Source organism: Natator depressus, chromosome 7, assembly GCF_965152275.1.
Source record: "Natator depressus isolate rNatDep1 chromosome 7, rNatDep2.hap1, whole genome shotgun sequence".
Lineage (NCBI taxonomy): Eukaryota > Metazoa > Chordata > Testudines > Cheloniidae > Natator > Natator depressus.
Window position 1 is genome coordinate 8,694,229 of NC_134240.1, and position 133,145 is coordinate 8,827,373.

The window sequence follows — 133,145 nt, forward strand, 5'->3', positions numbered from 1 at the left end:
CTGCAGACTCAAGTCAGAAGGGCTGCATAGTGCAGAGTGGACATGCATGGCTGTGAGACCTGGGTCCAGCAATTGTAAACCGAGGTTTATAATGCAGTGTGGATGCTCAAGCATGAGCTTGGAATGATCAAGTCCACAAGCCCAGGGTTTACAGTGCAGTGTAGACATACCTGAAGTGCTGGAGTCAGGTGCTACAGGAATTAGATGAGCACTCCTTTCTCTGAGTCTACCCAGATCAAAGCCATGGCCTGGTGCTTGAGGATGCTGCTGCAGGTACTGTCTTTCAGATGAGCTGTTTGCTTAGTGGACATTAATTATACCATTACAGATTGTGCAAGAGTACATATGCTAATACCAGTGTCTCTCTGAATTCCAATTTAAGCAACTGCATTGTGCCTACCCAAAAGCTCCATATAGTTTCTGCTGGCTACAATATTCCTCACTTCAAGTCCAAAATGGTTCATAGGGTTGATGTGCGCTACCAAACAGTTTAAATGTTTTGTGCAGAAGTTGCTGTATTTCAGTAGTGACTGAAGTGATTCCTATTGTTATAGTGAGAGTCACCAGATGGTACTATTAAACAGTCTTACAGATTTACACATATTTTTCTTAGTGTGTGAGCAAGGTTTTAGTCTGTGAAGAAATGCTGTATTATTGTATGTTTTTAATATGCTGTGGTCCTTTTGAGAGATGCTGCAGCAGACAGAGTTTTCTCTCTCCATTATTGTCTATATTTGGAGACAATTCTCAGAAGAGAGTAGCTTCCTAGGAGCAAAGCAGTCTGGGCTGAGATTTCTGGAAGAGAGGATTGCCTGCATGCTGTTTGTGACCATCTCTGTTCCAGGATAGGTGTATATAGGTAAATAAACCAAGTTACATTTAGAACATACCCAGACTCTGCACTATAGTTTTCTCCCCCAGTAGGAAGCTGACTTGTAAGGCCCTATAATTCTACCACCCAGCAGAGGGGTGATGCTGATGTCGGAAACGGGACACTGGTGTTAGAAGAAGGGGCAGCACCATACCTAAAGCTAGATAGATTACAGTATGTGCAATTGTCATAAATATAAAGGGAAGGGTAAACCCCTTTAAAATCCCTCCTGGCCAGAGGAAAAATCATCTCACCTGTAAAGGGTTAAGAAGCTAAAGGTAACCTCGCTGGCACCTGACCAAAATGACCAATGAGGAGACAAGATACTTTCAAAAGCTGGGAGGATGGAGAGAAACAAAGGGTCTGTGTCTGTTGGTATGCTGCTTTTGCCAGGGATAGAACAGGAATGGAGTCTTAGAACTTTTATTAAGTAATTTAGCTAGGTATGCGTTAGATTATGATTTCTTTAAATGGCTGAGAAAAGAATTGTGCTGAATAGAATGACTATTTCTGTCTGTGTGTCTTTTTTGTAACTTAAGGTTTTGCCTAGAGGGATTCTCTATGTTTTGAATCTAATTACCCTGTAAGGTATCTACCATCCTGATTTTACAGGGGTGATTCCTTTACCTCTATTTACTTCTACTTCTATTAAAAGTGTTCTTGTAAGAAAACTGAATGCTTTTTCATTGTTCTCAGATCCAAGGGTTTGGGTCTGTGGTCACCTATGCAAATTGGTGAGGATTTTTACCAAACCTTTCCCAGGAAGTGGGGTGCAAGGGTTGGGAGGATTTTGGGGGGAAAGACATGTCCAAACTACATTTCCCAGCAAACCCAGTTAGAGTTTGGTGGTGGCAGTGGATATTCCAAGGACAAAAGATAAAATTAATTTGTACCTTGGGGAAGTTTTAACCTAAGCTGGTAAAAGTAAGCTTAGGAGGTTTTCATGCAGGTCCCCACATCTATACCCTAGAGTTCAGAGTGGGGGAGGAACCTTGACAGCAATGAATCCAGAAAAGGTGTATATCAACCTGAGATCCTTTGAGAAGAAAGCTGCTTTATAAATATAAAATCATTATCATAGGATGATGTTCTAGGAAGGCAAGCTGTACATTGCATAACCTGTGTTATTGAACTTACGTCATTGTTTTCTTCCTCTTTAGTGGCTCTGAAATCGTATCTTCAGTATGCCTGCGTCTAGGTACGTAAGGTACTGTACTGCCTTTATTCCATCCATGGAGAAGGCGAATGGCCTTGTGGTTACTGGGACACAGAATGCCTGGGTTCCATTCTCAGCTCTGCTACCGACTGACCATGTGTGATCTTGGGCAAGTCACTTAGGCCTAGATCCATAACAGACCTTAGGCATCAGCATTGCAATGCCTGACTCTTTGGCTATGTCTACACTGCACACCATGGGCAGCGGCGTGTACATGTAGCTACAAGCCACAGGGAAAAGCAGGCTTGTCCACACAGCAGTATGCAGCTACACCCATCCGTGAAAGGCCCTGGGAAGGATGAGGCAGCAGGGAAAGGCTCCTGGAGCCCGAAAGTAGCAGGACACTACACTGCTAAAAATAGTGGTGTAGATGGGGGAAGGATTGCTTAGGCATGTAGAGTGCCATATGAGGTATATACCCACAGGCTTCAGGCATGTCTTCACTCACCTATGCAGTGCCTCAGCATCTACACCGCTATTTAGACCCATGCTATGTGAGCGTGCAGTGCACATACTTGACGTGCCGCCACCAGGAGTGCACGGTGTAGACATACTTTAGCTGCCTTGCTGCCCAGTGAATCCACAGCTGCCCATTCTCCCTGTACAATGCATGGGGAAAGCTAGGTGCCTAAGAAAGGGATTCACAGAAGCCAGCAAGCTGAGACCCATCCTTGACTAGCCAGTAGCGTGAGAGCTAGGGCAAGTTCCTGGGAGGTGGGAAACCTGTGTTTGAGCCTCTGCTCCAAATCAGGCATAGTGGAGAGTAGCCTAAGTCCCATTGTAGAATGGGGATAACAACCGCTTCTTTCTACCAGCCTTTGTCCGCCTTGTCTATTTAGATTATAAACTCTCTCAAATAGGGACAGTGTTTTATTCTGCGTATGTTCAGTGCCTAGCACAACAGATAAATAATAATCAAGCCTAGGCTACCATGACAAAGCAACAACAATCTTCACTTAAAACTATATCACTGGGCATGTGTGCATACAAATAGTTTAAATCCTTCAGGTGATTCTTTAAAATTTACTCTTAAATTACAATGAAAAAAAAAATCAAAATGTTGAGTCCATTCGAGGAGCAAAGGCTGTTAGGTGCAATAACTATGCAGCTTTCAAAACATGTAGCAGAAAAATTCTCATTTACTTATTAACAAATACAATAGCCACCATGATCTCAGCAGTGATCAAAGGACATAATTAAAAGTGAGAGACCAAAATCAAAATATAGGGCCTGCTCTTCCTCCCACAGGAATCAAAAGGGAGTTTTGCCATTGATTTCAATGGGAGTAAGACTGGGTCAATATTTATACTCACTCCAACAAAACAAACTAAACAGCTTCACATTGTTGATGGTATTTTTCCCATAAGCTAGAAAGCTTGTGCACAATGAACTAAATTAGTGCAACAGTCTCAATTTTTTGGCATTTCTGAATATATAAAAAACCAGTTGCATGTTATTACTGTAATATTTACATAAAGCATAACAATGTATTCAATAGCTGGGTTAGTAGCAGTTCATCTGCATGATATCTGTCTGCATCATTGCATTTAATTCTGTTCCAGTGCATCTTAAGCCATAAAATGATGTAACCATGAAATGACGGGCTGCAACTGCACCTCCTTTTACAGTTCTATTGATGAAGTCTGATGACAAAAAAAAGTGTAACAGTCAGGCAAGTAAGAAAAGCAGAATGAGATACATCTAAAATAATATGAAACAATGATGTGTCACAAAGTATATCAGCTTGAAAATTTAGTCTGTCAAGGAACTGGACACTTAATTATTATCATTATAAACTAGAACTAATTGAAAGTGAAAATCCCTTTTTTATCTAGGACTTATGAATTTTAAGTAAGTTTCCTATTAGAATACAACCAACGCTATGAAAATCTAAACAAATTACCCTTCTTCCAGTAAGCTTTCCTTATGCAGTTCTAATTTCTGCTCTTGTTTTGAAGCATCTGAATGAATATTTCTAGCTAATGGCTAAATTCTCTTCCATAACTTGAATCAAAGAGGCAAGGAATATTTATACTTTGTTATTCCCTTAGAGAACGGATTTATTTAAGACAATAAAATCTGTATCTACTTTCAGATTTAGTCTCTTCCCTGCATTCCCTCACTGCCACTTATGAATGTAAAATTTAAAATAGCTGGAACTATCTAAGGAAATAAATATAATTGCACAGATTGTAAAAAAAGTATGGCATACGCTAAATGCTACTGATTTACGAGAGTCATTTTTTCACCTTCATACATTACCAATATTTACTAAATCACAGCTGAAAATGCATTGAGACATGGTTTACCACCATTATCCCTTAGGTTCATTTAGCTTTTAGACCAGCTTTACATTGGTCCATTGTACTGCATGATAGATGGTACCTTCTAATGAATTTATGCCGGTTCTTTCTAATGTAACCATCTTCCCCCAAGCTACTTGAAAGATCTAAAATCGTTTAAATGATTTCACAGCCTTCAGTGCCGTAAATAAAGTCTTATAGTTGATGTGCTTCAGAAGAACAGGTCTGTGTTTCTATGAATTGCTTGCAGGTGTAGGATCCTGGAGAATCCAAAGTGTATTTTCAGTAGAGTCATAATTCTCCCTTTTTTTTTTTTTTAATTAAAAGTGTATAGTTCTGCATGGGGAAATCCTGCATCAAGAAGTGCCACCATAGTCAAAAGAAGTATTGCCCTTCTAAGCTCACTAATTTTGTAAGTTTGAAATGTAAAGTCTACCATATTCTCAGGAAAAAATGGGACTATGTAAAATAGAAAAGGAACACAGCTGCAAGTCCCATTGTTCCAGCAATGACACACAGGTTTATCCTTTGCTACCGTGTTACCTACAAAAGGAGAGAGAGAGAGAGAGAGAGAGTTACACACATAGAAACTATCAGAGCAATGGTGATAAAACTGTTTTGTTCCTGCAAAGGAATTATTTAGATGAACACATGTTAAATTATTACATTACATTCAGCATATCTATGTATTGCATATTACTTGCATGTACCAGAAGTCATATAAACTAGTATAAAGTACAATGCTATTTGGCAATAGAAGGAAAGATTTTCAAAAGCACATATTTACAGTTAGACTCCTAATTCCCTTTTCCTGGGAATAAGATGCCTGCGTGCCATTTGTGCCTTTGAAAACCTCTCCCTATGACATTATCTTGTATAGCACCTTTCTTTAAAATGATATCCCAGAATGCTTTACAGAGCCAGACAACATGAGGCACAGTTAAACACTGAAAGCACAACGAGAGCCAACCTAGCGGTTTAGGGAGGGAGAAAAGACGTGTTTTCAGATAAATGTGGAAACCAGATGGAGTGTCAATGACGCAGAGAGATTCAGGGCTCTGGAAGGCATGAGCTGCAAAGCTGAAGGCACTTGCACCACCAGAGTGATCATGTGTAAGGCCTCGGAGAGGAGACTGATGCTAGGTGAGTAAAGAATGTGAGGCAGAAAAGAGACAGAACATACAGAGAGTCAGTAAGGCCAGCGGAGCAAGTCTGTGCAGTTTCATAAATAAGGAGGGTCATTTTGAACTGGATTCTGGACATGGGCAATGGAAACTAGTCGAGTTTAAAGATTCAATATCTTCAATATCTTCATAAATAATTTGGATAATGGCACAGAGCAATACACTTATAATGTTTGCAGATGATATCAGCTGGACGGGGTTGCAAGCACTTTGGAGGATGGGATTAGATTTTAAAATGATCTTGACAAACTGAAGAAATGGTCAGAAATAAATAGGATGAAATTCAGTCAGGGCAAATGCAAAGTCTGAACTTAGGAAGGAATAATCAGTTGCACAAATACAAAATGGGAAATTATTGCTTAGCAAGGAGTACTGCAGAAAAGGATCTGGGGGTCATAACGGATCACAAACTAAATAGGAGTCAACAATGTAATACTGTTGCAAAAAAAGCAAACATCATTCTGGGCTGTATTAGCAGGAGTGTTGCGAGCAAGACATGAGAAGTCACTCCTCTGCTTTGCTCAGCACTAATAAGGCCTCAACTGGAGTATTGTGTCCAGTTCTGGGCAGCACTCTTTGGGAAAGATGTGGACAAATTGGAGAAAATCCAGAGGAGGCATCAAAAATTATTTTAAAATGAGGAAAGATTGAAAAAAAATGACTTTGTTTAGTCTGGAGAAGAAAAGACTGAGGGGAGATGTGATAACAGTCTTTAAGTGTATAAGAGGAGGGTGATAAACTGTTCCTCTTAACCACAGAGGAGAGGACAAGAAGTAATGAGCTTAAACTGCAGCAAGGGCGGTTTAGGTTGGACATTAGGAACAGTTTCCTAACTGTAAGGATAGTTAATCACTGGAACAAATTACCTAGGGAGGCTGTGGAATCGCCATCATTGGAGGTTTTTAAGAATAGGCTGGGCAAACATCTGTCAGGGATGGTCTAGACAATACTTAGTCCTGCCTCAGTGCAGGGGACTGGACTAGATGACCTGTCAAGGTCCCTTCCAGTCCTACATTTCTCTGATTCTGTGAGTCAATGTGGACATGGTCCTATATCTGTGTGAGAAGGTGGGCAGCAGCTTTCTCCAGGGCAACTTGAGAAAGCCTTGGAGAAAGGAGTTGAAATAGTCCAAACTAGAAGGTGGAAGCATTGAGGAGGTCGGAGGAGTTGGAGCTGAGGCAGTGGCAAACACAGACAGTGTTTCCAGAGAGGGAGATGGGCAGATTTGCAGACACGGGAGTTAAAGGAATCCTCAGACTCATGAATGACAATGAGATGATGGACAGTGGGGGCAAATGAGATGCCTGAGTTCAGAGGAGATGAAGTCCTGCTTGAGAATGCTGCTTTTGCCCAGGCAAGTGCTTGTATCTTTACAAACAGTGCTTGAAGTTTAACACATGTATATACTCCCTGTTAAGTTTCCCAGAAATTTTTCAATTGCTAGCTGGTCAGCAATTAAGCACATCAAAAATCTAGTTTCTAATCACAACTAAAATGTATTTTAAAACAGCTCTGTTGGTCTGCTTTCCTTGATGAATATAAACATGGGCAGAAAGTATTCCATTCATTTTTATTTGACTTCACGAGACATTTACTTGTTTCACTCTCCTTGATTAGTCATTGTAACTACATCTATAAATACACAGTAAATATATGAGTGTCTCAGACTGCATGTCTGGCTACTATTTTGATGAAATTGAAAGTCAACGTAAAAAGTGATCAAAGGAACTTACTTTCTGCAATGCATATTTAGTCTGTGGAACTCCCTGCTACCAACTATCATCGAGGCCAAGACCTTATAGGCTTCAAAAAGGAATCAAACATGTAAATCGATTAAATAAACCTTGTTTTTAAATTTGGAATGGATTTAAATCTTCACAACTTGAGACATAAGCCAACCACTAAATTGTGGGCATTAAGAAGAATCTTCCCCTTTGGGCAGGTCATTCTAGAGCTGTCTATCTAGAGGTTTCTTATAACTTTTCCCTCGGAAGCATTCAGCCAGCTACTGTGACTGGGTCACCCGGACCACTCATCTAATCAGATCCAGCTATTCCTATGTTCTCCTATTTTATATCAACTAGTGTCCAGTTTCAGTACCACTCGCCTAATGGGGAATCAAGATTTTTGTCCATTGAAATGCTATTTTTGTCAATTCTACTTAACTCGTTTTTTAAAAAATCCTGATCGCTGATTACAACATACATAATTCTTCTCCCACAGGACAGTAATGATTGTAAAATCAACCTGTTTATTTTACAGTAAAATCTTCTACTGTACACAGTTATTTAGAAACTGCAGTGCCAGACTTCATAATTTTTTGTAACAGCCCTACACGATAGCTGGAAGCAGTTATACAAATGAATTTACTGTATATGCATAAATTAATCAAGGACATAAAATGTTTTATACCTTTCCAGTCAGTCTTGGCTGGATTAATAAAGTTTTATTATTTGAGAATTATTCTCAAGTGGCAGAATCCTAAAAACCAGTGATAGCGTCATGACAACTTGGGGAACAGTATTATGAGATTTTGTCTTTTTGCAGTGCTAAATGAAATGTCACTACTACTGGGGATTTAGCACTGTTACATTCATAGTCCCACCTCACAAAGTACACCTCACAGGTTTACCTCCTGAGAAAGGAATGCAGCACCACAGATAGATAAAGAAAGGCCTGGATGGGTAAGCAAATCATATGTTTGGCTGGTGAATCTTGCCCACATGCTCAGGGTTCAGCTGATCACCATATTTGGGATCGGGAAGGAATTTTCCTCCAGAGCGGATTGGAAGAGTCCCCGAGAGGTTTTCACCTTCCTCTGTAGCGTGGGGCACAGGTCACTTGCTAGAGGATTCTCTGCACCTTGAAGTCTTTAAACCACGATTTGAGGACTTCAATAGCTCAGACATAGGTGAGAGGTTTACTGCAGGAGCGGGTGGGTGAGATTCTGTGGCCTGTGTTGTGCAGGTCAGACTAGATGATCATAATGGTCCCTTCTGACCTTAATATCGATGTGTCTATGTATATGAATACAGAGCATAAGCAGTAACGTGTCTGCATTGTCCGCACGCAAAATACATTAAACAAAATAACCACAAAGAAGCAATGATCCATCACAGAGTTCATACTAAGAAATGTGCGTTGCTGGGGAGCTCATTGGGTGGCCTTTCTTTTGAAGAAGCTATTGCCTTGTGCCCAGAAGGAAATGCAGCCTGTCACTGGTTCAAGAGGATCCCAAGCTTAGGTGACATTGAAACATAACGCTACTTATTCTTCATCTTTGTATTTATATTAAAGCAGTGCCCAAAGTCCTGAGTCAGAATTAGGGACCTCATTGTGGCGGATGGTAGACATACACTTATAGAAAAGCAGTCCCTGTCCTCAAGAGTTTACCATCCAAAAGGAGGGAGAAAAAAATTCCAAAGGGAGTGGAAAAGGGAAAAAGCATGCACACAGCATAGTCAGAGCATTAATTCCAGTATACCTATCTCTCTGTATTTCTATCGATAGGTATTTGCCAATATATGAATTCACACATTTGCCCATTTAAGAAAACAATTTTTCCCCTCACTGCATTTTACAATGAACATTTCTCATATTTAAAATATGCTAGAACAAGTGACGTGCACCTGTTCTTTGCATACCCTTTCCATTAAATGTCCCTCCAGAGTGGTCTGCTACAGTGCAGAACTTACTCCACGCCCCAGCCAAAGAAAGGAGGGCCTTCATGAAACAACACTAGCTTTCTCAGGGATAAACTCTGCCCTCAGTTGGACCCCCATGGGTTTGGGTAGGTCTAGGAATTCACACAGGTCTAACTGAAGGCAGAATGATTTGCCCCACTCTGCCTTTCTGAAGACATCCCCATGGCCATCACAATGCATTAGCCTATTCTTTCGTTTGCTGGTTGCAGGGTGTTTTATTTTGGGGATAATAATATAAATGGCACCTGCTGAATTTGCCCCACGCCAAGCTCCTGCTGCCTCTTTTCACTGTTTATGAGCCAGGCCCTTCAAACACTCACAAACGTCAGCAGTTACACTCAGATGCCTGGTCAGTCCCACTGAAATCAGTGGGAGCAAAGGAAACCAAATGCATTAAAGTGCTTGCAGCACCAGCCCTTATGTTATTAATCCTGGCAATGTTCCTAGTTTGGCCTTTTAACCCTTTCCTTTTTCATTTTTAAAGCCATTGAGTATACCTAACCCGTGCCTAATTTTTAAAAATTATTTTAACTTGCCTTTTACTAGATATATAGAGCTAGATCCCTCGCTCATGTCAATGGGGGTAGCTCCGTTACTTCCTATATATAATTTCTACTTTCTTCAGCTCACTCCTTTGTTTGAAGTCATCTCTCCTCATTCTATGTCTGACTTAGTGCCTGATCCCATGAGAGCACGCCACTTCTATGGACTTTAACACAGATGGAAGATAATCAGCAGTTTGCAGTAGGAGCTTAGCAACTCACAGGAATGGACCCATCCCCCCGCAATCCTGCAATTTACAATGCACTGTACATATGGACTGTCAATTGCAAGGTCCGGGCCAGAGACGGTAAGCTGCGGGAGGCAGGGGTATGGCATGATTTATATGTTTTTACCAGGACTATAGTATTACGCAAATATTAATTTTTAACAATTACTCTAACCTTGAAAACAGCAGCAGTGTTTTTCAGACTATGAATTGTACCTCTCTACTTGGGTATTTAGTTAGCCCATCATCATGGGATCTGGGTTGTTAACCCCCAGCTAATGACTACTCACAGTATCACATAACAGTTGCCTGATACATTTAATTTTTTCTGATCTAATATAGAATTTATTATATCCTTTCACTACTGTGTGAAACAGTCATTGTCAAATGGAATCTGGCAGCAACATTTGCTTATTAACTCATAACCAACAGCCGAATCCATTCTCAATTTAAAGCGATGTGGAGAGGGGTCAAAGGCTAACCATTTAACTTTACAGGTTGTTGCCTGATATTTTCACAATGTATTTAGACACACAGTCCACTGTGTGTTGCCAAATCTTAGCTCCTTGAATTAATTTTAGCTTGTTAAATAGTCAGAGGGATATTTGCCTCATAGTCAGTGGTCATTAGTTAGGAATCTGGGCTTCCTAACTAAGACCTTGGCCAAGACATTAAAAAATGGGCAGCTGAAGGTAAGCCCACAATTATGCCCCTAAGTTGGTGGGCAGACCTTCCATGGTGCAGAGAGCTTTACGGCTCCTCTCAGAAATCAGTGCAGATCCTCCACACCTTCGAAAGTCAGGTCACTCGTTTTGGTCTCTAACCACAGAGTCGGGAACCAAACTTTAGTCAGCCACTTGTGAAAATCTTGGCCCTGCAGTCTCATTTTGCAAGTCAAGGTCATTATCCTGCTATCAATACAAGTGAGCTGTCCTTCCTCATGCAAACAGACTGACCTCCAGGGGACTGTTCACAGCAGGATGGTTTATTCACCAATCAAAGGCTGAAGAGTTGGGCCCAAAATGAATTTGGTGGGCTTGCCTGACTGAATATTTGCCCATGACAATGACCCTCTCTGCTGACAGGCGCAATAAGGCATGCTCAGCAATCTGTCCTCAGGACAGACCAAGACCGGCCAGAAGGGGCAAATCCTGCTCCTGCCATAGGGCACTGGTGACGTCCTGCTGAAAAGGGATGAGAGGTCAGGATTTTGGGGAGACAGTGCAGGAGATGCTAACCCCCATGCGGTGCAAAACTCAGCTCTCTGGGAAGACTTTTGAGAGTTTGAGGCAGAGCTAGCCACGTGATAACCCACTATGAGGATCCTAGCCCTTCCTCCGTTGAGAACGAGAGAGGTGCTAGGGACGTGCAGGCCCTAACTCTGCCCTCTGCCGGATCAGTATAGCACCCAGCTAATTTAATCAAGCTAGGTACCGGAGAGGGGAGTATTTGCTCCTCAGCTAAGATCCAGCTGGGAGCAATCACACACATCACTGTTTTAAAAAAACCCAACATTGAAGATGGCGAGATTGATGCTAACTGCGGAGCAGGGGCAATGGAAACGAGCGCATGTTGTCACTAGACTGTCACCTTTAAATATAGAGAGACAAGGTGGGTGAGGTAATATCTTTTATTGAACCCACTTCTGTTGGTGAGAGACACAAGGTTACACAGATAAGAGCTCTGAGTAAGCTCGGAAGCTTGTCTCTCTCACCCAGTTAAATAGAAGATATCACCTCACCTACCTTGTCTCTCTAATATTCTGGGACCAACATGGCTACAACAACACTGCATATCTTTTAAATATACACTCTCTCTGTACTTGCCTTTGTGGTTTTGACTTTATTTCCACTGCTGCAAGACCAACCTGAATAGTCCGGTAGCACTTTACAGTCCTCTCCATCCAGACAAGGGTTCATGTGACACCACCACTTCTGGATGACAATGGAGGCTAGAAACAGAAACAGAATACAATCTTTTCTATTAAGTTGATTGTTTCAGCTACAGGAAAATTACCTGTGAGCCATTTATTTGTTTAAAAATTGTAGTGTCCTATTCTTTTTATATTTAATCTCACATTTATCCATTCGGCGGAAAATGTATTCACCATGATTAACCAGTCTGCAAAGACCTGATTCTAAAACCCTTACTCACATGAGTACTGCAGTCCCATTGAATTCACTGAGTTGAGTTATTTATGCTATCCAGCGAATGTTTAAGTTGCCCTGGCTTCTTGCCTATGTATGTTAGCACTTACAAGTTTGTCTACACAGTGCAGTAATGCACACTAAAACTAGTATTATGTTAGCAGGCACGAGGGGATTTTTGTACACACCATCAGGGTGGACACAGGCCAGTTAGTGCGCAGCACATTGGTGTGCATTAGAAGTCACACCCCACTGCTGAGCCTTACTGCAGTGTGTAGCCAAGTACTACTTGTCCACAACTGCTGCATCCATGTCTCAGGATAGACAGGACATCGGTTCCATGATGCTGGTATGGAGATGGACGCTTAGATATCATGGTGATAAACTACCTTAGCTAGACAAACAGGTGTCAGAATGGCAGTGAGGATCATAGCTAGGCTTCAGTCCTCATACCCTGCAGCTAACATGGTCAAGAGGAGGTTGGGGCCTGAAGTGGTACCATCTCTTTCCCATTGTGATGGACTGGGCATGGCTCATGGTCTTGTCCCTAACCAAAGAACTATCATCCCAAGAAGGACATGCAGGGACTTGGACGAATTCTGGCAATTACTTCCTTATGACCACTCCAATCTGGTCTGAACTGTTAATGAAATGGATTTCCAAGGGAGCCCTGAACCCAGCCACAGCTGATAGGCCCAAAAACCTAGTGACAAGATGGAGAGTAAATGGCACAAGCAGATGATGCTCACATCAGTGTAATACAATTAATAAATAAGAACAGCAGCAGCTAATGAGAACATCACACATGCTTGCTATGAAAAGTTATACCCAAATGGAGTTGATCTGTTGAGTGCAGGATAGTAAATGTTTAACCTGGATCTATGTGCTAGGCTGGAAGCGGCTCTGTCAGAGGGTAAGAAAATATAATGGCTCAGACCTTTGGAAAGACCCAGGAGTGGGGACTCTATTTTAATACCATTGAAAAAAAAAGCATAGGAATAGTTAACTAAGAATCTACTTTCAATTGCATCCTGTAACTCTTACAGTAGACTATTATACTTTATGCAGATTTAATAATTTTCTACTCAACACAATTTGTCTCCGACTGTGCTTTTTAGTTTTACAAAAGTAGCCGTGACTTCTTACTAATGCAAACAAACAACAGATATATTTTGCCACAAAATGTTACAAACTTTTGCAATGCGTTCCTGACTTAACATTAGTACTGTAGGTGGGATTAATCAAATCACAGAAAACAATTTGGAAGACATGGGTCTGCAATTTTACATAATCTAACGTGGATTGCAAAATAAAATATAGCGACAAATGTTGATTTCGTTCCTTTGCACTATTTTACTATGTGCACAAAATACTGAACTTCATACTTAACAAAGTACCTTGTTCTAAAGAGATGTACAAAAATAACACAGTTTACTTCATGTAAAGGATAAACAATTTTTCATTAGTCCAAAGGTACTTTCCTACTGCTGCAACCGTCAAATTAGGTTAACGAACAGCAAGCTGACACTGGAAGATTCAGTTGCTGAAATGCTGATTCAATTACTTATTTTCCAAGGTATTCTTTCAGTCTAGGTGGCATTTAGAGGCATCTGTGGACTGAAAAATACCTTTTTGGAATAACAGTTTGACTTCTGATACTTTCCATTCAACCTATCGGAGATATAAATGAACAAATACATGGTTCTTGTCACCAGTTATTTGCTTCTACTCCAGCTGATTGATTATTGATTGACTAATTTGAATGAAACTTAACTGTGCATCGTGGCACTTTAGAGATCCTTTCCATTCTGAGTTTATTACCAGCTGATCAGTTTGTTTTATATCTTTGCTATTTGCCAAAATTCTGATTTGTTTTGCATGCTACATGTATTTAGGTAAGCATGTATTTCTAAGTACAAAGTTGTTTCACTAACCGAGCACAGATTCTCTCTATTAACCTCCCAGTTTCCATGTACACATGCAATTATTTCTTTTCTTTCATTGTTCTATCCAGCTTCTTTTTTGTACTGAGAGCAACCATTATAATTAATTGGTCATGATATGTTTTGAGACTAACCCACACTGGGCATCACTAAATGTGAGGCTATTTTCGTTTGTGTTCTCAACCTACATTCTCCTCTCAACCCCTTCCTAACACCTGATTGAATATCCCTTTCAAAGCAATACTTCAGGAATGAATCTCCAATGCCAGCTGAATAACACTGCAATATAGAACCTGATTCACCCCTGCACTATTAGAGTTTTACGTCCGAGTACCTCTGCGGATTTCAAATGGTGTAGAAACGGAATAAATATGACAGTGAATCAGGCCCATAATTTCCAGAAGTACCCTATTCCATAAAAAGCCAGCACAGCCACTAACTGAAAGCACCAAAGAGTAAATCAGGCATTGGACCTGCAAGCTTTTAAATGGCCCAAATATTTCAACTTCAGCTCATTTCTAGTTGTGATTCTTTTTCAATGATATTCCAATTTCTTTTCTTTCATTGGCTGGTTTCTGCTCTGTGTTGATACCTTTCTTCAGAATAAGTGAAACCCTTTCTTGATATACTTAATATATTTTATTCTATCTGATGTAGCAAACCACCAATTCTTTGCTATAGTATCGCACCAGTTCTTATGTCAATTTATGCCAGGATTCTCTTGGGTGCATAATGTCTATATTGTAGCGCCGTATTTCTTAGGTCTCTGGGCACATTTACTCATTTGAAAAATGCATTCTGTATTACTATAAAAGGAAAGTTCTCAGGCTGGATTTTAGACTAAACTCTTCTTCATAGAAATAGTTACTTAACTTTTGCTGTCCCTATCACTGTTTGAATCATGGAGTGATTTAAAATATCTCCTCCCCTTATCAAATTGAAGAGTTCTTGGAGAGGTTTCAGTAACTATTTTTTCAAATAGAATCATAGAAATGTAGGGCTGGAAGGGACCTTGAGAGGTCATCTAGTCCAGCCCCCGGTGCTGAGGCAAGACCAAATATACCTAGACCATCCCTGACAGGGGTTTGTCTAACCTGTTCTTAAAAACTTCCAACGATGGGGATTCCAAACGAGCCTACTCCGGAGCTTAACTATCCTTATAGATAGAAAGTTTTTCCTCATATCTAACCTAAATCTCCCTTGCTTCAGATTATGCTACTTACCTTAAGCCTTGTCCTACCGTTAGCAGACATAGAGAACAATTGATCACCGTCCTTTCTGAGTATACCAATCTCATATACTACCAACATCTTGAGGGAACAGAAGACTAGTTTGGCGTGACATCTACCAACCGACTGTGGACTGCCCTACCTGGAATAAATCTGCTGACACAGCTCCGCAGGGAAGTGATAGTAGATTTCATTACTAGTAAATAGTATATTGCCCTGGGTGAGGGATAGTTCAACTTGTGATGATTTACTTAGAGATACATTTAACACATATAGGAAAGGTAGCTTCACCACAGAGAAGAATTATTAATGCTTTATCCTCTTGGTAGTGTCTGTCATCCTAGCTTTAGGTACTTACTCAAGGAAGTTTATTTCTACAAAGGAAACGGGAGAAAACTAAATGTCATAATGATCACTTTGAATTTAAGTGTTTACCGCTTGTTCACAGCACAAGGAGTTGACCTTTACTAAACCAAATTTTCTATGGCTCTGATCACATCTTACAGCTGCAACACTAGGCAGTTATGCAGGTTCTCTTATTTTTTTTTACTCACTGTTTACTAAAAATTCTTCCTTTCATATTCTGCGCTCTGTTCTGAGCTTGGCAGCTTAATTTATTGACAGTAGTATTTCTCAAAGCATGTGGCTGGCCTGTCTTCGGAGGCTCAAAGAACCCCAGGGAAATGAGGCTTGCAGGGCAGGGGGGAAGAAATAGTCTTCCTTTTTTTTGCTCAAGAGACTTTCAAAAACCAAAAATCTAGCCAATAGCGTTCAATACTAAAATATCTCTCTCTGTATATACGATACGCATACACACAAATAGATGGTTCCTTGTTTGCTGTACTCAAAGTGCAATGACCTTAGTGAGAAAAAGTGTAATAAGTTGGCTATCATGAACATGGAATAAAAATATACGGCTCCCATGCCTTATTTTAAAGGAAAATACTCTTTCCCCCCTGCACCCTATTTTAAGAGTACTTCTGCCAGGGAATACCAGAGTGGTTTTCCTGTGTTTGGTGGGAAAATACACCTTTCCACTCTTCATTTTAGAGAGCTACTTTGACTTCTGCTACTACCAACATTTTAAGTTCCCTGGGTGAAAGACTCTAGAAGTGCAAAGCACGTTACAAATACTAATTAAGCCTCACAACACAGAAAATATTACTAGACCCATTTTACAAATGAGATTGGGTAAAATGAATGAGGATTCAATTTAAGGCTCGATTTCTTACATTCAAGGCACTTAAGGCTTTCCCAGGATTTAATTAATGTTGCATTCCTTTCTGTAGCACATGGTTAGTTGCCAACAATCTTCTGACCAACCTTCGCCTCTCCAGGCACATTCCAGAAGAAGGTGTTTTCCAATTAGCCCTACGTTGGTAGAATTCCTCACCTCGCCAGATTTGTTTGGCAAATTTTAATTTCTACATAACAGTTAGGGGCAGATCCCCAGCAGGTGTAAGTTGGCATAACTCCATTATGGCATGCTGTATCCCCTGATTCCCAAGGTGGGGGTGTGGATAGATTGACCATGTATGGACCTCTGCATGCCCTGTGCTCTGTAAAAAGGGGTTCTGTGCTTGTCAAAACCAGTCCAATGCACATTGGTAGCTAGAGCTGAGCAGAGTAAAGACCCAAAGCATCCATGACTACGTATATCCAGAGGTCCTAATACACTACAACGGGTATGCTGAGCAGCAGTAGACACTATTCCAGCCTGTGGGTTTGGATAGTTGCTGTGGACAGGCTGCATTGTGGCATTGCATCTCTCTCACTCCCAGTTTGTGTCCCACCCAAAGCCTCATTTCTATATTTATGCAGCTAAGGTGACTGCCACACTCATTGACCAGTGAAGTACCAAGTTTCCATGCCTAACTCTGTAGTGACATTATTTTCTAAAGCGAACATGCAGTATCCAGGTCTAAACAAAATGCACATGGGCACTCACCTGACCGCATAACCCCGAATTTACGTGCACACCTGGCCATTATGAATTAGCACAAAACTGAGGCCTCATTGAAAATTTGGCCCTAAATGTCACCATGTTTGTTTGAATGTATTTTTAAGTCTGACCCACTAGTTCACTACATTGTACTCTATTTTAACATACAGTATTCCTGTAGTAAGATTGCTGTTTTAATTCGACCTTCTGTGATATTCTTTAACATCTGTCCAAGCTATTTTAAAAATTCAAATTACCCAGCTGAGCTATGATTCTACTCCAAATGCCATAAGGATTATTTCTTTAAAAACCTATTTCATGGCCTACTTACACCAAAAGCCATAACACACAGAACTTAGTAACAAAGGTCACTTAGGGCCCAATCCATATCTCATTGAAGTCAATGAAAAGGCTCCCATTTACTTCAATGGGATCTGGTCAAGAAACAAGTTAATGAAACAAGAGAAAGACCAAACAAAAAAAAAAAAAAACAACTCCACCCAGGAACCAGTATAATTTCCCAATTTGCTGAAAAGCCAAGTGTCATTACTGCTAGCAGCTATGCAACTGACAAGAATGTTAATTTCAGACCCCAGGGCTTCCAGACTCTCAGGTCAGCTCAGGAATTGGTAGCAACTGGCCCAGTAGTCTGGAAGCCCTCCGGTCCCCATCCTAGGGCAGTCCACATGGCAAGACTGGCCTGCAACTACAGACCCTGGAAACCTACTCCAGGACCTCCAGGTCCTGGTTCCACGGCAGGGAACCTGGAAACCCCACAAGCCCTGTCCAAGAGCCATGTGTAGGCCGTACTTAGTATGAGTGGCCCCAGTAGCCAAGGGCAGGAACAAGATAAGCTATAAAAACAGGGGCAAGAAATAATTGTGTCAGAAGCAATGGCTACAAATGTGTAGAAGGAAGATAAGCACAAGGGGAGGAAACTAACAAAATACAAGGAGGAAACTAACAAAACAGGCTGTGTGCATGTGGCAGGTAAACAACGGATGATATGTACAGGAATTGATCCTGAAAATAACCTGGCCAATCATAAAGTTCACGATATGATGTAGAATGGAAGACGCATGTGTCAATATAGGTTTCATTTTTATATAAAGTAACGAATATTTGTACTCCTTGGATTTGTGGTATGCCCTGTACCAACCCCTACCCATAAGTCTGATCAGCTCTGTGTAGTTTGATTGTATGCCAACAATGAAACCTGATGAGGAGTCCGGAGTCGAGTTGGGTCCTTGGGAACCTGAGAGAAATCCCAACACCACAGAAATAGAAATCCTGGGATCCCTGGCCCCAGGATAGTCCACATGGCAGACCTTCCCCAGAGCTACAGACCCTGGAAGCCTGGGGTTCCTGGCCCTAGGGCAGTCTGCATGAAATTATGTCCATTACAAAGACTACTAAGTATAGACTGGGACTCAGGAGAACTGGGTTCTATTCTTGGCTCTGACACTGTTTTGCTGGGTGACCCTGGACAAGTCACTTCACCTCCCTGGGCCTCAGCATCCCCATCTGTAAAATGGGGATAATGATGCTGACCTCCTTTGTAAAGTGCTTTGAGATCTATAGACAAAATCACTAGGTAAGAGAGAGGGAATTATTATTATTATTTAAGGTATTTTTACTAAGGGCTTCCTATTCTTCCTTAATGATTTTTTCCATTCTGGCATCATAATTCTTCCTGAACTAATACCATTTGTATCACCCTTGTTTACGTAATGGTACATGAACTGATGTGAGTAGCGCCACTGAAATCAATAGGACTAATCATGTGAGTAAGTATTCATCAGGTTGAACAAGGGTTTCATGTTCTGGCGTAATATGGAGACCTAGTCCTGGACCAGGACCCCACTGTGAAATTGTGTATAAAGTCTTTTGTATTTCACTTTTCTCCTACTATGGCTGTATAGATTGTCAAGAATTTGGGGGCAGGGACGGTCTTTTTAGTATTATTATTACGTGATGTATGCGGAGTGCTTGACACAAAGGGAAGTGTGCTACCCGAATATAAATAATATTAGCTAAGTTTAAAAGTAGATACCTTAAAAAGCCACTCAAAATAAGCACTCTAAATTACACTTTGTTTCAGTTAGAATGTAACCAGTAACACTGCGCTTTCAACAAGACCTTTAACTCGGGCCATGTTGAACATTATCTCTTTCTGGCTTTTGCACTGTTGAGGCTTACAGAAGTCTGTGTATATAGTCAAAAATCCAATTTTGAGCCTGTGAGCAGCTAGTTATGGGTTCCGCGCAACAGGAGAGGAATAAAATGTCATCCACTTGCAAAAATACATAAAAGTATATTAAAACATCACCTTAAGGGGGAAACAAATCAAGAGCTTCTGCTTTTATAACTAAAAATCTTGCATTCTAAATGTTTGGTCTTATTTAATCTCAAGCACACTTGAAGGAAAAGAAGTCATTAAATTGTTTCAGCAAGTGTTTGCTCTGACAAAATAAATTAGACTTCCACTGCACCATGCACTTCATTCTGTCATGAAAGCATAGAGTGTTACCTTTGTAACGCTAAAGTATATTTTCATAAATGTCTAAACTTTATTATCCACCATAAAGAACAGTAAAACTGTTGCATGGAATGTTACATAAAAGGTACCGGTACTGCATATGATTCTACAGGAAAAATTATTCAGTAAACTGAAAAATTAAGGTTGAATTGTGCCCCTGCATTACAAGATATTTCAGACATCAAGCCAAATCTAATTCCTAAATAAAATAACAGGGTCTCAGAAATAGAAAACATATAAATAGGTAAAAGTAAGTACTAAAATCAGACAGTTACATTTATTTGTAGGATTGTTCCTAAAGTGAAACATTATAGAAAGTCAGAGAAACCGAGGGTATTTTATATTTACCTTTTAAAGGTCATGATTTTGTGAGAAAAGCAATGAAAACAGAAGATAAGTATCTTACTTGTGGATTAACAAAAATGTAGGACAGTGATTTCTGTGTCAATATTAATTAGCAGTAAACTACTAAAAAATTTCTGCTTTATTTCAATTTAAATGTAAAGTTCACAGACTTTTATACATAAAGATCCTTTTAATTCTTACTGACAAAGAAGCCAATGAAGACTTATATTAGCCATTTCCTAACATAAAAACATCCCATGGCCAGAAGCAGAATATGTGTTCGGAGACAAACAATGAAATATTTAGATAGATTTGAGTCTTTGGGGGTAGATATTTCAGCTACACAAATTCACTCTAGCTGGCTGCATTATAAAATCTCAACACAAGAGAAAATTTCTTCTTTCATAACTTTTTAATTTATAATCAGTCTAGTCCAGTGTTATTAAAAAGTAGAGATATTTAGCAGTGCCAACAAACTGAAGACTGTAAATCTATCTTTAAACTGTGCCATTGTGCCTATGGATTGTAAAGTTCTCCAAACTAACCCGAAGGCAAGGGTGATGGACTAGATCAGTTTGTACTAGGCTTTTGCATTTATCAGTTCATAGGGGTGCCACCTACTGTTTGTGGTATCCAATTCAATGGTACATAATCAACTCCCTTGGGATTCTTCACCCGCCATCTCATTTGGGTCAGAATGCACAAAAAGTTGAATGGATGTAGGCCAGAGGAGACACATGGGGGTCCAGTGCAGACGCTCATCATCAATATAGGGTGCTGGATTACGCCAGCCTAGAGGAGAGTTCACACAAACCAGATGTCCCAGTACTAATCTGCTTGCCCATGGCTACGAAGTACTGGATCGATGACCAGCCAGTGGTTTCTTTACATCCCAATGATTCCATGGCCATGCTGCTATGTCTAGAGGCAACTGGATGGGTTAATGATTAAACTCAAAATGTCTTGGCTTGTGTAGTTTTGAGGCTAGTTTAAAGTACAATTTTTTATGTGGAAAAACTAAGAAGTTTTATCGGCACAGACATGAAATGAACAAGAACATATATTAAGGAGATTAATTACACCAAGATTTATGCGCACTCATTATCATCTACAAACAGAGATGTTTCCAAAATTAACAAAAGGAAGGATTATGCTTTCTAGACAGCAAGAAGTCAAATAATCAAGGAGACTAAACATCTCAGAGAGCCAAAGAGCAGTAGGAGTGAGTGGGAGATTGCTTACCTTCCACGCAAGAGGGCTGGGCCCTTGTTGTTCCAGCCACCTGCCCCGGGAAGCAAGAGCACTTGACTGTTTGCGACCGTTCTTCAATTCGGTTCTTATTGCAGCAACGATGCACTGCGACGACCTCACACGTTCCTTGCTTGACTTGGTGGTGGCCTAATAATCAGAGAGGTAGAAGTGTTGGGGGGGAGGGGTATTACTGTCATGGTGCCAAAAGAGAATCAATGCAGGGAAAATGTAGCAGTTTACTGTGGTGAGAGTACGCACAGTCCTGCAAAACGCTGAGCAACTTTTTTTTCGCTGGAGCCCCTGGAAAGGAAGGCACAAAGCGCCCCCTGCAGGATCAGGCACATGACTTGCACGTCACATGTTATATTTACTTCAGATTAGTTCATCATAACAGGGCTTGTTTTTTCTATCTGCCTCCCTCCATCAATTAGCCAGCCCTTATAAACGCATAGAGAGAATGACAAGTTTACTAGATAGACTAGACAGGCGGATGATATAGACAGAGAGATCTCCAAATACATCTAAACATCACTCTCCTGCTTAAATACTTCCACTGGCTTCCTGTTTCTTATCAGATCAGATTCAAGCTCCTTGCCTTCATTTATGATAATGTTACCTTGCTCTCCTTTCCCCCTACTCATCCTCCAATTCCTCTCTTACTCTCCCCTTCATCTCTTTCCCCCAACTCATCTTCATGCCTCCTATCAAGTCCCCCACTATGCAGGGGAGGATTTCCTTCTCCCTATCTGCCAAGCACCCGCTCTCCACTACTTCCAACCCCTCCCCAGTACCACCACTTCAAACAATCCCTCTCCCCTTCTCATCATTAATTATCTCCACACTCTCAATCTCCTGAACTGCTGACAAGTGCCTCGCCTTGTGTTTGTCTTGTCTTATTTAGATTACAGGGTCTTAAAGGCATTGGATGGGTCTTATCTATGTTTGTAAAGCACCCTGTCCATTACCAATGCCATATAAAAGATTTTTTTAATGAGTTAGCTAGACACAAAGATGAGGCAGAGAGTCGGAAAGTATTTGCCATCAAAGCAGCTCTGGGACTTTGTCTGAAAAGAATGTAAGGTGCACACATAAGTGTAAGCAGGTACATAATATCAAAGGCCTGGTTAAATAAAAAGAAGGTGAAACCTAGACGAAGACCATACAAAATAGTACATCAGCTACATCAAAAAAGCGAAGAACTTTCTGGCGACAAGCCCTGGAGAATTGTTCTGTTCTCCCAGCCACAGAAAAGCTCGGGGGGGGGAGCAAGCACACAAGTCAGTAGCAGTAATGAACTGTAGCATGGACAGTTCCTAAAAGCTAATGACCATCTGGGCCAAGATAAATTAGCTCCCCAATTAACTGCCAAGAAATTCCCTCCCCATTGTCCACTAGTACTCAGTGACAATATGTTTGATTATTATGTGATCATGACGTGCCAGCAAAAAAAAAAAAAAACACAACATTGTCCACAATGGGAAAAATATGCTCTGGTGCATTTTAACTACACCACAAGGCCGCTCCAAGGAACCTGTCATGTTAAGACGTTGCCATTCAGTCACTGCTCTACCCTACAGCATGGCTCTGGCCAGAGCCATCCTACTACCCCTCAATCGCCCCTTATTGGGGACTGTGTAGGAGAGACACATAGGCACTGACTTTAACTACCCCTACGGTAATATTCAACGTTAGTGCCTATCCCTTATTTCTAATATCAATTGAATCAAAATCATTGATCTGAACACCCCTAAATTTAGGGAAAGTGAACCTAGAGCAGAACTTTGCAGTTTTGACCCATCTCTAGTTAACGCATGAAGACAGCAGTGCACAAAGCAGACATGCATTCTCTATTAACATGCATCAGCAAATATCAGTGGGCTAAATCCTGCTCTGCTCACTCACGCAAAAACATCCCTTTGAAATGAATGGAGTTTTTCCACTTGCATGCGCAAAATACACAGGATCCAGCCCAGAGTTTGCAAAACAGAAAGCCACAGAAAAAAAAAATCAGCAAAGCTGGGAATATTATATTTAAGCTTCTAAGGAGGTTTTTCACACATGGAGAGTATAAAAAAATTAAACTGTTTTTTTTAATTAGATTGGCTTACTTCGATTCCTGGTGTGTGTGTGTTTTGCTTTCACAAGTATTTCAAATCCAGTGGGAGATATGTCTGATTTCTGCTCTCAAATTGGTATGTAGAACAATATTAATGGACAGAAAACTAGATATATATAATACTGAAAAAGGAAATTTACTCCTCCATTTGAAGACTCAAAATGTAAAATATATGTATTATTTTTTCCAGAGAGGGGGAAAACACACACACACACACACACACACCTGTTTTAAGCAAAATATGCGACCACAGTAAAATACATAAGGCATTTTATAGAATGAAAAATGTTGAACACAGCATAAAAGTATCTCTCTTATAGTTACCGTATTAAATTTATTGGCAGGCTGTGTATTTTCATGCAAGTCCCTAATAGTCATATAATAAATAATAATAAATAAAAACCCTGCTTCTAGGATAGTAGATGTTCCATAAGTCAATATATAAAATAAAGAATGAAACTGGCCACACCACTTTATTCCAAACGATTGTTCTACACAATTTCTCTGTGTAGTAATTTTTAGCCTCAATAAACAGAAGCCTGAAGATCTGCAAGATTTTATAGAAGCTTGTTTTTAGTTTAAAAGAGCTATTTATTTATTGTTAAATAGAATCAAACAAAGGGCCTGAGCCAATGCCCAATGAAATCAATGTAAAAACTCCCATTGTCTGCAGTAGCAGCAGAATGGATTCAATGACTGAGATGGTCCCTTCCAGTCTTATGTTCTATAGGTAATAAGAACTTGATCCAGTGCTCATTGAAGTCAATGACAAGACTCCCATTGTCTTTAATTGAGCAAGATCAGGGCCTAGATTGGGCCCAAAAAGATGATACCTTAAAACAGAGTGAGGAAAAAAAAATCAAGAATTGGTACACATACGTTACATAAATGTACATATTTGAATCTGTGATGCACTATATACGAAACATCAACGCTTAGCATCTGGTGTCCAGCAATTAATGACTACGAAAAGATGCTAACCTGTTATGCTGAGAGATGCAAATCCTCACAGATTTGTATATCATATGGATGGAATATATCCAACAATAAATATGTAGCTGAAGGAACATACATTTTAAAAGTCAAATCCTGCCTATTTTACATGAGTAGTCCTGTTAAGCCAATGGGGCTATTCATCTAATTAAGACTAGCAGGATTCAGCCTTAGGCATGCAGCCTAAAAAATAAGACCTGTTTTGAAATGATTACGTGTGTGGAGTTTACAGCCATGACACCATGTTAGCAAAGTGCAGGGTTTAGGCCATGCTGGTGCTCAGTGACAATAAGACACTTGCAGAAAGCAAAACTGAATTTTGTACCTTGGCTTGGTAGCTACTGTCACTCTGTCTGGAGTAGCTCACAATAGTGAGTGCCTACCTCAGGGCAGACTGTCAGAAAACAGGGCAGACACCCCAAACTGGTGGTGTGTTCTACAATTAGATTTCACCCAACCAGTACCAAATGTGAACTCCCGGATCATTATACCAGTCTTACCATGGAGTCACAGAGAGTCCCCCTTAGACACTCTTGCCACCCAGATAAACTGGACTTTATGATAAGAGCTCACTTAAACCAAAAATCACATCACATCAGGGTGCTCCCAGTCCCAAGAGACCAGTCACTTACCCCAGATCAATCGGTACTCCATATCTTATACAAAAGACAACACTGGTAGCCAATTCTATAGTAAACTAACTAAAGATTTATTAGCTAAGAAAAGGAAATGAGAGTTATTGAGAGGTTAAAGCAGGTAAAATATATATACAGATAAGTCACAGTCTATAATTCCAAAGGGTAGCAGAGATGTTGTAATCTGCCAGTTTCCCAAAAGTCTCTCAGGGCTACCCAGAATAATTCTGGGGATCTCCATCTTCTCATTCAGTTATTCTGCCCTGTTAGAATCCAAACAGTCCAGAGATAAAGGATCTTTCTTTTAATCCATTCTTATAGCTTCTTCTCATGGAAAACAAGCTGACAGTGTCACTACCTACATGGTCTTTTCCTTTGATGACACTGAGTGAGGAATGTATTTAGAGCCTTTGACCTCCGATCATCACACACAATGACCACTTGCTTTCAAATTAGCACTCTTCTGTTAAAATTCTTAATTTGCATTCCACAAGGCTTCTTCCGCATTTGGTGCGTTATTTACTTACAGGGGTATGCACAATGTAAATACTTGCTCCTACATTATAACAGGATACAAATAAGTGAAAACAATGCAAGTAACAACCTATTAGTTTTCATGAAATATAAATACCAAATACAATTACTTTAATCTGTACTAATACACAAGCGAATTGACCTGGGGCTTCAGCATGAGCTGGCATCTGGTCTGCCAGCATCACAGCTACATTACTATACAATTTTTCATATTTCCAGACTGCTCAAGAAGGCTAGGAAAGACATCCTCTAATTGTCTCTTGGTAAAGGTAGGGTGCTCAGCTTTGAGAGTGGAATAAAAGACCTTCTTGATTGCCCCTTCTCTTCTTAGTGCAGCTCTTTAGTTCGTTGGGGGTAAAGCCATTCCTCCCACTTAGCAGTGGAAGTCACTGAAAAGCCAGATGATGCTATGTGCATCATCTGCATTCACTGCATTGCCCTTTCTCCATCCTCATGGTCATGCCTACTTTTTGCTCATCCATGCACATCTTTAAAGGTATTTACGCTGATTGCTGAGCAGCAGGCACTTTCTCCTACCTATAAAGGAAATGTCTGTGAACAGGTGCTGAGCGAATGCTCAGTACTCAGTGTCCGGTGGCACCTTAAAGGCTAACAGCTTTATTTGAGCATAAGCTTTCGTGGGTGCATCCCCACAGAAACTGGGCACCTATGCAGGCCACCAAATCCCTATTCCCTTGTATCTTGGCTCCCTTAGAATAGACATTTCACTCTTCACATAGGCCTTAACTCACCCTCCAAATGGGAGAAGCACTGTAGGAGAGGACTCGATGCTGCTTGGTGCACTACTAACTTGCAGATTTCTGCTCTTGGTGAAATTCACCAAGTCCCAAAAGGAAGTATGTTGCAGCTAGCAGATGCTCCCATGTACCTACCCCCAGAATCCCTCCTCCCACTCTGCATAGGCCCAACTATGTGGAGTTGCTGCAGAAGGTCCCCACAACTCCCAGGGAAGAAAACATGCAACACAGCACCAGATTCCCCTCCCAGAGAATGGGAGGAAAGCATTGCACCCAGAGTATTTTCTGAATTAGCCTTCAGGGATGCTCTGAGGGACAGGCAACCTGGGCAACCACCCAGGGTGCTGTGGTCAGGAAGGCACATGGGGGTCAGGCCAGGAGGGGGGCCCTGGCCTGGGGTGTGGCCGGAACATGAGCATAGCAGCACAGGGTGGTTGGAAGGGCAGCATGTGGCCAGCATACACAATAAGAGCGGGGAGTCGCAGTTGTGGACACTCAATGCCCCCCTGGAGCAGGGTGAGGGGTGGGGAGTCCGGCCCGAGTGACTGTGCAAGAAGCCACTGGGAGCTCCCGCAGATTGGGTTGTGACCAAGCTGTAAAGGGACTAAAGCAGAGGGTCTATATTAACGATCACCACTGCATCCTAACTGTGTCCAGTTTCACTCGTCAGAGCTATGAAGTTGATGAGAGCCAGTGTGAAAGTCTCAGGATGCTAGTCTCAAAGGAGGGCTCTGGACTGCGGAGCACCTCACCACAAGAGATTAGAATGAGCTCAAGCCCAGCTGCTTTCAGGGTAAATATTTAAGATGGGCCTTTTAACAATGACCTGGACACAATGAACAAAAGACAACGTGGTGCAAAAAACATCTACTAGGCAATAATGGCCATTCCAAACAGCAAGGAGCTAAGTCTGTTATTCCTTGTTCTTGTGCTCCTTAAATACATAGCTGCTGCCCAGCTATTCTACCACGATTGTTGGTGCCCTAAAATCATCTACACAAAGCAAGCAAGCAACGATGTGGTGCACTCCTTATTTTAAAAACTGATTTCAATGCTTAAGGACTTATGAGTCCCAAAGCATTTATGTTGTTAACCCCTTTGCCTTGAGCTGCTAGTCAAAAGTTTGGGGCTATGCAGGTTGTTTCCACTATGAGGAGAAACTGATGATAGAACCAGGTATTTTCTTTGATGCAGTCTTGTTTATTTACAATAATTATGTATAAAGTCTAGTTTCCCTGAACGCAGTAGAAATCAAATAGCAGGAGACACTTCCTTTGGTCACTGTTTCATACCTGCCTTTCCAGCCAGCTCCCCATGTCCCAAACCTACCTCTCTTAGCCTTCTCTCGGGGCCACATTACCCAGTGCTGTCTGCTTAGCCTTCTGGCCACTCGGTCTCTATTCTCTATCTGGGGCACATATTCAGTCTCCTGTAAGCTGTAATATTTTGGGTTGCTGGGTTTAGGGTTAGGGTGCTCAGTGGTGTTTGGTGGCCAGATAGATGATCTGGTGGTCCCTTCTGGCCTTAAATTCTACGACTTTCACTTCCTCTTCTCTCATACGCTCTCAGACAGAAACAGCTCCACCAAACCAAACCCCTTCATCTGAAACCCCTCGGGCCCCCTAGTACAGCTTCTTCTCAAGCCTTCCATGTGCCTGGGTTTTAGATGCTACTGCTATTCTTTCAGCCAGTTCATTACATTTATCCTGAATGAAAGGCGGCAGCCCATAAACACCAAGATTTAACCCAAACCACAACGTGAATAAGACACAAAGCGTTAAAGCCTTCATTCCCTCGAATATATTTGCACTCCCTGGGTCATGCAGGGTAAATGATACAAGCACATGCAAAGAACAACAAGCCAGCATTGCAAAATTCCAGATGGAGAATGAACGCTGATCACATTCCTCATTTTGGGCTGGAAGTGATGAGCTGAGGTGACAACTCCCTTCAAACAAGCAACCTATTTGTGTGGAATCCTAAGGGCACAATAAATCTAGAAATGTATTGGCAAGCCAGGAGAGACCCAAGAAGTTAATCAAATCAAAAGCATGACCTCTCAGATGTGCAGGCGCATGGACGTGCTGACAAAGCTGGAGTGAATCATGTAGTACAGTCAATTCTTTGGCCGGTGTCAGAGAGCACATCCATATGGAGATTAAAATCCCCTAAAATAAGTAGTGTAGGTGACTTTAGATTAGACACGAGCTCCAAGACTTCACCAAGGAACAAAGTATTAAATCTGAGTGGTCGATAAATCAAAATAGCTGTGACAGAAGCAGGTGTTGCAAATGCGGGGGGGCTGGGGGGCGGGGAAAGTTGCTGCACAAAAAAGGACAGTGATTGGAGAGTGATCTGGACGCAAATGAAGAATTAGAAGATGAACCACCCTGCATGCTTTGGTACCGAGCTAAAGTTAATGAATACGGATTTTCCTCGTCCAGGTATCAGTAATCAGTGTGGCCCAAAATGTGTGTCATTTGTATAAACGAAATCTAAGATCATAAAGTGTCTTGCACCTCAGAGTACACGGGTGCTAATTGTTTCTTGTCTGGAGCTTGACATCTTAGTCCAGTTCTTTTCAGTTCTGTGAACATGTGGTTCTGAAGGAATGCAGGGAAAGGATTGCATTTTCCAGTCCATCTTGTAGCAAACAAGCAGTATTCTTCTCTACACTGCATCAATATTTCCCCCATGGCCCATTACCATTCACTCACTAGCATATATATAGGCAGCCCTCTTCCTGTTATTTGCCCCTTCTTTCACACTTTTATCGTGAGTGAAAGGGAGAGGGAATGTGACTAGCTCCCTGGAGGACTCTTCAGCTCCCGGGGTAAGGCACCCACCTTGATGGAAGTGGCTATGTACTATACACAGAACACAGTATGGAGGTCCTGATTTTGTAAGTTACTTAAACAGAGGCTAACTTTAAGTACACAAGTAGTCTCATTGGATTCAATGTTTAAGTACCATGATGGACTGGGTCTATAGCCCCTTAATTCACCTGTTAGTGAAAACAAATGCTAGGATGATAATATTAATATAATTAAGTGGACGATGCTGCTAATGTACAGACACAAGCAATATCTGACTAGAGCAGGAAAGCAGTCCCTTCATATAAAAGCACAGATCCTATTCCTTGGGTCTGGTTCACTACCAAATTACTCCACTTTTATGCCAGTGTAACATCATTGAAATCAAACGGAGAACTGCAGTGAGGCAGATGAAAAGGCTTAGAAATACATTTGCTCTTTTCCATCATCAAATAGATTTCCTGTATTTTTCTATCGCAGTCTCACCCATCCCACCCGTCAGCCTCAGAGACATCCTTGACTTTTGTTTTATTCGTGTGATGGTCTCAGGTTGTTCTGGGAATTTTGTATCATTCAAAGATACAGCAGAGAATTCTTTTAAAATATGCTTATATATATTATGTGAGCTTCCCCCCTTTTTGATGTAGTATTCATAATTTATTTCTACATATAACCACTCATCCACTTCCCGGTCAGATCATATACAGTGGATGAGCATTAGGTTATTCATAATCATGTGTCTCTTGCATACCTGTTATTTCCTTTGTGAAACATATGGCTCTCTGCAACACAAAAAGGAAATTAAGTTCTTTTAACCAAACAAATTTTGAGGATCAAGCCTTTTGGATACCCCATCACCTGGGATATCAAGTGGCCAGTTTTGGCCTTATTGCATTGAACAATTAATCTAGTTAATTCAAAATGTATCATCCTCCAGGCGACAGAAATGATGTGAGCTTGGAGACTGTGAAACAGCAATTTTTAGCTCCGAAGTTATTGCTTTAGCTACCTGTAGATTAAGTAAGTAAATGTCACGTGCTAGAAAACAGAACACATTTGGAAAGAAACATTTCCTCAATTTTAAATGAAAATCAGCCCCGTAGCCTCCAAGTATGAGGGGTGAAACTCAGACAGCCCGCACAAGGCATATGAGCTAATTAAATCTCCCTGAAAGCACTCAGAATAGTATTTAAATGGAACTTAAGCCGTGCAAAGAACCTGTGCTGGTCCTTTATACGAGGGTGTATTTCATCTATTAAATAAAATCAGTTTGCCAAATTCAGACACAGTCCTATTAACTGGGAGATCCTCTACAGAAAAGTAGATAAATAATTACTCACTATTTAGCCATCATGTGAGATTCTGCGCATGAAAGATCTAAGAGTGATGTTTGTCTTTAAAAGGTGGGGTTGTATAAAGGTTTTTCTTTTCCTATTTCTCCTTTTATTATTCTTATTTGGAAAGAACAGCTTCAACAGTAATTCCTTCTCACTGTTAATTGGTTTGTGTTCATTACAAATCATGTGATGCCACTAACAGAACTGGTTCCTGGAAAAGCAAGAGCTGGTGGAGGTTACTGTGAATGAGTAGGACACATTTGGCTGGGAAATGTGAAATGACATTTTAAAACGACAGGCACATATTAAAATATAAGGTACTGGAATGTAAAGAGATGTTACAAGAAATCAGATTGGCTAACATACTGGGCAGAGGGCCACCAACGAATTCTCAGTTGGTCATTAATCTCTGGGAAAGACCCTGTACCTTGATCATTGTTGCTTAATGATGTTCAGAGTTTGCCTCGTTTTAAAACGAGCTTTATATAGCTGTCATGGTTGTCTTGGGTGTATTCTGATGAAATAGACAAGCATGGTATTGGAATAGTCTAAGTTTAAGATCCAATTGCCAGCTAAGCAATAATAGGTCATGAAACTAAACAGCGCAAACACGTTTTTAATTCTGAGTGGCATGAGAACATTTTAAAAGGTTTTATTATCTACCAGAGCTTCCATTTTGGTTATACAACTATTTGGACTTGGGATATTTTAGCAAGTACATTTTTTTAAGTGCAAAGCACGAGTGAAATTTCAAGCACGCTGAAGAAAGAAACAGCCATTTTTTATTGCTGCTTTTTATTTTTAACCCACCTCCCCCCCGCTGCATTTGCATCGTATTTTATGCCACTCTGCGATTGTGAAAGAGAGAGAGCCATGTAAAAATATTCTCCCAAGAAGCTGCAGAGCACTTGATCCTCTCAACCATCCCTTTTTATCTGCCTGGTCTTTGAATAATAATTCTTGAAAATTTCAGTGCTTCAGTTCAGTTAAAGTCTGAGAAAGAATGATGATGTAGTCCAGGCACTGGACTCAGGAGATCTAGGTTTAATACCTGGCTGTGTCTGTATGTACATACAGGGCCAAGCGCAATGAGCCCTGCCCTCAGCTGGAGCCTGTGAGAGAGGTACACACTCAGGTTTAAGTCAAACCTTTATTTTAAGCAAGAGCATTCCTTGAGATTATAATTACTATTAAAGTAGGAAATGACAGACGTACAGAAAAAGGAAATTTACCATTCTCTTGGAGAGCAGACAGGTCGTGTTAGATTTATTCTAGGATGTTCCGACAGCCCTTACAATCTCTCTCTCATATTTATACACATCCAAATTACATAGTTATTAGTTCCTCTTCCAATCACCACTGAATATCATGAATATTAAGTATCTTATGTACCTCATACAATATGCATGAGTCAACTTTCTGTTTGTGCTGTCCAAGCTATTTTCGTGCTGTTATTCTCTTTTCTGGTTGGTTTACCACGATCGATTACACATATTTGTGCAAGTTTGGCCAGGTCATTTTGACCAGTTTCTCTGCAGAGGGACTTTTTGAAAATTTCCAGTCCTTTCCCACTGGTCTTCCCACCCACCCCGCAGTTACTTCAGGCAGAACATTTTATAGATACGTTACGCACACCCTGGTTTAAAAAACATCACATTTATTCCACATAGCAACTTATAAACACAACAACATCCAGGCCAAAAAAAGTCTAAGCCAATAGTCAGCCTCTCCGCACATGTCCAAACTTACGCATTAGAAAGGACCCTTAAAACAATTCAATATGTAGGTACTATTGTAATACAGGTAATTAATGGCTCTCTATTCCCCTTATTCGTTGGTAATCCCTCGAGGTCGAGGCTGATCTCTTTCACATGTTTTATTTTTCATGGGTCCTTTGGTGACTGAGGAGTCCAATCCTTGAGCCACAGGTTCACTAGCAGACATTGCAGGTGGTTTTGGAAGACAGGGATGGGCCGCGATTGCTGCCTGACAGTTATCTTTCCTTTCTTTTCTGGCGTTTTCTTTTCCTGGTCGCAGAAAAATGCCAGATTCCCCTTATTAGTCCCTTAGTGTTAACCAGAGTTGTGCGTGGATTAGACCAATAACTGCATTTTTATTTTCTGGTGCAAAAACCTGCCGTCTCTAACGATGCGGTACATTGTATCCTAATTTGGTTGTTTTCTCATTTGGCAAGTTGCAGTAATGAATATTTCTTGAAGCTATATTTATGTATCAGATATTTTCCCAGGCTGATAATATGATGGGTTAGTACAACTTTCTATGAAGAAGGCACCATTTAAAGTTACATATATGCGTGTGTGCGTGTGTGTGTGTGCACGCGCATGTGTGTCATTCCTGTAGTCAGATGGCAGTAGTTACTTATAGATCCCACTTGGAACACAAGAGACTTTGCCAGAACATTGATAGGTCAAAATTCTAAGGCATCTTAGTTCTCTAACTCTCAGGTCCTGCACCAAGAACACTTCAGCATCAGGGCCTTCAAGTTCAACCTCTTAATTGAAACAGACCCTGTCCGACAATGAGTCATTCGCATTCTCAGGTGCACTTGCTCTCCACAGACTATTCCACTGTGGATAAATACTACTACAGTCATTGGACCAGAGAAAGAGAGAGGGAGAACTGGATTGACCAGTGCTTAGGAAGCCCACCTCGGAGATGGGAGACCCCAGCTCTAGTCCCCCTGTTCTAACCACCCTTTCATTATTTATCCAGAGTGCAACAGCTTCAACAGGAGAGGCTAAGGGGGCCCCACCTCAGAATATCCCATAGTTAAGACGTTAGAGCACTCTCCTGAGAGTAGTAGATCCCTCTTCAAATCCTTTCTCCCTCACCAGCAGAGAAGGAGGATTTGAACTGGGGTCTCCCACATTGCAGATGAATGCTCTACCTACCGGGCTAGAAGTAAGATCTGCTCCTTGCCCTCCTCTTTTGCATGGAGTAAGGCAGGGGCCTAGTTCCCTCTCTCAAAAGCCAGCTCAGGCACCGAAGCATCCTGTCTTGGGGCAGCAGGTTCTCGTTTGTGGATCACTAAGCTGACAAAGGTGCCTACTTCTGAGAGAGAGAGGTAGGGCTTAGCACACACCCCTCTGAGCAGCATCTCCCATAGGCTAATGTGCTAGGTGACTGCCCACCTAAGCTAGCTTTTCTGGATTGTATCCTTAGCTGCCTGTTTCCCCCATTCTTCCCCCCATTCACGGCACAGGGCGCCTGGGCACCTAACTCAGCCTTGGGGATCGCAGGAGTGTTCCTGTGATTTTCTAGGAGCCTGAACAATGGACACTCAGCACTGCAATGCTTACATCCCTTTGTGGATCCCACCCTAACTACACAGTCACCAGGGCACCTCCATAATCCATGCAACAAGAACAGACTGTGGAAAGCTTCACTAGCCTGTGCCTTACGCCTGGGCTAGAGAGATCACTTCTGGGGAAAGCCAGTATGGCATTTCAATCCTTATTCTCTTCATTAAAAGCACTGCCAAGATGGACAACTATTGCAGATTGCGATATTTAGGAGGGTTTTTTGCCCCCATAATGTGGAAATCCACTGGCTGTGAACTGAGCTGAAGCAGCCAAACTCATCTCAGAAGCCAAGCAGCTACGATTACTTCTACCTACGTTTGTAACAGGAAACAATGACAGTATAACAGTAGCCAGCAGGTCAGTTGTTACCACAGCGATAGCAGCTACAGGCACAGCGGTTAAGACAAAATTTTTGAATGTCTGGATTTTGGTCTCCACTGAAATGCAATGGAGTAGGAGAGTTTTCTAGAAGGAGAGTGTGAAAAACAGGAAATGGCCTGCTGAAGAAAACAGGGCCGGCTCCTTCTAAGCAGAAAACACTCAGCATACGGGGGAGGAGGCAGAAAAATTGCACGGAAATGGCATTTTCAAAGCACGCTGGTGAGTGTCTCCGCTTTGAAGAATGTTTATTTTTCAAGAAAACAATGGGCTTCCTCACCAGGTGAATGTTCCCCAAACCCTAATGAGACTATTCTAATTCATTTCTGCACTTGCTGATAGCCATTAAGGAGGCAAAGCATAAAAAATGAGCCACAGGAAAGGTCAGAGCAATGAGGGCGAACGAAGAGGAGCACATGCTTTGTCACAGTCGCTGCAGATGTGAGGGAAACAGCTAGGGGAGAGAAGCAGATGTCATTTCTAAAACTGTTAGACATTTGACGGCTGCTTTCAAGGAGAACGTAGCAGCCACAGGTGGCGTGACAGGGCACACCATTAACTTCTGCAGTGCTGCTCACGCTCCCCGAAGAGCCATTGACTTTAACAGCCATGCCCTGCCATCTCCCCTTTTTGAATAAGATTAAAGGTGACCTCGTTCAGTGGTCATTAGTTCCACTATCTTTCGACAAAGATGTTCCTCTAATTAGAACGGTCAATTTGTGCACGTTATAAAAAAAAAAAAACGCTCTCAAAATGTTCCCTTTGGTCATACTCTCAAAAGACGAGCTCAACTGCTCCAGTTTTGTTTTTCTTTTGTTTTAATCCCTGTTGCTTGTGTCTCATTAAGAAATATCAAGTTCTTGTTAACATGGTTGGGACACTTCTTCCTGATCTTAAACTGGGTATCACCTTATTTGCAAGCCAAGTCATATTAATTATAACCAAGTTCTTAGACCTATAGGCATCTTAAAAATGTACTAGGCCCCTCTGGTACCTTATCCAGTTCAATGCACCAAAGGATAGAGTTTGGATTAAGTGACTAGATGAGGGGGTAATGGTCATGGGATATGGAATCCTTCATTTTCATTGCTGAAGCAGGGTTGATGTGGGAAGCGAGCAAAAGGCCCTGCTCCTGACAGATGTGCCGCCATGTAATAGAGGCAGAATGCAACGGGTCTCTGCAAGACATCTGGTTTGCAGGTGCTTGAGACTTGCATGAAATGCAGTTCAATTACTGCTGAATCATGACAGCAAGTGCAATCAAAATCAACTTTGTTAATGATTTTATCGCTGATCAAAATCTGCAAGAAAGATGGAGGTTCATATTATGAAGACCTACACACACACTGCTCTGAACTAGGCTTGTTTTGGCATCTCAATTGGGCAAGGTGGTGTTTATAGGTGAGGCTTCCCCAAGAGTACCATTCCTCCTCCTGCTCGCTCACGCACACACTTAACCCCTTCCTTCTCCAGAGCCTCCACGCTGGGGCACTTCTGCCACTCTAGGTCTCTAACAGCCTCTACTTAATGGGCCTTCCCCCATGAATAACTTCACTTCCTTCCCCTTCCGCCACTCATCACCTTTCCAAGCAGCGGTAGTAGCCGCAGCCACAGAAAAGTAACACTGATTCTGGACCGTTCCCCCGGCTGCCCTCAAGGTTCTGAACAGCAGCAGTGAATCTGTCCAGAATCTTGTTAATTTCACACTGCTGCTTCCCAAAATTATGAGCAGTAGAAGCACTGTGTCCTGTACTGGCCAGAGGGTAGTTTTCAGTCTATCTGCACTCATCCCAGAACCTCCCAGAAGAGACTGCCAAAAAGAAAGCCCCTGTGATGGTGACTTTTCCGATGGGGCTATCTATTCACTAACAGTGCTGAGACCTTCAGCTCATTTCACACCAAACACCTGTCAGAAGGCACTCGCAGTCCCTCCAATCAGATCTGGATTAGAAACAGTGACCTTGAGGTGAAAGGCTCTGTATCTCATTACTAATGCCCTAAGCCATCCAGTCCCCTTGCAACTGCATTTGTGATTATATAAACATTCCTCTGAGCACAGGAAATTAGAAGACTTGCTGTTGGGGGAAATTAAACATGCAGTTTAATTTTTGGAGTACACACTACCAGTCACTGGAGATTAAATAATGGAACTATAATGCCAAACTGTATTTTTAAAAAATCCGAGCACTTTAATATCACTGTGTAAAAAATACCTAATAGCTTATTAAATAAGAACCTCAGTTGTTATTAGGCAACTGGCAAAACATTCAGCATAAAACTGCTGACAAAGTAAAGGCTTTGCAAAAGCTTTTTATCTGATTTGTCATCTTATATATGATATATGGCCTCAAAACTTCCTGCTGACATATTGTTAGCCACTCACTGATCGTAGATATAAGGTGGAAGAAAATTTTGACGTAGGTTTCCATGTTCTTGCTTCTAAAAGCATAAATATTACAACACAGAAGTCAAAGTAAAATTTCCCTCTTCATGGTTTTCCTGCCCTTGCTGGGGGTGGGGGGGATTGAGAAGAAGAAGAAGAACAGGCTGAAAGATTCTGACATAGATACAAACCAGTCATTGGATTTAAAACAATAAAATACAGTGCAGGATATACAATGTTATGAGTCCTTTGCTGTGATGAGGCTCTGTTTATGATTTTTCTTCATTCTGAGATCAGTGGCAGATCAGGAGATGGCTTGGGGTGATCATAAATATGCAAGCCCTGGCAGTGGCCTTAGTTGAAAAGCTTTCACAAGGCAGCTGTGTTCCACAACAGTAGCACAGAAATGGTTGCTTTCAAAGCAGTTTTTTCACCCCATAGAAAGTGCCCCAAACATACTGTATTTTGAGAATCTAGAAAATAATGATACACGTTTAATCTCAACCACCTGAAACTACATAACCAGCTCAGTTTATAAAGGCTACATCTTGATGGATTTAGGGCTCAAGTGGTGAAATGCTGAACACACAGAGCTCCCGTTGGCTGAAAGTGTAGGTTTAAGAGCCTCAGCACCTTAGAATTGGGCCTTTGGGCATGGCCTATAAAAATGAACTTTGCCTATGTACTTCACTTCAATTATTTTGTTTACACTAAGAAGAATTTAAATTACTACCTCACTGAGAATGGGTCAGAATCCAAACCTGTCCCCAGCAGTTACAAATTCTTGTCCTGGGATACCTGAGCTATGATCAGCTATATATAATCATTTTAGCTTCATCCATTGCATCCCTGCTTGTCAGTTTTAATGCTAATACATTCGAGGAGTGAGAACATAAAACTGGTATTGTCGCTAAACGCAAGGGCAATGATAATCCACCAAGTAATCCACTCACTGGGGAACCTACATCCACTGGGCTGGATCCTGGGCCCCAAACCACCTCCCTTTGCATTGATGGATGGTGCAAGGGAGAAGAAAACAGACAAGTCCCCAACTAAGCCAGTGTAACTGACTACTGTGGTGTACTTCGTGCACCATGCAGTACAGGAGGCATGGCCATGGCCAGCCAACATAATTTAGAGCAGCCCATAGGCCTGGCTTCTGAACTGGCCCTGAAATCAAGGACCTGAGGATCTGGCACACTATTTAGTGCACACACAACCTCCTCCCTGCCGTTTACATATTTGGTAGCTCAAATACCAATAATGAAAATCTTTCTTCCTAAGCTTGGCTTTCCTAGGGTTTCCCTGCAGAGACTTCTCTAGTTCCCTTTAACCAGGCAGCCACTCCATCTCCTTTATTTCCAGGGCAGAGTTCAGAAGCCCCATCTGATGCAATGATTCAGGGAGATTCAAATCGCATTTCCTTGCTGGATTCCAGCATTTCCCACAGAGAATGTTGGTGGGCTGTGGGGAGTTATTTGAACCAGCTCGGTGCCCCACTATTTTGGCGGGAGGGGAGGTTAGATCGTGGGCTGCTTGTAGATGCCCAGCTAGTTTCTGTAGCAAAAAGCACTTTTCCCATTTGTGGCAAGATGAGCGTGGGCCGCTCTCTCCAACGCGGACCTTGCCACAAGTATCCGCTCCTTTGTCACCTCAAGATCAGATTGCCCGAATGAGCTCTACTTGGGGCTATGCTTGGGGATGGAATGCTACAGCCGGCTCACTCAGGGGTTATACAATGGGAGCTCATTAAACCCTCGGTAATCTGCACTGGCTTCCCACATGCTTCCAGGTAGAACTCAAGATGCTGGGTTCAACCAATACATCCTTACACGGTTTGGAACCTGGTTACTAGAGAGGCATTTCTCTCCCTGTGATATACTGCCCAGCCCGAGATCAGCAGAGGCACTTGTGCGGGAGCCTCCTTTGTACAAACAAGCAGCAGCTCTGGGCAGAGTATTCTCCGAAAGGGGTCCTTGGTTCCTAGAATTTCAGGCCAGAAGGGGCCCATTAGAATCAGCTAGTCTGACCTCCTGCATAATAGAACCACACCAAGTAATTTTTGCATCAAGCCCATAACATCTATTTCAGCTATGACAGCTGTTTTAGAAAGACAGCCAGTCTTGATTTAAAGACTTCAAGAGATAGAGAATCCACCACCGCCCCTTGGTAACTTATTGCAGTCATCAGATACCCTCTCTTTTGAGCAACGGAGCCTTCTTTCTAGTCTAAGTTTGTCCAGCCTCAGCTTCCAACCCCTGGCTCTCATTAGGCCTTTTTCTGCTAGATTAGTGAGGCTTCTAGTAACAGAAATCTCTTACCCATGTAAGTACTTGTAGACCATGATCAAGTCACCTCTTACCTTTCGCTTGGATAAACTAAATAGAGCTTCTTTAGTCTCTCACGACAAGGCAGGTTTTCCAGACCTTGAATCATCCTTGTATTTCTTTTCCGAACCAGGTTTTGGAATTCCCTCCCTGCCTTAGTCCAGATTTCTTAACCTTCTGGTCAGCCACAAAGTCTACCCCCCACCCCCCAGCCCCCCTTCTCTAAGGTAGCTGAGGAGGGTCTAGGTTGAGGTGGATTTATTTATGGGTAGCCTTTTGTCTATGTTCATGGTGTGATTTATTTTTTTTTAATTTATGGAAGGGACACCAATAGGGGTATTTCACAAAACTGAATGAATATAAAAAACAAACAACGAAGTGGGTCAAAAAGAAAAAACCCAGCAATCCTCCTACTGGGAGCCACTGCAGTCTGCAATAAATATGCATTAAATTTTGCTAACTACTAGACACTGAATCAGAGATGCTATTCAGCAGCAAATTTGACAGCTACTTTCAATGTACTAGAAAAAAATAGTGCTGTTTATCCCCCGCAGGAAGACAATTTGTATTCAGCAATTAAAAGGTACACAGCATCTGTAAAGCATGAGTTGGGGTTTTTTTTCATTATTTAAAATCATTGAAATTTCTCATCAGGAATGCTTTGTCATATAGAGCTAGGAAAGACACGGAAATTAGGTAAAGGAGACTGAAATGAATAATTTTTTAAACACTCTTGACAGTTTCAACTACAGGTAGGTCTTTTCTTTAGATAAACTTTTAAAGTGTCTGTCAATTCAAAGCAGCAATTCAGCCCAAAAGCAAAAGTAACAAAGATATAAGTGCTAATCTAAACCATGTAAAGCACGAGGGCACTTTGGTGAAACACCAGAACATATCCTCCCTTGAATTATCTTGTCAAAAGTGGGACTGTCTTCTTTTACAGGATTTCCTCACTCTTCCTTGTTAACAGTCGCAATCATCATGTTGTGACTGATCACGATGCACAGCTGTAAGAACAGGTAAGGTCCGGAATAAGGATACCTGGCAATATACTAGAATGAATATAACCTATGTTTAGATTCAACATGCTAGCAGTCCAGTACCTTACTTAAGAGCATATAAAGGGTAATTTAAAGCATTTGAGGAGGGGTGGACTATTGGCTTGTTTATGTTTCAAGGGATGCAGACAATCAATTAGCTGAACATTAGAAACAGAAAATATCTTTGCTCATAAGGTTCTCTGTACAGCTCCATAAAATACATTCACCTTGCCCTACCTGACTTTTCAACTGAGAATCCAAACAAAGGAAATGCATCTCAACCTCAGTTTGGGGCTATGGAACAGCAAGAAGAGTTTGATGAGGCACCAGTACCAGGAAAAAAAGAGTATTTTACAGTAACTGGCAGAAGAGACATGGTCTTAACTTCACCCGGTAAGAAGCCAGGAGACCAGATACAATTTGGTTTATGTCCTGCCTTGCCCCTTCACCAGCACCGAGCAGAGATAAGCAACTGTCAGATGCCATTGGGCTCGGTATGATAAATTATTTTGTTGTTTACTATCCAGTATGCTGTAGCAGGGGCTCAACTATAAAATCCTTTCCTAGAGGTCTTTGCCTTGCCCCTAATTCACTGCAATCAAGACACAAGATCACTGCTGCCATTTTAATCCATTAAGCTACCTTGTGCCCAGTTATACAGCAAAACCGCTTAGTATAAAGAAAAAATCTTCCCCTCTTCCCTCGCAAGAACTTCACCTCTAAGGGCCCGAGTCTAAGCTCTTTGAAGTCAGTGGTAAAACTTCCAGTGATGTCACTAGTGCAGGGTAATGCCTTAACTTTTAAAAATGTAACATTCTGAATTATTTGATGCACATATTTAGCTCACAAGCACTAAGCGCTTGTCACCGATAACTACCATTCAACAGTGAATACATATAATTACTGTTCAATTAGCTAATCTCATTCTGACTGCTTTGGAAACGAGCAGAAAGATATCGACAGCTTCAAACCATGGTCAGCAACTGACACATATTTTGCTTCTATCTGAAGGAATTGCTGTCACATCAATCACTTGAAAAGGTATTGGATAGGTTTTTACAGTAAGTCAGGGATAAAGACTGGCTAACAAAGATTTCTGAGAGTATTTGTTCTTGCTGTACTATCAAGATCTAGGTTAACAAAATGAAAAATACTGACTTCCTTCCTTTATGGCATATGGTATTGACAAATTTGGAAAGCTACTTATTTATATGTGGCCAGTATTTTAAGGGATAAAAAAGCCATTTGAAAGTATCAATTGCCAAAAACAGAGAGGCAAATCTTGACTTTTTCAGCAATATTCACTAAATATTTAATAAGGCATCCTGGAGCTCAGGAAGGTTGAAGACAATATGTTAGGGTATTGAACTAACAAGCTCTTCCAGGAACCCTCTAAATACATATAGTTAAACACTACCTCGTTTATTTTAATTATTTAGCACAGAGACTGAAGGAGGTTAATATGACCCAGTGGACTTGTTCATGTTGAAAACTAGTGCCTCCTCTTACTCAGCTATCTGCATACTGCATCATACCACAGGGTTACAAGGGAGAGATACTGAATTAAAATGTACAGCAGTTTGAAAACATCCTCATGCAGAGGTGGGCAAACTACGGCCCGCAGGCCACATCCGACCCGTGGGACTGTCCTGCCTGGCCCTTAAGCTCCCGGCTGGGGAGGCTACCCCCGGCCCCTCCCCTGCTGTTCCCCCTTCCCCGCAGCCACGCCGCCTCGTGGGCAGCGCTCTGCGCGCTCCTGCCGAGCAGAGCGGCAGCGTGTCTAGCTCCGGCCAGGCGGCGCGGTGGCCGGACATGCTGCTCTGATTGGCATGGTAAGGGGGCCGGGGGGGTTGGATAAAGGTCAGGGGGTCCCGGAGGGCAGTCAGGGGATGGGGAACAGGGGGAGTTGGATAAGTGTGGGAGCCCCGGGGGGCCTTTCGGGGATGGGGGTGTGGATAGGGGTCTGGGCAGTCAGGGGACTGGAAGCAGGGGGGTTGGATGGGCGGTTAGGGGCCAGGGGTCCCAGGAGGGGGCAGTTAGGGGACAAGGAGCAGGGAGGGTTCTGAGGGGGACAGTCAGGGGACGGGAAGTGGGAGGGGGCCAGGCTGTTTGGGGAGGCACAGCCTTCCTACCCAGCCCTCCATACAGTTTTGCAACCCCAATGAGGCCCTCAGGCCAAAAAGTTTGCCCACCCCTGTCCTAATGGTAGTGTTTACACCCACTCTGCATTAATGTAAATGAATACACAAGGTGCCCTCTTGACCCAGGAAAGCACTTAAGCACATGCTTAACTTTAAGCAGGTAACTGTCACGCTCAGTGATCACTCAGTCCCAGATCCTCCAACATATGAGTTAAGTGTGTGCTTAACTGCTTTCCTGGATCTGGATCGGGACCCTCATCTTCAAAACGTAGTTTTCCCCTTTTTGTCCACCTATGAGCTGACAAATCATTAGTGCAGGCCCTTGGCCATTCTCTGCTACTAAGCCAGTCTATCCTTCCTTTTTGTCTTCAGCCTCTTCCTCTGGTTAGGATGGCGGGACAGGTGACTTCCGTTAATGAAGCCTGTAGCTGCCACCCCCAAAACTAGTGCAAAAATAAACCCAGTTAATAAAACACATAGGACTCAAAGCAAAGCACAAAATTAAAAGGGAAAACATTCCTAAGTCCATCTACGGTATGGCTGACAAAGGATGACATCCAAAATATTAAACAAGAAAAGAGAAAAGAAAAAAGAGGGAAAGATCATCATTGTAAAAGAATCACCACAGAACTAGACCCACAATGGGAGGAAAGAAATCTAGCAGCATAACCTAAAATCCCTCCTGAAGTATCAATTATATTAATCATAGTTTTAAATAATGCCAGCTGAGCCCAGTGTGTCCACTGGAACATCCTTTCTTCCTTAACAATATTATACCAACTGCTGAGTCTTCAGCTGAGAAGGAAGGGTTTGATATTCATTTTAACTGATAGTTAATGAAATTTTGTTCAGTGATACAGCAACCACCTTGCATTCTTTTTCATTTGTCATACCTTACAGCATGCAGGCATGGTGAAGAAGCTCTCTGCAAAACTGATGCTTATGTTGAGTTCCTTCTGGCCTGCTGCTCAGTGATCTCTTGTAGATGCACAGCAAAACTCAAGCCACACAAATGTTGGCATATGCCAAGGAAAAGTACAGCTTATCTCTGGCCCAACTGAATATTTGGGGGAAAACAGCCAGGGTTTTCATTTTAAAGTTCTGCAATCTTGTACTTATTCCACAAACAGCTGTTGATTTAAAAACTAAGGGCAAACATATTAGAGTAGCAATCCCACTGTTTCCTAAGCAGTCCTGTGACAAACGATAGGTCTACACTTGGAGCTGGGGGCGTGATCCCCAGCTCGAGGAGACATACTTGCACTACTTCTCATTGAGCTAGCATGCTAAAAATAGTCACGTCACACAGGCAAGGCTTGGGCTAGTCGCCCACATAAGTACGCCCGGGGTCCGGACGGGTTTGTACTCAGGGCGGCTAACCCTGCCCACCACTAGTTGCTGCAGCTACACTAGTGCTTTCAGCACGTTGGCTCAATGAGAGCTAGCATGAGCTAGCTTGGGCTGGGACTCAACCCCCCTGGTCCAAATGTTGACATACCCTTAGGGGTTCAGTTTGCAGACCTTATAGTCTGGTGCTTTCATGTTGTGGAGCATTTGGTGCAATAACTTTATTTGTTCACAACGTAACAAATAATGGAGATTTCACACGACTTTCACAGGAAACAAGAATTTCTCATGACAGATGAAAGATCAATAAAGATGAAAGATCAATCTGGATCGATGCACCTTTGTGCGTTCCTTTGAAATATTATGAGCCATATTCTCAGCCAAAGGAGCTCAGCTGATTTACACCAGCTGAGGATCTGGCCCTAAAACTTTCAATTCTGTTTATTTCAGCTTCTCTAAAATGTAATGTGTTAGGTGTGTGTTGTGGAAAGAATCATTTTACAACCTGAAAACCAGGCAGCAAGAGACTGGATGGCTCCAGGAACTGGCAATGGGACCTAGAACCTTTCACCGGATTCAAATGTGGCTCAGGTCAGTAGCAACCAAAAAATTAGTATCTAATGGATCTTATGGCCCTTTGGGAAATCAGTCTCAATCCAGTTTCCAGGTGTAATGGACACAAAGAGAGAGCAAAGGCAGAATCACACTGCCATCTCATTGCTAGAGGCAGCTTCGAGTTAAGGTACATCGGCAAGGCATTGTGGGAAAGCCTTCACTCTGACTAAACAGAGCTGTCATTCTCCAGGGCTGTCACTCAGGGGCTTTGTTTTATGTGTTTCATATGAAAACAAAATGTAAAACCCAACCCCCACAAAAATAACTAATCTCATTTGAAAAAACAGAGCTATTTACATGTAAAGCTGAAATAAGCTGGCTAAGGTGTGAAATAAAACCAGGGATATAAGCACTGATAGGATTGTCTTCAAATGCTTAAGACTTCAGAGATCGTGAGATTAGTGGGAGAGAAACAAAGGGAGAAAGCTGCCAATATTAGCGCTCGGTGAGAAATGTTCTTCTTGTCCCACACGGAGACTAAACCAAAGAATTTATTGAAATGTTTCCACAGTAAATAGGAGGGACACCCCCACCCCAGAATAGCCACCAGTGTAGTGGTTAGGACACGGGGACTTGAACCTAGATCTTCCATATCAGGGCCCTAACCACTGGGCTACAGAATCAGTCTTTCTTGCTCTGACATGGCGTTTTCGAAATAATTAGCATTCAATTGTTTTTATCTGCAAATGAGTTCGAGTGGTGCCAGAGAATTTCTTCTTTCCAGCCCTAAATAAAAATAGCACATGTAAGCCTTGATTTTGTTGGATATTTTTCCCCTCCCTCCCTAACTTCCACGACTGCTTTTCCCCTAAAGCTCTATCAAGGTTCACTTACATGTTCGGAGAGCTTTTTAAAGGAAAATAGCTTCCTCACAGGACATCTTTTTCCAGCCTCTCTGAGCTCTAATTACACGGTAACGATTAAAAAGACTTACGGGTTTTATCATCACATCCTTGGCCTTTTGGAAGGAACAAACAAAACAAAACGAAAAGAGTTGAGCTTCCAACCTTTGGTAAACTGTTGAAGTCAGCAGCTCATAGTGAAGCAAAGAGACGAAATCCAATTTATGGGGAATTTCACTACAAAGCTCACATGCCTTGTGGCAGTCTTGCTTCAAGTACAAAGTTGTGCAGCATGCAGGTGACATAATTAGGTCACTAGGGGCAAGAATGCTTAGAACCGTTACACAAAGAAAGCTATAAGACGTCTCAAATTAGCCTCCTTCAGATTTCAAGGGTAGACTTTTCCTTTCTGCCTGCTGGGATTCAAACATGAGACTGAGATATGAAAGTGCATCTCCTCTCTAGCAGTGCATTGCACTGCAGTCATCTGATTTGGCTAACTAAATACTTGTTTTCCAATGTTACAGTATTACCATCTTGAAATTATTTGTGGTGTACTGTTAAAATGCACTTTACAGCTTTGGCACTGAACAGGACAAAAAAGATGCGATAGGCAAGTTGCCATCACTGTTTCCCTGTCATTTTGGAATGAAAAGTGGCATCACTAGTATAATCAAAGCAACTAACAGGGGGCAGATTTAGACAAGTGGGATTCCAGAAGCATCTAAGTCAGTGGTTCTCAACCAGGGCTCTGGGGCCCCCTGGGGAACCGCGAGCATGTTTCGGGGGGGCCACCAAGCAGGGCTGGCAATTAGACTTGCTGGGGCCCAGGGCTGAAAGAAGCCCCACCGCACAAGGCTGATCCCTGGGGCCCTGAGTCCCACCACCCCAGGCTGAAGCCAAAGCCTGAGCAACGTAGCCTGTGTTGCATGGGGCCTGGGCAAATGCTCTGCTTGCTATCCCCTAACATTGGGCCTGGCTTTTATATGAGAAAAACAGTGGTGGCACAGGTGGGCCGTGGAGTTTTTATAGCACTAGAATAAGTTACCTGAGCAGAAATCAAGAGATCTGATAAGTCGGCCACTCAGGTATTCGCTTGAGAGGTATGCTACAAAGGCTTAAATTACGGAGCAGTCATAGCTGCTTCAGCTAGCTTTCCATTGCCAGTCTGAGTCCTAAACCTGTGCCAGCGTCCCCAAAAGGAAGCCAACCTTCCTGATGTTAAATAACCCCCCATCTCATCTAGCTTGGGTAACACTCAGAAAAGAAGTTTATAATTTATGGGATTTTGAAACTTAACTGATTCTTCACTTTTTTTGAAAATTGCCTTAAGCTTTTGCTTGCCCGAATACTGATCTCTCCACCCTCCCCCAAATGGCAGGCCACTGCTCTCAGTTTTGCTCTGCAACAGACCCATTTGGTCTGATGTGCAAACACTCAAGGTCCCTCCTGAATTCGTCAGATTGTTCTAGCCATTAGGTCACCTGAGAAGAGTTATCATCCTACATCAGAATGAACTGTAATGAAACACGTCAGCCGGACACGAGGAGGAAACAGCTATTTTATGACAGCAACCAAAAGAGTATCCTTCTCAAGCTCCAACCATTCCTGCTGCATAGCAGATGACACCAACATAGGGATCTTACTTAATAGCAACCCGTTCACATTACTATTTCCAACTACATTAATCATCTCTTTAGATGTGCAATTGCATCCTCTTCTAGCAAATGTACAAGGGGAATCCCAGTAGACAATTATGGTGTGCCCTTAAAACTCCCAAGTTATGTGTGTGCGCACGCATGTGTGCCTGTCAGCAAAATAGACTCCAACTGTCCTCTCCCTGGACCTTAAAACATGTGCATTCATTCATCATCAGCTACCTGGGGCATTCAGCAGCACCATTCCCACAGGGTCAATCTCAGGGCTAGATTAATATGGATAACCAGTTACCTTAGCTGGATGACACAATTAACCCTAATTAAGAGATCTCTTTATTCCTAGAAATCCTCCTTCAAAGAGATTTTTACCTTTGGGTTTTTAAACTAACCAGAGGACCCAAACAGCTCTGACAATTTTATAAGTCTGACAGGCGCGATTTCCATAGCACAGTACAAGATAATTTATGTAGCCAGTGTATGTGGCTACTACACACCAATAAGTTTCACAAAAGGTTTTTATCTCCATCTGTCCAAGCAGGTTTGGAGATAGGTTGCAAAGAATGTGTTTTGTCATGAAATTAAAGGCCAAATTAATTATACAGGCCTAAAGGAGAAAATTCATATAACATCCCCTCACTTCACTATCTATACCAGAGGTGGGCAAACTGCGGCCTGCAGGTCACATCTGGCCCATGGGAGCCTCCTGCCTAGCCCTTGAGCTCCCGGCCAGGGAGGCTAGCCCCCGGCCCCTCCCCTGCTGTCCTCCCTCCACCACAGCCTCAGCTCACCATGCCGCCAGCACTCCGGCCGGGCGGCGCGGCTGGCTCCGGCTGGGCGCTCCGAGTGGCATAGTAAGGGGGCAGTCAGGGGACAGGAGGCAGTTGGATATGCATGGGAGTCCTGAGGGGCCTGTCAGGGGGCGGGAGTGTGAACAGGGGTCAGGGTGGGTTGGATAGGCATGAGAGTCCCAGGGGGGCGGTTAGGGGCGGGGAGTCCCAGGAGTTCTGAGGGGGACAGTCAGGGGTGGGAAGTGGGAGGGGGTGGATAGGGGAGGAGGCCAGGCTGTTTGGGGAGGCACAGCCTTCCCTACCCAGCCCTCCATACAGTTTCTGAACCCCAAAGTGGGGGCCAAAAAGTTTGCCTACCCCTGATCTATACACACTCGCCTGGTGTCATAACAGATACCCTCTGGCTGTGATTCCTAACGGTCCTGCTACAGCTACTGTAGAATCACAGTTCACTCCCCATTCCCGTCTGCACAGCATGGAGGCCCTGCTGCCTGTGTGGGGAAAAAAACCATGTGTGATTCAAACTTGTATTCCCTGCTTGGAAATATATAGCACTGCCTATACACTCTATCCACTGGACTCTAATACCATTTTCAGATGCCCTGGAAAAATAAGATCACTTCTTCTTAAACTAGGAACCAACTCCAAAGATAGAGAGTATGATATTCATATGAACATGAATTGAAATTGACCACAGCTATTACAAAGTAATCAAGAATACAGGAGAACACATTGTCACCAGACCCACAGATGTCAGGAGACTAGAAATCCAAGGATAATAAAAAAAAACTCATGCTGTTGATTTAGGGTCACCCCCAAATGTTGCATTTCTCAGAAATCTCACCTTCGTGAACCTGGAGACTTCAAATCTATCACACTGCAGAGAGCGCCTTTACTACGTGAATCTCTCCCCTCCTGCTGGATGGACTGTGCAAACAAATAGACTGAAAATACAGCACCAACACTGATGTCAATTTCCCATATTTTCATTCTAATAGATTGTTAACTTCAGAGACTAGCTGGCCACCATTTAAATGCAAACACTCTGAAATGAAGGAGCGTGTGCACAAAACTACACCATAAAACCTTGATGTTTAGCTATGAAACATTTTATGTTGCAAATGTGCAATGCAATACAAAATTTTGTTACAAAATTTTAGTGAAGTAGATTGCTTTTTTTAAATCACCACATACATGCTGAAGCTGCTCTAAACAACAATGGGACTTTTGAAGGGCAAATATATTTACAAAACCAGCTAAGATGGGGATAATTTTTAAGCAGTGATTAATTAAATTATTTGTCTGAGCTATCTGGAAGTAAATTCCTGCATATTTTAATTGCTTTTGATATAGCCTAATAAAAACCAGAGGGGAAACGTTCATATTCAGTGCCAGTTATCTTTCCAGGTAAAATTCTGACCTGAATGTTCAATGGTCTGGACTGTTCATTGCTGCAGTATGACCCATGAAATTCACCCTGGTACATCTCTAATGTACTATGTAGTTACTCAGCCACCTGGGTCTTTTAACAACCAGTACAGTGATTTTTTTTTTCAAATGCAACAGAGGAAATTAGATAGTTGTTGTGTCTCATGGATGCAGAGTGACAAAGTATAGAAGATTAAATAGGAACAAAACCCCTTAACGTTGGGGGAATATGTTCTAAATTGGACAGCTTTGTATGTTATTCAGCCAAGAAGCTGAACATAACATGTTGCTATATTCCTGTACTGCCTCCTAGTGGTGAAGATGAATTTTTTTTTTAAATCAGTGAGTAAAGATGGCTGACCACTATAAGGTATGGGATGTGGGTTCTTGTCATATGCTTAGCTGAAAATTATTGTGCATCTTGCCATCAAAACTCAGCAAAACTGTCACTTTCAGAGGAATAAAGAACAAAGTCAGCTCCTAAAGAATCCCAATGAGATACAATTGCGCTTGTCTACTGTTATTGTACTATGATGGAAGAAGTACTTTGCCTGTGAGAGTTGCTCTGCTGATTCTTTCCATTTTGATCCCATGTGTTTTTCAGCAGTGATAAGATTTTGGGGCTCAAAGCAGGAATTGCTGGGCAAAGTCCTATGACCTGTATTATACAGGAGATCAGCCTGTAACATAGTAATGATCCTTTCTGGCCTGAACAGATGGATAGAATTTAAAAGATGAAGTGGAAGAAAAGGCTGTTTTCTACATTAATCTGTGTACCAGGGGCAAAGCCTCCCAGAGAACCCATAAGAAATACTGGGAATATATCTTTTTTCCCCTGAATTAGGAGAATGAAAAGCCTCCGTCCTAAGTACCGTATCTTTGTAAAGCACCTAAATTCATGAAGTGAAAATATCAGATTCTGAGCTCTAAGGGCCAGTTTTACAACACTATTTAGGCACATTTAGGTACTTAGGCTTTTGTAAATATCTAAATACCACTAGGTGCTTATCCGCGTCTTCAGGTGCCTAAATACCTTTACAAATCTGGTCCTAAATTCTTGTCTCTGCCTTGTCGTAATACTTGGAAGCTCCATGGCTCTGAAATACAACAAAGCTGAATAAAATACTAAACTTGATTCTCTCTGTTCTCTACTTAACACCCCATGGTAGGTAACTGAAGGCCTCCGAATTGATAAATGACAGCTTTACATTTTCATCATCCACATCATTACTGGTGAATAATGAAACAGAGGCCATGATAATTTAAAGCCAAGACAAGTTGCCAGAGAACAATCTATGACAAAGGTAAATTCCTGATGTTAATGGGCTTTTACAACAAGGCATCAACATGTGGAAATTCCTGCAGCAAATCATGTGAAAGTGTGTGTTGGGGGGGCCTCATGTTGAGGCTAGAACATGAGGATGAATCTGTCAGGCCATATCTTCAGCATGGTTTTGCCAGTAAAACACTGCTGCACCTGTGTGTTATTCTCCCACCCCTATCCTTTGTATACTTTCATAAGATGTGTTATGGAAATACAACAGATTTAAAATTATCATTGCATCCAGTCTTGGAACATTCCCACCTCCATTTGTTCTTGTCATGGGTCAGAACTTTCCCAAACAATAGCCAGCAATCAAGATTCTCTTGGTGGTGGATCCCAAATGCCTGCTGACCCCTTAGCTTGCCAACTCCTGACCCTCGCATGCTCATTGGACTTTCAGCCCAGGAACAACCTTCCACTCACCATGGTGCAAAGGGGCTATAAAGCCAGCTTACCTGGTCACACAGGATTTCCTTCTGCTTAAGGACAAGTCCCAAGTAACGTAAAGCCAGCACAGTGATTCTATGCTTCCCTCCCCTTGAAGCTCTTGGTATAGGGGGCATTCCTGGAGACGTGGAAACACAGCCAGAGTGACTCTACTCTCCAGCAACTCCTAGCTTCTAGAATATTCCCTTGGGCTTATGGGCAGCTAAGCATAATTTAGAGCAGCCCTGAGGCTGCTGGAAACCAAACTAGACCTTGGTCAGCCACAGGGCAGGGATCTGCAAGTGTAGCCTATACCTACCTTTGCCTCACCACTCCTGTGTTCAGTGTCACTTGGACCGAGAAGAGAATTGTGCCCAAGGTCCCCAACAGCGTGCTTAATTCTTACAGCACTACGGTCCAGTTAGTTTATATTTCTGAAGAGCTTTTCAATTTATGGTCAGTAAACAAATGTCTTGGATTTTACTACCGAAGCTGTGGTTTATAAAAAACCTCTCAAAAATAAACATTAACAAGATGGCTCTATAATAGCAAAGAGCCAGTAATTAATAAATGCATATAAACATTATACAGACAAGATTGCTACAGTGTGTAACATGAAAAATCATCTTTGCCTTGGCACATTTTCAGTGGGTTACTGCTTAAAATTGTTTTGGATTCCAACCCTTGTTTGAAAACAGGAAAATGGAATTAACTGAAGAAGTGCAATATATTATTTAATCTCTGATTCTAGTCAAGAGGGGATGTAATCACTAGAACAGACCTATTTATCTCCATCTCATTTCATCACCCAGTAATTTAAATCTGATTTCTGATCCTCAAGCCGCTTATCAAGCGCTAAACATTATCATGAGACCCTGTCTCCACTGAAAATGATTTTTTGCCTTTCGTCCTCCTTGCAGACCGTCATGTCCTGCTCACTTTGTCAATCAGCTTGACATTCTCTCTGTCACAGCGTGGATAGTTTATGTCATCAGATTTATGCAGAAAAAACAACAAGTAGCTCTCATAGCACAAGAGCTCTTTGGAACTGGATGACATTCTTTATACACCAATACTCCTCTCAAGGTTCAGTGTTTATCCCGGTGTGTGTCATATCCCCTTGTCTTTCATTTTCATCCATTTTTTTCCTTTACACTTTATTTACAGCATGTTACAGCACCGTTGACAACTTTTTTTTAGTTTATTACTTATCAATTTTTAATCAGATACAGAGGAGAAAAAAACCCCAAAGGGTGGAGAGAAGTGACAGTCTGATATTTAAGAAACACATTACAAAAGAATGCTCTGAAATAAGATTTGCAATGAATATATACTTGCGAGTTGCAGTCTAGAACTCCTCTAGTGACACACAAAACTCTACAATAAATGCACCAGCAGCAGGAGGATTAGATCTGTGCACTTCCTTGCTTCTACACCATTTGCCTTCCAGCATGGACAGAAAATACCTTCTCCTGTAAACTTGCCTCTCATTCCCCAGCCAAACAGCACCTCCAGAGCCAAAAGCAAAGAAGGGTGTCAGACTTAAAAACAGATTATTGGATTTATCAGAGCATCTGAACCAGAATCTTATTGAACCCAACTCTGCTTTAGGACCCAATTTTAAGGCACTGACCCCTGCATTAGGAGCAATGGGGAACTGTACTGCCCCTGAAGTACTCTGGGACCATTGTGCAAAGGACCACTGTGATCTTCTAGTCTGACCCCCTATATGACACAGGTCATAGATTGCCCTCACAATAATTCCCAGGGCAGATCTTTTGGAAAAATATCCAATCTTGATTTTAAAATTGCCAGTAACGGAGAATCCACCACGCCCCTTGGTAAATTGGTCCAATCATTAATCACCCTCTGTTAAAAATTTACACCTTATCTCCATTCTGATTTTGTCTGGGCTTCAACTTCCAACCATTGGATCATGCTTTCTCTGCTCGACTGAAAAGCCCATTATCAAATATTTGCTCCCCATGCAGGTACTTCTAGACTGTGACCAAGGCACCTCTTAACCTTCTCTTTGTTAAGCTAAATAGATCCTTGAGTCTATCACTCTAAGACATGTTTTCCAATCATTCTCATGGCTCTTCTCTGAACCCTCACCAATTGACCAACATCCATCTTGAGTTGAGGACACCAGAACTGAACACAGCATTCCAGCAGCGGTCACACCACAGATACAAAAGACAGAGGTAAAATTACTGTTCCTACTTGAGATTCTGCTGGTTATTCATCCAAGGATCGCATTTGCCCTTTTGGCCAGGGTGTCGCACCTGAGGGGGTTCAGTGGGCACTAACCAACATTTCTGCTGGTTGGTACGGTGGGCAGTCTGGATCACGGCCCTGCCTCTGCCCTGCTCTTCTGGAGCTGGCTAGCGACGCTATGGGCAATAACGAGGAGTAGTGCTGACAGGCATGAAGGTGAAATCACCCCTGTTCAGGGGGCCAGGGCAAGCACCCTTTCAGTACTACCGTGAATGGGGCTTAAGTGACGGATGGCCTTGTAGAGGCCCCCTGCAGGAGATGAATTGTTACCCACTGGAGTAGACTCTCAGCAGCTGTGCCAATCCCTGCAATGGAAGTGCAAGAGAAGCTGAGGTACTTTGCTTTCTTCTCTCCGACACACTCCCATCCTGGGCAAACCACAGTCTGGCAATTGGCGATGTCCACTTTCTTATTACAACCATCTGCTAAAGCAGCACCAAAAACATGTTGTTGTTCTCCTCCTCCCCCCACCGCATTGTCTGTTCCCTGCTTGGTTTCATCATTTCACAAATCAGTTTTTCCTTGATCGGGCATAAAATAACCTTGCCAATACTATTTACTATGTCACAACACTCTGTCTGAGAGTCCCCCCATCACATTCCATAATAAAATACAGTGAGCAAAACGTAATAGACTGTAAACGTAAAGTAGTTAGCATTCACTGCAAAATGCTAATAATATTTCAAGAATACCATTTCTGTTCATGGCCTTTTGGCCAACTTAGCTAATGGACTGAGGCCTAGGAAATACTGAAAATAATTTCAGTCGGCGCTTACCAATCATTTGTCAGCCTGGAATTTTGCATCGCTTTGGAGCAGCTAGCCAGCAAATGCAGCTATCAAAAACTAGTTTGGTGATGTTATTTAAGCAATTGGTCTATACTTTGCATAAACAGGAACTAAGCTGCAAAGTCCAAGACAAGGCAAACTAAAAAAATCTTAAAAAGAAAAGGAGTACTTGTGGCACCTTAGAGACTAACCAATTTATTTGAGCATAAGCTTTCGTGAGCTACAGCTCACTTCATCGGATGCATACTGTGGAAAGTGTAGAAGATCTTTTTATACACACAAAGCATGAAAATATACCTCCCCCCACCCCACTCTCCTGCTGGTAATAGCTTATCGAAAGTGATCACTCTCCTTACAATGTGTATAATAATCAAGTTGGGCCATTTCCAGCACAAATCCAGGTTTCCCCCCCCCCCCCCCAACACACACACACACACAAACCCACTCTCCTAGGAATAGGTCGGAATATGAACAAGAGGCTGCTCGGCAGCTCTCCAACACCACTTTCTACAAGCCATTACCCTCTGATCCCACTGAGAGTTACCAAAAGAAACTACAGCATTTGCTCAAGAGACTCCCTGAAAAAGCACAAGATCAAATCCGCACAGACATACCCCTGGAACCCCGACCTGGGATATTCTATCTACTACCCAAAGATCCATAAACCTGGAAATCCTGGGCGCCCCATCATCTCAGGCATTGGCACCCTGACAGCAGGATTGTCTGGCTATGTAGACTCCCTCCTCAGGCACTATGCTACCAGCACTCCCAGCTACCTTCGAGACACCACTGACTTCCTGAGGAAACTACAATCCATCGGTGATCTTCCTGATAACACCATCCTGGCCACTATGGATGTAGAAGCCCACTACACCAACATTCCACAGAAAGATGGACTACAAGCCGTCAAGAACACTATCCCCGATAACGTTATGGCTAGCCTGGTGGCTGAACTTTGTGACTTTGTCCTTACCCATAACTATTTTACATTTGGGGACAATGTATACCTTCAGATCAGCGGCACTGCTATGGGTACCCGCATGGCCCCACAGTATGCCAACATTTTTATGGCTGACTTAGAACAACGCTTCCTCAGCTCTCGTCCCCTAACGCCCCTACTCTACTTGCGCTATATTGATGACATCTTCATCATCTGGACCCATGGAAAAGAAGCCCTTGAGGAATTCCACCATGATTTCAACAATTTCCATCCCACCATCAACCTCAGCCTGGTCCAGTCCACACAAGAGATCCACTTCCTGGACACTACAGTGCTAATAAATGATGGTCACATAACCACCACCCTATACCGGAAACCTACTAACCGCTATTCCTACTTACATGCCTCCAGCTTTCACCCTGACCACACCACACGATCCATCGTCTACAGCCAAGCTCTGCGATACAACTGCATTTGCTCCAACCCCTCAGACAGAGACAAACACCTACAAGATCTCTATCAAGCATTCTTACAACTACAATACCCATCTGCGGAAGTGAAGAAACAGATTGATAGAGCCAGAGGAGTTCCCAGAAGTCACCTACTACAGGACAGGCCTAACAAAGAAAATAACAGAACGCCACTAGCCGTCACCTTCAGCCCCCAACTAAAACCCCTCCAACGCATTATTAAGGATCTACAACCTATCCTGAAGGATGACCCAACACTCACACAAATCTTGGGAGACAGGCCAGTCCTTGCCTACAGACAGACCCCCAACCTGAAGCGAATACTCACCAGCAACCACATACCACACAACAGAACCACTAACCCAGGAACCTATCCTTGCAACAAAGCCCGTTGCCAACTGTGCCCACATATCTATTCAGGGGACACCATCACAGGGCCTAATAACATCAGCCACGCTATCAGAGGCTCGTTCACCTGCACATCCGCCAATGTGATATATGTCATCATGTGCCAGCAATGCCCCTCTGCCATGTACATTGGTCAAATTGGACAGTCTCTACGTAAAAGAATAAATGGACACAAATCAGATGTCAAGAATTATAACATTCATAAACCAGTCGGAGAACACTTCAATCTCTCTGGTCACGCGATTACAGACATGAAAGTTGCGATATTACGACAAAAAAAACTTCAAATCCAGACTCCAGCGAGAAACTGTTGAATTGGAATTCATTTGCAAATTGGATACAATTAACTTAGACTTGAAGAGAGACTGGGAGTGGCTAAGTCATTATGCAAGGTAACCTATTTCCCCTTGTTTTTCCTCCCCCCCCCCCCGCAGACGTTCTTGTTAAACCCTGGATTTGTGCTGGAAGTGGCCCACCTTGATTATCATACACATTGTAAGGAGAGTGATCACTTTAGATAAGCTATTACCAGCAGGAGAGTAGGGTGGGGGGGAGGTATTTTTTCATGCTTTGTGTGTATAAAAAGATCTTCTACACTTTCCACAGTATGCATCCGATGAAGTGAGCTGTAGCTCACGAAAGCTTATGCTCAAATAAATTGGTTAGTCTAAGGTGCCACAAGTACTCCTTTTCTTTTTGCGAATACAGACGAACACAGCTGTTACTCTGAAACCTAAAAAAAATCTTGGGCACAGTTCTGCACCTAATCCAATTTGCTCATCTCTTAGGCCTTGAACTTGCAAATACTTAACATGCACATGGATAATTTTACTCACCTGAGTGTGTCTCAGTTTTCTCATCTGAGCAATAAGGATAACTACCTCCTTTGTAAAGCACTTAAAGAGCTACAGATGAAAAGAGCTATATAAGTAGGTAGGCATTATTATTATGAGTAGTCTCTGAGTTCAGTGGATCTGTTCCTGTGAGTAAAGTTGCCCCATGGACAAGTGTTTACTCAGGTCATGTTTAAAACAGGAGCATTTTACCAGTATAGCATTATCAGAAAAGTGCTCCTACCACTTCTACCAGTATAGCTTATTCCACCACTCCCAAAGTGAAAAACTATACTGGCAAAAATAAGTTGGTAAAACTGCACTGGGGGCTTTTGCCAACCCAGCTGTGTTAGTCAGGGATCATACCTCTTCACATCCTGCACCCACATAGCTATGTGGGCAGATGTCTGCACTGCCCACATCCCCTTAGACTGTAAACTCTTTGGTGTAAGGAAAACTTTTTGGTTCTGTGTTTGAATGGCACCTAACTAAATGGGATCCTGGTCCATGACTGGGGCTCCGAGGAGCTATCACAATGTAAACAAGAAATACTGAGCATTTTGCATGATTGGGGCCAAGCTGAATATGCCACCCCAAATGTTTCTCTCTAGAACTGAGCATTTAAGCAGCATCTTCCTTAGGCCCTGAAACAAGTGGCCAGATTCTCAAAGGTACCGAGCACCTACATCTAGTCCACTGGGTACTCAGCACCTCTGAATGTCAACCCATTTATTAGGAGCCTAAATCTGGTGCCAGAGTAACAGCCGTGTTAGTCTGTATTCGCAAAAAGAAAAGGAGTACTTGTGGCACCTTAGAGAGTAACCAATTGATCTGGTGCTTTACTTTAGGCATTCATGGCTAAATGTTGGCCTTGGAGCTCATCCTCCAATGATGGGTGCATGTGTGTGTGTTGCATTTTATTTTCTTCAATTCAGAACTCTGTTTTGAAAACTTAGAAAAATGTGTCAAGAAGCCCATGTTTCAGTCTACGAAGTACTGTAGCCCGGGTACTGCCTAATATGGTCACTGCTAGAAATCAGACAAAAATTGGAGTGGTTTTGCAAAACCAAAACCAGGTTTGGTTCTGATCCAGGTCCCAGCTAATCCAAATCTCCACATTTTGTGGGAGCTGGATAAATGCTTCTAGTTTTTGTCCCACCGATAGTCACTGTTCCACTATTTAGGTGGTTTCTTCCCATTGGAGGGGGATATGCTTTCACAGTAAACTGTATATATCTCTGTTTAGTTTGGCACAAACTACCATGCGATTCAGTCAGATAAAAGGGATGTTTCTTGACATCAGCACAGCAGAGTTATTCGTACGTTGCAGACTAGTCATCTTGGCTCCTCGTTTGGGACTGGGGCATCACTCAGAGTAAACTGCATTTTGCTGATGCCAGCATTTTCACACTGTTTCAACAGAGTGTCTGCCTTCGGTGGCATTTTTTGCATTTCCGGTGGAAATAACGAACAACAATAACAAAAACATCACACCCCTGTCACAGTATTACCAACAGAAATACCACACAAATGCTTTCTTCTGTAGTTCAGACACAGAAACATAGCATGGAGGCAGGCTGGAAAAAATTACTGTAATCTCTCCCTCTCCTTTGCCCAGTTCCATGAAATGATAAAAATCAAAGAGGTGAGCACAATGCAAGGAAGTTATTAAAATCTCCAAGAGAGAGGGCACTCCCAAACTCAGACAGCTCATCCTGACAGACAGCCAAGCTGGGGAAATCTCTAAAAGTCAACTTCCAGCACAATCATAATATTGTTTTTTAAGCAAGAGAGTCTTAGAAATGTAAAAAAATCTGAAAGGAAAAAATCACTGCAGGTAACGTGAATTTTCAGAATTCTAGCAACACCAACTCCAAACAGAACACAGTCAGAAGCCAGCAGGCCCCCCTCTGTACAGCGACAACAGTTGGGATGAGAAAAACAATAATTTGAACACTTTTGTTACAGCTAGATGACTTAGCAACAGAAAGATACATCTATATTTATGTACACAGACTTTGGGCCAGATCCTCAGCTGGTGTAAATCACTGGAGCAATGTGATGTCAGTTGCACTATGCCAAATTACTCTACCTTTTTATTTCTTTCATTCTCAAATGAACTGATTTATTTTATTTTTTTTGGAGGGGGGGGGGAGGAGGGAGAAAGGTATCTGAAAAGGACAACAAATGCCAGTGAGACTATATTCATCTGAAGAGGGCCCCACCACTTCAAAAATGTCAAGTCTTTGAAGGAAACTCATCACTTCCATTGGTGACATTTACTCTGTCATTTAAAAAAGCACAAATCAGAATGTTCCCAAAGTTACTGTTCACGTGAACTGTAATCACATGGGTCCAAACGCTCCTGCATTTTCTGACCGTGCCTAGTGTACCAACTGGACCTTGCCGAGGACTTCTTTAAAGGGAACAAAGAAAGCTATGACACCTTCTAATGACACTGTGTGCGTGACACTGTAAAACAGTGGGGAATGGGTGCACAAAGCGGGGGCTGATTTACAAGAGGCACGGTCTTTGCTCCTTCAAAGGTGTCCCGCAGCAATTGAACCTGCTGCATCAGCCATTGTCTGACATCCAAAGATCTCGTAGGACTTGATTTTGGCTCTTCAGCAACAGCTGGTGTGAAGGGGGGCAGGGACATAGCTTGGCTCTTTCTGGGGAGGCTAACATTGGAGCCTGCGTCCTTGTGTTTAACTCCTTATGCTGCCTCCAGCCGCTGCCCAAGGGAGGGAGGCGTGAGGAAGGCTCATTGTGCTCTCTACAGCCTGTGCAAAGCTAGGCACAGCTGAGCCAATATTCTTCTGAAAAACGGGACTTGAGTCATGGGCGGGGGGGGGGGGAGGAGAGAATTGGAAAAAGTAGGCTGAAAAACGGGATTTGAGTCATGAGGGGGTGGAAAAATGTAGGCTGAAAAAGAACAGAATCTAAGAGATGCACTAGGCATGTCACTTCAGTGCACAACTGAAAATGGGGTTACCAGTCTCAGCACTGTCCAACCTTTGAGCTCATCAGAAACTCCCCAGAGCTTCTCTTGAGACACACGAGGTTACACTAGCCAGGGTGTAGGTGGAGTAGATGGTGTATGGCAGTTTGCACAATTCAGGGTTTGAGTCTGTGCTGTTAGCTGATCGTCCTCATTACGTTAAATCTTTTAAGTACGTTTATTTTTGCCAAGCAGGACTTCAAGCAAACATAACAGGAAACAAAATCAAAGACAAAAATATAACGAAAATACCTTATGACGAGGATTGTGCCATTCCATACCAGAAGCCTTACCTGTGACCTACTGAATATACTAGCAACTCGCGTCATCACTCAAAGCAGAAAATAAAAGCAGAGTATATATTTCCATAGCACTTATGGGGGTCTCATGGTGCCCTTTGAGAAGATCGCCTTTTGGAGGATTATAGGGAGAGATGCTGATGAAATATTGCAAGAGGTACATAAAAGCTTAATGACAGGTTTCAGAGTAGCAGCCGTGTTAGTCTGTATCCACAAAAAGAAAAAAAAAAAAAAAAAAAAGAGTACTTGTGGCACCTTAGAGACTAACAAATAGAAACTCTTCCTCCTACTTATCAAACAATATGGCTTAAAATTCTAATAAAACCATGACAGCAATGGACATCATTGGATCCACTGATATGTGGATGATGCCCCCGCAGGAAAATGAAAGTGGAAATCCCCAAAGGAAGGTGGGTCAGATACCAGGTAATAGAAACGTTGATCCTGGAGTTGCCTGCTCATAATTTTTTTTTATTCTAGCGAGTACTGTTAAAGATTGCTATCCAGGAAGATAATGAATGTTGAGCGTGGCATCCATTCTTGTGCTGATGGATATCATTTCCAGTCTGATGAGAAGAGATTACCCTGCTGAACCCAACAAGACATGCTTAATCTCCCCATTTAGACTCCACTGTCCTCCAGGGGTTGTCACTTTTCTGAAAGAATGCAAGATTACCGCAGTAAACTAGAAAACAGACAGCTGCATTTCACTTTGAAAAGCAGCACTTGGGAGAGGCTCTTTGACCAAAGCAAAATGCCAAGGAATCTGCTGACAGCTTCACCAGCTATAAATTAGCTATTCTTTGGTTTACAGAAACAGGAGGTCAGGACTAGAAATATTCAGACAGTCGCAAAGAGCCTGATCCAAACCCACTGAAGTAAATGAAAAGACTCATTGATTTCCATGGATTTGTTATCAGACTGTAGGCTGGTATTTGTTCAGGGTGAAATTCATCCTTGTGCCACACAAGGCCTATGTAACACTTAAGTGCCACTTCAAAGTCCTATTCTGAAGTTCATTCTAAGGCCCTTATTCGATAACCTGGGGCTACTCAGGTAAGCGCTACTCAGCATGAGTATGGGTACCCGAATCAGGCCCTAGAGCAATTTCCATCCTTCCACACAGCAGTGATTTGCAGCGCACTGCACTATGAGTCATGGGCACCAACTCTGGGGGTGCTCCGGGGGTGGAGCACCCATGGGGGAAAAAAATGGTGGGTGCTGAGCACTCTCCGGCAGCCTCCCCCTCCCCCCCCCCCATCAGCTTCTCCTCCTCCCTCCAGCGCCTCCCACCCACCACAATCAGCTGTTCCGCAGCATGCACAAGGTGCTGGGGGGAGGGAGAAGAGCAAGGGTGGGGGCACACTCAGGGGAGGGGGTGGAATGGGACAGCAGCGCAGCGGGGGCAGGAAGAGGCAGGGCGGGGTGGGGCCTGGGGCAGAGCCAGGGTTCGAGCACCCACCGACATATTAGAAAGTCGGTACCTCTGCTACGAGTTCCATAACAATGACTGGTCTCCTCATCAATAAAAGGTCATATTGTAAAATCTAACCTTTTCTGCTGAGAGTTGTTGTCCCAAATATTCTGGGTTGTACAAACTTCAGTGAGAGGTGTCAGACAGACAGCTCTGGAGTGTGAAGTCCTATCCACAGACGAGCCGCAACACGTGCATTGGCAATACAGAGCTTCTCTACTTACCCCATAACGTGCTCAGACCTGAAGAGATCACCTCTACAGGTTCACCCTCCTTTCCACTCAGTCCTTGGCATCTCGGTGGAGACTAGCTACAAAGCTGCCAAAGTGGGCCCTTCGTACCGGTGAAGTGAGAGAGGTGAATGCTTGTCCACTGGGAACTGGACCAAAAGTACGGATTTCAATAGACACGGCTACCAAACACTGTTAAGAACATAAGAATGGCCATACTGGGTCAAACCAAAGGTCCATCAAGCCCAGTATCCTGTCCTCTGACAGTGGCCGATGCCCCACAGGGAATGAACAGAATAGGTAATCATCAAGTGATCCATGCCCTGTCACCCAATCCCAGCTTCTGGCAAACAGAGGCTAGGGACACCATCCCTGCCCATCCTGGCTAATAGCCATTGATGGACCTATCCTCCATGAGTCTATCTAGCTCCCTTTTGAACCCCGTGATAGTGTTCTGATGGCCAACACTGAGCACCACTAGGCTGAATTCAAACTGGTTAAACAGAAGTGAAAGGGTCTTCAGCCCCGTTTCCCTGGCCGTTCTAGGCTCCAGACAAACCACCCTCCCACCCCCAGATTAATTAATGAAAAGTTTTTGAAAAGTTTTGACCTGTTAATCATTAATCTATATGATTTCCTTCATCCTACTTTTTACAAGTACAATAATTTCCAAACACTCGGCAGAAAGGCAAAATCAGCTGAATCTCCAGTTGTGTTTCTTGTAGTTCCAGTTAAGTTTTGAATATTATACCCTTTACTATTATCATCATCATTTGCATTCCAGATGCACCTATAGACTCCAACCAACCTCACAAATCCACTTTGCCAGGCACAGTACAGGCACATAGCCAGAGACAGTCCCTGCTGCCATGACCAACTTACAATCTAAACAGACACTACACAGTGGGATGAAAGGGACCTGACATTCAAGGAAAGGATTGAGAACTGAGGCATGGAGGAATTGCAAAACTCCCATTGACTTCAACAGTGCCAGGATTTCACCCAGAGAGGTTAAACGACTTGTTATAATTGAGCCTACAAATTTACCCTCATTGTGAGCGCCACTGTAAAAAGTGAATGAAAGTTCATAACATGTCACAATAACCAGTAACAATAAATGTTGAAAAGGGAGTCTGAAAACCTGAATTAGTCCAAACAAAGAGACTCCTGATATAACTGAAGTACTGGGTTAAGATCCAGTCTGGTAAACAAAGCGTGGAACCAAAAATCAATTAACCAAAATTGTTGTGTTGGAAATTAGGTCTCATTGGTAGACGAAATAATAAGGGGATGCGCTATTCCACCGTTGCTGACTAAAAGAAGGGAAGAAGTGAGTTTCCCTAACATGAGTACCACCCACATCATCTCTTGAGATGCTGGGATCAGAATGACAAAGGCTCAATGATGTTACAGTTACTCCTGGGGGAATTCTGCATCACCTCATATGCACAGAATTCATGTCCCCCACAAATTTCTTTACTTCCCCGCAGAAAAATGACTTCTGATGGGGAAGCAAAAGGAAGCAGCAAGAGTAGTCACATATCCCTTCCTGGCAGCACAGGCAGGTTGGTTTGGGCACCCGGAGCAGCTGGTAGAAAGGTAAATCACTGCTGGGGTGGGGGTGGGGGAGAAAGATGGGCAGTCATGCATGTGAGAGTGACACACTGTCCCGCTCGCTTGCTCCTGTGGCATGCTCAGCGTGGAAGGGCAGGGCTTCAGGTGTTTCTGAGGAGGTAGGAGTGGGGCAGGCTCTCTCCCCTCAGGCAGAGCAGAGTGTATACTCCTGCGGGAATTCTGCACCACTGCACAGTTTTGCAGAAACTAACGTGCGCACAGAATTCCCTTTCCCCCACAGAAATGGGCTGCAGTGCTGCTAGCTGCCACTAAACCCAGCAGAGCCCAGCACACACATAGAAGGCACTGCTGGGGGAAGGGAGGGTTCCTGGCAGCTGCAGTTCCCAGCATGCCCTGAGGGATGGAGGGTGATAAGCAGGCAACTGCATGCAAGCCTGGTAGCGAGCATCAGGCTGTTTCTCCCTCTGGGTCCCTGGAGAGGGAGGGGAGAGGGTGTGGGTATCTGGGGAAGGAGGGCCTTGTGGCTGGGCTCTGGGGGGAGGGGGTAGAGAAACGGGAACTAGGTTGGCATAGGGTTTTCTTTAACTCTTTACACCTGGGGGAACTTTTGTGAGTGTCGGTCTTGTTATAGACATACATGCTGACAGGTATTATGAAATAAAATTACCCAAATAACTGAAACCTGCATGAATATGTAGTGCTATTTTGATCAATAAAATTTGAAGAATTTTGCAGAATTTAAAAATAGTGTGTGGGATTTTTAATGTTTTGGCACAGAATGTCCCTAGGAGTATACAGTGAGTCTCAAGAAATGTCCTGACCAGACCAGGCCAAGAGAGGGACAGTTCCACCGGATCAAGATGAATCCCAACCACGACCTGGGATGTGAGACTGTGTGTGAGTGTGACACACACACACACACACACACAGTCCTTTTCCTTCTCCATCTTATTTCTTCTCTTTCCTATCCTTCTCCTTTGGCCTTCAGTCTAATCAGAGACTGGCTTAGCCACCCAAGACTGTATATTTTGCAATGCTTCTCTGAGCTGGTGACCAGAGAGGCTGCTAAAAGCAATGCCCTAAACAGCCCAATGCTGGTACAAGTTTGCCAGGTCTTGGAGTGGCTGATGAGACATTGTGCAGTGCCTGTGGTTTTCCAGCAGCGAGGTTGCATGTGAGACTCAACACCAAAGATAGAAAATGTAACTATCTTCACTGTTCTTTTCTTTCCCCTTCCACGTGCATCTCGTTTTATCTTCCAGGAAACAGAATCAGACTTTAACGATACAAGCTCCAGCCCATCCCAACTCACTTCTCCTCCTTTCCCCAGAAAGGACAGGTATTACCATCTCAAAGACTGTCAAACAAGCCACTTTTCCTTACAAAACCTCTCCAGTTAAAGGGAAAGGAAACAGAAACCTAGGATATGGTTTAAACAAAAGCCTAAAGGCATACTTTACATTTGAAATGTGTCAATGCTTTTTCCATCTTTTCTGTATCTTTAATAAAAGATTTAAATGATTTTTAATGGTATTTTTGCTATGGTACTAAGCAGCCCTGAGGTCTCTGTATATCAAACCCTGAACCTTGTTTAAAATGGTTTAATGCTGGACAGTGACAGGGCCATGTTAAAACTTTTGATCTTTTGGGCCTATGTAGAACATCTAAATTAAAGCAACAGGTCACCTGGGAAGCCTGTAACAGAGCCAGGAATCAAATTGGAATTGTTTGATTTCCAGTTCAAGGCCCCAGAACCTTCCTTCCTCCCCAGTTCCGTCTTCACTAGAAATACTGGGCACATTAATGACTGGTTGACTTCCCCGGCACACATCACAAGGGTGTCATGGGTGCCAGCCACCATCCAAGAAGTAAAACCTGCTCCCCCTCATGCTCCATTGCTACCATGCTCAATTCATTCATATAAATGCTGAAGAGAAAATTCCTTTCCATTCTGGCTGAGGATTTTGATTTATCAAGCAGGTCCAGGCTCCAGCCACACCAGCCTTCTAGTGCAACAGAAGAAACTGCTTCCATTCCCTTCATATTTGCATGATCCTGCTCTTTTACAGCTTTTTCTTTTTTAAAAAAAAGCGCAAACGGTTATAAAAAATAGATCAGGCAAAGAGAAAAAAAACCCCGCTTGGTGAGGACTTTGGTCAATGAGATGTGAGGCTGTATCATTTATTGCAGATAGCTCGCTTATAAAAAATTACGCTGTCAATGTAAAATGAATAAAATAAGTCGGTATTTTCACAAGCTTTTCCCAATGGCTTTAGAATAAGGTCACCTTGATATTGTGGGAAAGAGCCTCGTGCTACACAGATTGCTACACTGTAGTTGGCCATGTGTATGTTAAATGAGACTCAATCATTCAGAAAGCCCCCCTTCCTTTGAGAAAGGACAGTATTTTTTTCAGGATCCTGAAACACGTTATGCAAAAGCTTCGCATTAATCAGTTAATCTGTAATTTTTTCTGGCTCCCTACAATACACAAGTCTATTCACATACGATCACATTCTACAAGGCGAAAGTGCACTTTTGTGGAAAACTACACCAGAGGCTATATTTCACATTATAAAAAGACCAAATTAACGTTGAATTACTTCCTAGTGGTAGCAGACCCATGCATCCAAAATGAAGTCTTTGTCAAAATCTATCCTCCGCATACTAAGCCCCTATTGTTATTTAAAATGAATAACCACTACAGAAAATAGGAACAAGGTTTTTTTCCTCCTATTTCTGCTCATAAAAAAATTTCCCGCAGAGAACTCTGACTTTGTAAAGGGATCCTATTGTTAAAACGGAGTTGCCTTTCGCACCTTAGTACTTGAAGAGCCAGGACTTCATATTGTGGCTACCTTTATATTTGGTAGCAGTGTAATAAAACACAAACACTGAATAACAGGTTTCAGAGTAACAGCCGTGTTAGTCTGTATTCGCAAAAAGAAAAGGAGTACTTGTGGCACCTTAGAGACTAACCAATTTATTTGAGCATAAGCTTTCGTGAGCTACAGCTCACTTCATCAGATGCATACTGTGGAAAATAGAGAAGATGTTTTTATACACACAGACCATGAAAAAAATGGGTGTTTATCACTACAAAAGGTTCTCTCTCCCCCCACCCCACTCTCCTGCTGGTAATAGCTTATCTAAAGTGATCACTCTCCTTACAATGTGTATGATAATCAAGGTGGGCCATTTCCAGCACAAATCCAGGTTTTCTCCGGGGGAGGGGACGACGACCTGGATTTGTGCTGGAAATGGCCCACCTTGATTATCATACACATTGTAAGGAGAGTGGTCACTTTAGATAAGCTATTACCAGCAGGAGAGTGGGGTGGGGGGAGAGAAAACCTTTTGTAGTGATAAACACCCATTTTTTCCATGGTCTGTGTGTATAAAAACATCTTCTCTATTTTCCACAGTATGCATCTGATGAGGTGAGCTGTAGCTCACGAAAGCTTATGCTCAAATAAATTGGTTAGTCTCTAAGGTGCCACAAGTACACCTTTTCTTTTTGCGAACACTGAATAAAACATTAAGACATAAGAGGAGCTAAATGGAACAAAGGGCTAAAGCATATTGTGCACTAACCATGTCTGACCCATGGAAATACAAAGGGCTCACAATTCTAATTAGTAAAATGCACAGTTATGACTTAGATCATGAGACAGAGCTTCCTGCCTGTCTGCTAGTCTGTATTATCAGAGCTGGTTTTTAGCATCACAGGGCCCTCTAGTGGAACTGAAAGGCTGCTGGAAGTACACTTTGACTAAAGCACCTCCAGCTGGGAACGACGACCGTCCCCATACATGAAAATGTCATGGGGAGAACCACAGCAGGAGGGTTCTTCCCAGAAAGCTGCATTGTTGGTGGCATGCATTGCATGACTGCATTTTTTGAAATCTAAGGTGTTCAATCAAACACATAGGGTGAAGTCTAGACACCAGTGAAGTCAAATGAGAGTTTTGCCACTGACTTCAACGGGAGCAGGATTTCACCCATGAAGTTGACAGTCCTCATGGCTGAGCTGAACTGTTGTCTTGAGTCTGCAGCAAGAAAGCCTGACACAAAAACATGATCAAGAGAGGAGAATGTCCCTCACTGATCTTACTAGAAAGACACATTTGAATTTCAGTTTCAGTGACAATGACATTTCAAGTTCATAGGAATGAGAAGGAATCTCAGCAGAGCAAACATTGTTAGACATATACACTGAAACACAAATTGCAGTTTTGTGCTTAAGGAATGACCCTCTGTTTTTTGCCCTTCTGGTTACAAAGATTTCATTTGTTCTGCTGGCTGCCACTTGGCTCCCTAATCCACCCCAACAACATCCAGTCCTACACACACACACACACACACACACACACTTTCAGACTTTTACTGTGTTGCTACACTACTCTTTCCCCTGTTTCTGATCAGATTCCCAAAACCATACCCTACTTTACTTATGTAATATTTCCCCAACACCCCCCACACACATGCATGCACACACACACACACCCATTAACTCCTGATAGCAGTTAGGCTGTCAGCTATAGTAGGCCGTTATCTTGTACTCAACTAACCACTAGAGAGGGGGACAGTACACACTTTGCCCATGCATTACACTAGCTTTTGCCAGGCTGAAGATTGTTTCTTCAGCTTTGGTTTGCTGAACAGAAAAGGAGTTGGTTAAAAGATATGATTTTCCAAACATTCTCTTCTGGTGCTGCAGACAGTCTGCCAGTCCATCAACGGTAGCTCTTTGCTCCCTGCCTATACACATACAACACTTGCACACACTAAATGACAGGAGGTTCTCTCGTATGGCGGACGAAGGACTTAATTTGATGGTCCCACTGCTAGGCAGAGCTAACACCTCCCAGGAAAGCACTGCGAGAAGGGGGAAAAGCACATTTGAAAAAGCCACTTCTTTCCCTAAGCCCAGCAAGCAAGAAGGGAGAGTTTGTTTTCGATGTCAAATGCACTCCTGTATTATTCATTAAGATGGTTTGTATAAAAACCAAGCCGTTACATCTCTTTGTGTTCCCTATTCATGCATCACTTAAAGAATGCAAAGTAGAACACTGGTGGAATCCCAGAAAATGGTCATCAATATGGGTACAATCCTGCCCCAACAGAGTTTGCAAATGAAAGCTGGCCCTTGCATTCACTATAAATCGCTGTTCCTATGTAAACCATACAGAGCAGGGCTCTGCTTTAAGGAGTCGCTAGAGAAGGTTGCGGGCTTCAGAGCACGGATTTTCCATTGCTGGGTAAGAACAAGCCAAGTATTATTTGGTCACACTACCTAACCACTTGCAAGCAGACCCATTTCAGGAGCATTTCAGGTAGCTAGTAAAGGAACAAGGCACAGCATGAAGAAAGCCAAAGCTACTCAGTTGGCTTGTGATAGAGGCAGTGAACAAAAAATAACTGACCTGCAAATCTTGCCTATAAATTAGCGGTTACCTGAGAAAGCATTTATTCCACACATTCTAACTTGCCATCTAGGACTGCTAAACAAAGACAGAAACGATACCTTGTTGAAGTAAAAGTGGCCCCACCCCATTCCAGCACAGTATAGGGATGATATTTCTTCCTGCTCGTTGCTTATTTACCTCTGTTTTAAAGCATGTTTTCGAAATGTACGTCAAACAGATTACACTATTTTAATTACAGACAAGCCCAAGCCTCTATGTTGGGGTCAAGATCAGGATCTCGGAGCTCTAGTTTTAATGCATTGTATCTGGACAGTCTGTTCTGTGTTGCTGCCTTCCAGCAGTGAAGGATGTTTTGCAAAACAAAGGGAGACAGAGCAGTGGGGCAGTACAGAGGGAGGGTGCAAAGATTAACCCTTGGCTTTTCTAGTCTTCATATTACTGTAATGCCTAGATCCTATTTCTCAGACAAGATGTTCCAGGATACCTTCTCCACTTTGACAGCATTCTTATGATTGCTGGCTTCTTGGACAGAGTCACTCGTGCAAGCGGAGTATTGGTGAGACCGCTATAGAACTTTGTATTCTTTATGGCCCAGACCAACACCAGTGAGGTCAATGGGAGTCTCTCCTTGAATCAGGGACTTAAAAAGGGGAGGGGGGGGGAACCTAACAGGGTTTTCCAGCTTGAATCCTACCAGCCCCTGTCATTAGGGGTTAACCACCTTCCTCAGTAATAATACTGGTATTTAGATCTACATTTTTGCAAGTGACCAGTGCTTTGGGAACTTGAGACACCTTAAGGGGCCTGATTTTCAGGGGTGGATGCTCAGCACTTTCTGCAAGTCAGGCCCTTTTAAGGTGTTTCAAACTGGGCACCCAAAACCACTAGTTTCTTTTGAAAAGCTAGGCCCCTGGGGGATACTATGAACATGCTGTAATGTTACCTGTTCAGTGTGGATAAGCATTTCTCAGAAGGTGTGCAGCCTCTCCTTCTGGAGTCTATCCAGACCAAGCTCTGTGGACTCCTGTTAAAGCGAAACTATTCTTAAAAAGGGAGACTGAACATTACTACCTACTGGCAAAAGGTTCCTCTTACACGATCACTTTTGAAAAACAGCGGTGCTGTTTTGGGGCTGGAGGGAGAAGGTACAAACTCCTCAGAAACTGCTGCTGGAACTAAAGAACAGCTCTTTGGGAGCAGAATGTCGGGAAGGAAGGTCTAATCTGTGAGTCTCTTACCCTCGATCATTCCTGGTGTACAGTGAACTCGAACACAGAACACAGATGGTGCAGTTTTAACTTTGGCTCAGATTTCCATTGTAATGTCACTGTAGTGAGACATATTTCTTATCTCCCCATGTGAATGACACACTGCAGCTGTTTGACGAAGGGGCGAAGGAAGATTTCTGCACTGAGATGAAAGGTTGAATTTGTTCTTATGCCCTCTCAGTGCCTCCATGGTTAACACTTTCTCCCAGCCACTTTGAAAGCGGCCTATCAATGTTTTCCTAGACCTCCACCCAAGAATTGGGTCATTGCTTCTGTACTAATAGATAAGTTTAATCACTTAAATATACAGTCTTATATAAAACAAAAAGGTCAAATTCCAGTTGAATGGGAGCTCTGCCTGAGTTCGCACCACAGATTTTGGCCTAATTTATCATAAGAAGCAAAAGTTTAAAGAGTCTATTAGTTGTATGTGTCTTGGACCGACCCAAGAGTGATCCACTTAAGCAGATTGATGTAATTTTCAAGTAGGTTGCTTATACTCTACAATAGCTGCTTGATATGGAGAGAGAATTTTTTTGTCAACTCAAAATATGCAATTAAGTATTCTGACATGCAAAGTGACATCATTTGCACTGTTTCATAAACACCCATCATGCATACACATAATAGATGTTCTCTTCCTGTCACAGGTATTTCCCTTGGGATTGTCTGTAAAGTGCAGTTTAAAAGGCATGAAAAAGCTAATTTTTACAAGGCTGTGATTGAATTCTTGGTTGAATGACAACATCTATAGAAGCGTGTTTTCCGACTGCTAATTTTCTTGCATTCTAGAAAGAAAATTCAACTGTTGTGTCGGATCAGGAACCTGCTGCTCAGAAATGACTTTTCAGGAGAGGCCACACTCAATTGTCTGCATCCAATCCTTCCTCGGTCAACGTGCAATTGTCTGTAACCAATCTTTCCCCTGTAATGTGAGCCATTTCCACAGAGGAGGAAAAGGACTACCTGAGAGACAAGGGTAGCACTAGATCATCCTATGATGTTCAATTAACTGAAGTAGTGCTGAAACTTTTTAGCCAAGTACAGAACGTTTTACAGTGTGTCTTACCTAATTAGAAGGTCATCTATCAGTTGGTGCAAGCAGCAGCAACCAAGTACTTCCAGCACACGTACTACCAAGCTATCATGTCTGTTTCAGATCAGATTTACATCCAACCATACATACTAGGCCATATCCACAGCTAGTGTAAATCAGTTCATTCCTACTGACGTGACTGGAGCTATGTCAGTTTTCCCCAGCAAATATCCGTCCTAAAATAACTAATGTTTACCGTTTCTTTTCTGTTTAACTTCCCATAAATCCTACTACTCAAGGCATCAAAGTGAGCTTGAGACCTTTTCTGTACAACAGAAAGGTTAAATTGCAATAGCTCATGAATCAATCAGTGCACTCAATGTTTTCAAGTTGCAAAAACAGTGCCAGGTAACACATAGCAGCCTGATAAAGAGGCTTCACAATGTTGGAGAACCCCAGGTGATACCTGGGTGGCAGCTGACTGTTATTTATAGTACAAATCCAAGTTAGTTATTTGTACAACTCTTCAAGACGCAACAATGCTGATTAGCATGAGCATGTAGACAAATACAGCAGCTGTACGGAGTTCAAATCCAGGTTGCTGGAACTTGTTTTAATTAGAGAAGGGGTTTTGGCAAGAACACAGGGATCCTTTAGCTTCCACCTGGACAAATCACTGGAAGAGGCTTAGGAAGAACATCAATGTATTGTTTCACCTGAAAGATGGAACCTCTAACAAATGAAGCTCCACTTTCTAGTACTGAACAGCAGAGTTAGCACTGGGAATGAGCCCAAGTCTGGGAATCAGACTTGAGGTTCTCATTTAGAGATAAGAGTGCTACCATCTAACATAGCAGGAAAGCAACTTCCTCTTCTGATTCAAATCATATCTTCTCACTGTTTGCCTCAATACCCATGCTAGGGAAATGGATAATATACAGTAAGGATTAATTTAACAAGAAGGGTATGGGTAATTTAATGGAAGGATTGACTCGGGTAGCACTAAGGGCCTGATCCAATAGGAATCTTTCCACTGATAAGGGCCTATATTAACAGGTGGAAGTTAAAGCTATATTTTAGAACAGAAACTATCCGTATAACTGTTTAGGATTTTAAAAAAAAAAAAAAGGAAAATGATAAAAATAAAGTCCCAAATCTTAACAACTGTGAAGTTGCTCCAAAACTGCCTTGTGAACAGCACTACATAAAATTACAACAACTCTTTTTTGCTGTTATTTTAACCTTTCACACTGATTATAACACATTGTCAACAACTTCATCAATTATCCATGGCTAAAAAGTGGACTCTAACGTTCTGCAAGTGTTATTAATTGGTCTCAGTGGCATGTAATGAGTTTAAAAGCTCCTACCTGTGTGCCCTCGGGGATGGTGGCTAGAGGCGGACAACAATTTACAGCACACCATTAACACATAGACCAGAAAGAGCCAGTGAGATAGCAGCATTGATTTGGCACAGAATCTCATCCTGTAGGCAGAAAAGAAAGCAGCTGCGTGAAAGAACAATATAACTAGGGAACAGTGTAAAAATGCTTCTGGGAAGAGGAAAGCTGAAAAAGATGCCGACGAGTGTTTGAAATGGTTTATTACCAGGTAATACTGACAAAAATCAAATTCACAATTGGGTTGGGATCAATTCCTTGCTAAGCGTGTTTCATCATTAGAAGCACCGCAGTGGTTATTGACACACCCATGTACGTTCTTAGTGACTTCACTAGGTTCTGTGAATCTGAGGTTTAAAAGTAAGAACCTTGCACACTCAAAGCAACATTAAATTTAAAATATCTACAGACTGAATGTTACTTTGAGCAGGTGAGGTCTTAAACTGGACCCAGCTCAGATTCAGAAACAGAACAGGAAAATCCCTCTATGATCTAATAAATTTTCAGAATACATTTTCAAAATAGAAGCTCAGCTCCCATTTAGGCACTTAAGTGAAGTAGCTGGGTTTTTTACAAAAGACTCAGTATGCAACAGCTCCAATTGAGAATAATGGGGGCTGAGCCCGGGTAGAAACCTGGCCGCAATCTGCTTTGCAAGCATTGCCTACCACATCAAGGTGTTGGGGAACTGCTCCTCACAGCACTGCTGCAATATAAAAGGTCAGATTCCTGTATTCTCATTCATGCTGAGTAGCAACTTATTCCACAGCTCATTCCAAGGAAATCAATGGGACTATTTGAGGAGTAAGATACATTGCCATGTAAGGGTGGCAGAATCAGGCCCAGTGGAGGGCAGCGTTAGTGCTCAGGTCTTCCCGGCTTTCATTCCTCTGCCATGGCTTCCACAGTAGCATTCATCATGTGGAAAGGTAATGAGATCATTTTCTTAAATTGAATTATGATGATGTATTATTTATACAAAGTACCCAAGAGTGCGCTGTGCACTTGTACCCTTAGATTCCATCTTTTCAGCAAATGCTGTAAGCGAGAATGTCTCAAACAAATTCAAAATTAGTTTATGGATGTGCATAAATTGAACTAAATACGGTTTTCAGAGCAGCAACTCCTGATCTGCAGTTAACCAGCATGCTGGGATTTGGGAAAAAGTCTACCTTGAGCATTCTTATTGATACCAAACCACCACTCAAAAAATGAACAACACAAAACTTTTTTTTTTTGGCGCAGATTTCAGTTCAGCTTTCCCGACGCAATTGCAAGGCAGTTTGTTTATTCGATTATAAAGTCAAACTGGTAGGCTAATCAGATCACGCAAGTGGGCGAACATTCTGAATGTTTACAAAAAATATAAAGAGGAGACCTCATGAACTGGACACCGCGACCGTAACGGCTTGAGGAAGCATTTCCATTTGATTTTAAAACATTTAAAATACATACCCCATCAAAACCCAGACCTCATGTTTTCTCATTTAGAACGACTTGCCTCTTTTTCCTTTCCTGCATTACAAAGTGCTTTCCTTCTCCGCTTGTTCATTAGTGGCAATATTGGTACTGCCCAAACAGCTCACAGGAGTACTTTGCAATATCACAAACCATCAGCTAAGAGCCTGTTGTAAATATATTTTAGCAACACCCATTATCTTACGATTGAAAAAAAAAATACACTGGAAGAATTCAGAGTAACAGCCGTGTTAGTCTGTATTCGCAAAAAGAAAAGGAGTACTTGTGGCACCTTAGAGACTAACCAATTTATTTGAGCATAAGCTTTCGTGAGCTACAGCTCACTTCATCAGATGCATACTGTGGAAAATACAGAAGATGTTTTTATACACACAAACCATGAAAAAATGGGTGTTTATGATCTTGTTATAATACCCATTGTAAGGAGAGTGATCACTTTAGATAAGTTATTACCAGCAGGAGAGTGGGGTGGGGGGAGAGAAAACCTTTTGTAGTGATAAACACCCATTTTTTCATGGTTTGTGTGTATAAAAACATCTTCTGTATTTTCCACAGTATGCATCCGATGAAGTGAGCTGTAGCTCACGAAAGCTTATGCTCAAATAAATTGGTTAGTCTCTAAGGTGCCACAAGTACTCCTTTTCTTTTTACTGGTGAAAAGACAGCCACATCAGTGCCTGCTCAGCTGTCCTTGCAGCATCTGCCGCTCCCCGCAAATTTCTTTTATAAACCATCTTTGTTGTACGGTGACTATTTAAAAAGTAAACAGTGTCTATTGATTTAAGAAAATGGAGTTATACTTAGAGCAGCCAGACAAGATTTTAAGATCTTCTTTAAAGGGAAGGAGATGTCTGCCTATCGTAAGCAGCTACCTGCCTCTTGAAGCCAGTGTGTGGTTACGCTGTGCAAACAAAGCTGTAAAGGGGGAAACACGCAGGGCCTGATTCCCATTTACACAGCTACAATGGTGTAAAAGGAGTCTTGGTGTAAATGAGGATCAGACCCACAAAATGGAGACTCACACTGGGCCATGCATTGGAAGTACTCCCCATGTGGAACTCATTCAGGACTGGGCCAGCTGTTAAACTTTGAGGAGCTCCATTTCCACCGATCAGTCTGGGGTTTGAGTCACCTCTCACTTAAACCAGTCTGAATCCAGCAACTCCATTAAAGTGAATCTGTGAATCTGGTGTAAGTGGGATAACCAGTGTTTTCAGCAAGGGCCTGATCCTGGTTGAAGTCTATGGCAATCAGAAAAAAAAAATAACCTACTCAGCTAGGCTTTAGAATCCGCTTACCTTTGCCAAGATAACTATAGGCCAGATCCTTCTTTTATTTATCCCCACAGTCTTTGAAGGGGAGTCACTGCCTAACCGAGAGCAGAATTTCACCTTCACACTTCCCTTGCTTCAAATGCCCCTGAATGCATGATCTGGAGCCCATGATTAGCACGGTGTTTAGTAGTGCACACAAAATGTGTAGCTTGGATATATGCGGTTATTCTTGTCATCAAGATCATTCAATTGTTCTGAGCATAAACGTTGGAAACAGACCAAACTATCTGCCGCTAACCCAATTCAGACCTCAGTTTCCCTGGTGTAAACCTGAAGGAGCACGACTGAAGCCAGCGGTGTTCCTGCAGATGCACAACAGTGTAACTGAAAGCAGACTTAGACCCTTAGAATTTAAACATTTGGAGCCTGATTTTCAGAACTGCTGGGTACCCACAACTCCAGGCGAAGTTAAGGGGAGTCTCCAACATCTGACAATCAGGCACAAGGAGGCAGATTTTTGAAAATTCTTCCTACCTCATTTGGACATCTAAATAAAGTGCTCCGGCTCCAGCAGCTCCCATTGTTCTCACTGAGGGAGGAGGCTGATTCTCCACTGTTCTCGATAAAAGCAGCCGGGTGCTGAGCACTTTTGAAAACCTAGCCCTCATGTAGGTGCTTAAATGGAAGTTGAGCTCTTTTAAAAATCTGGCTCCAATTAGGAGTGCTGGACTTGGCAGGTTGTGGAGGCCAGATTTTCAGCCAAGTTTTAGGCAGTGCAGGGAGGAGCAGTTTGCTGCTCATGGTGTCATGCAATTACTCTCTAAAAAAGGCAAAAAGTTCTTAAATGTACTGATCTAGAGAGAGGAGCCTGGGCTGTAGATGTGAATATGGAACCCCTGCAAAGGTCAGAGGAGGCGTGAATCCAGGATTTCAGTTCAAGGCCCTCTTGACCAATATGAGACAAATTCTTTCACTGAGGCCTGGCCTACACATAATAAAAAAATCAACTCCCTAAATGAAATCGTTATACTGGTACAAAATCTAATGTAGTTGTACTGGTACAACTTGTACTATGGATGCAATTATACTGGTATAAAAGATGCCTTATACCAGCATAGCTTATTCCCATTATCATATAGAAACAGCTGTACCAATATAAAGCACCTTTAGACGGATATAAATGCATTGCCACTAGGGGGTATTGTACCAATTTAACTATACCTGTATAGTTAAGCACTACAACCTTTGCATGAATAAGAAAATGACTAAGGTGTTGTCTACAACTCACTAGTATAAAGATCTCTTTTAAAAGAAAAAAAAAGTTAAGGAAAACTGAAGTTAGATGACACTAAATAATAGGAGGTGGGCCTTTCACCACATTTAGCAGCAGGTGATGTCAGCAGGAGAACTCTCTCAAAAATTAAGTGAAAGCTGTTAAGAAAGTTAAACAGTCCTATAACAAAGTGGCTGTGCTTGGCCAGCTTGTAGGGGAGACAAGGTTGTTGAGAAAGGAATGTCTCCATGCTAGTTCTGTAAGTGAACAGTATGTGGCCCAGGTCAAGATGGGGGCTCTTAACCAAGAGAGCCCGAATTGCAGCCCTCCAGACTGGAGCGCTGGGAGAAGACCCGATCCCAGTTTGAACTCCGGGGGTTTTGGGGTGGCAAAAGGGCACGGGCCGCATAAACCTTCCCACATGCGGCATGCGAGTCCTATCGACCACCCCCGACCTAAGGGAGGGCGTGAAACTGGAAGGGCCTGGTGCAACTCCCACCAAGGAACGGGAGAGATGCCGGGGCATCCATGGGAACGTTGGTGACTTCGAACTTCGGCTAAAGTGACCCCGCTCAGTTCGGTCTCGAAGGGGGGAGAGATGTGACGAAGCGGGACTGTTCTTAATGTTTCCTCTGAATAGTGTGGGGGTGCCTCAGTTTCCCCTATGCAGTTTTTAAGTATCTAGGTGGTGGGATAAGGGTGTATGATCGTTGCAGAGGGCAGGTATGTGCAGGGGTCTGGACACAGAGAATGGCCAACACCCTGTTTCCTGGCGACTGAGGGCCTGGGCCCTTCCCCCCTGCAAGGTGAGAGCTAAAGGGTTGTCTGTTCCCTTTGACAGATTCAAATGGGCATTACTGCTAGCCAGAATGGCAAATCTTCATTGCCAATTCCAAAGATAAAAAGTTGTCTTACCTTGGGGACTTTGCAAGAATTTTGTTCCAGTCAAACACAATTATTTCAGTGCGATTTTCACAGTTATTCCAAATTCCCATTTGCAGCTACAAACAAGCATTTCTGCATTTCAGAAATTTTCCTTCACTCTGGGGACCTGCAGAGGAAACCAGATTAGACAGCAATTAGAATTTGGAGTGGTGATGTTTAATAGATTTCTGTCAACAAAATCATTGCTTTACAGTGCCATCTACAATGCAATGAGAGTCAAAAGGCAGCAAAGTATTGGAGAGCTAGTTAAACTGTTTTCAAGTATACAGAGAAAACATCACAAGGCAGTTTTGAAAGATCACTGGATTAACTATGCAGAAATCATCCCATTCAAAAATAATAAATACAATGAATACAGTATTTGATCATACATGTAATTCCTTATAGCCACAAGGCTGCCCAGCCACCAAGCAAGTTCTAGGGATTGGGAAGGGCTCCACACTCCTCTGGGACCTAGGAATGATATTATGGTCCCATGATCACCTGAAACATTTTCTGCTTCCTGTCCTGCTCAGGGTCTAACCAAAGGCCATCGGTGTCCATGGAAAAAATCCCATTGACATCAATAAGGTTTGGATCAGGCCCTTTGACTTCAGTCTCTTATTCCATCAGGTAAATACCATGGGGCACATTCTGCATCCCACCTAAGCGTTGCAGAGAGCCATTTGTTCTCTCCCTGTTCCTCAGCAACCTGGCCCCAGTGCAAGATAGAGCTGCTCCATGTAGCTGTAACTTCTATGCAGGCATAACAGAGCTCCATTCTGCTGGGCCACCTCCCCACCCACCCATTGTCATGCCCGCTCCTCCCTCTTACGATGTGGGTGGGACCAATGCAGGATGCAGAGAAGAGTTCCCCAGCACAGGGGGAAACTCTCCACAGGCTATTGGAGTCCCACATGTTCAGATGCATTTCAGGAATTACCCAAACCTCTGGTGCTGGCAGAATTGGGCTGGAAATCTCACTAAAAAGGCTTTCTTGGGAAATTCCTGGTGCATTTGGTGTCCAGTTGAAACGAATACTGAAAGAACTCCAGTATTTCCACATCTGGCCAAATCCCAGCTGTTCAGAGACAGCATCACACATCCACACCCCCATCCCAGTTCAGTTTCAGGGTGGGGAGGGGTAGGAGATGGGTGGGGAGTAAGCACTCCATTTACTGAAACCAAGTTGCAATTATGACACCTTGCACCATTCCCATTTTGAATTAACTGCAACATTAGTAGCGTCACCCTGGATCTAAAGAACAGAGGTTCCGAAGGATCGCATATGGCTGCATTTTGACAATGGATCACATTATTCTCCGGGTCTGCTATCGGGACTAGTCGCTGACAGTCACCAGATCTCGTGCTGATAAGTGTGTTTTTCCAGAAGCTGCATTTTCAAGAAATTGTTCTGCAGAGAAACTCTAATAGCTTTATTGACATGTGTTCCATAAAATAATGAGCTGAAAATTTCATCGCATAAAAATTCGAGTCCCTTTGCTTTTATTGTTTATATTTGTTCTCTCTCCTACCCCGGGCTCAACTTGACCTTCCACTATCAGAAATATGACACCGTGTAATTCGTCAGCGCTCACAATAATGTGCTCTTTGCCTACTGAGTGATCAAAATGACCTTTTCTTATTTTCTACCACCACTATTCTTATTTTGCTACGCAATGGGAACAATTAGGAATTTGCTTTTAAGAAATACAAAATTACACCCTTCCTTTGGAGGGCATAGCATCTCTGGGGTCATTAAAGCATGTTAGCAGGTGCCTTTCAGTGGCTGATGCTCAGAGCAGGAAAGCCCATGCTTTGCAATGCTGATCTTTTGCTGTTCAGTTTGCAGTGAGAAAAACAGAAATTGTTGGAATTAAAGTAATATCAGGATAACAAGCTACAAATTAAATCACTTTCTTCCTCTTCCTTGTTTGACCAACATGGAGAGTATTGGCATGTGCCTGCATCCATACAATGCAGCAACTCTATTCAAGAAAGATTTTAGTAGGGTGGCATCTGAAGACAAAGATCTATTGTCTTTATTAATAATTTCTTCTATAAATATGAGTAAAGAAAAAAACTTCAGTTTTATTTTTAAAAAATTCTAGGATTTTTTTAAATACAAGAGAGAATGACTGACGTGTTTTGTGTCTGATACATGTTTGTCCATTTCAAATTAGACAGATATATTTTTACATTGCCCTTTCAGAAATCAATACCATACTATACTACTAAGTTTTTAGGTCATAACTGTTTCCTACTCAAATTTACTAATTTATATATCCTGAAGGTTTGTCTAGAAGCAAAGAGAATGTTATTGTAACCTGTTCTGTGTGTTTACTGATTAAAGAAAAACAAAGTATGGGTTATTCCAATTTGCAGTCACTAGACAGAGAGAGAAAGACTGATGACACTGCCACTAGCATAATTCAAGGCTTCCCCATGCTAATGCAAAACTTCTTGAAAGAATGGGGTTGTTTGTGGGGACGGGATTGCCACAATCCAGTCATGGGGCTGAGACTAGCTGCTTCATGTCAATAAGAGAAAGAAAATAGAAAAAAAAAAATCCTCACCTGATTATGTTAAAAGAAATCCCAAGATTTTAGTCCTGAAACTGGGTTTTGTGCCTGTTTTCCATGTAAGTAACGTTCCCCTTGGCAGATTTTAATGCTGGTTCTTGCATCACCCAGCGGGTGTGGCAATGCTTTCAGCAGCAGAACAATTACTTGTTCACAGATTGCACAAACAATACCATTACTCCTGACCTTCCGAGTCAAGATCTCTCCTGGGGAAATCTGGATTTCTAATGCAGCCAGTCCCCAGTGCCAGGGGCAGGTCACGATACTCTCATTGGCCAGTTACAGGCTCAGAGCCGGATCCTGGAAGGTAGCGAGCTGCTTAATGGCAACTGGCCTCAATGGGCCAGCTCCTTTACTTCGCTGGAGATGTGCTTCGCGATAACCGGCCCATGGGCATTGTGGGTGCTCAGTACCAGTAGGTGGCACTCTGAAATTTGCAGGATTGGCCCCATAATAACAGGGACCCTGATATACTTGCATAAGTAAGGGTTTGCAGTAACTCTGAAGGGCTCTCTAGGGACCCCAGTTCTGCCATCCCTGAGCACCCTTTCAATGGGGTTTTCAGATGCGTAAGTAATGTAAGATCATGCCCTTATTCATTAACCCGATTTCAAAACCTAACTTAATGGGGAGACTGTAAAGCTCTCTCATGTTACATGGAAAATGCAAAGTCCATTTAAGCTCCGTCTCCTCATGCTCTATAACAGTACTACAGAACCCAGTGACAACTCCCTGTCCTGAACAACATGGTACAAGACAACAGGTGTCTAACAATTCATTCTTTTTTAGCCTACCAGTGAAATGAAGGTGGTTTGTTGTACAGAGTAAGTGTTCCATCCATCCATTAACTGAATCTGAATCAAGCAACCTGTTTTCTTAGATGCACATTGACAGCAATTTAACTGTTCTTTCATAGAACGTAAGGTTTTTACTTCCACATATGTCATTGTCATGTTAATAAATACTTAAGAACACAAGAAAGGCCATACTGGGTCAGACCAAAGGTCCACCTAGCTCAGTATCCCGTCCTCGGACAGTGGCCAATGCCAGATGCTTCAGAGGGAATGAACAGAACAGGGCAATCATCAACTGATTCATCCCGTTGCCCATTCCCAGCATTTGGCAGTCAGAGGCTTAGGGACACCAGAGCATGGGTTTGTATCCTTTACCATCTTGGCTAATAGCCATTGATGGACCTATCTTTCATGAACTTATCTAATTCCTATATTAAGCTTCCATGTATGATATTGAAACAGATTATGCAACCATTATTCATGCAGGTGAGCACTTACTTACATGAGTAGTTCCACTGAAGCCAATGGGACTGTTCTCACGAGTAAAAGCTTACCAGCATGAGCAAAGGCTGAATAAGATGGGTCAAGTCCCGGCTCCCCTACAGACTCTGGCAAGTCACTTAGCCCCTCTGTGCCTCAATTCCCTAACTGCAAAACACTGCCCTGCTTCACAGTGGGAGGTTGTAAGGATAAATACATTAGAAGATTGTGAGGTGCTGAGACACTAATGGTGATGGGGGCAGATAACTAAACAGAAGTACAAAAAAAAAGTGGGCTTTTTTCCTGCCAATAGTTGCATGTTATAAAGTATCTTTTTATAGCTAGTTTTAACATCTGTGAAGAGGTTATTACCAGTGCATTTTATAACATCCTTTATAATGAGCTATTAAAAGAAGATAATGGTGTCCAAGAATTTGTAAATAGGACCTTAATTTGAAATGTACCCAATATGTCCTCAATTTAAAAAATAAAAAGGGGGGGGGAGGGGAGGGACAGAGACAGAGACAGATGGCCCATCTCTTAAGAGGCTCTTCTTCTGTAAAATAATTTGCATAAATGAAATAAATTCACATGCCATATATTGTACAAGGAGATTTGTCAGCATGAGAGTTGAGAAATTCCTTAAACTACTGAAGGTCTTTATTTAACCATTTTGAACCATTACATTTTAGTAAATGAAGCATAATGGGGGGTAGCTATCAACATATGCAATTTGTTAGTGGAGGGGGCGGGGAAAGAGATTAAGGTCCAAGTTTTACAGGCCATACATTTCAAAACCATCCATGCTCAGAGCTAAGGTTTGATTGGAAAACATCTGGCATGACATTAAAAAGTGCTAAAACAAAACGTCCAAATTGTCCTAAAGAGAGACCGCCCATTTCTAGAACTAAACAAATGTGACCAGTAGTGGATATTTAGCTATTAATCTCCAAAGGCCTAATTATCTTTACTGGAGAAAATTGTGTGTGTTTGTTTTAATTAGTCCAGGTTATTTAATTGGACTTTGTCCCTCATCTCTAATTCTTCATGTAATCTAAACGGAGTGTCAAAGATGCAATTCTCAAAATGATCCCAAACCTAATTTATTCTTCAGGAAATGTTTCCACCAGTTAAAACCACCTGATTCAGTGAACTGATTTTAAATGCAGCAAGCATTCCTTATGACTCTAATGACAGGCTATTTTGTCTAGTGGCTACCACACTTTGCACTAGCAGTCCCAAACCCTGGGTTCTATTCCCAGCTCTGCTATTAACCTGCTGGCTATCTCGGACATTACATCTCACCCCTTTGTGTCTTCACTTCTCCATCTAAAATGGAGGATAAGGAGGTAAAATGTGGATAAGAACACTGACCTCCTTTGTAAATCCCTTTGCCATCTACTGATGAAAAGCATCTATATAAGAGCCAGGTATTTCATAGTTGATCATGAATGGTGCAGAGCACCTCCTTGTGGAGTTAATGGGAACTGAGGGAATGCAGCACCTTGCATGGGGGGAAGGTCCTCATACATAAGAGCTATGCCTGTGTGACTGACATTTTGCTGTGAAGAGAAATAAACTAACATGTAGCATTTATTTCTGAAATAAATCAAAACTCATACAATGGGGGGGGGTGCAATCTATTCTTCTCTCACTGTATTTAAGATCATTTGGTCAGACAGGTCTGCAATTGTTTAATGCCATCCACATAGGCGTTATTTCCTTTTAATGTGTAGCAAACCAAGTTTTTTTTAAGGCAACAGATAATACGATCACTTCTCTTTCAAACCATCCTGAGGCGAAGTTCAGATTAAAAGGGTAAGAGCAGGTTAAAAAAAAAACAGTCTGAAAATACTTTGCAGAGACTTCACAATGCTCAGCCATCCTTTAGTGGGACATGGGTGCCCCCTAGTGGGCTAGAAACATATTTCCAAAGAATGCCGTGCCAGCAAAGCCACTTGACTCTTCCATTCGCTGTAATTACAGTTGTGTTTTAAGATACCGGAAACGGCCTAAATGGAATTCATTGCAATTTTATAGTAAAAAAAAGTTGTCCCAGGCTGATGTGAAATAAGGCAGTGCCCTGGACTGTGTACACATAATTTAGCAAAGCGATATTAAACCGTTCCAACTTTCGACATTACTGGAAAAAAAATCTCATTAACTCTCATCTATAGAATACACAGCAACTGCTCCTTCTGAAACCTCACTCCTTATTGTTTTAACTCAGAACCAGCCTCTCCCTTGGAGAAATCCCCTCAATGTCGCCTGCTTGCTGCAAAGCCTCTCATTTGAGAGTTCTCCTTTGTGTTCGAATGAGCCATCCGTGCAAATTAAGTTTTGTCATTAATCATATTAATGTGCTGGTGTCAGACTCCTCCAGTCATCCTCCACCGTCCTTTCCCCTTCCCCCCCCCCGCACCAAAGAAATGTTGTTAGCACCGTTTCTCTGCCACAGGTAAGATCCACTCTGTCAATTCAGTCCTGAACTACAGGGAGGCCACTCACATATTCCCAGGAATGGTATGCCCCACCACCACCAGTGTGTCCTCGCATGCATGGTGATGTAAGGTCACCCCAGCGGGGGCGGAACGTCACGTTCCATTGTGTTTCAGTACTGGACAGGAGACAAGCCGTCCAAAAGGAGGACTGCCCAGTTTAAAACTGGACAAGTGACCCGCCTACCTGCAGGCCTTCTTGCATAGCTGGCTGTCTCTGAAGACCCTGCCCAAGACCTTGGCCTGCATACTTGTGCAGTGGCAAAAAAGGGATCAAGACCCTTGTCCCTTATCCTCTTGGACTTGGCTATGTAGGAGGTGAACAGCTCCTACTCCTTGCCCCCCATAGCAGGAGCCTGGGAAACAGGTGAAGAGAGGGTAGGCAGAGCTGAGGCAGCGCATGGCAAAGGGGTCATGATTTGCAGCTAATATAGGCGACTAGAGAAGTACTTACCACCCTGAGCTGGCCCTAGACCAAATGGTGCCGCAGGCAAGGAGCGTCTTTGGTGCCCCTCCCCTCCATTTGTTAAACTTTTGAATACCTTATTTTTTATTGCATTTGTAGCCCATTTCATGACGTTGAGAAACAATTTGTATGCATGATTGATCCCAGTCATTTAAGATGATACAGATTTACAGATCCTACCGTGCAAATGTATTTATGCATGACATATACAAGCAAATAAAAAAAAACTGTTTCCTATATAGAAGCTTTTTAATTTTAAGAAAGTCTGGAAGGTTCCATGAGATTCTAGAAAGGTCCAGGACATTCTAGGAGGTTAGTGAAAAATGAACCCACATACGGAATACCTGAAACATTTTACTTCAAAAAGTTCTCTTTTCCCTTTTGTTGCTAATAACTAAAAGAGCACCCCAAGCCCGGTGCCCCCAAGCAGTCACCTGGGTTGCCTAGCCCTAAATCCAGCCCTGTTACTACCTTCCACCCGGGAGCAAGGGTGAAACAGGCAGGGGGACTGTGGCTCCATGAGCCACAATTCTTTCCTTGTTATGCTCCTGGAGTGGAAAAGCAACATGTTGCCCTTTCCTAGGGGCCATGTTCTTGTGACACAATCTAGCCCCCTGTAGCCACCCCAACCACATTTCATAGATTTTTTTTTTTTTTTAAGGCCAGAAGGTGCCGTCTAGTCTAGTCTGACTTCCTGCAGAACACCCAGCCTCACCTGGTGATTCCTGCATCAGGCCCGTAACTTCTGTTAGAGCTAGAGCACAGCATTTAGAAAGACAGCCATACGACGCTAGATGAGAGCTAGGTAGTCTATTATAATTATTGATTTAAAGACTTGAAGTGAAGGAGAATTCACCACATCCTTCGATAAGTCGTTCCTGTGGTTAATTAACCTCATTATGAAAAATTTGCACCTTTTCTATGCTCAATTTGTCCAGCCTCAACTTCCACCCAGTGGATCTCATTATGCCCTGTTCTGAAAGATTAAAGAGCCCTCCCCTACCTGAAATCTTTCCCTCCGTGTCAGTACTTACAGATGGGAATCAAGTCACTGCTTAAACTTCTCTTTCACAAACTTTAGTCTCTCCTGGTCAGGCAGGTTTTCCACACTTGTACCTCTTTTCTGAAACCTTTCCAACATCCTTTTTGAAGGGTGGCCTCCAGAACTGGACACAGCATTCCAGTAAGTGGGTCACTAATGCCATATACGGCAGTAATACCACCTTCCTATTCCTACGTGATATTCCCCATCTCATCCGTCCAATGACTGCGCTAGTCCTCTTAGCTACAGCATCGCTCTAGGAGAGCGTGTTGAATTGGTTTGCTACCATGACCCCTAAGTCCCTTGCAGATGGTGCTAGAATACTCTTTAAAGGAAAACGGAAATGACTCTGCTTCGGGTAACGTCTCCTTAGTTGAACTCCAAGACATTCCCCCAATACCCCATCACTGTAAAAGGCAAGCCCTTTAAGGGCCAGATTCTGCCAATCGGACTCTCACTGAGTAGCATCTTACTACATGAGAGGTCCTGTGTAATAAGACACGACCCCGCATGAGTGAGGCTGGCAGGGTTGTGCCTTTAATAAATACTGAGATGATTTGGAGATTGTGTGCGTGCAAGAGGACAAAAAGAGCACCGTACCCTTCATACAATGGGCCTGATCCTCTTCTCATTTTACACCAGGTAACTATTGACTTCAGTACAGCTGCCCCTTATTTACACCAGAGTACAGAAGAGGAAAGTCAGGCCTTATCTCTTCCAACTGCCTACCTTACATCTATCTGAAGTAAGAAAGCTCTTCAGACAGTGAGGTAACAGAAGCTACAAATGTTCTGTTAACATTAACACATACAAAAACTAGGCACACGGCCTAAAATTCAGTTACAAAGAGATTGCAGACAGTTCCCAGCACCTTTCAGACTTCTGCAGGAACACAACAGGCTTTACTAGCAATTTTTAAAACCTCTAAGCAAAACAAACCCTCTCAAAGTGCTTTTTAATGACGTCACATTCCACTCTCTGCTGGCAGCCTTTCAACCTGTCACAGCTAGTCAGCCCTTTCCACTGGAATATTTCAAAGCCCCATTTAACGACGACTGGGGGAACAAACAAGACAATACTGACAAGACCTAAATAAAATAAAGCCATCCAGCCCATCAGTGCACGCTACACATAGAATATAGGATTATCTATACAGAGCCCTGAGGTGTCCATCCCTGTGCCATCTCAGGGCGTCTCAAACTTCATTTCACCACAACCCCCTTTGACAACAAAAATTACTACATGACCCCCGGAGGGCGGACTGAAGCCTGAGCCTGTCTGCCCTGCCACCCCAGTCGTGGGGGCCTAAGCCAAAAGGCTTCAGCCCCAGGTGCGGGGAGCCGTATTCTGACCCTCCGCCACCCAGGGCTGAAGCCCTTGGGCTTCGGCTGCAGGTGGTGGGACTTCAGGCTTCCGCTTTGGGCCCCAGCAAGTCTAACGCCAGTCCTGGTGACCCCATTAAAACAGGGTCACGACCCACAGTTTGAGAACTGCTGCGTTATCTCATACCATATACTTGTGTGGAAACACCTGCTCTTGTCTTCATTGACATGTGATGTTCTCTCTCAGGAAGACTCTCTTCATTCTCAAGATTAAGGGAGGAGGAGTGGGTGATAGACACCTGAGCAGCCGTAATCCCCTCCTAGTCACTACCAGCTGCCTCCGGTATGTGTCTGTAGTTAGTTCTGCAACAGAGCAAGTTATTTGTTAGGTGGGAAATGGTCTCTGTGAATTCATGTTGGGGAGCCAAAATCGAGCACAGGGATGCTTGGCTCTAATCAATCCTCTTTTTGCCCCATTGTCTCCAGGGCGCAATCCTGGTAGGTGTAGAGAGCAGAGCAGGAGCATCAACACTGTGTGCCCAGAATACAGAGTAAATACCCTGCATCCGGGGTGCCTCCGTCTCCTTTTTGCCGAGCACCCAGCCCCAACATAGACCAATACAGCATCAGCCTCTGAAGACAAAAAGATGCCCCCAAGGGCAGGCAAGGAAACAGCTAATACAGTTAAACAACTCCTGGTACCATTAGCACGGCTACAGAGAAAGGTCTGCTAGTGTTTACCCTATAGACCCACTCATTCAAGAGTTTTATAACGAAGACCTGTACTCAAGGCAGATGCATGGCCAGCTCCTGGTGTCACCCTTACTCACGCTGAGTAGGACTTTACTCCTCAGGCAGTCCTGTGCAAATGAACGGGACCAGTGTTGCAAAAAAAGGTACCATGCCCAGCGAAACAACAGTGGCAGCAGCAGTCTGTGGAGTATTCTAGTTGCTTTTGTGGAGACAGAACAAATTAGCAGGGGGCTGGGCGTGCTGCAGCCCTGGGAGATAGGAGGCTGCTTTGTGTTATTCAGCGTGGACTCCTTCTGGAAGATGATGAAGGAGCAATTCTAACACATGTGAAAGGGGTTCTGTGCACATCTCAGCTGGAATGGCGCTACACAGGCCCACAGAGGGGTTAAGAGAAGGAGCAAAGGGCACAGGGATGACTTCTCTCTTCCCCACACCAAGGCAAAGAAGTTGCTGAGTGCCTGGAAATGCATTCAGAGAAAAATTTCCTGAAGATTCAGATTACTGCACAAGTCTAACAGGAAAAACAAGACATCTGGATTACAACATGGCAGACCAAAATGGCTCCTATCAAGCCAGGGTAGTGTATTTAATCCAAGTTAACCGAGTGACTGAATCAGCTCATTTTACGAGTGTTGCATATATCAGAAAGCACTTATGACCAGTATGGCCCTTGTGGAATGGGGAGGAGGGTGAAAAGTCTTTCACATATTGCACACCCCACACAAGGGCCACTCACAAATCACAGCTCCCAGCTACACAGAGCGTGGGGGCGCTCAAGGAAACAGGCCGCACCATCTTGAGGGTCCTGCAACATATCAGGGCACTCAGGATTGGACTGTGCCACTTAGCAGCCCGTACGATTGGTGCAATTCCACGCCACTCCCAACGTGAGCCAGTGACTAAACACCACAACAGGGCTCTTAGTAGGGGTCATTTCTGTGCTATGAATGTCACGAGGGGCAATGAAGCCAAGGGGACTGGACGTGAGCCTGGGAAACCTTGAGTTTTTAATCCCATCTCTACTGACACCTCCTGGCATAGCCTTGGGTCAAGTCACTTGTGTACTTATGAAAATTTTGGCCTCAGTCTTGTCATTTGGGGCCTGATTTTCGAACGCGCTAGCCTGATGCACTGCAGTTTAAACAAGTGGGAGTTGTGGGATGCTCCGTACCACTAGAAATCAGGCCCATACAGTCTCAAGTTGGGCACCTACAAATGGAGGGCCCCAAAGATGAAAATGGTTTTTACCCTCTGCCAAAGCCTCCCCAACTGAAAACGGGGGATAATACTACTTACCAACCTCACAGCAGCATTGTAAGGACCAGCTAATATCTGTGCAGTCCTTTGGGAAATATGGCGCTGTTCTCATTGCTTTAAAATTGCAGAAGTGGAATGCAGAAACAGAATCCGGGGCTAAAGAGTGAGGCTGGGACTCAAAAGTTGTGTGGCTGTTGGAACTGGCCTAGTAACAGTTGAGCAGGTACATGTTTTCTGCGTACACATCATTAAGAAATTACTATTGCTCGCTCTAAGAGCTTAGTCTCTCCGTATGATGGATGCAACAGAAGGCCTTCTAACTAAAGTATGATCCCTAAACAAACTCTGAACACCACATCGTCATCCATAAGGTCAAAAACCTACCTCTTCCAGCTTGTAAATCATGGATTTAGGCAAACCAAGTAATATGGATATTATAGTGACTGTCCAGCTACTCAGCAAGGCATCAATCGGAAGTTACAGCCTGTCAAAAATATTATAGAATCATGGATTTGCATGGGGAGAAATCCTTTTCCCCCTCTGTCCAATGGTGCAGAGAGCCAACGAGGTTTCACCTAGAGGAGCAGAGCAAGATTTATTTTTTGGAGCAGGGGTGTCTCTGCTAGGCACACACATGCCCTGTGTGTTCCCTTGCTCCGTGGGTGCTGCACCTGTGTGTGGTCATGCAAGGCACTGGAGCAGATAAAGGTTGGGGCTTGAGGGTCTACCACTGTATAAATGCATCAGCCACCATCCCTTGCAGCATGACCACATTAGACCTGGAGGAGCCACTCTGCAGCCCTTTTCCCTGCAAAGATCCACAAACAGCCAAATTTCTCAAGCCAGGTAGAAAAATTTTAAAATTTCCACCTCAGATCTCGTGGAATAGCCTTCACTCCGTGAGTCATCCCATGAAGATCAACAGCACGACTCATACAATAAAGTGCAATTCAGTGTGAGGATGGGAGTCAGAATAGGGCTCCTCCTTCATATAGCGTTATTTATTATTCATCATCATCCTACCTCAGAGGTAACACAGAAAACGCTGCTCCACTGGGAAGGCTACAGAGCCAGAAATCAGAGCTTCCCTACGCAAACACCAAAGGCAGAAAATGTCTCAGAGTCCAAGCTTTCAAGTCTTTCATTGACATTTACTAGGGAGATTTTTTTTCCCCCCCACTTGCAGAGAGCCAAGCAAAACTATTCTGCAGCCTCACGCTCCTGGGCAGTGCTCCCAGCCAATCACACGCGCGGAGCAGGACTTGGCTAGGAGGCGTTACAGGGAAACGTAGGTTGCCGCAGGAAGTGGCGCGGGTGATCCAGACAGGTGCTGAGTCTAAGCCAAGAATACATTATCCCACAGGGAATCCCAGGAAGGATCCAGGGAATCAGACTGTAATTACACTGAGTTGGCAGGATTAACATGAACTCTCTAAGGGTAATGAAAAGCAAAGCATGCCATTAAAGTATAAATACAGCTCCTAGCTCCCCCAGGAGATCTGTCAAGAGACCTGGCCATTACAGAGCGGGAAATGGCTCAGAAACCCTTCCCCACTCCCCAGCTGTAGGGCCCACAAAAGGGCCAGGCAGAAACGCAGTCCCTGCATTCAGAGAAGCACAGGGACTGCTCCTCTCCTACACCTAGAGAGGGCAGAAAGGAAGCAGGCCCCCATCCCACTCCACACTGGCCCCGGAGCAGGGCTGGGGTGCATAAGGAAATGCAGGCATGCTCAGGGGTACTGGAACAATTTGTATGGTGGGGGTGCTCAGAGCCATGGAACCAAACTGTAAACCCCGTATATGATGGAAACCACTTGAAGCCAGGGGCTGCGGCAGCACCCCCCACACCCTAAGTTCCAGCACCTATGGGCATGCTCCCTCTGCACACAAAAGAGGAATTCTGCTTCCCTCCGGCAGGATGCCTCCTGGTGCTCCCCTTTGGCCCCTACTATGGGCTCTGCCTAACAGGCATGATGTAGCCCAGTCAGCAGCTTTTGCAGTCATCACTCAGGTTTAAAAGGATGAGCCGGTTCATATCCATTGTTTGGAAGCAGTGCCAGCGAGATTCCCCCTCCCTTTAAAGGAAAGCATGGCTGACCTGCAGCCTTGTGGCAGCTCGGTGAACTATCCCACTTGCAGATCCAAGTGTGGGCCCTGAGAGCCTCAAGACAGCAGCCATTTGGTGTCCCAGTGCAGCTCCCGGGGGAGAGGTCCCCTCACATCACTGCCTTGCTCTGCGGCTAGACATGCAAGGCAGCAGGGCCACCCAGAGGTGGGGGGCAAGTAGGGCAATTTGCTCCAGGCCCCAGGCCCCGCAGGGGCCTCCACGAGAGTTTTCGGCGGCAGGGGAGTCCTTCAGTGCTCCCCTGATGCCTGAATTGCCCCCAAGCCCCCTGAATCCTCCGAGCGGCCCTGCAAGGCAAAGGTGGTGGGCTGTAGAAGAAGCTGCATGCAGCCCTCCTCGGTGGGTGCGTGGGGGCTGCTAGGACAAGCCATGGCTCAAGGAGTAAAGGTCTTCCAGTGGCTTCCTCCCAGCCATGCCCATCACAAACAAGATGTGGAGGGTCACTGGCTGTGAATAAGCTGGAGGGCAAGCACTCAATCCTAAAGCCAAGAGAAGGGGAAAGATGGCCCCATGGAAACCCCAGCAAGGGTATGTAGAGGAATGGAGCTGGAATGTAGAGGCTGAGCGAATGGCCACTGTACAAGTCTGTGTTACAGAGACAGGGCCACGATTTGGGTGTGTTTGGGCCTCTTTTAATGCTTCTCTGGTGGCAAGATCTGGACAGTTCAACAAAATTCTCTTGATGGAAGGAAGCTCTCTGATGTCACATCGCCAACATACCTACTCCTGTGCTATCCCCAAAACCAGCCCCACTTCTGTGAAGGAGGGTGTCGGGGCAAGGAGGTGCTTGCCACAGGCATGGCTCTCACACAGGCTGCTGTATCATACCCTGGGACCAGGACCAGGGCTGAGCCTGATGGCCTCCCTCATTCAGCAGCCCCAAGCAGAGTCTCAACCCGGGCCTGTCGCTCATTTTGTCCAAAGTTCTTAAAACTTTATGCAAGGAGAGAAAAGCCCAGCAATAGCTACGGTTCGAGGTGCAAACGCCGCACCGTGTGCTTGTCGAACGCATGCATCCATTCTGAGCAAGAGAGAGTCAGACTGGCAGAGTCTCCGCTGCGGAGGGGTAATCACGCCACATGGGACTTATTAGCTAATTGTTACAAAAAAGTAATGAAAAGCATTTCAGAAATACAGTGCTAAACTTCCAGAAGTGTCATTACAGGCTGGACACACATTTCTGGCAGCCATGTTAGCATGAACATGGCCAGCAACAGAACATCTCATTTCTCACAGCCCACTGCACCACTTAACGCACCAGTCCCGATAATCTATAGCAATCCCAGACATTTTCAGTTTACCCGTTTCTGCACATGCACCTGCCAGCAAAAATGGCTGTTGAGCTAATTAGTGCATTCAGCTAGGGCAGCTGGGCACCAACCACATGCTCTGCATGCATGAAGGACCCTATTTGCTGCACTGGCTTCAGTGGAAGTTTCGCCAGAGTACATTTCAAGTAAGGAACACAGGACCTGGTCCAAAACAGATGTACAGCCACATCTCTGTGCAGAGCAGCTATTGCAATGAGATCAGTTTGGGACTAGCTGAAAAATTATCCTTAGAAACCAAGGATTTTTTCTTTGTTTATACCGCCAAAGATATACATGGTGCTTTATGCAAAAACAAACATTAAATAATCATGAGAAATGTAATATGCAGAAGTCAGGGAAGCATGGGGTCAAATGGCTATACCTTCAACCCTCAGCATCCTAATAGCATTCTGTCTAGAAATCCTTTAAAATGGTTCTTTTGGGGGGGGGGGAACAGTAGTGCCCCCAAAATGGGAAAGCATTCTGCTGCCAGGCCTAAAAAACTGCTCATCTAACCTAAGGGAGCATGTCCATAAAATTTATTCTGGTGAGTGAATGCACTTTTAAAAAAGCTGTTCCTTGTGAAATGGGGAAAGCCCTATGTTTCCCTCCCTCTACAGATCCTGCAGTTCAACAACTATTCCTGAAAAGGGTTTGTTAAACTCCACTCCTCATTGTTCAATAATCACTGACTGAAAGCAAAATACTGCTAATAAGTTAGCAGGGCATACCTGCTAGTGGGATGAGTCAAAGTGAGATCAATAAATAATTGCATTTAAAAGATTATCCCAATCCTGTCCAATCTTTTTCCTAGTTAAAAGGCTGAAAATACACCCAGACAGGGGTTCTCACAGATCTTTACTTATTTATGGATTACTAGCATCACAGTGGATAATAATGTCTAACATTATACAGGTGCTTTCAAAACCAATGGCTTACCTTAAAAAGGTGATTTGTCTTTAATCCTGAAGGAGGGGTGGGCAAACAGGTAATGGGAACAGCTGATGTAACATGGCAATTGGGCATTCAGGATTAATACTGGACTTGACTCGGTGCCCTGCTCAGGACCTCACTGACTTCAATTAACATTGGACAAGGCCATCGTTGCATCATGTTCATGCCATGATGTTCTGTCACTGGAAGCCTCATCAGGTTTCCTAGCAGTGAGCAACAGGCTGCTGAGAAGTCAGATAGGGTGTATGGAGGATGGCAGCATGACTGGAAATGTGAGGGACTAATTTAAGGATATCCCCTCAAGCCAGCCACCAATACTGCCCTGCCAAAAGCATTGCCATTTTCCACCTCCACTAGAGAGATTCAGGACATGTCCTAGAAGATGCCTCCTCCACCCCAAGGAGCACTGTAATTTTCATACAGTTTCCTCCCCAATAAAAACAAAATCTCCCTCCCCTTCTTCCTCCTCTATGCAAACTCCTAGACCCTTCTATCCCTCCCCTTCATTTCCTGCACTTTCCTCTCGTCCCATGTAGGCTGTTCTATGTAGCTCACCTACCTAGCATCTGTTCCTCATGGTGGATGCCCTGCCATCAGTGGGATGGCTGGGAAGCAAGCCCCCTGCGGCAGTCAGCAGGGAAACAGTCATCTATTCTGGGGAAGGCGAGTATCCTCTGACTGTGGGCGGTCGTCCCTAGCTAGTCTTGGCAGTCAGGTGGAGCAAGGGGGCCTCAACTAGCTGGTGAAGGACCGGTGGCGAGGAGGGTCTCCAGGCTTTCTCCCAGTATTGGCTTTTCTAGCCCTTTGCTGAGAATGGGCAGGCAGGCACTGGCATGGGGAGGCTGGCTGCAGCCATCACTGGGGAAACTAATTGAGTCTATAGCCATCAGAGAGCCGACCCCACCTGTCAGGCCTCAGCACTGTCTCACCGGCACATTCCCCATGTGATCCTAAGGTGACAGGGGAGCCAAAAGCAACTTTCTCCAGCTGCAGCTGAGGTGGGTGCACCCCGGTGTAGCAGACGACGGAGGGTCTGAGCCAGCTCCCATTACTGCCCTGAGAGTGAAACCAGACCCTGAGTGAGTGGCAATCAGATGCATCGCAGGCTCAGAGAGGGCTAAAATTTTAAGCCAAGCCAGGCCTAATAGTTTGGAAAGAGCCTGGGTAAGTTCCCCCAACATATACACCCCATAGCTAATTTCATTATCACAACTCCACACAGCATCAGCCCAGGGATGGGGGGTGCGCGGGGGAAGTCAGCGAGAAGATTCTTTGGTATACATAGTATTGCCAACACTAAGCATTCAAAAACCATGAGTCAAGACCCTCAAAAATCATGTGACTGCCTTAAAAAAATCGTGACTTACTTTAAAAATGTAATTGTGGGCTCTGTTTATTCACTTTCTGGTTTTGAGGCTGCACTCATTTGGGTCATGTTCTCAAGCTTGTCTCCACTATCAGGAGGACTTAAAAAAAAAAAAAACACACTTATTTTGTTGTTGTAATTAAATTTGAGATTCTCACCCAACCACATGCCTCCAGGATGTAGGGCTTTATGACAAACAATAGAACGGTGAGGCGCATGAAAAGATCGTGCGCACTGGCAGCTTGCCTTTTTAGCTCCTACTCCATGGGCACTCCTGCAAACAAACAGTAGGAACAGGCGAGAGTGATCCTTCACTCACTCATTTTACGTTAATGGCTGGGCTACACAGCAAGTTACTGCGAGACAAGCCAGGGCATGACTCCGCGCAATGACATCCCATGTGGACACTGCCACAGTACAGTGACAATCCCATGTACACAAGCGCATGTTGAGGCAGCGGGGGAAGACACAGCTTTAGGCCCCAATGCCCAGCCTCCAGCTGGAGCAGCAGAGCCCAGCTTCTTGCTCCTTTCAGCCCTAGCAATCAAGCTGCATGGGTTTCTCTCTTCACAAGAGAAAAGGATAGAAATTTACCTTTGGGGTGGTTTTTTTAAAAAATAAAATAAAATAAAAGCAGAGAGATTCTCTTGTTGGGCCCAGATGCCTGGCTCTGTTAACAAGGAGCTTGTGCAAGTCCCCCTCCACCTGCCAGTGCAATGAGACCACTGCCTCAGGCCTGTAATCCAGAGTGACTCTGCTTCCCCGCCACAGCTCACTTCACCTCTGATTTCCAGTAGCACAGTCCTCCTGCCTCAGCCTCCGGAATTAGCACTGCACCAGCAGGATCTCGCTCTCCCATCCCTACTCTTGCTTGTTTGCAGTAGTGCCCATGATGAAGGAGCTAATAAAGCGAGTACAATTGCTCTAATTGGGACTGCATTTCTGGAGCCCTTTCCAAGGGAGCTGCATTAAGGAGCTCTGATTAATGACAAATATTTCCAAAGAGCTTGGGCTGACTAGCTATTACCTGGGCTATCCGTCAATTTAAAACAAACCGCTGAAGCCATTCACATCCCTAATCTTAATCTAGGCGTTCCCCGACTCTCTTCTTTCAGAAACCTGCCTAATCCCATGCTGTCATTTACACCTCACTTGATGGGTTATTCTAACTCAAGGGAACCAGCGCACGTGTGCTAAGCCAGGTACATAGAGCAGCACAAGTTGTTCACACTAGAATTTGTAATGGGCACAAAACCTCCATGGGTCCCTAAGTACTCTAGCCTTCTGAGTTTTCCCAATGGGACATCCTTCTCCCAACTGGTCCCCGTCAGTCATCCTGTGAAAACCCTCTGCCCACTTCCTCATCCACTTCCACCCTGCTCTTACACCCATCTAGCCCCAGACACTGGATATCCCTGAAGTTCATCTATAAGCAAATGAGATCTGGTAACGGCACTATCCACAGCTCCCCAGAGAGGCAGCGGCATCCTGGAACAAATCTCTAAATAGGTATTTGGCCTCTGGGCCGGGGAGACATGTGGCAGCCCAGGTCCTGTGGAGGTGCAGGCCAGCCAATGCACTGCTTTTGGCAGGAGGTCACAGGGAAAGGGTGTGCGTCTAGCTGAGGTTGTGGTTTGGAGGTTCTCATAAGAACAGCCATACTGAGTCAGACCAAAGGTCCATCTAGCCCAGTATCCCTGTCTTCCCACAGTGGCCAATGCCAGATGCCCCAGAGGGAATGAACAGAACAGGTAATCATCAAGTGATCCCTCCTGTTGCCCATTCCCAGCTTCTGGCAAACAGAGGCTAGGGACACCAACAAAAAACACCTTTCTCCAAACACAGAAAGATGCCCTTCTGGAAGGCATGTGTTACTCAAACACATTACTGGGCTCAAATAGAAATTTAATGTTCTGTGAAAAACGGGTCAGACTAGATGATTTAATGGACAGGTGCGGGTTTGAGTTAATTAATCACTCCCTAGTTAGGACCCTAATGTATGGATGTTTGTTGTTGTTTTTAATTTAGCTTTGGAGATTTAGACTCTTTCAAAAAAAAAAATGGATTCTTCTCATAAATCAATCAATCAGTTTTAGGCCCATTTGACCTGCCAGCATCTCTTTAATGATTGATGAGCTGGAACACAAAAGTGAAACCCACTCACTTTAACTGCTCCCATCTGAATTTCCTTCACTGTACAAGTTCCATGGGAGACATTTTTTAAAAGGCATTTTGAGTTTGTCACTGATTCAAATTCTAGGCTTATAGCATGCCGTACTTCCATAGCATTGTAATATGCAGAGCAGACATACAATGGAGAATGGGCCATTAGCAAGAAATGTAACAGGACTATTTAATGAAAACATACTCTTATTAGAAATGCACCACGTCTCAGGGACCACAGCAGAAATTTGTTAGGGTCTTTTAGTTTACTAGTGGCTACTAACTAAATGCAAAACAATATTGATGCAAAAAAACAATGAGGAAAATAGTTTATTAGATTTCCCCCCCCCTTTCCAAATGAAAACATCCCCTTACAAATGACACACTTCTTGGCCAAGATTAGTAAGAAGACAGCCTGCAGATAATGAAATCTTCACTCAGCAGAGGTGTCACTGCATTCAAAAATGGAGGGGAAGCATTTAGTTCAGAATGGTCCTCAGCCTTCTCTGATATGCCGTTGGCATGAGTTCACATGGTAACCTGTAGATTTCCCACATCTCCCACTCCTTAACGATTCGCTTGCCACCCAAACAACTGTCAGGTGCTTAGTTGTCAAACTCCCAAATGCTGCTCATAAATTGGTCAGAGGACTCTCTAATCCACTCCCTTCCAATGGGGGTTGTATGCAACGCCCATGCAGCTTGCTTTCTGTTTTATGCCCTTGTTTCTTGTTGCCTTTTCTTCACTAGAAGGTTAGTCTCAAATAAAGTCAGACCTCTGTAAGTCACTTACATCGCAGCACAAAGCTTCTATTTTAATCTCTCTCTGGACATACAAAAGTCTCTTTTTCCACATTACCGCAAGGACTGTTCTTTTAAGCCTTCTGAAAAAATCAAACCCCTCCCTGACAACGTGATGCACCCTGACATACTCCGACAATGTGATGCACCAATGGCATGAATCAAAGGGAGAAGCTACCTCAAGATCATTGAAAGAGGCTCAGCAGAGGACTGTGATGTTTATAATAGCGCAAACATTTTCAATACATAAAACACTGTGTGCACGTGCTCCTTCACACTTTGCTAATCAAAAGTACACAGTATCAGATGACCCTGAGAACAAACTGATTCTGCTTGTGTCAAATAGAGCTGCATTATCTCAATATTGAATCCTATTATACGAAAAGAGGTTTTTTGGAAGGGGGTGGGGGGTAGAAATAAGCCAAATACTTTGCTGCGTCTTTGAAAAGTCAGCTCTAACGCCTGTACATATTCCACCATTGTGAGGACCTGCATATGCAAGTATGAAATATTCACTAGCATCTGTATGTCAGAAGGTGCAGTTTACATTGGGAGACATGGATGTGGTTTATGATCTTGGCTAATTTTGATTACCCACAACAAATATGTTCATTTTCCTAACCCAGACTTCTGCGCTGTTTAATTTTGCCTTTCAAATACATAAGGATCTTCCTGATTATTTCTCCATTGGCAAGAGCCCTGATCAATTTAATACCTTTGGTAGCAGTGTCTCATGAATAGTCAACATTCTTTTGATCCTCCAAGGTCTCCACAGCTAATCTTGAAGATTATGAAAAGTCTCTGGCTTGCTAATGGAATATCCAGTGAAAGTGAATACTACTAGGAAAAATACGTAGTAACTTCTGCTCCATGCAGTCTTCTCTCCATTCAGGTAGGTTGGCACAATCCTGTCAGGGCAGCTAATGTCAGCACATCTTCTAGGGCAGTGGTTCTCATCCAGGGGTCCCTGGGGGGCCACCAAATAGGACCAGCATTAGACTCGCTGGGGCCCAGGGCAGAAAGCCGAAGCCCCGCAGCATGGGGCTGAAGCCCAGAGCCCTGCCAAGTGGAGCTGAAGCAAAAACCTCAGAAACTTAGCTTCTAGGTGCCCCTGGTGGTTTGGGGGCATGGACGATTGCCCTGCTTGCTACCCCTTAATGCCAGCCCTGGCTTTTACATGCAGAAAGCCAGACGTTGTGGCACAGATGGGCTGGGAGATTTTATAGCATGTCTAGGGCGCCTCAGAAAGAAAAAGGTTGAAAAACCCCTGTTCTAGGGAGACACCTAGGAATGGGGTCTGGACATAGTGTAAAGATCTTGGGATCCCTTAGATTGAAGCTTCTTTTCCCCTGGGATCCATCTGTTTTCAGGACCACACCCCTCAGCCCCTCTACACAGTCACAAGCAACTCGACCACTCAGGAGAGTATTCAATAGAAACTTATCAGCATGAAGTTTACAAAGATCTGGGTCCTCTTCTCACAGTACAATAAGGCCCCAAAACAATATGAAAAATTGAAAGTGAAGATCAAAGTGGGAACATCTGAAGGAAATTCAAGTCCCAGCCTGTTGCTTGCTGAATTCTCACAAGTCAGCACGTGTTTTTGTTTTGTTTTTTTACGACTAAGATCTTCTGAACACCATTTAATAATGGCACAATAAGACAGACCAGACTGAACAGGTTTGCAATTAATTTTCATCAGCTCTAATTTACCTCTGTGCTTCTGGCAGTTTTCCTCTTCTGAACTAGGAACACCAGCTCCTGTTTTGTTATTTCGAATGTAGCAAAGTCCATAACGTGGCTGGTGTTTAAACAGAATATTTGTGTGGATGAAATGAGTAAAATTAAAGTTTGAGATGAACCAATAAAAGTGAGAAAAATCAAAGCTGAGTCTCAGCCAACACTCATCCTGTTACACTTAGATAGCTAGCCAGTAATACTCGGGGAGAGGGTTCTCTCCCCACCCCACAGAGAGTAATTGGGATGAATTGCATCCAACTCCATAGGATATGGGGATGTTTTTCTGAGATAGGGGGATTTAGGAGGCGTGGACTGTTTGCTCATACACAAGCCCAACAGAAACACTGGCAGAGATTTACTGCCAACTGGAGCATCACAGCTCCTCCATCCTGGAGGAATCACCTTAAAAGACGGTCCTGGGTTTTAATGGAGGCAAAGAAAACCTTGATGACATGACCCCCTATAAGGTGTGGGGAGAACAAGCCATGCACCCTAGGAAAACACTAAAAGGGGATCCTCCCATAGTTCTCTGCAGCCCAGACCCTCTCCTGCAGGTATTTCCCTAGAAAGGGAAGAGATATTCCATGTCATTGGCTGAGACCATTTTTTTCAACTTCCTGAAAAAGAAAGTTGGAGTCTAAAAGTTATCAAGGGTCGAATCCTGCCCACCATCAGCCAATAGCTCCACTGGCCCTAAACTTATTACTCAACGATAGTAGCAGTTCGTTACCACTGCTAGGCAAACCAGTGCTAGCACCTTACCTCAGGCTTTTTGTGAATGGTACTCTAGGGTCCCTTTGCTATTGTAATTATGACCCTCTGTGCCTGGCCTTGAGATGCCCCCACTTCCAGTTGGCTGGGCTTGAGTTGCTGCAAACATGGCAGCTGGGAGACTGGTGTCAGGAGAAGCCAAAGCACAATTCCAAGCACAACTGGATAAGCAGCAGTGGGAGCCAACTGAGGTCTCGTTCTAGAGAAGCAATAGAGTTGTCTGGAGAGGATGAAAACCATTGAACTGCTTTTGGACAATGCTACAACAGGGGCAGTGACCCACTGACCTGAAGTACAAGGAGTTAAACTGCTCTAGTCCCAATTTTCATATATAGCTACATCCTATTCTGGGTAATAGGATCTTCATCTTTGAAAACCACCATGACCTGGGAGTTTCTTGATAAATTTAAGGATGAGATCAATTTAAGCATGCTCTCCCGTTCACAGCATTGTACCGTATATGGGATTCCTCCCATTAGGGCATCCACAGAATCAAGTTCTCTGGCTGCCACATAAAAGTGAGATGAAAAATACATTGAGCAATATACCCTTATTCCCTTCTATAGTTCTGTCAAAGAAACACAGATCAGATCAGCTATTGTACACTAGGGCAGTGGTCCTCTCCAGTGATGGACATTGCCAGAACAAAGGCCACAGACAGCAGACAATTTTACAGGATACCGGAGAGTATATGGCCACTCTAACTAACAAAAGCCAGCACTGATGGATCCCTGCACCCAAACAGAGCCCCATTCATGTCAGTGGGACTCTGCACTGATACAGAGGTATGACATCAACTGCAAGACTGAGACCTTAGCATGGCAGCATATCGGGTACGATTGGCAGAGCTGGTCAGACCATGGTTTTCATGCAGATTCCCCATTAAAAAATAATTGGCACTTTTTCCAATCAAAAATTGAAAAACATTTTGACCAGCTGTAAATAATTTGTCCTGTCAGCCTACTACTCTCCTCAGCATTTTACCCTAGATTTCTATGGGCTTTAGAATAGGCCCCTATTGAATAGTTATAGCCCTCCATTTCACAACAAATAAAGATTTAATTCATATAGTAAGGAAGGAATTTACATAAGGTAAATATAAACCTAAAAAAATGCCAACGCCTTCAAATTTGAGATTCCCATGTGTAAAAATACCGCAGCAGTTCAGTACTATATAATCCAGTCTCACTGATGTGGAAGGTTGGTTGGTTTGTTTTGCGTACAACTGCACATAGGAAATACAACCCCACGTTCTGATTCAGTCCTTACTCAGGTAACATTCCCAGAGATGGCAATGGGAATTATGCTTAAATAAGGAGTGCAGGATTCTGTCTTTTTTTTTTAAGTTGATCTTGCAAGTTATATATTTTTAAATGGCTTTTGAGAGATCACATAGATTATCTCCTAAATTTTTCAGCTGTTCATATTTTTATTTACTAAAACAAAACAAATGAGGATGGATTTGAGTGCATGGGTTAAAGTCAATGGGATTCCACAAGTGTAACAGCAGAATTTGGCCCTGTATTTTGCCAGCATTAACATTCATAGTATATTTTACCCAAGAGCAGAATATGAGCTTCTGTACAGTGAAATACCATCCATAACACAATGGCTATGGACCCAGTCCTAGAAACAGGACCAGGCTTACTTGCACCATGAAAGTCAATGGAGTTTTATTGTTGACTTCAGTGGGCACAGGATCAAACCCATATTGTGTTTACGACAGTGAGCAGTCCCATTGACCAGAAAGGGACTATGAGAGGAAGGATGGTGGTTAAGGTGCTAACCTAGAACTGGGTTCAATCCCTTTCTCTTCCACAGTCTTCTTATGTGACCTTGGGCAAGTCACTTAGCCTCTCTGTGCCTCAGTTGTAAAAGGTCAGAGAGGGATAACACCATCTTCCTACCTCACAGAGGGATTGTGAGGATACATACATTAAAGGACTGAACCACTTCGAGATCTGCTGATGAAAAGCACTAAACAAAAGGTAGGTATTGTTACTCTCAGTAAGGAGCATTGCAGTGTTTCTGCAGGATCAGGCTCAAAGTCTGAACTCAAATATTAATTACACCCTAAGTTAAACTACTGTATAAGCAATGACATGCCATACTACTGCAAACAGCAAAACAAGCAGCAAATTAAACCCCTCTAGTACACAAAAAAACACTCTAAAGTTGTGCTGAAAATTAAAGAAGAAATCAGAAATATTCCGTACACGACTCAGTTACATTATAACATGTTTACATATATAACAAAAATTTTAAAAAACTGCTAATACATCTTAGTACTTTCCACTGATAAACATAGATGAAGATAAATGACCTAATTAAAAAATTATGAGTCTAGATCTACCATTATTCAGTTTTCAAAAATATATATATATCAATGTTGTCCTGATTTGCTACAGCTCAAACAGGTTAGCAATATTAGCTAAGATGAGAGAGTCAGACAGAAAATAATTCATTAGTGTAATTAACAAATCCTAATAAAATGCTGTTGAGCTAACGTCCATACTCACACAAGAAGTGTGAATTATGTATTATTTGCTCCGTGATATGTGTATGACTAAAATATGTGCTGGATTTTTAGAACAAGAAGGGTTATCTGGGAAAGTAAAGAAGAGATGGGGGAGGGGGGAGTATTGGTTAAAAGTTTTAAATTAAATGTTTACCAATTTTATTGTAAAACAGTATGATATTGTATTATAAAACGCATCATTAGAGCTTGATACACTGAGATAAATTAAGATACTAAAACTAATCTATAGCATTGGCTGGAAGATAGAATCTTATTTTCCATGTACTATATAGTTTGAAATATTTGAACATCAAAACAGACTCTGCTTTTACACTTGGGATCCCAAAGCTTTATAAAAGAAACTGTGAAAAGAGTAAACTTTGAATCTCAATTTCTTCAGGAAGCAGAGGTTTTCTAGTCACCGTAAGTGTCCTTTTCATCTCAGGGTGACCTTAACTTTCAGATTTGTAAAATGGTTTCCCTTTGTGTTCAGTTCTACTGTGTAATACATTTTAAAAATAACTATTTATCTTCTTCAATATATTAGTCAAATATACCAGGAGAAGCCTCTTTGGGTATTTTTGTTCTGAAGTTTGCCCAAGCTTAAGTCACCGCTGATTTAGAAGAAATGATACATTTAGTAACAAGCAAACAAACAATCATGAATATATTTGCTGCAATACCATCTCTGCATTCGCCTATGCCAGCATATTTAAGCGTATCAGTTGTAAGTATATATCTATGTATATTTACATAGACCAAGACATAACCTAATATAATTTGAAAAGAATGTTTTACACTACACATTACATTGTTACAAGCCTGATTCATTGATATTGTGAAAACATAGGCCTGAGTTTCTGAAAAATGTAAGTGAACTGCAAATTGACAAAGCTGTTTAAGCTAAGTCGTGTTGTGAAATGCAGGAATCAATACATTACTCAAAGGGGTGTATCCGTGCAAAAGTTTTAATATTAAAAACAGATTTCACTGCTTTTAGATTTTGCATTGCTAATCAACATGATCTCAGCTACTTCCACTTTGTAATGACAATAATGAATAAACACGCTGTAATGAAGGACTAGGACGTAACAAGCTGATCAATTGTTAATTCTATAAAATGACTAGAACGTGTCTTTACTATCAATATCTAAATCAACATCTATTTGTGAAACTCATGTGACTAATGCATATCCTCCAGCTAGTCTGGTCCTTCTCCTTAATAATGTCATTGTCATTTTGGTCATATTTAAGGGGAACTTGAACAGAATTATTTTCTTGTGATTTTTTTTTTAAAGTAGCAGCAAAAATTGGTTTGACATTTAAAAACAAATTGCATATGTATTATATGGAGGGTACAGTTTTACTGATAGCGCTCCAATTAGAAATACAGAAAGATCCATTCAAAACCCCATTTTATAATGTTATTCTTAAACCTTACTGTTCATAACCAAACAGCAATTTTAGTAAAGTATTCAAAATTTAACTTTTGTTACATCTTTTGCTTTAACCCTCTGTGTAGCAAAAAAAAAAAAAAAAAAAAAAAAAAGACTTTAAACAAAAGACTGCAGTACATAACTGTAACAGAACATGTTATTTGTATATAAAAATGTACTTACACCAACATTACAAATTGGTTTATTTAGTATGGTGTTTTTAGCAAAGAGGAGAACCAAATTGGTAACAATCAATTATTACATATAGCTGCCATCATCTGCTACAGTCCTAAGCAAGATTTAACATTAATAGCTTATTCGCTGCTAAAGTCCAATTCAATGGGAAATATGTTCAACTTCCACACTTCAAAAGCCTACTAGTGCTAAAAACATTGATTTTCCTCTGGCTTTCATGGCCTTTTGCAAAGAGACTGGTTAAATGCTGGTCCCCTTAATCCTCCCAACAAAAACAACAAACAGAAAGCTGGAGAATAGATTGTGACTAGAGAACAAATGTGATCTACAGTTTTTCAAATAATTTAACATTATCTGAGAAATACTCAAATTTAGATACAACTTCTTAAAATGAAGCAATTATGGGCCTGATCATTTCACCTTTACTCATGCGAGTAAGTCCCACTGCAGAACCCAGTTCTGGTTGCAGGGTTCTGTAGACAGAAACAGGGTCAGAATTTTTTTGTCCTTATACATATGTTACCTCTGCTAAAATCTGAGAGTACTGGATACCTAGGGGGAATGCAGGATTATACCGTAATTTAACTATTTAAATCCTAAACAATTGTATAGCCCTTTTAATTGGTTTCTCTACATACATGCATGGGGGGGTGGACTAGTGCAAATGAAATGGGGCTGAAAAACTGATTTAGAGTACCATATGCAGGAATTTGGGCATTTCTGGATACATTATTGGTTGGCTTGGAGCCCATGCAAGATTGTTAAGAACTGAAAGTCATGTAACAAGTCATTGGAAGGAATATTTCCCCTACATTTGCAATAAGCTCTCACATTTGTACAATAACATTAAAGTTATTTCTCAGGGTTTTGGTTTGGGGTGGGCGGTAGAACAGGTATGCTTCTGCACAGGATGGACATAAAGAGATGTTCTGGGGATTTTTCCAGGTTGGTGGGGGTGGAACGGGAGTTTATTTATCAGCTGACTGAGGTAAATTATCTCCATTGAATTATTTAATGCTGCAAGCAGGCTGAAGTTAATATACATGTTATCATTGTTATGATAAGTTTAATTATTTTTGAGGTGCTCAAAGCTTCTGTATGGTCTTTTTATTGATAAATCTAAATAATGAATGTCCTGAACTATTAACAACATGCACAGTAAGACAGATTTTTTTTGGTGGAAGTGCTTTTAATTTATGAGTACATGCTGAAGGCCATTCATTTTTAAAACATACTTTATTTGCAACATAGTGATCCATTCCTCTGTTAGAGCATTCCATTAATCCTTCCATAAAATAAACCATCCCTCCCTGCATTTATCTGTGTCAGGTAGATCTAGAAATTGGGGGAAGATTCCTTCTCAGGTAAGACTCTCCTAAATAGTAGACTCACTGCAGATTTTTAAAAGTAGGTGTTTGTGAAGATATTCCGATTATGTTAATACCTACTCATGTATGCTAAAACATTTAGAACTAAACAAAAATAATAAAATATCCAGCACCAGACTAAAAGTCAATGTTAGATTAAAAAAAACTCAGTTTTTCCCATTTCTTTCCCTTTTAGCCTGGAACCAAGCAAACCCTGCAATTGGTAAATATTTTCCCAGTAACCCACCTGAAATACATTTCGGCTTCAGTCATGCAAGTTTCAAATGTTCTCTTATCCGATTCCTCGGAATAATGCATGTTCGCCTGAAGTTTCAGAACGGCTGCTTAAGGAACTGAAATAACGGAAGTGAATCCATCTGTTGAACCCCCTTACAGCAATTCTTCCATATTCCAACAAGTTATGAAACCATTTTCAGATTCAATTGCCCGAGTACTTTTATATACAAATGGGCTTGTACCTGTGTTTTGTTTAAATTTTATTGCACCAGTCTTACACTCTAGGTGCTTCGCAGGAATTAAGCACACAACATTTGATACAAAAATTAACATATCAAACAGCCCATATTCTGTTAACGCAAGCGCAGCGGATAATCCTTATGGGTCCTGTACACCTGTGTTCACGCTGCATCCTTCCTCCATAAGTAGTTCCACTGAAATCAGTACGACTGCTCCTGGGAGTAAGGCACTACGCCACAGGACTAAAGGCAAGAGAGTCAGGCCCAGCAACAACCACCATGAGTTAAACCCCATATATCCCAGCATGCAGCCTAGTAACCCACCTCCTCCCAAAACACCTGTGAAGAGAAGCTGGGGTGGCTGTGGAGGCCGTACCAGCCACAAAGACCTCCTAAGAAGTTCTATGGACCACTTCAAATCCAGAAACAGCAGCTGTTTGCCTGTTGTTGAAACACAGCTCCTCTAACGAGCAGTTAGTGGAGCCTCCAGCAACAGGGGCAAGGTATGCAGTTAGCTGCACATGTAGACCAACAAAGCCAAGCACCCCACTTCTTCTGTTCATTAGAAGAGAGCAAAAGGAACTTCAGAACCCTGGTGCTCAATCAAAAATCATCCACCGGAGCAGCAATAGTAGGAACCTGGGGAAACGACTCAGCCAATTTCTCCCACCAGCCTGAATGTCTGCGGCGTACAGGGCAACAGCAGAAAGTAGCCAGGTCCAAAAAGATTTTTTCAGCACTCATCATTCCCAGTGACTGGGAGCAGGAGGCAGGGATGAGTGAAAAGGGTTTGTGGGGTACCCACTAAATGTGCTCTAGGATCTTTTATTTTTCCAGAAGCAGGGGGGATTAGGGAGACCCAAAAATCTAATTTTACTAGGATGGATCTACTATGTCATGGCTTGGATCCTCAAGGGTTATTGGTGCTGAAGATCCAAACCAAGTTTCTTTTATTTTAAAAAAAATTACAGTTAATCTCAGCGGGTTGAATGAATTTTACCAGGAAAAATAATAAATGATGCTCTTTTCTGAAGTTGGAAACTTGCTGTCTCCAACGTTATTAGCATCTTGTAGTGGTTTAAATTGAAAAGGATGGTCACCCTGATTTGATTTTAATGCAATATAACATTCTAGAAACAGGAAAAATATCACAGCTTAGCATCCTAAATTCACTACTGTAACAAGATAAATCCTTCCTTAGTAATGAAAACGTCTGCACTTCACTACATAAATACATCTGCAGTGTACTTCTATTCACCGATCAAACTACCAGAAACACAAACTTTTCACTGAATAATGGGAGCACCACAGATATCCTGAGGTAACTAGACCCAACCAGTCATACATCCCCTGATCCTAAAATACCGCAACCTCCACAATGTTAAGGTGGATAACAATATGGGAGTCCATTGACACATCAATAACTTATGCTAAGGTTTGAATTCCTAATACATCCATGTCTCTTGCACACAAATGGAAGAACAGAATCCTGCTGTTTAATTGCTGTATCAGATTCTCAAGCTATCACAATTTTCTGTGCATTGCAACGTTTGCCATTGAAAGGCATCTCAGTACAAAAACCAAAACTTAATTTTGCAAAGAATTAAACATTCAGTGCCATTCTGTCTGCTTCCAAGAGGTCTAGATTTGGCCCTCGCTCTTACTAAAGCTACTGAACAAAGTGCCAAATTCTCCGCAGACTTACATAATTAGTAACCCTTGAAATTTATGTCCAAGGAGAATGTGGTGCATAGTTTGTAAAATGCAAGCATAGGTTCTGATATCCTGGACTGTAAACACATGAGCCAGAGGTTTGCAATTCATTTCAAAATTGTTAAATCTGTTAGTTGCTTTATCCATGCCTAGGGCTTGCTCTGACAACCAGAATCGTGTTTTCTTTTTTCTTGATACAGCGTGGAAAAATTGCTTATTGTCCCTTTAAGAACCAAACTGTCAGTGTCCCAACCTACCTTTACCGGGTGTAAGTTGTTCCCACAATTAGGATGGCCAGGCTTAGCCCAACTGAAAAACACACACTTCTTATCAGCAGGACTTTACCAACATAATTAAACCTGTACTGCAGCTGGTGGTTCAGAAAACAAAGGCAACAAAGCCCAAACCTGTTTGTTTTTTTTACCAGGTATATTAACCAAACTGTTACCTTCAGTATTGCATGCAAAGCATGGTTTATAAATACCGTTGCTTGCTTTATTTATCATTGCTCAGTCTCCCAGAGCACAGGAGCTGTCATTTCAAACAAGAAAGAGAGAGAGACGTTCTTTGTGTGGGCACTTTGCTGAGGAAAATATTCTACAAGAAGACAGACCTGACCATGAAGATTCTATGGTCAAAGCTCTCCCTTCCATTGTGTTTCAATTACTATTACATTTTACAAAAAAATTAGTAGCACCACCATGAAATTTAATTCTACTTTCCCTTATTTGGGCTGTCCACTGGCATAAAACCATTGACTCCAATAGAGTAACTCCTGTAAGGAATCAGGCCCATGGCATAAAGGAGCTACAAAGCAATCACTTAAAAAGTGTTCCGTTTCAATGATGTGGCTTGTGGAAATCTGCAATAACCTGCTGGTTCCTATTGGCTTTCCTGGGATTCTATAGAGCAGCACGGAACACTCTGCTTACAGTGGCACAAACCCAAAGTAAATCCCCCTCATTTGCAAGCGCTCAGCATGCATTACAGCTGAAAGCACCATCCAGCCAATGCAGGGATGGTAGCTGGCTCTGTGAATATATGCTGCAGAGATTCTAGCATTCCTGGCTCATGGAAATTTCTTTAATACAATGGCTTAGGCAGGGACACGTACGCTGCAGGAGTATGAAATGTTTGCTTTGCAGCATCCAGGTGTTACTAACTATACACACCCCTTACAGTAAAATAAAATTAAGCGTAGTTGTAAATGAAGTACCTGATCCTGCAGTGGCTTTACAGCAGGACGAACACGCATTAATGTCAAAGGGAGTTCCAAGTGTGGAACACTTTCAAGATTTTATAGGGACCTTTCTTCAAGGAGAACCTGAAAATTGTTTACTGTCATTAACCACCCTCAGCCAAACACCTCGTTGTTGTTTACCTGCACACACATGTTTTTAAATCAGAAGCAGTATCGGATAGAGCCTGTCCTTACTCAGGCACAATCATCCTGAGAGTTTCAGTCTTTACTCCAGCAAAATGGGAGTTCTGACTGAGTGAGGACTGCAGGAGTTGACCCTAACTAAATAAAAAAAATTGGCAGAGGAGAATCAATGAAGACAGTATACGTACTTTCACTGCTACTGATCACCAGTTCAAATCCACCCCATATCACCATGTGATACCTGTTTGGTGGTGTATGTGAACTGAAATGACATTCTTAGGGCTTGTTCCATAGCTCATTGACATCAATGGAGTCTTCTCAACGAGTTTTGGATCATGACCTCAGCAGGCAGTTAAGCACATCACATAAACCACAGTGACCACTGGTGGGAAGCCTGAATAGAGGCCAAAGATTAAGTGAGGCTGGGGACAGAGCTACCATCTCGTTTCTAGAAGGCAGAGGACCCCTCAAAACAGGACTGAAGACCATTATCACACTTGCTTTAGCACTGCTGAAGCTGTTCTTGTTCTCTAATTAGGGGATTTCAACCTTCAAGGCTGTCCACCCAACACCCTTCACAAGCGCTAAATTCACTCAAAATAACAAACTGTATTTATTTAAACCAGAAAGCAAAAACTCTGCAATAGTATCAACTAAAATATATAAGATTTCACACAGATGAAAATCATTACAATTCTCTAGAGACTTCCTCTCTCTGCAGTAACCCATGTCACTTCCTAGCTAGTAAAATTGTGCCACAGGATATGAAAAGACTATAACATTCTACTAATTTTAATATTCCTCTAATCAAATAATGAGTTGTTTACTGCCTTCTAATTTAAAAGGTAATTCATTAAATGTATCCTGTCACCTCTTACAGGTAGCCAAGGCATAAGAACACCACAAACTCCTGGGGAACATCAGGGCAATGTGGGAATACTTCATGCAGTTCACTGAAATTTAATACTTCCTACATATACAAACTGCAGTGATTATTTAATAATTGCTAAGAAACAATATAAATTAAACACTCCAGTGATTGAACCTGGTGCACAAAATATTTTTAAATCGGCTCAAAAGTGTGAACTCTAGGGAATGTGAAAAAAATAGTAACAAAGGAATGTACACCAGTTACAAGCAGACCGTATTTGGTATATCCACATGTGGGATTCAAATTCCACTGAAGTCAATCAAAATCTTTTCACTGGATCAGGCCCAAAATGATAACATAACAATAATGTTTAAGTGAGTGTCATGAAGTAGAAGAGAACAGATTGTACATAGACATTATGTGCATTACAAAAGTTGGGTCAGATTCAATAATATCGGCCCAATACTGCAAAAGCTACCGAAAGCTATTGTTTTTTTTTTAATTGGGGTATAGCAAGGTAATAAAAAGACAGGGCCCAGGTCTGCAACCCTTCGTGGCTACTCATATAAAGGTTGCAGTAGGATCACATCCAAAGCACTAATGTTACTTAGTGCCTGCGGCTGCAAATATAGGATGTATAGAAACATGATTGTTCAGATGACAACTCATTGTCTGGATTGAGAACTCATCAGGTTGGTTTTTTTATTTTAATAATCAGGCAGTAGCACACTGTACTAATGTCTGGTTTATTGAAAACTAAGGTATCAACATTCAACCGATCTCTTAACCAGAAATCTTTGAAAAGTGGGTATTTTTCAACTCCTTTTGGGGACAGGGGAAAGGCAATCCAAACTTGTTAAGAATCAGTCCATTCTGTCAACACTTGCCCTAGTCATCAGAAGCAATGCAGAATCACTAAATCAGTTTTAGAATACAGTTTTGGTCAATGTGTGTCCAAAGCAGTCACCTGATTGGCTGCTGGTGATGTCATACCCATGCATTAATCCCCACTGACTGCAGTTTTATCATCATGCACATTACCCCAATCATCTACATAGCAAGTATCATCAGTGTAAGTGCTATAGTAAATCACTGGAGCAGAGAATAAAGCTACTTGTTGAAAGAGAGGATCGGGTGCTTTTTATTTTCAAAGTGGAATGGGGTCAGCAAAGAATGCCTGCTTCATTGAGAGGAATGGGGATTGTAATATCCCTAGCTAAAATAAAGTATGTGTTCAAGAACTCCCATTTGAAAATGTTAAGAGGTTGCCAGTGGTGAGACAATTGGTCCAGGAAATAAAAACTATTTCAGGAACCATAATGTTTAGCAAAATGAAGTCAAATCCATTTCTCAGGAACAAAAATGTAACCGTGACATCTGCAAAAATAAGCTTTTCTGATTGCTCATGACATTTTCACAGGTAGAACAGCCATGAAAGTATGTTATTTACATCAAATATAGATACTCTTAGTAATGTAAATTGACATGCTGGTACTTTCTTATGGGGGTGGCAAGACAAGTCAAATCTGAAGGCAGATGTACTTAAAAAAAGCATTGTAAAATGCTAGGTCTACCTTCAAGTAATGGAGGTCCTGATTGGTGAATTGATGCAGCTTGCACATACTCAGAGGGTCACTTTGGGAACAGATAAGTCATTATTTATCCATAATGATTCTGATAATTGCATTCATGGATTAAACTGTATTATTACCGGTTTGAAGAACAAATGTTGCACTTTGTTAATAACACTTTTACACTAAATGATTAGCGAAGTGCAAATTCCTATTGTGCCCTTTAAATATACATAGCAATTATAATTACAGAAATATGCACTGAGTGCACGAAACACTGTCAGAAAAACATATATGTCAAAGCAATTTCAAAACACATCTGTGCTCAGGTTGTAATGCAATGATTAAGCATTCACCTTGGCGGATTCTGAGCGGCATATGGGGAGTATGCTGTCAGGAGTTATTCATTTTGTACCGCATGAGTAATCAGTGAGAAAGAGTCAAAATATAGTGTAAATTGGCAATATAAAAAACTCCTATGAACCTTCTTATTTTGAGTATTTTTAACATATTGTTGTCTGTACGCACACTGCCAGACAAAACAGAGCGCAGCGGCCAGATGCGGACACGTTCAGGACAGGGGAGAGAACATTTCAGTCTGGCGCTGGGTGGGTATTGGAGTCTCCCAGAATCAGAGCAATCCCTCTGGCTAAACAAATCCAGCTGTGGTTAGGAGCGACTGAAAGCTCATCCGAGGGCAGGCTCCGCTCTGTAGCCCTTCAAACGCAAGTGATCAAAAGTAAACCCAAAGCTACGGACACGAGCCCTGATCACCCGCGTAGTGGGCGGGGAGAGGACTCCGGAGATGGGCAATAGCAGAACCGCAAGAGGAACCGTAACCACATTGAACTCGGTAGGCTGATGGGACCGAAACTTTGTTCGGCCCCTTCCAGGGCTTCCCCGTCTTGCATCTCGAGCGCTCGGAGGAAGAGGCGAGGAAGCGAACAAGCGGAGCAGACAAGCGAGGAGAGCCCGGCTAACCAGCGCTGCCCTCGGGGCCAGGAGGAGGGTGGATCGCGGCTGTCCCAGGACTTGGGGGCCGAGGCGCTTATCTCCCTGATAAAATTCCCCGTGATTAAACCGGGACCTCAGCAGCGCTTCCTCAGCGGGCCCGGCTGCAGGGTGCCAATAGGCTGGAGGAGGAAGGAGGGGGACCCTCCTCCTGTACCCCACAAACCCCGACACATCTCCGACCTCCCCCAGCAAACCCGATCCGTTCGGCCGCGGCTGCACCCGGGCAGCTCCCACCGGCCACCGCTGGTGCCCCGCTAGTCGCATCAACTCCCTGGCACGGCGGGGTCCTACCCCTGCTGCCAGGGCAGAGCCCACCTCCAGCCGTGGGCAGCCTCTTCGCCCTCGCCGCCTCCCCAAGCTCGCCCGGCAGCCACTAGCCCGGGCTCCGGGCTCGAACTCACGGGCAGCCGTTCGCAAGGGCTCTCCCGGGAGGGAGGCTGATGGGGTGACCCGCCCTTGGGCGCTCCCCGCCCCGCAGATCCACGCTCTTCCCCCTGCTCGGGGCCGCTCACATACACCCCACTTCCCCCCGGGGTCCCCCCGAGAAGCAGAGAGCCTGCCCCGAGCAGCCCAGATCCCCCAGCCCCGCCGCCACGGGATACCGGGGGACAGGCGCTCCCGGGTCCTTTCGGAACAAGCCCCTTCCCCAGACTTTGGGGTCCCCGGACCCCCAAGGAGCCGAAGGGGAGGACCCAGGGCTGGCGAGCCGCCCGCTCCCCCTGCCCTGAAAGTTAGGAGACCCAGGCGGGCGCCCCCCGGCCTCACCTGGAGCCGGACTGTCTGTCTGTCTGCTCCGGGGACCGACGGACCCAGCCCTCTCCCGGCCTGTCTTCAGCCGTGCGCCTGGGGCAGCCGGGCGCTCGCCATGGGGCCGAGGGGGCCGAGCCCGGCTCCGGGGCGCAGCTGCAGCCGGCCGGCGGGTCCCGGCGCTCACTCACCCAGGCTCATCGCCCATGGCCCGGGCGGAGCGCGCCCGCCGGAGCCGGGGAGGGAGGAAGGACGTTCCGAAGCGGCCGGGTCGGTGAGGCTGGGGAGGGGAGGGATGCGCCCCCCGGGGACTCCCCCCGCGGCCAGCTGCGCCCGACTCCCGGGCGAGCCCCAGCGCGGCGAGCGGAGACTCAGCCGGGGAGGCTGCAGCAGCAGCTCCGGTTTGAAACTAGAGTGGCCCAGAAAGCCACCCCCCTGGCCATGGCAGCCGGCCCTGATTGGCCAGCCCCGCTCCCGCCCCCGGGCTGGAGGCGAGTCACCGCCGCGGGCTGCGGAGCGGGGGGGGCAGTCGGCCGGCCCCCAGATCTCCATGCCCTTCCCCGTGCTTTCCGGGCTCCCCGCTGGAGCCCCGCCATGGCCACCTTAACCCCAGAAGAGGAAGGTTTCAGATCATTCATAACGGGGCCGGGGGGGAGATTTCATAGGTGAGCTGAGACCTACCCGCTCCCGCTGTCCCCCATCCCGTGCAAATCCTGGGGAGGGGGGGTCTTGGTGTAACCAACACTGCGGATGCTGCCGGCCTTGGGCCAGGGCCGTCTGCGCGAAAAGCATGAGCCGCCGGAGCTAAGGCACTAACTGGGAGCGATTGCAAACTCACTGATCTCTTACGTGGACAGAGAGACCCAAGAACCCACATTCGTGGGGCGTGTCGAAGAGCGGTGCAAGTCATGCTGATGGGCAACAGGTCCAGCCAAACGGAGCAGACCTCAGAAATCATCTTCTCCCTACGCCCTTCCCCTTTTCTCCGCCTTCCAGTTAATTTTCCTCATCCAAAAAGTATCAGAGGGGTAGCCCTGTTGGTCTGTACTCACAAAAGCAATGAGGAGTCTGGTGGCACCTTAAAGACTAACAGATTTATTTGGGCATAAGCTTTCGTGGGTAAAAAACCACTTCTTCAGATGCATGCAGTGAAAGTTACAGATACAGGCATAAATATATATTGGCACATGAAGAGAAGGGAATTACCTTACAAGTGGAGAACCAAGGTTGAAGGCCAATTTAGTCAGGGTGGATGCATTTTCCCTCACCCTACAGTAGGACCATGTCCGCATTTTGACAAGCAGTCCCATTCTTCATTACCCGGCCCCTGCAACATAAAGAGTGATGCCTGAGTGCAAATGCCCCTTGGCAAAGAAGTCTCCACTTTCAGTCTGGCAAACAATTCCTGGGTCAGTGAGGGAGGTGGGAACTCCGAAGACTCAGAGCTCAGATAAGCATCGTGGAAGATGGATGCTCAGCTGAGCCCACAAAGGCTCCAAGCAACCTTCCCAAATACACTAACCCTTCCTTTAAACTTGGGTCCCTCTGCCTGCTACCTTTTCAGAGGGAGGAAGGAAGCACAGTACCTGTTGTTCTTCCTTTAGCATCTTCCTAAGGCACCCCATTCTCTTTCTTTCCCCCTCTTTCCACTCCATATGGTTCCCAATTCCTCTTGCCCCTAGCCATCACAGGACAGCGCACAGTAAGTACTGATCTACAAGTGGAGATGCCTTTTGGTTCTGGGAAGTGCCCTATCCTACGCGTGCTGCATCTCCAGGGCGTGCGAGCGAGGAAACACAAGTTGCTGCAGTGCAAGATCTGGATGTTTTCCCCAGGTTGCACAGCACATGCTGCTGTCCCACTCAGCCCAAGCTTTTAGCTGTCTAGCAGACTCACTGCTAGGATCAGAGAGCTGGGCATGTCCTAGCTGGGGGAAGAGGATAAAGCCAATTCCCAAGCAAAGGGTTGGTCTGCAAATATGGTCAGCATCTTCTTTTGAAAACACTGGCAACTTGGCAAGCGTTTTAGCATGCCAGAGGCTTGACCTGCCAACCTTCCTCTGGTCACAGGTCTGGTCAGTAATATACTGCATCCATAAGAAAATGGACTGTCAAATTTAAAATTCAGTGACATTTAATAAAAAATGACGTTTTACTGGCAGTTTTCTAGTGGCTGGACTTGGGGTCACTGACCTACTGGGTGACCTTCAGCAACTCCACTGCTCACTTTCCTCTATCCCCCTTTGCCTGCCTTGTCTATTTAGACTCCAGACTCTTTAGGGAGGATTTGTCTCTTACTGTGTGAGTATAGTGTGTAGTGCAATGGCACCCTGATCTTGGGTGGGGCCTTTAAGTGCTATTGCAGTACCAGCCATCGTCACCATGTAATGCAAAGAGATAGTGGATAAACTGAAAAAAGAAAAAAGAAAAGGAGTACTTGTGGCACCTTAGAGACTAACCAGTTTATTTGAGCATGAGCTTTCGTGAGCTACAGCTCACTTCATCGGATGCATAGCATATCGTGGAAACTGCAGAAGACATTATATACACACAGAGACCATGAAACAAAACTTCCTCCCACCCCACTCTCCTGCTGGTAACAGCTTATCTAAAGTTAGATAATCAATTTTTGATTTTAAAGATAAACTGAGTGGACCACCTCAGGTGTTTTGAGTAAAGCTGAAGAGTTATTCATATTGTGGATTTCAACCAAGTATGGTCCTTCAAATTGACCTTTGTCTAACTTTTCCAGCATTACTATATGCAAGACCTTAAAAATCACTCTACCTTCTCTAGTGCAATCTGTTGTATTATTAAATTTACAGTGGCAAATGCAACCCATTTAGATAATTTTGCAGAGAATGAGAGCGAGGGTCCCACAAAATCCAGTTACACCAATAAATCTCTTGCCTCCCCTCACCCCTATGGCCCAATCTGACTCCTAGGATGGAGGGGGAAATCAATGGGAGTTTTAATGGTGACTTAAAGTGGAGCAGGCTAAAGCCCTTAGTGTCAGATTTCATTTCTTCCTCCATGCTGCCCGTTGTGAGTGGGACTCCATTCTTAGCTTAGTGCTCCCACTCTCTTTTTCTTTCAGTCCTGCCTCCAAATTTTTGTGAAGCCCTCGGACAATAACATCAAGAAAAATGCCCTGAATCACCCATTATACATATTTTAAAAGATTTGAGATAGAACCAGAGGAAGCTTCTATCTGTGTGTTTTGTGTTGGCCTCCTGCTTCAGTTGTCAGCTCTTCAGGGCTAGGGCCACATCTTCTCCTCTGGCTCATACAGTGCCAGCTGCACTGGCAGCGTTTGACAAATAATCATGACTGTAATGGGGTTGCACATCAGTGCAAAATTCCAAATATCCGGGCTGGGGAGCGGTCAGAGCATTTGTTGTGTTATGACTGTGTTCCAGGTGAACTATTTTATAAAGAAAGAATGTACATCTTCGGTTTAAACGTTTTTCCTGCTTTTCCAACAGAAAACATTAAAGTGACATTTATGGTCTGGTCAGTGCAAATGCACTTTGCACCTAATTGCAAGTTACTTTTTAAACAGACACACACACTTCAATCCAATACTCTTACACAGGTACAATGGTGATTGGTGCACTAGATATAAACTGACACGCCTAAATTTTCAAGTGCAGCTAATGATTTTGGCTGCGCCAATTTTTGGATGCCTACCTTGAGGTAGCTTAAAGGGGGTCTGCTTTTTAGAAGTGCTGACCATCCACCCTCTGAAAATCAGGCCTCTTTGAAAGGTATTTTACGTTGGTGACTCAAAAATGGTGGCACTCAAAATCACTAGTCATTTTTGAAAATTTAGACTCATACAGTCTGTTTTTCTTTTCCTCTCTAGGCTGCAGAGGTGGTATTGTGGTGTCCTTACTATCCTGTTAAGGTGAAATTCACCCCTCCCCAGAGGAACAGCACACACCCATGCACTGCTTACATCCCATGTAGGCCTTGTGCTGAATTTCACTCTTAGTGTGAAGCAGGCATATGGACAATTGTTGGCTGCTCAGAGCTATAATTTCATTCCTTTATAGCTAGGCTGTGTGCGATTTACTACTTCAGCTCATTGCTACTTCACCCTGTATAAGTCTGCACTGCTTCAGACCTATTTACCCTATGCAAAGTACTAGAGTACTAGGTTATACACAGCATTTGTGAGGGAGGCGCTTTGAGCATGAGACAGACCTGTGAACTCATCCCAGCTCTGATGAAGTCTCTGCCTTTGAACAAATCTCTCGCCCTGACTCAGTTTCCCCACCTCTACAGTGGGAATATTAATACCTATCTCATAGGCGTGCTGTTCAGATAAATTAGGTAATGGCTGTAAAGCATTTTCAACATACAAATGCTGAACATATGCTTACTATTTTTAGTATATTGAGAGCACTTTTCAAATACTATCTAACTGAATCTTCAAAACATCCCTGCGAGGGGAATTATAGTTCCCATTTTACAGATGGGAACCCCAGCAAAGGGATTAAGGTCTTAATCCTGCTCCATTTAAATCAATGGGAAAGTCCCTGCTGGCTCTAGCCCGACATGATTTGCCCAATGTGAGTGAGATAGTAAACCTATAGGAAAGGATTAGAACTCAGTTGTCCCTGGTCCCCAGTCCTGTGATCAAACCACCTCTTCCTCTTTCACAAGACCCAATCATCACAGCTGGAGGCCATGCCAACAATATTCACGCTGCCAATCAGCTTTTAGCTTTGCAGTTACCAGGGTCCACTGCTTCCCTCGAACAGAAGTAGGCTTGTACCTTTTGACACCTCACCGAACTCTATGACTGTCTCACCAAGATGAGCCAGAGTAAGTCCTGGATACATTTTAAGTCTTTTGATGATTAGAATAGTTAAAAGGCTCATTATTTCTAAACATGTTTATCCATATTTTTCTATTTCTGCTTGCAAAATTAGCTGATGCACATTTTAAATAAACAACTATTGTGCAGTTAAACAATGATTAAAGAAGAGTTCCATTTAAATTATTAAGTGGTTAGATAAAAAGCCTCCCTTCTCTTTGTACACTACTTTATTCAGAAGTCAAACTTCTGCAGTCTCATGGAATGCTAATGAACAGCATAATAATGCACAAGGGCAAGAGCAGGCTGATTAATTAAAAACAGAAGCCAGAAATCAAAGGTCTTAAAATAGGCTTACAAAAATAATTCAATTATATGTTATGAACCTAGGATAACCAAGACACGTCCCACACTTTCATTCATCATTATGCCTCATTTTAATATCTAAAATGGCTTGCTTGTACACGGGAAGTAGTGCTAATTGGGTCTTTCAGGTGTGACACTTACATAACAAGAAAAAAGCGACCTGACGCTCACATCCAATTTTAATCATTCTCTACCTTGGAAATGGCTACACTTGACTGAGTATATTCTCAGTTTAACTGATTTACTCAACTATTTTTAGTCGTGACCCATTTCTGCAGTTGTTGAATACTCGATTGCACGATCACTTTACAAATTAATTAATTAAAAGCTCCACACCCATAATGTTAGCCTCATCACAAATCCACCTCTGGTCTCTCTACGTGATTTCACCTCTTCCTAACTGCTCTACATCTTCTTCCTTTACATCCTTCCCCAGGCCTATGTGTTGGTATTGTGAGCAGGATCTTTCTTTTTTTGAGTTTGCATTACTTCACATCTCTAGCGTGAGCAAGGTCCTTCACATTCAGTTTTTATTTTCTTTAAAATTTCCTAGGAGTCTATCAGCGCTTGTTACAGAAATTTAAAGAAGATGAAAATCAGTGCAAAAAATTAATTTCACTGTTTTCTGGGTACATGTTGGGGTTAATATCAGGGGACAGGAGGACAGAAAAAAGCAACAAATAGAGAAAAGTAAGTATATTGAAAGTAAAAGCAGTTTAATGCTGTGGTTTATTTCATGAACGGTTCATTAACAGTCCATGCATGTGTGTGTGTGTGTGTATCTTCCACTACATTGCCTTACTTTAACAGAAAGCCTCCCATTGACACTTAGCCTATAGATGAACATAAACACATCTACCTACTGTAGCGTATTGCATTTTGTGAACATAATCAGTATTTTCATGTACTTGAGTGGTCCAAAATTGGGGTAAAAAAATCAATAAAAATAATAGTTTTTGTAAAATCCAGGCATTTTTCAGTGAAAAAAAAATCTGTAAAAACGGCAAATGAAAGACCATAAGCACAAGAAAGCTGTGTCTAGCAATGGGGTAAATCAGGTCATTAATAAAGTATCGTATCCTGGAGGGGCAGTGCTGGGAGCATCTGAGGTCTTGAGGCAACGCAGTAATTGAATTGGAAAAGTATTGTGCAGCCTGTGGTAGGAGATGGCCGTTCTGCTAGTAGGATGAAATTCTCCCTTGTCGGAGGTCCAGCAGCAAAGCCAATGCACCTTTTAAATCCTCAAAATAGGGCTTGAGTGGGATTTAAGTGGTGCACAGAGAGAAAACAAAGGAAGAAGGCAGCAGGGTACCACCTGGACTTGGCACAGAGTGAAAGAGCCTCAAGTAAAAGCTTTGTCAGCAAACACTATCTAAAGAGGGAGAGGGCTGTTAGATAGCCAGAATGGATTAGGTTGTCATTGCAAAGAGAGGCATATTCTTGGCGGGGGGGGGGGGGGGGGGGAATATGTGGAAGATTAATGGTAAGTGACATAAATCAGGTTTCACAAATCAATGAGAGTTGGATCAGGCCCTAAATTAGGAGCCTTAGTGCAGAGCTGGAGCTTGGGACTGACGTAGGTTGCCAGTATAGATTAAAATAAATAAGGGAAATATATGAAGAAGAGCTCTGTGTGGCTCCAAAGCTTGTCTCTCTTACCAATGGAAGTTGGTCCAATAAAAGACATTACCACAGCCACCTTGTCTCTCTAAGGGAAAGACAGACATTCCGACTTTGTTTGGAGGGCCAAAACCGAACCTGTGTGGGTGTGCCTATCACACTATCAGGGCAATAAATAATAATGTGTAGTCTCAAAAGAGGCCATCAGCCACTCCCGGGACACCACGACCGGTGACACAATGAAAGGGCAGCATGCCCTCTCATCACTAGCAACGAAGTCAAAGGAGGACGTAAGACAGGAAGCTGTTTGTCTAAGAGTGTCTATCGTTGGATCCCCAATCAATCATCAATCGAGCACTATGAAACGACTGAGGAAGTGAGAACAGGCCTAGATCATTAATGAGAATGGTGCTGTTCAGAAAGTTTGCAGGTGCACAAGCTGTGTACCATCTTTGGGCACATAATCATGGCAGCTTCAGACATAAATGGGTATGAATACCTGGGTGTACACGCCATTTTGTTAATTGTGTGTGCAAAACCCACATGCGATTGTCTATCAAACCTCAACTTTCTGAAAATCAATCTCCATCTTCTTTAGAATCTTACATATTTCTGGCCACAAAAACCATCAGTTGTATTCTAATGAGCATGAAAGTTGAGAAAAGTTCCTCTGTATCTCACAGACAAAGAACAGATGATATGTCAGCACAGGGCAAAACCCAGTCAAACAATCAAAATCCCAAGAACCTCAGGGTCAGGTTTTCCCAAACTGCACGACTCACTTAAAATAAAGGTTATGACTTTAAAAGATGGACTCCATTTAGTAGTGTCATTTCGGGGCTATTCTCAAGATTCAGTGCATCTGCGATTTTCAAAACACTCCATGTTAAAAGATGTGACTTCAGTGACTTTACGAGTGCAGCAAACCTGGATTTTTAAATTTTCCTCCACCGTAAAACAGCTATTATTCTACTTCCAGAAGTTAGCCTCTAGAATTAGTTTAGCTTCTAAAAATGAAAGACCTATTTCACTTGCAACAAAATGTGAATCTTTTCAAAAAAATCTTGATCTACAGCAGCATCCTGCAAAAGAGAAGTTGGGACATGTATACATTTGATGAGCAGACATTTAACAACACACGGTGGGGCTGAAGCAGGGGTCTCTCGAGTTACATTTTCCAGTAGGGGAGCTTTCAAAAGCTCAGGAAATACCCATCTATAATATAATGTTATTGATTTTCCTTTGGGAGAAAAAATATCCAAGCACAGAAAAAATCTGAGTCCCCTACTTTCTATGTTCGGTCATCAAGTTCTGTGATGAAATGCACTGGTAGCTATGCAAGTGACATCCTTTTGAACAGTCAAGTGCAGTTAACTAAAACAATGTAAGTTAGTCATAATGAACATCTTTCCTCAACATGGATCAGGTCTCCCTCACTTTACTAACATTGTATGGTCCCCCGACTTCAGTGGGACCACTCATTGAAATAAGGCAAGCAGCTGTAGCCTCTTATATCCATCTGGCTTCAACCACATCCTAACAATTGGTGAATGAATTACATTTTCTTTAACATGTATTTATATAGGTTAGATCAGTGGTTCTCAAACTGTGGGTCAGGACCCTAAAGTGGGTCGCAACTCCATTTTAATGGGGTCACCAGGGTTGGCGTTAGACTTGCTGGGGTCCAGGGCCAAAGCCCGAGCCCGAGGCCTTCAGCCCTGGGTGGTGGGGCTCGAGCGAGCTCAGGCCTAGGTCTCCCCTCCTGGGGTCGTGTAGTAATTTTTGTTGTCAGAAGGGGGTTGCAGTGTAATGAAGTTTGAGAACACCTGGGTTAGATTGCATGAGCGAAACCACAGAATGACTCCAATGAAGCCACTGTGGAGTTATCTTCTGATTTATACTGATGTGAGATCAAAATATAGCCCTACAAGCTAATGGCCCATCGTTTGACAGACTTGAGTAAGCGGTGTTACTTTTCCTGACTCAAACTCTATAGAGAGACATTTGAATATTCTCTCTAGGAGGAGCATCTTGTCTTAATATTCTGTCTATCAGTAAATAATGACTCTATAGTGAGAAGAAAAGATGGCAGCGATACAGCTTTCGTTCAGTTCATCAAGTTCAATTTTGATAAGCAACCTGGCATACCGGAAAGGATTACATATGTCTGTATATTTAATTCATGGCTAAATGCAATGCATAGGATCCTCGTGCACTTCGGAGTTCAGTATCTAACAGGCAAATGAAATACAGTCTAATGGTGATATTTTCTGTACTCTGGATGCATGAGTGACATTCGTGCACCCCACTGATGTCAGCATTGGATGCTGAGGTCTATACTTAATTTTCTCAGTAAGAAATTAATCAGAATCCATCTGTTTCCTCCTCATTCTGGAAAATTTCATTACAACTAAACCAAAGATTATAGGATTCTCATGTCTGTGGTGTTTGTTTCCCCCCACACACACACACACCAGTTTTGGTGTTGTCTAAACTGAATGATTAAAGCTGCTTAGTTTAAGTAAGATTGGAAACAATCTTCCTTTCTGGATGGAAAAGTATAATGACAGTGAACAGGGACTAAAGTCTGCTCTGTTACATGACTGTAAAGCCAGAGCAACTCCACCGAAGTGAATGCAGTTCGTTCGGATTTATTCCAGAGTAGCTGAGAGAAGAATCTGGACCTTAGTCTTTCAATATGTGCTTCTGATCCAGTGATGGGATACATAACGATTCAAAAACTATCACTCTGCAAGTCTTTATTATTTATCTTATACATGCATATAGATGCCTAGCACAATGGGACCCAGATATTTAATTAGGGCCTCTGGATGGTACCCTAGTATAAATAAACCTGAAATTCTCCCCCATATTCAAATATCCAGCCTAATCTGTTTATCAAATGCTTTAACTAATTATTTACTCCTTCCTGGATCTTTTAGTGGATTACAAGGGGAAAACTGGACTTAAAGATTCCCTGAACTTAACCTATTTGTAATGATAACTATCACATGCTGATGGATGTGCTTGCTTCAAGAGCAGTGATGGGGGAAAATTATTTGGGTAAGAAACACAAGGCATGAAAAGCAAAAAGCGAAATGTCAATAAGAGTCTGCTACTGGACGGTTGGGTAACAGCTACAGCCAAACATGATTCCAAGAAGCTCCTAAATGACATAGAAGCTAAATCTATAATCCAAAAAGTAAATGCTTCTACCACAGAAGCCATCCTGGCTTTCCTCCAGATAGCGGAACTGAATGAGAGACTCGGGGAAGTTTAGTAACAGGGCACATGAGCTCCTATGATAGGAATTATTTCACAGACAGCTGCAATACCATGGTACTAATGCCAAGAAGGTAAAGAATCTGGGAAATTAAGAAATCTGGAGCCCTATCCTGCTGCTGTTGCATGCACTGAAAGAAATAGGAGTCACATGTGTACCTCTTGGTAAACTGGGCGCAAGCAAACAATATATGTTTTAATGAGGCTAATTGTAAATGTACACATCTGGGAACAAAGAATGTCAGCCATACTTACAGGATGGGGGACTCTATCCTGGGAAGCAGCGACTTTGAAAAATATTTGGGAGTCAGCTGACTCATGAGCTCCCAATGTGACGCTGTGACCAAAAGAACTAATGAGATCCTGGGATGCATAAATAGGGGAATCTTGAGTAGGAGTAGAGAGGTTATTTTACCTCTATATTTGGCACTGCTGCGACTGAAGCTGGAATACTGTGTCCAGTTCTGGTGCCCACAATTCAGGAAGGAGGGCGATAAATTGGAGAGGGTTCAGAGAAGAGCCATGAAAGTGATTTGATGATTAGAAAACATGTCATATAGTGACAGACTCAAAGAACTCACTCAATTTAGCTTAACAAAGAGAAAGTCAAGGGGTGACTTGATTACAGTCTGTAAGTATCTACAAGTGGAACAAATATTTAATAATGTGCTCTTAAATCTAGGAAAGAATGGTATAACACAATCCAATGGCTGGAAGCTGAAACTAGACAAATTCAGACTGGAAATAAGATTTAAATTTTTACAGTGAGGGTAACAACTGGAACTATTTACACAGGGTTGTGGTGGAGTTTCCATCACTGACAATTTTTAAATTAAGACTGGATGTTTTTCTAAAAGATCTGCACTAGGAATTATTGTGGGGGCATTCTATGGCCCATGTTATACAGGAGGTCAGTCTAGATGATCACAGTGGTCCCTTCTGGACTTCGAATCAATGAATCCCACACAAGAAGACCATGAGTCTTTGTCCCCATTTTGTCTGGTTGAAATTAGAGGATAAGAGCCTACTAAATCTGCCAACTGTTGGAGCTACTCCATTAGCTCAATCAGTGGAAGCTGATGCTTATAGCCCTAGACCCCAATTCAGCAAGTTACTTACGCATGTGAGTCATTCCATTGACTTCAGTGGAATTATTCATATGCTCAGCGCTAGACACATGCCTAAGTACCTTGTCGAATTGGAATGTTGGTGCTGCAGGTCCCAGCCCCCGTGAGAGGTCAGTGGGTTAGGTGACACATGCACAAAGCAGCAGCGGTAATAAAAGGAAGGACTGAAATCCACCAGTATGGCAGAAGTCTCAGGAATCCCAATGATGATTTAGTAGTTACGGTGCAATAGGCGGCAATTCCTCTGAAAAAGACAAATGCAAGGAACAAAGAGCAGCAGCCAGCAGGGCCTCACAAAGGACTGTCCCAAAAATCTGACTATAATGGAAATGGAAGAGCAAGGAGGTGACCACACCAAACGATACAGAATCAACTACACAGCAAAAATGCAGAAAGGGTAAAAAAAAACCACATAGAAAATAAGGTGAGATGTAGCCACAAGTAATGGAAGTTAATCCACCCATGGGAGTATAATCTGAAACACAGATATTCAACAGGAGGGACAGACCTGGAAAAGGGTGCCACTGGATGAGGCTTGGAGGTGACAGTGGACAGCAAATTGGACACAAGGTTGCAATAGGACATTGAACAGAAAAGGCTGATGAAGTTTGGGACTGCAGCAGATAAAACAATCACACATCACAAAGCCAGGAGGTTTCTGTAGAATATTGCTGCAACCCACAGCTGGATTAAGGCAAACCAGGGTTTTAAACACACCAGAATTTGGGAACCCTTTGGCTGCACACCTGTGACCCCACTTCCTCTGTGTGAACATGCCTCTCACTAGGAATGGTGATAGTAGGGGTCACTATCAGTGAAACAAGGGTAGCAGCATGGGGTCTCATTTCCAACCCAGGAGGTGCAAGCGCCCCCCTCTTCCCCCAAACACACACATACTGGGTGTGCCCAGTATTTACCCAGCAGCCAGGGTATATCTGCTTGGAAAGGTGAGTAGGTCTCCTGCAGTTTTTTTCCTCTTGTCACATACAGAGTCCTTTGCTGGTGGAGCTCTGGATTTAAGACCCCATTCAGATGCATGGTACCGTTCACTCTTCTCATAGCTATTGTTTCAGGTTGTTTGCAGACTCAGGCAAACATCCTGGCTTCAATTTGCTCTGGTCATGTTCTCAAGCCTTTCTTTTCTTCCTTTTCAGTCATGAGGGCTAGAGAATTACTTTTTTCCTTCAACGAGAGCTGAGATTGTGATGTACTCACGTGATGCAGGACCTGAGGCTCAAGGCAAAATCCTATAGTGCATATGCCTTAATTTGGCCCTGGTGCAACCACACCTTGTACATTATATTAAATTCTGGATACCTGATTGCCAGAAAGATATTGACACATTAGAGGAGGTTAAAAGAAGAGAATAAATTTGCATAAATTAACTAGGGATATTTATAGAAACTTCAAATGAAATAATATAGCAGCAGTCTATCCATGGGACCATCTGCTAATCTATGTTCCGTGGCAATTAAGGTCAACAAGGGTGGACCTATTTCATATCTTCTCTATCGAGGGCTGAGATTATGCTTCCATGTAAGCCAGAGCATGCATCTTTGGTATTTTATATTTCTGTCTAGATTTTCATAACATGGATATCACAGGGATGGGCAGAGTGCCTTCCATAAGCAGGGCAGGACCCCAAACTATTTGGGTTTGTTATCTCGGGGATGGATGGGGGCAGAGGGTGGAAAAAGTTATATCAATTTAGTTAACTGGTTCTTGGTGGTTCTTCTGTTTTAGCTGGTTTATGGCTTTTGTTAGTATAGTTTTGTTTTAGGGATCTGTGGCACTGTGGGGTCAACCCAGACCTGTAAGGTGTTCTGTCACCGCCTGCCTTGTAACCGTGTGGGCCCCTGTGCTGTGCCACTTTGGCTCAGAGCCCTGAAAGCCTAAGACCAAACAAAGGGAGAAACAGGTTTCCTGCCAGACAGGAGGGAAGGCAATGTAAATTAAACACTGTGGAACCAAAACAATGGAAGTCCCATTCACAGGTGCCAACTTTCCGATGTGCCAGGGGGTGCTAGACCCCCCTACCCTGACTCTTCCCGCCCCAACGGGAAGTGAGAAAACTACTTTGAACAAAAGCCTCTAGTTTGTTAAGCTTTGTTAAGTCTTAGAAATGTATTTTTCCTTTTGGTTGCAAGTAGCCATTTCTATCCCAATTCTTCACTGAAAGCTCTGTTCTTTGTTAATTCATTTACTCTTGTTTTATTGCACAAGCATCTCGATGCTGTGTTTCAAAGTGAAGAGCGAAATCCTCAGCCACACTAAGAGGCGGGTGCTGCCTTCTGTCTCTTTAAAGGAGCAGTGAACCGGATAAGGCTTTGCGAGTGTTCCAGTGAGAGGCACTGGACATGGCAGGGCTGACAGTCTCGGGGAGACTCAGGACTGGAAGGGCTGTTGGTGTCACCCTGCAAGGAATAACCAGGCTGAGGGAATTCAGCCTGAGGCCATTGTGCTGCTGTGGTCTCAAGGCTCTGAGCCAAAGCTGCACAACACGGCGGGACCCAGGGTTACGGGGCAGGTGGTGCAGAACCCCTTACTGGTCTGAATAGACCTCCCAAGTGTCACAGTAATGATTTATATTTATATTACAGGAAAAGCACAGGATGATTCCTATAGCTAAGTTTGCCTCATGCCCCCGGTTAATATATTACATATACTTACACACACACACACTTTTATGGCCTATGTTTTCAAAAGTGACTAGTGATTCTGGAGGCTTCCATTTTTAGGCATCCAATCCCACTCTGAGACACTTTAAAGGGCCTGATTTTCAAAAACTGCTGAGCAGTTGCCCTCTGAACATCGTTGCCCTTTAAAGCGTCTCAGAGTGGATGCCCAAAAACAAAGTCCCCCAAACTTCAGTTCCTTTTTAAAACTCTCTATCTCACACACACTAATAATTCATATTTAACCTTATTTTAGACACCAGTGGGATTTGCAAAAGTGACAAAGTGACTTAGGAGCACAATTCCTATTAACTTTCATTATATTGTTTTATCTATTAATTTACAATGGCACCATAATTGTGGCATCTGCATTCATCACCATTAGCGACAAGAATTAATACGGCTCAGAAAAAGTGAAGAAGATACAGAGTCTTAGATTAGAGGAAGGGTTGGCCGGAAAGATAGATTTACCGTGTGCTCTGAAAGTGAAGAAACCTGTGCTGACAGAGCATCAGAAATACGGGTTCTCATGGACAGGAAACTTAGGCAGAGCTATACATTACATGCAGCCCAATACATTTGGTTAATTAAAAAAAAAGTTATCTTTATTCTTCATTTTAAACTAGTATGCTAATCAATTACACGAATAATTTCATTGCATTACCTCTTCCTCAAGGAATTCTCTACCTTTTGCCATGAGCTAATGTCACCGATAACAAGGAGTTTTTTTGTTTTTTTAGCAGAAATGTAGCAGAACATCTATTTTAATCTAGAAATTTGGTCATAGTGACCTCAGATTTATATCAATTTGTTGCTTATTCCAGGGCAGAGATCTCCAGTGTTAAATCCTATGGATCATGCTGTACAAGTAGGATGTTCTAGGGACTCACACTTTCCCTCCCAACATTCCCAATCTCTTCCTCCACTATGTGAGTCTCAGAATGGCTTCCCGAGAATGGGTATGTGGCCCTCTCAGTAATGTACAGGCCACAATCTGAGAACCCAGGATCGAGAGATGAACTCCAACCACAATGAACATTCCCTGGACGATCCAAACTAGCTGCTCCAAACCTAATAGTTATTATGCAATGTGACAGGGTCGGGCCAGATGGCTACAGGAGAGTAACAGAAGGCAGATATATTAGCCCCAGGTTAAGTAGGTCCCTTTTCCCTGGGTAAGGTAACAGAGAAGGTTCCAGAACAATCAGGAACCTTCTGGAGACAAGACAGACAGGCTGATTAGAACACCTGCAGCCAAACAAGAAGCTGCTAGAATCAATTAAGGCGGGCTAATCAGGGCACCTGGGTTTAAAAAGGAGCTCACTTCAGTTGGTGGTGCACGTGTGAGGAGCTGAGAGTGAGAACATGTACTGTTGGAGGACTGAGGAGTACAAGCATTATCAGACACCAGGAGGAAGGTCTTATGGTGAGGATAAAGAAGATGTTGAGAGGAGGCCATGGGGAAGTAGCCCAGGGAGTTGTAGCTTTCACACAGCTGTTCCAGGAGGCACTCTAGACAGCTGCAATCCACAGGGCCCGGGGCTGGAACCCGGAGTAGAGGGCAAGCCTGGGTTCCCCCCAAACCTCTCAACTCCTGGTCAGACACAGGAGGAGTTGACCTGGACTGTGGGTTCACGAAAACAGCCAAACTGAGGGTTGCTGTGAAGCTCCAAGGCGAGCAAATCCACCAATAAGCGCAAGACCCACCAAGGTAGAGGAGGAACTTTGTCATAGCAAGAATAGAGGAAACCATTGTTTTCGTACCCTTTTTCACTACCTAAAAAGATACAAGAAAAGGAGTACTTGTGGCACCTTAGAGACTAACCAATTTATTTGAGCATAAGCTTTCGTGAGCTACAGCTCACTTCATCGGATGCATACTGTGGAAAATACAGAAGATGTTTTTATACACACAAACCATGAAAAAATGGGTGTTTATCACTACAAAAGGTTTTCTCTCCCCCCCACCCTACTCTCCTGCTGGTAATAGCTTATCTAAAGTGATCACTCTCCTTACAATGTGTATGATAATCAAGGTGGGCCATTTCCAGCACAAATCCAGGTTTTCTCCCCCCCCCCCAAAAACAAACCCACTCTCCTGTTGGTAATAGCTTATCTAAAGTGATTATGCTCCTTACAATGTGTATGATAATCAAGGTGGGAAACCTGGATTTGTGCTGGAAATGGCCCACCTTGATTATCATACACATTGTAAGGAGAGTGATCACTTTAGATAAGCTATTACCAGCAGGAGAGTAGGGTGGGGGGAGAAAAAACCTTTTGTAGTGATAAACACCCATTTTTTCATGGTTTGTGTGTATAAAAACATCTTCTGTATTTTCCACAGTATGCATCCGATGAAGTGAGCTGTAGCTCACGAAAGCTTATGCTCAAATAAATTGGTTAGTCTCTAAGGTGCCACAAGTACTCCTTTTCTTTTTGCGAATACAGACTAACACGGCTGTTACTCTGAAACCTAAAAAGATACAATAAACCATTACTGGCTAGGGATATACATATACAGAGTGTACTGTTGTATAGATTTAAGCATTTGTGGAAAGTTTTTAAAGTTGTTGCTGTCCATTTTTGCACATTAAACCCCACAAAGAGATTTATTTACAACATTAAATCATTTCTTTGCTCTCTGGCTAGGTTTTTAACTATTAAAAATTCATCACACACCCCAGTGCCAACTGTGTTTTAAAACGACCTTTTAAAGGAATAGTGTCTTTAAAAATACCTGCAGCTGCAGATATGTCTTAAAAGCATGAAAATAGCACGTTATAAACTATCAAAGGGCTAAACAAGACATTAATCGTTGCAGAGAATGATCAGGAGATACAATCGTTAAAACAGACATTTATTACAGCTGTTGCAAATGGGGGATTCTGTGAAGCAAACATTTTACCAGAGCAATAGAGAACTTTTTTCAGAAGCTGAAAAGCACAGCCCTTCCAGGTTGATACAGATCAATATAACTTCCAATTTTCAACAATACTGAATAATTGTATTTACTGTAAAATGGACATTTATACCAAGAAACACCCATTAAATTTGCCCTTGACCCATGCAGACGTTCAGGGTGTAAACAGCTGGCACGCAAAGTCACTAGTCACTTCCAAAATTCCATCCCACGCCGGTCACCTTGTTATTGGAACAACTAGTTACTCCTAAATTGGAGGATGCTGTGGAGATGACAAGAAAGCCCCAGTAACTGGCCTTGAAGCAATGGCCCTTCTCAACCACTGCCCTGCCTCAACTGATAGGCAGTGTGATCAATATGCATCCTTATTTGGGTACTGTACTGTTAAGGACCCTACCTCTTATGCTGGGGGAACCACTTCAGACCCATCTGGGCATCAGCTGCCAGATAGCAATTCAACAACCTCTTTCCTCTCTCCTACATAAAAATCTTTCTCTGGGTTGCTTGCTCAGGCTGGCATAGCAGCAGCCCAAGTTGCAGCTGTGTCTAGTTAAGCAAACAATTGCTGCTACTCTGTTGAGCCGCTCTGACGTTCACTGACAGGGTAATGGCACATAGCCGTCATGTACCGGCACTGTGTCATGTTCTCCTCACACAGCTATTACACAGCGGTGGTGAGGGCTCTGTACCACTGAAAGGATCCCCTGGGGGACTAACATGAAGGGGAAGGGAGTCCAGGAGAGCTGGCTGTATTTCAAGGAATCCCTGTTGAGGTTACAGGGACAAACCATCCCGATGAGTCGAAAGAATAGTAAACATGGCAGGCGACCAGCTTGGCTTAATGGTGAAATCCTAGCGGATCTTAAACATAAAAAAGAAGCTTACAAGAAGTGGAAGGTTGGACATATGACCAGGGAAGAGTATAAAAATATTGCTCGGGCATGTAGGAAAGATATCAGGAGGGCCAAATCGCACCTGGAGCTGCAGCTAGCAAGAGATGTCAAGAGTAACAAGAAGGGTTTCTTCAGGTATGTTGGCAACAAGAAGAAAGCCAAGGAAAGTGTGGGCCCCTTACTGAATGAGGGAGGCAACCTAGTGACAGAGGATGTGGAAAAAGCTAATGTACTCAATGCTTTTTTTGCCTCTGTTTTCACTAACAAGGTCAGCTCCCAGACTGCTGCGCTGGGCATCACAGAATGGGGAAGAGATGGCCAGCCCTCTGTGGAGATAGAGGTGGTTCGGGACTATTTAGAAAAGCTGGACGTGTACAAGTCCATGGGGCCAGACGAGTTGCATCCGAGAGTGCTGAAGGAATTGGCGGCTGTGATTGCAGAGCCCTTGGCCATTATCTTTGAAAACTCGTGGCGAACGGGGGAAGTCCCGGATGACTGGAAAAAGGCTAATGTAGTGCCAATCTTTAAAAAAGGGAAGAAGGAGGATCCTGGGAACTACAGGCCAGTCAGCCTCACCTCAGTCCCTGGAAAAATCATGGAGCAGGTCCTCAAAGAATCAATCCTGAAGCACTTACATGAGAGGAAAGTGATCAGGAACAGTCAGCATGGATTCACCAAGGGAAGGTCATGCCTGACTAATCTAATCGCCTTTTATGATGAGATTACTGGTTCTGTGGATGAAGGGAAAGCAGTGGATGTATTGTTTCTTGACTTTAGCAAAGCTTTTGACACGGTCTCCCACAGTATTCTTGTCAGCAAGTTAAGGAAGTATGGGCTGGATGAATGCACTATAAGGTGGGTAGAAAGCTGGCTAGATTGTCGGGCTCAACGGGTAGTGATCAATGGCTCCATGTCTAGTTGGCAGCCGGTGTCAAGTGGAGTGCCCCAGGGGTCGGTCCTGGGGCCGGTTTTGTTCAATATCTTCATAAATGATCTGGAGGATGGTGTGAATTGCACTCTCAGCAAATTTGCGGATGATACTAAACTGGGAGGAGTGGTAGATACGCTGGAGGGGAGGGATAGGATACAGAAGGACCTAGACAAATTGGAGGATTGGGCCAAAAGAAATCTGATGAGGTTCAATAAGGATAAGTGCAGGGTCCTACACTTAGGACAGAAGAATCCAATGCACCGCTACAGACTAGGGACCGAATGGCTAGGCAGCAGTTCTGCGGAAAAAGACCTAGGGGTGACAGTGGACGAGAAGCTGGATATGAGTCAGCAGTGTGCCCTTGTTGCCAAGAAGGCCAATGGCATTTTGGGATGTATAAGTAGGGGCATAGCGAGCAGATCGAGGGACGTGATCGTTCCCCTCTATTCGACACTGGTGAGGCCTCATCTGGAGTACTGTGTCCAGTTTTGGGCCCCACACTACAAGAAGGATGTGGATAAATTGGAGAGAGTCCAGCGAAGGGCAACAAAAATGATTAGGGGTCTAGAGCACATGACTTATGAGGAGAGGCTGAGGGAGCTGGGATTGTTTAGTCTGCAGAAGAGAAGAATGAGGGGGGATTTGATAGCTGCTTTCAACTACCTGAAAGGGGGTTCCAAAGAGGATGGCTCTAGACTGTTCTCAATGGTAGCAGATGACAGAACGAGGAGTAATGGTCTCAAGTTGCAATGGGGGAGGTTTAGATTGGATATTAGGAAAAACTTTTTCACTAAGAGGGTGGTGAAACACTGGAATGCGTTACCTAGGGAGGTGGTAGAATCTCCTTCCTTAGAGGTTTTTAAGGTCAGGCTTGACAAAGCCCTGGCTGGGATGATTTAACTGGGAATTGGTCCTGCTTCGAGCAGGGGGTTGGACTAGATGACCTTCTGGGGTCCCTTCCAACCCTGATATTCTATGATTCTATGAAAGGGGATGAAAGTTCCAGGTCCTGCTCCCTGTGAGCCTGAGTTTATCTAGTAACCGGGTCTTTAGCACATGGATTCATGAGAGCAGGACTGCTCCCTCCAGCCACGGCAGTGGCTGAGGTTAAACTGCTTGGCATTTTGGTGCGTAGTGCTTTGGAGGCAGCCACTCTGACATTCATGCCGTGGTGAAATGGCTCCTACTGTAACATTGGATGTGGAAGCAAGTGTGGTTCATCCCTTTTAGGAAGAGGTAGGACTCCGAGAACTAGGTCAGAAGCTGCATAAGATAATGGGTGCTTTTATCAGCTACTGAGATATTTCCTCTTTAAGGCTCTCTATTGACTGAAACTTCTAGTCAGCATTTTCAGGCAGTTTCACACATGATTTTGTTCCATTGTGTTGTCTAGTTTCTATGTTCCAGAGAGCTTTATTTCACATAGTTTTTGCCCTCAACCCACTTAAATGGTCACAGAGGAAAGGGCTCGTTTATTATATATGATATGTTTGTAAATTACAAGGTGTATGTTTGGACCAAGGTTTTTTTTCCCCCCTTAGGAGATGCTGAGTGTATTGTATTGTAGGATCAGGTTCAGTGAAAAAGGACAAGTCAATCTTTATTTATTGGGAACTCCAAAGACTTTCTTTTGGGCACGAAACTTAGCACCAAACACCCGATGGCATTTACAGGACACAGTAAACACCCATGTGTGAAAAATGTCCATATTCCCCACAAATAGACTTACCTGTTCTGGAAACCAAAAAGGAATGTGCTTTTCTGA

At 43.1% G+C, this 133,145-nt stretch overlaps 1 protein-coding gene across 3 annotated transcripts; it reads right to left on the reverse strand.

Annotated features, from left to right (window-relative positions):
* Positions 1 to 2,929: 2,929 nt before the first annotated feature.
* TAFA4 (TAFA chemokine like family member 4) lies at positions 2,930 to 113,637 on the reverse strand. Of its 3 annotated transcripts, none has more exons than XM_074957454.1 (6): positions 113,424 to 113,637; positions 77,019 to 77,154; positions 72,048 to 72,163; positions 21,435 to 21,590; positions 11,915 to 11,998; positions 2,930 to 4,933 (listed from the first exon to the last, which is right to left on the reverse strand). In XM_074957454.1, exons 2-6 carry the CDS (start codon positions 77,096 to 77,098, stop codon positions 4,707 to 4,709), a joined length of 663 nt encoding a protein of 220 aa, XP_074813555.1. In that variant the 5' UTR covers positions 77,099 to 77,154; positions 113,424 to 113,637; the 3' UTR covers positions 2,930 to 4,706. The 3 variants fall into 3 exon arrangements, with proteins under 3 accessions (XP_074813555.1, XP_074813554.1, XP_074813556.1); XM_074957453.1 differs by lacking the exon at positions 113,424 to 113,637 and adding an exon at positions 112,761 to 112,828; XM_074957455.1 differs by lacking the exon at positions 113,424 to 113,637 and adding an exon at positions 112,761 to 112,828 and having other exon boundaries at positions 4,789 to 4,933; positions 11,874 to 11,998.
* Between the last annotated feature and the right edge of the window lie 19,508 nt (positions 113,638 to 133,145).

Excerpts from the sequence above, each read along its gene's own strand:
- TAFA4 (XM_074957454.1), bottom strand. The coding sequence starts at position 77,098 with ATGGGAATTTGGAATAACTGTGAAAATCGCACTGAAATAATTGTGTTT. Across the intron at positions 21,591-72,047 it reads CCATCCCCGAGGGCACACAG|GCCACCACCAAGTCAAGCAA; the intron begins GTAGGAGCTTTT and ends TCTGATTATTAG. Across the intron at positions 11,999-21,434 it reads CCAGCCCTCTTGCGTGGAAG|CCTCCATTGTCATCCAGAAG; the intron begins GTAAGCAATCTC and ends TTCTGTTTCTAG.